Genomic DNA, 113,919 nt, shown 5'->3' with positions numbered 1-113,919 from the left:
GCTGTATTGAAAATCTCTGTCCGCTTCCGTGCAATAGCAACATGTTACGTAAGTACATACACCTTAGTTATGGGTTAAGTAAGGAGAAGTTTTATGTGGTAAAGGTTACTTTAGCTTATTTTATCGAAATTTTACTTTTTAAAAAAATACGGGTTGCACTCCTGGAGTAATAATAGTCATATAAGTAATAATAAGTGAAAACTTGAACATTAACGTTATCATAACATTAACATAAGCGGAATAAATTCGCAAGAAACTTGCATTTATGTGGTTAAATACAATATTCATTTATTGTGTTGTCGTACAAAAAAATGACAATTTATATTACATAAAAATTTAAAACTTCTGAACTATTACAGTTACATTAAAAAGTATATCTCTCAGTAAAATCAACTTTTATCCATAATTTCAACGACTGTCTTACGAATTTTCGATCAGGCCATGTGTCCTGACGCGAGTTTAACATTTTATATCCATCCCAAGAAGTATGATCAACGCCGCTAAGAAGTTGCGCCCGTTCTTCTCAGGTCTGAGGCATTCATTTCCGTATGGGTATTAGTTTTTGAAAATCAATAAGATATTTTAAATCCTATTTTGATTCAAATACATGTATTTGAATTTAAGTCTCAAGTGTAATATCACCTGGGCCGTTTAGGGGTACACTACCTAAACGGCCCTTATGCTATTGTGCTCTCAGTTGTGAATTCAGATAATATTGCCACTGATAACGCCATATCGTGCCGCTTAACACCATAATGTGGACCATCGTGTTCCGTCACTTCTTTCAATGAAATGGAGTATTTGATGTTCTCAGTAAAAAACGTAATAAATTGCGATTTATCAAACTTCTCTGCAACCAGCAGTATCTATAAAAATTTCATGGTATTAATTCCAGCTAACATAGCTGTTCACACAAAGGCTGGAAGTACATTAAAATTATAACGTCATTGTTATTCCATTACCGTCTGTATTGCCTGGAGATTGAATCCATTTCTCTTTGTAGTACAATATCGAAAATTTCTAGTGCCATTACTTAATGAGACCCGTCGTTGCAAATTTAATGAACAATTAATGTGTTTATTGACACAGCTAATGATCTGAAATTTTCCTTGCTCTAAATTTTAACTGCCTGTCACCAGTATACGAGCTTAGTGCAAATCGCTTGCAATCAGGTCAACCATATAAGATTAAATTAATTCCTCTTCTTTTTTCTTCCAGGAATCAATATCGTTAATCTTACCTGATAATCTATGATTATTAGAAAATCCTATAGGAGGCTACATGTTGATCTGTAAACAAGTAATTTTAGTTTTGGAATTGCTGCATAATATTCACATATTTAGTCTAATTGGTCTTCTATACGAGTACAACCTTACTTGTCTTATTTGGAAATACTTTATATACTATATAAAATATTTCCAATTGTAATTCATATAATATTCACTGCTATGTGAACAGCTGGATCACTTGGCGTTGCGTAGAGACGTCGCTTCATTGTGTGTCTTCTACCGCATTTATCACAGGGAGTGTTCCGAAGAGCTGTTCAACCTGATTCCCGCCGCCGAATTCACACGACACGCCACAAGTTAAGATATCATCCCCACCATCTGGATGTGTGGCGGTCCTCCACAGTGCGGTTTTCTAGGAGCTTTCTTCCACGTACTACAAAGCTGTGGAATGAGCTTCCTTGTGCGGTGTTTCCGGGACGATACGACATGGGTTATTTCAAAAAAAGCGCGTACACCTTCCTTAAAGGCCGGCAATGCTCTTGCGATTCCTCTGGTGTTGCAAGAGAATGTGGGCGGCGGTGATCACTTAACACCAGGTGACCCGTACGCTCGTTTTTCCTCCTTTTCTATAAAAAAAAATGAATAAGCAACTTTACAACGTTACTTCGCAGTAATGTTATTGTTGAGCCCAGCTTGGTTCCATAGCGAACATGCATCATAATATATTATTTTACAAGCTCTTACTATGGAAGCACGTCTTTTGTCAGTAAAATTAGTATTCGTGTTTCACTGATTTCTAGTAAGCTGTAATTTAAAATAGGTATTCATGAACCACACAGCTTTGAAGTGCAAATTTCCGTAAGACTAAAGTGTAAAGTAAAATTCAAACAAGCTGATTCAGTTTATGTACCTAACATTGTTTTATCATCAAATAGGGTATAACGAAAGTTCTTTTCATAACTTGACAGTCGGCATATTGCATGCTCTAAAGAACTTCTCGACTACAATAAAACACATAACTTCACTATTCGACATCATGGGAGAATAATCCTTACTGGTATAAGGGAGCATTTGTATCGTTCAGTGGCAGTGTACTGAGTAATTGGTAGGTACCACTACCACTAAGTAGTCAAAAGTATATTACGTGTAATAAATTATTTGCAGAATTATGCTCGTTTTTTCTTCCTCACCGCGGAGTCCTTGCTCGTAACAATATTATAGTGTCTTGCTTATTTCTTGTAATATTAATTTACAAAGTTTAACAAAACAAGTGGCACGTCAACGTCACACATTGTTCGAGACTGGCTCGAGTACGCTCGTTTAGATGTAGTATTAGTCGCCGCACTTTGCGACTTCGCCTGCGGTATCTAGTTAGTTGGTAGTTTGAGCGCAGCGGAGACCAATCCTTAATCTAAGCCACAATTATTATTTAACGAAAGTTTAATGTTTGACGTAACAATAGTAAACTGTGCAATATATATTTTACGTATTAAAACAGTCCACTGCAATCTGGACGCGTGTCCACACAACAGAAGTTTTTCAATAAAGTTTCAGCAACATTCGCGCCGGTGTGTTTGATGTTCGTTTAATCACCATAAATCAGAGAGATTTACAAAAGCCAACTTTATTTGTAACAATATACGATACAAAGTTACAGTTTCAATTATATAGACCTTTATTCTTACTCAATTTTATAGCGCATTCAAGAAGCCAAAGAAAAAAGGTTTTGTATGGTTTTATGTAACCACGATCTAAGTGATCCGACAACATGTGACTAAATTATGATTTATAGCAATAGCAATGACAGTACAATCCTACTAATATTATAAATGTGAAAGTTTGTATGTCTGGATGTATGTAAAAATAACGTTAAAACTAACGTTCAGGCCTAGATTAACTAGATCGAACCTAGGCAGATCCGCCCCTTTGTATAGAATAGTTGTCACCTACAACAACTTGCTTAAAAGAGCTGGTATAGATATTTTTCAGCACTATGCCCCATGTTTCAAAAAAGAAGTCAAAAAAATTATGAAAGTACTGCAAGATGGTTAGTCATTGTTCGTAGTTATTGTTTTATTCTTTAGTTTTTTCTTGGTTATTAAGTAAGAACATAGTTATTTTATTTTTTTATCAGCCTTTTGCTTGTGGCTTTAATTTGAAAAAATTTTATCAAAAATTGTTTTCAAAAGTTTGAGTTTAACAAAGGATGTATATAATACTATTAAGCATGTCGAGTTAGCCTGTAAGTGGAGTATACAACATTATAAAAGATTTTTTAAATGTATCTATAGATTAAGTTGTATGCACGTTGGCTTCCTAATAAATAAATAAATAAATGTTTGAACTTCTTTAACGCAAACACTACTGGATGGATTTTAATGAAACTTTGCAATAATATAGCTTACACACCAGAATAACATATAGGCTATAATTTATAAAAATATTGTGTGAATTATCTATACATTTAAATAAAATTGGAGTGTCTGTTTGTAATATTGAAATAACCGTTTTTTACTACATGTATATTATGAATACATATACGGAACATACACCAAAATATTTTTTTCTTACAATTTTTGTCTATCTGTATGTTTGTTCCGGCTAATCCGGCGACTTTTATTGGCAGGTAGCTGATGTAATAAGGAGTAACTTAGGCTACGTTTATTTTATAAAAATAAAGCTATATCCAAGAAACGGTCTAACTCTAAAAATAATTTATATGGCAAAACAACGTTTGCCGGGTCAGCTATTATTGTATATTTGATTAAAAAGAGCGCAAACAAAAGAATGCTGGGAGAGTATCTTGCGCCGCTTCTTCTCTCTCAGAGTAATAAGTCATAAAATATCAAAAAACTTACGAAAAAATATTATTTTCTGATACATTTTGCATGGATTGACATTTTGATCACATCTCGAGAATAGAAAGAATTCAATAAAGTTTTTTGTTAGTTTCACGCTACATGAGTTATAAAATACAACTGACAGTGCACGTCATGTTATTCAAGTTGACCGGTTGGTGTGTTTGTTTCGAGTTTCTATTAGCTTGTGCCGATATTATCATTAACAATGTCACGACCAAGACGATCAAATTATTCCCGACAAAGACGTAATGCAACTAGGATTCAAAATATTGCGAATGAAAGGACTGAAGAAGAACAAGAAATTGCAGGTGAAAAGAACCGCATTAGTATGGATCGTCTTCGTGCTATGAATCACAAGAGCAAAGCGTAGCAGCCCGTAAAACGGATCGGCTGGCAATACGAAATCGTCCAGTAAAACCTCAGAGATCAACAACTTATTTTAATTTTCGACGCACAAGAAGAAGTTTATGAAGTACTGATTTGAATCGAGCAGCGTTTCGATACGATTGCAGTACTTATACTGTACTGTAGTACTGCTTGCATACTAGCTTTCGCATTGGGCCGATGGACGTTGTTTGCGAGTATTCTGCGGAGAAACGCAAGAATTGTGCTGTCATGTTCTAGAAAACACTCAAAAATACAATGTTTGTTTCCAAATTACCTCATTTGGGGCAGACATCTAAGAACGAGGATTTAATCCGACATTCAAGGTATTTATTTATTTACTTACTTACACACAATACAGTAAAAGAAAAACATACGTACTATACTTATTCCTATGTATTATGTATGCTAATTCTAAAAAAAGTGTTTATGATATTGTAGATATAAGGACTGATTCACCATCGTAATGGATCACTGCAACCTCTCGAAGATGCACAGCTTAATTTTTTACAATTATACTTCATGGACAACATGGACAAATAACTTGGTCGATGTCAAGAGATCAATGCAGCAATGATAATAGCAATTCTTCAGATCTGCAGCAACTACTTACTGAACATTTTGCATGACGAGTTAGCCCGCAAATCTTTAATTTCCGATCCGTCTCGCATTCGCCCTGACCATTCAAATCTTAAGGCCAATCCTTGAAAGTTTGTTGTATGAATCATGACAATCCATTTCCGAAGTTCAATCTTTATTTTTTATTTACATTTATTTTATATTTACTATTTTTTAAGAGACTTCCACGTATATAGTCACTCATCACGATAGCTCAGGAACCACTAGAGCTAAATACTTGAAATTTGGTAGGAATATTCGTTTCACCGAGTAGAGGTCAGCTAAGGATTTTCCAAAAATCCATCCGCAAGAGTTTTTTTTTATTATGAACAGAACAACGTCTGTCGGGTCAGCTAGTATACAGATAAAAATCAAATTACATCCATAACTTCAACGATTGTTTCATAATCTTCATTACTAGTATCATCATTGCCAATCTCTTAAACAGATACAATAGGTTTATGTTAGCTGAAAAGATAAATTATTAAGTAACAAAGAAATACAAGTATAACTATCGCCCCAGGGAGAGTCTTCGCTGATGACAAAGAGTAAAAAACAAATAATTAAGCCGAAAAATATTTCACGGCTGAGATTGAATCCCTCGCGGTATCTAATGACCGTATAATCATTTAGTTAAATTGCTGAACAATAATTCGTTAGAAGTATAAATCTTTCATCCATAATTTCAACGACTGTCTTACGAATTTTCGATCAGGCCACATGTCCTGACGAGTTTAAAATTATATACCCGTTCCAAAAAAAGTGCTCAACGCCGCTAAAGAAGCTTTCGCTTCAATAAAAAAAACTACGTTTAAAAAAACTGACTTTAAAAACTGGAAAGTATAAAATAACTTAATAAAAATTTACCCCCTTATTCATAATGGTCCGCTAACTTAAAATAGCCGCTAAGGAGTGTTTTTTCTCATTCTGACTAAGGTCAATAGAAGAAGACAGAGTGAGAATTAGCAATGATTTAAGTTAGCAGACTATTATGAATAAGGGGGATAATTTATTACATACAAACCTTATACAAACCTTATCCTTTAATATTAACAAAATAAAACTTAATATTATAATCAGCTTCCTTACTGTAATTATTAAAAGGACGGCTGACTGCGCGTGTTTGCGCGCTTGGGTTGTTTTTTTTCTAGAGCGGGATAGCTTTTCCGCTCAAAGACACGCGTGGCGAGTGTAGGTACCGACTATTTCATTTACCGACTTCAAAACTTAAACAAATTATTAGTATTAAGGGTAAAGGTTTGCATAAGAGGTGTATTAAATAAAAAATTTATTATGTTATTTTATACTTTTCAGTTTTTAAGTCGGTTTTATTAAACGTATTTTTTTATTTTTTACTTTTTTATTTTTTTGAATGAAAACTCCTAAAAAAATCGTACACAAAAAACAATTACATCATGAAAACTAACTGGGCCAACAAACTATGTAAAAGTTTTGGGACCTTCCAACACTGCGTCTTCCGGTACGTGGTCGCCATTCGAGGACTTTTCTGCCCCACCGACCATCTGTGCGTCGAACTATGTGCCCACTGCCACTTCAGTTTCGCAATCATGGAATATGCCGGTGATTTTGGTTCTTCTATGTATCTCCTCCGAGCATAGCCCTCTCCATTGCCCTCTGAGTCACATGAGCTTTCTCATCAGGCCCATAGTTAGCGACCACATCTGCGTACCGTATGTCATCTCTGGCAACACACACACATAATAATAGGTAAATAATACAAAAATAGAACAATTATTTTGTTCTATATTCAAAAAGTAATAAAATTTCCAATGTTCACATAAAAAATATACTTGTGTATTATAAGTCTGGTTATTTTTTCTCACAAATCGCACTAAGTAAGGAAGTCCTTAGTGTCCTTAGTAAGCATGACAAACCAGTTTCATTCAATATGCACAAAATATATTGCTGGGCGCGCTTTAAGAAGGTTTCTATTCAAAAGATTTTCTTGTTTTTCTATGTGTGTATGTATTTTTTTTTATGGAATAGGAGGATAAACGAGCGTACGGGTCACCTGGTGTTAAGTGATCACCGCCGCCCACATTCTCTTGCAACACCAGAGGAATCGCAAGAGCATTGCCGGCCATTAAGGAAGGTGCACGCGTGTGTACGCGCTTTTTTTGAAGGTACCCATGTCGTATCGTCCCGGAAACACCGCACAAGGAAACTCATTCCACAGCTTTGTAGTACGTGGAAGAAAGCTCCTAGAAAACCGCACTGTGGAGGACCGCCACATATCCAGATGGTGGGGATGATATCCTAACTTGTGGCGTGTCGTGTGAAGGTGGAATTCGGCGGCGGCAATCAGGTTGAACAGCTCTTCGGAACACTCCCGTGATAAATGCGGTAGAAGACACACAATGAAGCGACGTCTCTACGCAACGCCAAGTGATCTAGCCGTTCACAGAGCACTGGGTCCCCGACAATTTGAGCTGCTCTGCGTTGCACGCGGTCAAATGGATCGAGCTGATACTGGGGTGCGCCAGACCAGAGATGACAGCAATACTCCATGTGTGGCCGGACCTGCGCTTTGTAGAGTGCTAGAATGTGGGCCGGCTTGAAGTATTGCTTATATACTATATGTATACTTTTGATCTCTGATGTGACGGTAGAGCGAGATCAGTATTTCTTCCTGCTACTAAAAATGCCAACCATGAATATATATGCATAATTATTATTAGGTACTGATTTACTTAAAAACCATGAAAAGACAGAAGATAGGTAGTTACAACAGACAACAGTGGCACTCTTGTATTATACATAATATATATATACATAGACTAGCTAACCCAGCAAACGTCGTATTTATTTAAATATTAGGTTTATTTACAATCACTTACAATAATACACACAAATATAAAAAGTAGAACTATAAACTAGGAACTAAATGTAGTGATTACTTACAAATAAACACAGCATGCACAGAAGTAATTAATTTTAGGTATTATGTGGAATAAGTTACGAATTAAACATTTCTTTTTGTAAATTAATAAATGAGTTATACACAGTTACATCAATTTTCCAATTATAACATTACTAAAGATTACCAATGATGCTGCAAATGCGGAATTTGGCTAAGGAATCAGCAAATATGTCAATATCAGCTACGCTATAAGAATTTTAAATTTTACATAATCGAGTCGTATTGCTATATAACATATTAAAAAATCAATTATTAAAATTTTGATGCAACGGATTCGCAGACCTACCAAATATATCGTACTACAATTATTGTATTAAATTGCTATCTTGCAACCCTATATCGGTTTGGTGGATGGAACAGAATAATATAAAAATCATGATACAAAAATAGTTATAGATCGTAGAAGGGCGAAAATAAATATGTATTTTTTTTTCAATGCTGAAACATAATAAAATAAAAAAAGATTGTCATAAATAAAATTAGGGGTGGACTACCCTTAACATTAAGAGGGATTAAAAATAGATAGTAGCCGATTCTCAGACCTACTGAATATGCATATAAAATTTGGTAAAAATCACTAGAGCCGTTTCGGAGGAGTAAGGTAACTAACATTGTGACATGAGAATTTTATATATAAGATACTACTTACGGACCCAACAGACGTTGTTCTGTTATAAAAAAATCTCTTGCGGATGGAATTTCTTTAAATCCGTTCTTAGCTGATCTCTACTCGGCGAAAAGAATATTTCTACCAAATTTCAAGTCTCTACGCCTTATGGCTTCAGAGATATCGCGATGAGAGACTATATACGTGGAAATCTCTTATATATAAATAGATATATACAGAGATGTCGGTAGCGGTAACTGTGTCACAAGTTCAATTGTTTTTTCCCATCAAAAAAAATGCCCAATGTGACTACAGAAGTTCTCACGTCAATTGTTTGTTGCAGATTTTTATTCTTCCTTATTGTTTATTCCATCACGTTTTATTTCTCCGAATTCTAAAGTTGCTTAAGTTATTTGTTGAGTACTTAGTTCTGGCATTGCTTTGTTAAAAATACTTAACTTTATCACAATTTATTTATTAAGAACAACTTTCGTTTTCATAACCTCAACTGTTAGACCTCCTAGATTTTAATTTATTGGGGGAGCATTCCTAACTATATGCTACCCCATTCATCTCAAAGGATAATATCAGTTCTTCGGTCCAAGCAACATCTGTGAAAAAAACATCGTGGCTAGGAGATAATAAAGGCTTTTGTGCCAACAAGAAAGCTTAGGCTATCATAACAAGTTTTACGCAATAGAATCCATTTTGCGTACTCATACGTGTCAAAACACATTTAAATCTTTTATATTTACTTTAACACAGAACGATTTCGATATAAAATATAATATACCACTACCAGAAGTTCTTCTTCTCAGACGCCGTTATGAAGTTGGAACTGTATCGGTGCGGACGGATGATGAAATGAAATATATCTTTATTTCACACCACAAAATATTCAAACATAACAAAAATCGAGACTACAAAAAGCAATAGGCCGCCTTATCACTTAAGAGCGATTTCTACCAGGCATGAAATGTAATGAAGTAGTTATAGTTGAAATGATAACAGAAGGTGGTGTTATCGATATGCATATAGTTTAAACATACACATACAGTAAATAATTCCAAGAAAAGAACTAGTAATTAATTTGTCACAGTAATAAATAATAATTATGGAGCATTGTTTTGAAAGATTGGAGAGTTTGAGCCTTTCTGATTTCAGAGATTCCATAGGTTAACAGCTTACACAGCAAATGAATTGTTGAAAAAGGAAGTTTTATGGACAGGTGTACAAAGCAAGAGATTATGGACAGACCGAAGATATAGTTGGTGAGAACTTAATGATGTTCTGTTAAAAAAATTCCATCCCAGCGCAGGCGTTCGCCAAGAACCGAAACAGAACTCATAATGCGGATTACTCTCGAAGACAGGATGGTGTTACTATTGGCGGATACAAAATATCAAATTTGCGCTACGCCGAAGATACTACTTTGTTTGCGACCAGTGTTAGTCATATGGAAGGCTACTTCTGAAAATGGAGCGCGTGAGTCTAGAGTTTGGATTAAAGATTAACCGCAGTAAAACCAAGGTGATGATTGTAGATCGAACCAACAATAACTCGCCTGACCTCACGCAGATTGGGAACTGCGAGGGCGTGCAGTCTTATGTATATCTTGGTGCATTAATCTCAAACAATGGATGATGTGTAGATGAAGTAAAGCGTCGTATGGCGATGACAAGAACTGCTATGGACAAATTGAAAAAAAATTGAAAGAAAATCCGGCTCGTCCAAATACTTGTCTTTCCCATATTTTTGTATGCTACTGAGACGTGGACTTGAGGACCAAAATTACTGCTGTGAGCGGTCCATTGAACGAGTGTACCAGACTGTCGGCCAGCAGGGAAAAGTGGCGGATGCTCGTGGGGCGAATCACATCTGCCCCAAAAGATATCACTTCGTGATGACCACGACCGCTCTGCCGAGAGTGTAACGAAAAAGAAGAAGTACCAGAAGCAAGCAAGTGTCTATAATATATCTGTTAAAGAATTTGACTTGCATAATCCAATTGTCATTTTTCCTGAAAGAAATTTATATAACAAGAACTAATTATTAGTTTGTAATCAATTTATATAAATGATTTGAGTTTTCTTTAGTGTTAATTCCGCCAATATTTGTCTTTAAACAATTCGACACGTGTTTCACGAGTCTCGTGCCAGATTTTGGCGAGACAACACGTCCTGAGGATGCCTCGTGTAGAGGCGAAACACGTGTCGAATTCCGCAAAGTAACGCCTGCTTCAATAAATTTTCAGTAATCAATTTTCCATTTCAATTATAGCATTGGTTATCAATAATCAGCTACTAATAAGAGAATATAATAATAATAGGTAGGAGGTAGGTAGTAGAAATATCTCTATGCAATAAATGGCTCTTCTAATTTCACTAAAATGTGTGGTGCGATATTTTAATTACTAAGTGTCCGCGCGTGGCATTGCGCTTAACAATAGCTGCGTGCTCAATAATAATAATTATAATAAATAATAAAATTAATACCAGAAAATTCAGTAAGAGCGCTTTCGCACTACGTCCGATCAGAGTCCGTTCCGTAACAACTTGAAAGTACAGTTCTAGAAATCTCGGACCGAATCCGGATATTGCTTTCGCACTAGTCCGATATCTGATCCAATTCCATGCAATTCAGCGGTCACTTTTTGGCATACGGCGATTTACGCGAAGCCACACCAAAGTATTCACATTATCATGATCATGAATAAAGGATTAATGGCGTCTCTTGGTGGACCGACACGATTTTTTAGAATCACCACGCAGTGTTACATCAATACGAATGGAAAATTAATAATTACTACCGAATCAGTGTGTCAAAAGATAAGATCAATAAGGCTACTGGAAACCCAAGCGCTGGCAGCTATCTCGGTAAACGGATCAACCTAGCTAACAAACGCAGAAATGCTGCCAGTATTCTTAGTACGCTTAATTGCTTAATTGTAAATATAGTTATTAGATTTGTTTTGTTTGAATAAATGTTTTTCTTCATAAAAGATAATATTTTACGACAAGACATAAAATTTAGAAAATGTATACCGTCAGCAGAAGAAATGCTTGCAGTCACAATAAGGTAAGTAAAACTCAGTTCTTAATTAGACAATATTAATTATTGTTTACTTATAAATACTTATGAAGATAGATCTACTTCTATCTACTATGCTGCCTCTGTGCTCGAACGCAACTTGGAATCTCAGATTCGGTTCGGACGCAGACCGCGAATGTTGATACAAATAATGATATGGCTAATTCGGTCCGTCAATAATCTTCTCGGGAATGGATATTTACGGTTGACGAAAAGAAATCGGATCTAGTGCGAAAACTACCATAGAAATAGTTCTACGACTACTCTGGACCGTATTTTCACGGGTACGGATCGGGTGTAATGTGAGAGATGCAAGCATGTTTATATGTATTAATAAACATTAAATAATGTATGTTGTAATATATATATATATTTTATTGAATAGGAGGACAAACGAGCGTACCTGTTGTTGTTAAGTGATCACCGCCGCCTACAATCTCTTGTAACACCAGAGGAATCACAGTAGCGTTGCCGGCCTTTAAGGAAGGTGTACGCGCTTTTTTTGAAGGTACCCATGTCGTATCGTCCCGAAAACACCGCACAAAGAAGTTCATTCCACAGCTTTGTAGTACGTGGAAGAAAGCTCCTTGAAAACCGCACTGTGGAGGACCGCCACACATCCAGATGGTGAGGATGATATCTTAACTTGTGGCGTGTCGTGCGAAGGTGGAACTCGACGACAGGAATCAGGTTAAACAGCTCTTCGGAACACTCCCCGTGATAAATGCGGTAGAAGACACATGATGAAGCGACTTCTCTACGCAACGCCAAGTGATCCAGCCGTTCACAGAGCACTGGGATACTGGGAGCATATATCGCTGCCTGATATACTTCATCACGCTGGAACCAGATAATTTTAGTGAAAGTATCTACGTCAAATATGATATTTTATCATATCTCAACGTTGATACTTAACGTAACGTTCTCGTAACCGTAGTGGACAAATCACGTTTAAATTAAAGAATTTGCCATATTATGTTCGTAAAACGTTGAGCTCGTGAGAATAACATTTAAGAAAATCAAAGGCCACTCTTTTCAATCAAATAGAGTATTTTAAAATGGCTGTGATATACATAACAAATTAGTTGTAAGGTGCTGCATCCAATATATGAGTCTTGTTTAAATAATACAAATTATTTCCAATCTGTGGTATCATTAAGAAAGTCATTTATGTTATAGTAACCACACAAACGTTTTTTAACAATTCTTTTGAATAACGTAATACTTTTGTTTTGAACATTTTCTGGGATATTGTTGTAAAAGCATATACATTGCCCCACAAAAGACTTACTAACTCGACTTAGCCGAGTAGTAGGCATTATAAGTTTATGTCTGTTCCTGGTTTTAACATGAAAGAGCTTTAGAGCTTGAACTACTTGTACAACTTGAAAATTGATGGAAATAATTAGAAGTACCTGAACCTGTTGGTACGATCTATTGAACTACGATCATCGAGATAATATCGCCATTCAAATTTCGCCGTTTATTGTGTAGTTATAAGGTCTCTTTCGCTTTAAAACGTTATCTAAATATCAGGGCATAATTCAGAGGTCGTTTGGAGGATTGATGGTTAGTTAACTGCGTAATTAATAAAGCTAATGAACAACTCTTAATTATCATTAATATTTGTGTATTTTAGTATACTGACAACTTTACTGAACATTGAATACAAATTCCCGAAGGTAAACGCTCAGTGTGTGATATTCCTAAGTACATTAAATTTTTAAAGTGAAACTTTTATTACATCGTCTCAAACTTTTTCGTCTGTGTGTTGCATGTCGCGTGACGGTAAGGCGGCGCCTATAGTTCGCAGCAGCTAACCGTGTAGTGTATAGACTATTACTCATTTGTACCAGAGTTGTTTGTCAGTATTTAATGTGATCCTTTTCAATCAATATTTTCAACCAGGGCTAAGACAGAGTTCAATAAAAATATTAGTTGGAGACTTAGTCTACTTTTATTATTTCCCATTATCATTCCAATTTTCCAAGTATAAAATTAAGATTAATACAGCGATTTTTATAATGGAATATTATTCCAAAAATTTTTAGTTAAATGTCTATAAAATGAAAAAAAAAGTTTCACTTCACAATGTTTTTTTTATTGTATATAACAAAGTTTTATATTATTTCGATGATATCTATTATATATATAAAAAAGAATTGCTGTTCCTTAGTCTCACCAAAACTCGAGAACGGCTGGACCGATTTGGCTAATTTTAGTCTTGGATTATTTGTGGAAGTCCAGAGAAGGTTTAAAAGGTTGAATAAATATGAAAATACTCGGAATTAAATAAAAACAACAATTTTGATTTCCCCCGTGCGTCGTTCAGAAAACAATTAAAATTTTTGTTTAAAATGAATAACTAATTAGAATTTTTATATCTTTCTAACTTTCTTAGGAGGTATTAAATAAAATTCCTTAAAACACGGGTAATTACTTAAAAAAGATTCCTTTTGTTTGTCTTAAGTTTATTTTATATAAAAATTTAGGTCTTTTATTGAGGCAGTACGAAGTCTGCCGGGTCACGTATATTTAATAAAAAGCCTTGAACTTCGAGTGATTTCGTGTAGTGTTTGAGTGATTTGTTCTATTTACATTGCACATTTTATATTAAGGACTATTTAATTACTAATGACATATGCATACAGCCTTAGATCATTTATAAGTCAAGATAGACTATGACAGCTCAGAAAACGTCAAAAAAATTTTAGAGTTAACCACTATTTTGAGCAAAACACGCACACTAACACAGTGTCATACAAATCGCGAGTGTCAGACGTAACTGGTCACGCACACTAAACTAATATTCCTGGCTTGTTGTTATCGGTTGTCTAACAGACAGACTCTATCTAGACGAATAAAATATCTAAGCATACAGCATAATCTAATAATATAAATAAAAATGAATTGCTGTTCGTTAGTCTCGCTAAAACTCGAGAACGGCTGGACCGATTTGGCTTATTTTGGTCTTGAATTATTTGTGGAAGTCCAGAGAAGGTTTAAAGGGTGAATAAATAGGAAAATGCTGCTAAATTAAATAAAAACAACAAATTTGTTTTTCCTTTGATGTGTCCATACATAATTTCTATGAGAGAATTTATTGACGCACGGTTTGACAGTTCTGCTGTGAAATAATTTCATTACAATAACAGGGAGCATATTTTACGAAATAATTTTGGATGTTATGATATATTATTGACAAATTCATAAAAAACATTATTTTATTTATTATATACCTACAGAACAACGTCTGTCGGGTCAACTAGTTATGAATAAAAATTTCGGTTTTCCATTTTAAATCATAATAATTTTTCACTGAAAATCAAGATGTTTTATTACAATTTCAACACTACAAGGGGTGTTTGCTTTCGTGGGGTGGTAAAACCAATTATAACACCCGACAGCGCATTGCGACATAAACATACCTTCAATCTGTTGAAATTTTATGGCACCATATTGCAAATATTCTCCGGAAAAAAAAAACTCTCCGAACACCCGACAGAAGTTTTAACTTAAACCAATCTAAGTTAATTATTTAATATTGAAAATTGATTAACTTGAGATAAGCTTAATATACATAAATTAAAATAAACTTAAATTTTATGTATGATAAAGTAGGGAAAGATTATTTATTAATAAAATCGTTTATTCATTATAGAATATATTTATTCATAGTTACAATCTTGAATATGTATATTATTCGTATCAATATTTGATTATATAAATGTAATAATTGGTACAAGTGAGAGAGAAGGAGCCTGCCTACTGCTACTGTATGCGTGAGAGAGAGGGATGCCAGACAGACTGGCGCCGTAACGCGCTACGTTACGAAACGATGTACCCTCCCATAAGAAGTTAATAATAATAATAATAAGCCTTTTTATTTCTTGTTAACAATAGTTTTTTTTGCAGTAAACACCAATTTACATTGTATTTGTAATTTAGTTTTGGTTATTTTGTAGTAATGTGTAAGATTAAATTAAAATATAATATAAACAATTTATGGGTTAACAAGAACCCCTGTATGAGTAAAGGCCTCCTCCAAAGATGCCCATTCTTGTCGGTCTTGTGCTATGGAGCACCAGTCTATGCCAGCTAATCTTTTCAGATCTTCCCAGCGGGCTAAGGGTTTTCCCCTTCTCCTCTTGCCTGAAGGACCTTTCCATAAGAAGTTATCACTTCAAAATTATCTTTAGATTATGATAATATTTAGTGTCTCAAGAACTCTTCTACAGGTCAACAGACACAAGACCAGAAATGATGTACACTCTTCATTATGTGAAAAAAATTTGCAAAAAAACGTGGATGATATTCACATTCACACATTCGGTAATTTGTTACGTACGTATGTACGTAACAGATTACCGAATACGGTATATGTATATATACCATTATGTATCTATATACATACATACAGTCGAAGCTAATATAAATCGTATAAAAATTCATTTCCCCGAGAATAATTTTTCAAAGGATTTAAGCGTTGGCAGTTGAATTGAAATTTTGATCAAACTTTTTAGAAAAGCTCTTTTCCTTTCCATTTCTTAGAATTCTTATTATTTTCTTCCTTTTGTTTTAGTACTAAATCCCTCAGCCGCGATTCACAGATATAAAACATACTTTTCTGTGTTACGTGAATGAGATTTAAGCTTGGCATTTTTAAATAGTATCTTACGGGTATTCAAATATTTGAAGGTTTATTTTTCGCGTAAACTAAGCAGATTTGTTTAAGTTTATCTCGGAGAATTGTGTTGATCTCTCTGATGCCAAAACGGACAAACTGCACAATCCAGATTTTTACACACATTATTAGAAATGGTATATACGTTTATATAGAACCATGGCGATATAATTGTTGATCTGGGATATTCTTCACCTGGGAACAAAGAGTTCCATGACGTTTCAAGATGATCCGATAGTCACTTCATGAAGTCTCAAAAGACTGCAATTTGGTATTGAGTCTAGGAACTAGTAGTGTATGAACACATAAACAGCGAGAATTTAGAAATATAGAAGCCAATCCAAATCTTCTTATATGAGATGCAGAACAGTCTGTAAATAAAGACCTACCAAAAATTGTATTTAAACAGTTAATGTTAAATTAGTTGCCAAAACTTACTAGTTAATCATAATTCCACTGTAAAAAATTAATATTCTAAAAGTTCTTCAATATACTTACAATAAATTAATTTAAATAGTTTAAAAATACAAACATATTTTTACCAGTATCTTTTGTACATGCACAAGATGCCGGCTAGATTATGGGTCTATTTCTGCCGTGAAGCAGTAATGTGTAAGCATTAAATGTGTTTCTGTAATTACTGAGTAAATGAGACTTTCTTTTTCATTTTGATAGTAAATATATATAGCATGTCATATAACGAAACATACTTACCAACAACATTATGGTGTCGCGGACATTTTTATAGATATTGATACGTTCTTTATTACTGTACTTTTTTTTCAATCAATAATAGGTTGAGACAGGTTTCTTATGACCAATTTTTCACACCTTGGGTTATATTATTGCATTTTTATTAAGGAACCCTATTTTTTTAAATGTAATATAGCCTATGGGCTATGTCACTCAGTGAAGATACTTCTAATCAAATCAAATCAAAATCAGTTTATTCACGTAGGTCACGGAAATTACACTTATGAATGTCAAAAAAAAAATCTTATTGAATCTACCGCTACTTCGTAAAGGGTTGAGCTAATGAGAAGAAGTAGCAAGAAACTCATTGCCACTCTAAGCGATACTCTAATAGCGATAGAAGTTTTGAAATCGGTCCAGTAGTTTTTGTGTGAAAATATTACAAACATACATAAAAAACACAAATGTTTCCTCTTTATAATATTAGTTTAGATTACCACCACCATTAGTTATTTATTACTAAAATAAAATGTCTGGCAATTTAGAATTGTACTATATTATTAAAGTACTTTCATCATTCGCTTAATGGTTATATTTTAAAAAAAATATTTATATTTAAAAAAATAAACTGAATCTGTTACTTCTCGCCTTGTGTAAATTCCTATTCTCAGGTAAAGTCACGTATACTTTCATTGTACATTATGTTGTTTGTTTATTGTGTAATTCAGGTTCATGTCACGTACTAGAAGCAAAAGATTTTCTGAGTATTATTAGCTTAGCATTTTGATTTTCTGTAGCTTTATGAACAAATTGTTTTCCTTTTTAACCGACTTTAAAAAGGGTCTTAATAAAAGGCATAAAAGGCATTTATTTTCTCAAAATTGATTCCTTTAGAATTCTCTTTGATGTCATTTCTAATAACTACTAGATACTACTACCGCTCCGGAAACAAATGGCGCTCTGAGAAGAAGCGGCGCAAGAAACTCTCCCAGCATTCTTTTTTTGCGCTCTTTTCAATAAAAATATACAATATTGTACAATCATTTCTATCGCTATAAAATAATCACAATCTAGTCCCAGGCTGTCCGATCATTTAGATATTCAGCAGTGGAGTAATAGGATTTACGACAGAGCCATTTTTTTACAAAACATTTAAATTTATTTATAGATAATGCCTGAACAGTGGCTGGGACTTTATTATAGAAGTGTATACATTTACCCTTAAAGCTATTATGTATCTTATGAAGCCTACTAGAATTAGTTACAAGCAATCTCTTATTTCTAGTGTTATAATAATGAAAATCACTATTAAGAGCAAAAAGGAGACGATTTTTGTAAAATATATTAAATTTTCATAAATGTACTGAGAATGTCGGTATTGTTTTAGTATGTTTGTTACCTGAGAACTTTCGATTGGGTGAATCGATTTTGATAATGGTGCTTCCCGTGTGGTCCCATTGCAACGTTTCTGCCGTAACGTCGTTATGGTCAAATAATTGTCGTAGGCAAACATGATGATCAATGGAAGTCCTTAACGACTTACAGTAAAGGTGCGATCTGTGGTAGAATTTCTAATTGTTTGTAATAAAATTGCAATACGCCTACGTTCGTTGCTGCATTGCAAAATTTTGTAGATCTACACAAATTTAGACAAATTATTAGTTAGTGTAATTAAGATTGACTCAATAACCGACTTAAATAGGTAACACTATTCCAAAACAATAGATATCGACCGTGCCGGAAGGACACCGATTTCAAAAATAACAATAATCGTTACTACAATTAGATGAATGAATGATGAAATTATATGATTAACAATACGCAATTATTACCATACTTTTTAGTGCACATTATATTATCTATTGTTTTAGAATAGTATTTTTGAAGTCTGTTGTTTTTTTGTTAATTTTTTTTTATTCTTAAATCTTTTCACGCAATCCCCTGACGCACATACTTCTTCCACCTCTGCTAAAATATCTACCCCCTTATTCATAATGGTCCGCTAACTTTAAAGAGCCGCTAAGGAGTGTTTTTTCTCATTCTGACTTAGGTCAATAGAAGAAGACAGAGTGAGAATTAGCAATGCTTTAAGTTAGCAGACTATTATGAATTAGGGGGCTAGTCTCTACGTGGCCGGTCACTTATCTTGGTGCATGTCCAGGTATTTCAAATGTTTTAACTTATTGTTTGCTTCACCCTTATGGGAATTTCCTATAATATTAATTTATTACTACGAATAACTAATAAGTTCAACTCAGGTGAATATTATAGCCACCGCTGTATTTTTAACCTTACCTTGTGTTAAATAAAGTCAAAAAAACTTTATTCAATTAGGTATAAATTAAGTGCTTTTGAATCGTCACTACAAATATTTCTTTTAAATTACTGAATTTACCATATGTTCGTAAAAGGTTGAGCTCGTGAGAAGAACATACAAGAAACTCAACGGCCACTCTTTTCAATCAAATAGAGTATTTTACAATGGCTGTTATATATATAACAAATTAGTTTGTTAGGTGCTACATCCAATGTATGAGTCGTGTTTAAATAATATAAATTATTTTATAAAGAGTAATAAAGAATTAACTGTATAAATATAAATTATCGTATATTGGATGCATCAACCTTTAGAGCTTGAACTCATTGTTTGTGTAAGGATGCTTCGTGAACATGATGGTCGTGATTGTTGTCACAATTAGTAATTATATCCACAACAAATACAATGATGGTCGACCTGGCACCACAAGCACCCGTTCACGAGTTGACGTATGGACTAGCCATCGTTTCCTTCGTGCATATTTGACGGAAGGAGACGACCCGGCACACGATAGGTGAGCGTGACGAAGCATAGCATACCTGCTAATAATACCTAATAATTTTTCAAATTCATTCATCATCACATCAGCCGGAAGACGTCCACTGCTGGACAAAGGCCTCCCTCCAATGATTTGAATTGTTAATTATTATAACAGTTTTTTTATTTCCCTCGCATCCTATTTTGACATCTTGAATGTCCTAAAATAATCAAGTTTCTTTTTCTTGCCTGCTTTTCTATAATAAGAAATGTTTGTTTTTCTTCAGGAGCAAAATTATTCCTTAAAAATTCATTTTTATGCAACACTTATACGCTCCCAAGTTACTCTACTTACCACACCAGTATGGAACCCCTTATTTAATAAATATGCCGAAACTTTGGAGAGGATACAAAGTAAATTCCTTAGTAGAATTGATTTCTAATATGGGCGTACGAAACGAACGTACAGTCAATTGCTTGAAAGTTATAAACTTCTTAGCTTACGCAATCGGCGTACTTAACTATAAACTAAATTACGCAATCCCACGCGTAGCGCATAGGCGGGCTGTGCGCACGCAGCGGCTATTTCACACGCCGCGACGCCACGCCGGTCGACACACATGACAGACTTTTTCATCACTTGACATTTTCTTTTCAACAGTAAAAAATTTAAAAAGCAAGTGAATGACATTGTGAACAGGGTTAATATTTTTTTTATGTTAAACCTCACTAACTCTTTTGTTTAAATGTAAATGTTTGTAAATAATTTAGTTTTAAGATATCTAGTTTTGTATTTCTTAACTTAATTATTGTTTAACTTTTTTATTCTTTATGTATAAGATACTTGTAACTATAAAATCAACTGTGGATAACGGAGTGGGTTCTCACTCTGTACTTTGAAATTGTAAAATGTATTGTGTGAACTGTTTGTTATCCCAAAGAAATAAAATAAAATAAAAATTCAATATTATGTGTTACTTGTTCAGTAACATTCCTCTTGGTTTTCCGAATTTGTAGTCTTCTCTCGGCCAGTTAGATCACTATTTAGTGTTTTATCTTATAACTAAGTATTAACGCCCTCTAGTGGTGGACTTCTGCAAAAGTATATACATAATATTGTATTATAAGATGGAGATAGTCATGGGTCGAACTACAACATTTTAAGTAACTGTAACAGATGGTGCTTTGCAATACAATCTTACTTACTCATTGGTGGTGTCATAATCTGGGGTTCCGTGTGAATCATACAACGTACAATGTTGAAGTTCCCTCCCATTGCAACAGATGGTGCTTTACGCTACAATCGCACTTATTCATTGGTGATGTCACAATCCGGGGTTCCGTGTGAACATTGTAGTTCGCTCCCATTGTAACAGATGGTGCTTTACGGTATAACGCACTTATTCATTGGTGATGTCACAATCCGGGGTTCCGTGTGAATGATAAAACGTACAACGTTGTAGTTCGCTCCCATTGTAATAGATGGTGCTTTCCGGCATAACGCACTAATTCATTGGTGATGACACAATCCAGGATGCCGCCTGTATCCACTTGTGTGCAAGCGAAGCAAACTACCGCTCAGACACAAGGTGACATTGTACAAGACCATCGTACGTCCCATTATGTCGTACGCAAGCATCGTGTTTGACCACGCGCCGCCTAGCCACTTGCGACGTTTGCAAGTGGTTCAGAATAGATTCACGCGCATCGCGAATGCGACACCAACACAATCACCGACACCGACACCAAACCAACCACACCGCCCTCGAAGACGTAGGCGCGGCCATGTACAACAAACCGCTGCCACTCGTCACTTTGACGATTTCCAGTTCCAAGTCCGGTTCTCTTCGACACTATCCCGAGAAATGTTGGCGTGGCCGGTGTTCGAGATATATCCTGTGGTGTCTTCATAGCAATGAGTATCGCTAATTTGCAGTATATCATTTATATGCAGAAGAAACAGTTAAGTGGATAGCATGCAACCTTGTACGTAGAGATTGGCAGTTACTTTCGAGCCAATTCTTACATTATACTCCTCTTTTCAGTGATATATAGCTTTGACACAAATAAGTAAGTAACCTAATATAATACGATTCACACACTTTGATAGAAGCCCGACGAGATAGTCCTCGTCCTGTAATCGTTTAACACCACTCACACTCACATCACAAATCACACACCTATAATAACACTACACACAAATAGTCACACTTAGATACTCTCACACATATTTGCATACATATATCACCGCTAACAGATTTATTAGATCGTTAGCGATCTTCTCTCCATCCAGCCTAGTGAGCAGGCGGTCCGAGGTTCGAGTCTCCTTCCGAGACGCCCCGCGTCTGTGAGCTACATTTTCGGCCTCCAAGGCCCCCGCCCGGCTTCGCTGTAAAAGCCTTCAGGGCTATCAGCAGAGAGGAGGTTTTTAGTCGGTAGGGGGTGTTTACACCCGAGCCCGACATATGGGCCCCGTTTCGGGGTCTTCAATACGTAAATGTATTTTACTCCTCTCGAAATAAAAACAATCCGGGGTTCCGTGTGAACGTTGTACGCTCCATTGTAACAGATGGTGCTTTACGGTATAACGCACTTATTCATTGGTGATGTCACAATCCGGGTTCCGTATGAACTTTGTAGTTCGCACCCATTGTAACAAATGGTGCTTTAAGGAACAATCGCACTTAATCATTGGTGATGTCACAATCCGGTTTCCGTGTGAACATTGTAGTTCGCTCCCATTGTAACAGATGGTGCTTTACGCTACAATCGCACTTACTCATTAGTGATGTCACAATCCGGGATTCCGTATGAATCCTAGACTGGAAAGAATCTACTAGCGTATAGATGACCTGAAAGACTAATTCAGTGAGTACTTACTGTTGAGTAATATTCAAAATACTAAGGAACTAATATCAAGCGTGGCTGTAAACCGCATAATATACAGTTGTACCGCAATGTAATGTTATATTCGATTCAAAAGAAATAACGGAATAAAAAGCAAACATTTGTTAAATAAAATGCTCTTCTATACCAGCATACAACAGCGCTATCTTTTGTGAAAAAATAAAAAACATCAATCACTTAAATGAGCTGGTATTTAGGGAGACAAATTCTTTGGGGAAATCGCTTTTGTAAGGACACTTAAATAGGCCGTAATACCGTGTTACATTTACGTCTTATATTATTAATAATTTTTGTATCGGATTTTCCTCACCGTTTATAATTGTTGATAATCCATTTTGGTGTCTATTTTCATAGAAGTACATAGCATCTCTCTTTATTATTGAAATAATGTATTATGGAAAAATAATAAAATCTCTATTAAGTTATATTATACTTATTAGTTATTGAAGCAAGTTTTTTTTCTATTATCAAGTACTTTAATAATGGTTGGCACAATAAATAAGTATGCTGCTGAAGTATGCGGCACGTATACTTGAACGTGACCATGCGTCCCGCTCTTGCAAACAGACCAAATGACAATTTAAAATGTATTTTTCCCGCTCGAAAAGCGTCGTACCACGCGGGCCTCACAGGAAAATTTTGAAACAACTTTGTTCAGCCGACAAAAACACGAAATAAGTCACGCCCACTACTGGGGCCGTTAGCCGTGCCTACTTAACAATTTTGTGTTTAGTGCTTAAATTATTCTATCTTATATTATGAAAAAAGAAATTGTAAAATATTTTTTTTAATTATTTAAATACGTAGATGTCCCGCTCTGACAAAAAAATAAATGGTCACGTTAGGTATACGATGATACCGTATGAGATCCCAATTCTCCCGTGGTCAAAAGAAGGCTCAGATATTTCTAACCGACTTCAAAAAGGAGGAGGTTCTCAATTCGATCGGTTTTTTTTATGTATGTACACCGATTACTCTGAGATTTATGGTCCAACTTACGGTATTCTTAGTGCCATTTGGTCCCATAATATTTTTACATAGTTTGGCCCAGTAGTTTTCATTTTATGAACACAAAATTTTGCCATCACCTTTAGTACCGTTTACCTGCCAAAGCCACTGTAACCCAAACTCCATAATGGTCCATCGTTCTTACCTGTGTTGGGAGCATGCGCTGACAAACTTTCAGCTTTTATAAAATAACGTAGATCTGGGGTTCACGGGCTCTTGCTATATTAAGGTTGACTGGCCACGCGTGTCCTTCCGGTTGGGTTGTTTTGTTCTAGACGAAGCTATCCCGTTTTAAGTCACGCGTGTCGAGTGTAGGTACCTACTATTACATTTGGGTTGGCACCGACTTTAAAGCTATGAATTGTCTAGCCACGCGTGTCTGTCCGCTTGGGTTGTTTTGTTCTAGACGAAGCTATCCCGCTCAAAATCACGCGTGGCGAGTGCAGGTACTTCTCAAAATTTATTGAAGTCAGTTCGCCGAGTACTATTTCAATTCAATTACAAACTCAATTTCCAATTTATTTATTAAAAGATTATAAAATTACAATATAAAATATTAATATAAAAGTCTTGCTTAAAAACTAGTTAACAGGAACGAAGAACAAGGAAATAAACAAGGCTGACTTCAAAGTAGCAGTATCATTACTATTCCTGTGGCGAGCTACTCCTGCGGGAAACTACATATCCTCAAGGTATATCCAGCTATAGTCAAATGTATATCTTTATATATATAATTCTTGTGTGCGTGTGTATGTCACTGAACTCCTCCTAGACGGCTGGACCGATTTTGATGAAATTTTTTGTGTGAGTTCAAGGGGATTCGAGGATGGTTTAGATTCACAATTGAAGTATCTTCTAAACGGCTGGACCGATTTTGATGATATTTTTGTGTGTTCCAGTGAATTTGAGATTGTTGTGTGTCTTCAGGTGGATTCGAGAATGGTTTAGATTCACAATTAAACTACCTCCTATACGGCTGGACCGATTTTGATGATTTTTTTGTTTGTTTCAGTGAATTTGAGATTGGTTTAGATTCTCAATTCCGTCCATATAATATAATTCTCCAGCTCATGAGTATGTTAGTGAACTCCTAACGGCTGGACCGATTTTTGACGTGTGTACAGGACAACGTCTGTTGGGTCTACTAGTCTATATATATAAAAATGAATTGCTGTTCGTTAGTCTCGCTAAAACTCGAGAACGGCAGGACCGATTTGGCTAATTTTGGTCGTGAATTATTTGTGGAAGTCCAGGGAAGGTTTAAAAGGTTTGAATAAACATGAAAATCCTCGGATTTAAATAAAAACATCAATTTTGATTTTCCTTTGATGTGTCCATACATAATTTCTATGAGAGAATTTATTGACGCACGGTTTGACAGTTCTGCTGTGAAACTATTTCATTACGACAGCAGGGTGCATATTTTACGAAGTAATTTTTGATGTTATGATATATTATTGACAAATTCATATAAATACATTATTTCATTTATTATATACAGAACAACGTCTGCTAGTGTTCTATAAAATATACTTGATTGTACATGTTCTATAAACATCTATCACAGAAATATTAATTATGAAGCAAAACTGTTATTTATGATGTTCCCTTACAATTAGTTATAGATCTAACCATATCCCTAACAATATTTTCATCAGTCACAAACATCTCAGTAGAACCCATACCAAGATCGTTAGTAACGTAGCCGCCACTACGCCGTTTTTTACACGAACTATGTACAATGGTACAACCCATAGCGACGAATACCGCAACATTTCCAGAATTGACACCAGAGCCTGGCATTATCTCTATTTTATCGCTATATTTTTGATGTAATCTACGAATTAAATCTACAGCGTTCAATTCAACTGCCGATCCCTGCTGACCACTTGTAAGAAGTCTGTCAAAACCAAGATTAACTAATTTCTGAATAGAAATCTCTGGGTTTCCGCACAGGTCGAACGCTCTATGGAATGTCAGTGGAATCGGACTGGCCGCTGATATTACTCTTAAACAGGTGTCAACGTCAACTTCTTTATCATCTGTGAGCGCGCCAAAAACGAATCTGTCAATCGGCATTTCTTTAAACAATGCAATATCGGCTAACATTGTACTTATTTCATGTTCTGTATAACAAAAGTCTGCACCGCCTCTGCACCGTATCATCACATTGATTTTAGTAATCTGCAAAAGTTGACACACATTAACACAAATTTGATTGTAAGACGTAGCTTATCACATACACAAAACTAATATTCCTGGCCTGTTTTCGGTTGTCTAACAGCAAGAGACTCTATCTACACATATAAACTATCTGAGGTTATAAATCACTGACCTGTACGTAATAAATACCTACCACTAGACAGGCTGTTCCATATGTTTGACAGCAATTTTTTTGTGCCTGTTTGAAGCGCCACTCGCGAGCGTCCAGAGAACTAATTTTGACGTACAATACAAATGGCTGCGAAGGAACCGTTTTTCGTGGTATTTATACTTCAAAAATCAACCGTAATAAAGTACACATTTTTATTTTGTAAATAGTTTCCCACCAGCTATCGATGTTTTAGTACCGCAGACTCTCGCTACATGGCCAACAGCGCCAAAATGGCGAATGTAAAACAGGCACAAAAGCACTTTGACAGCCGCCAGTTCAGCGGTTTAAAGTAGAGGTCAGTGTTATAAAGCAATTTATGAAAATTGGGATGTGTAACCATCACAAAATAAATTTAATACCTGACTTTTTTCATGATGTTCTATGGATTCTTCAGCCACTTCATTATGAATTTCATTAACCTTAAACAAAATGTTTAAGAAACTTTAATTCAATACAGATTTGGATCAAAACAATAATAACAAACTTATATATAAGCTTATCCGACCAAAAATATTGAACAAATGAGAGGTTATAGATTATAGAATGTCCAGTATGATATACCCATTGAGTGATGTATGTGTTTACCTAGTATATTGAAGATGCGGATTGCGGTGTTGATACCCACTTCACACTTCATTTGGTATGGTATGGTATGGTAGGTATAGGGGCTCCTGTTTCCGCAATTACACCACTAACATGGGTCCATTTTGCGTGCAGTAATGGCCAGTTACTCCAACCAGCCAAGCTCCTTCCAGAAGTTCAGAACATTCCTGGGGTGTTCGCAGACTTCTTGGAGCGACCTCGTATTGGTTAAGGATTTTGCCCGTTGGTTGGCCACCCCCGCACATTCCAGGTTGACACGACCACATGACCCGTTATGGTGCCCACCATTATACGGATGTCATGTCTGTTGAGGTTGATACGTGCCAGTTTGGGCGACAGTCCAGGTATCGCCTCCTTCGCCTGTCTACAGCTTGAGACATTCATCCATCGGGTGTTGTGTAGGTCGTTGGTGAGAGAGCGTATCCATGAGCGCATTTGGCTGAAGGGCAGTGGCAGAAGTGGGAATGGACCAGTCACTATATTTGCCGATGCCCGCCTTGCAAGCTCATCCGCTGCATCATTTCCTATTGAACCGCTATGTCCCTTGATCCATTGCAGAGTTACCCGGTTATAAGAGGCAACTTGTTCCAGGGTTGGTGACATTCGTGTATTAGTGCTGAGTTGTAGGTGGTACCCTTCAGCGCTGTTAGTACCACCATACTGTCAGAAAGAAATCTGATACTGTGGCCATGTACCTTCCTTCTTAATATAGTGCTGGCGGCTTCCTTGATGGCTACGTACTCACATTGGAAGATGGAGCTGTGTGTGCCCAAGGGTATGGAAGTGTGTATGTTTAGTTGTGAGAATATGCCGGCACCAGTTCCAGTAGCCATTTTTGAGCCGTCTGTGTAAATTCTTAATTTGTTTACACCTGACTGGTCAGCATCTTTCTCATATAGCTGTATGTGATAGTTCTTATGAAAAGCATGTGTTTTAGGTATCTTGTCGCATGGTGCCTCACAGAGTCACAGAGAGTCCTTTGTTTCCCTATTCCAGAGATTATCTGTTAGGCAGTCTTCATTCTTCCGTACACACAACAGCTTTAGATGTCGAGTCGCCATAGTCGCTTCTTGTTGAAATTGTATGTCGAGTGGTGTTAACCCTAGAATAGTTTCAAGGGCAGAAGTAGGCGTGGTGCAAGCCAGCCGCTGGAAACGCACCCTTTATTTAAAAATATATTTTCAATCATTTAGGACAATTAGTTACACAGTGCACTTATGAATCACAATTATCAGTGGGAGGCTCAGAATGCCAGCCAGATTATGTGTACCACAACAGCGCTAATTTCTGCAGTGAACTAGTAATGTTTCGGTCTCAAGAGCACCGTATATAGTTAAATTACTGGGCAAATGAAACTTAACATCTTATATCTTAAGGTGATGAGCGCAATTGTAGTGCCGCTCAGAATTTTTAGGTATTTTCAAGAATCCTGGGTGGCATTGTAATGAGCAAGATATATCAAATGAATTACCATCAGCTGAATGTCCTGGTCATCTTGTCCCTTATTTTCATTAAAAAAAACTAAATGTCAAAGTTACTATTTACCACTACACTAAATAAATTGAGCAGCATTTCAATAATCTTTTTTAATAATAAACAAACATACTTTCTTAATAACTTCAGTAATGAGGCCTGCCGATGGAGTTAATCCCCCTTCTGTGAGAGAACTGCACACTTCAATCTCATGAGCTCCACCCCGGATAGCATTTATAGCTGACTCTAAGCTATCAATACAAACTTCCAGCCGAATTCTCGAAACTGCAAACAAAATATAGACAATAGAAATGTGTGCTAATATGTTAGTCTGATGGTTGGGTTGAGTAAGGTGACATCTATGCTAATATATGATGTAGGCTCTGTCTGTACATCTTAATAAATATAAATCCAGTGTCCTGATTTTTGTTCCCAGTAAACTCCTAAAGTAATGAACGGATTTTAATGGGGAATACTTCAGATTATTTTGATTTGGGACCCATAATTATTTTTATTTCCAATATTTGTTTTGTATGGACATATTTTCTATGAGAGAGTTTATTGACACACAGTTAGACAGTTTTGCTGTTATAATGAAATTTTACTTAATAACTCATGATGTTATGAAATATTATTAACAAATTCTTAAAAAAATAAGGATTTATAATTAGGTATACTATTATAATCAGCTTTAATGCTGCTTTCTGAAGAAGTTTATGGTAAAAATCTATATATATTATATAACAGATTTCCACATAATATATAGTCACTCATCATGATATCTCTGGAACCATTAGAGCTAAAGACTTGAAATTTGGTAGGAATATTCTTTTCACCGAGTAGAGGTTAGCTAAGAACGGATTTTCCAAAATTCCATCCGCAAGAGTTTTTATTATTATGAACCGAACAACGTCTGTCCGTTCAGCTAGTGTAATATAAGGTACATATTATGCTTTTCATGGAGTAACCATGGACAAATATATCTGACTTACAAAATCATCATAACTTGCAACATGATCGTTGTTCGATAATTTATCAACTACCTTATATTTGTTTGTTATTCTGTCTACACTTCACTGGCACTAGGTGGTAGGTTAGATTTGCTTAAGTATGTGGGCACAATTAGAAAAATCACAGCACAGCACCATCAACTTATTTCAAATGGTCTAAAGATGCACTGATAACACCCACTGGAGTAACTTTTTTATGTTTTTATAACTTCACTGTCACTAAAGTGCTTAATGTACACCACAGAGACAGAAAGGGTACATCTTTTCCAAGGTATCAGCTTCAACCACTTTATTTGTAATTATTCATTCTTTGGAAATGAAAAAGTACAAACTGTTCATTGGATCTTAACAGTCTTGCCATAATAGTTGGAGTTATATTCTGGAGTTACAAGCAGCGCTCCTCAGCATCTATGTGCTAATAAAACAATAAAAAATAAGCTTAGCTTGAGTATTCTGTAAGGTTAGAAAGTAAAATTTTCTTGATGGTTAATACTTAAAGGATAAACTGTGGTTAATAAGGTAAAATTGCATTACAACCATAAACTTTGTTTACTTTACACTAGCATAGTAAGTTAATGATTAAAACTTACCTTTTCTGTTTAGGATGTTACATAAAATCTAATATATGTAACTTAATTGAATTGGCAGTCAATTTGAGTTTTCAACCAAACAAAGTAAAAATAAACAAAGCAGGAGCACTAAGCAACATAATCTTATTATGGTGCATAGGGCCACATTGTTGTTGCCAGCTCGACCATCAGCAAGGCTTGTGTTAACATACATTATATATCATACAGTGATGATACAGCATATATTGTGGCATACTCTGTATTCTCAGATCAGGTAGCATGTTCCTAAACTGACTTTACAGCGATACCAGGGGTCAAGAGAAGCACTGTCGAATATGGGCCTCATATCATATTATATTGAGTTACTAGCTGACCCGGCAAATGTTGCTTTGCCATATAAATTGTAATTGTATTGATCTTGTGCTTGCTAGTTGATAAGAGATGGCGCTAGTTGTATTAATTACTAACAATCACACTTCTTTTATATTTTGTATAAATCACACTATAGTTTTATAAATTATAGCCTATATGTTATTCTGGTGTGTTAGCTATATTATTGTAAAGTTTCATCAAAATCTATTCAGTAGATTTTGCGTTAAAGAAGTTCAAACATACATCCAGACGTACAAACTTTCACATTTATAATATTAGTAGGATAGTAGGATTATTAGTAGGTAGTTTTGATTTAACTCAATCAATAATCGCTTTCTGAATTCAGTGCTATATTTTAGAAGTGCCTTACATGCACAAACAAGTTTTTACTTAAACTTAGCTCTTCACACATCTCGTGAACTTTTTAGTGTTTATTTAGGTACGTAACTTAGAAATATTTGTAGCTTACTTGGGTCATTGGGCCATCCAAATTGGCATTGTCTGGACATGTTGTTTGTTTACAGATTTTATCCGTCTTTTTAGTTTTTTGCAAATTCTGGAGTCTGGATGTGGTCTTTGAGAGTAATAGTTCGGTAAACGACAAACGTAGTGTTTAAATTCTCTTTGAGTTCGGTAAGACCTAGTGTTCTGTTCTGTGGCAAACAGAATTTAAACAATATGTTCTGTGGTAATAGTGTTCTGTAATGCCAATAACTTATTGTTATAGTCATAAAACCAAATATATTAAATTTACCGCGCCAAATGTCAAAAATGTAGATGCGAATATTTTATTAAATGGAGAGCTGGTAAAACCGGTGGAATCTGTATTTCTTGGCATTACTCTTAATTCCAAATTGCAGTGGGGCCCCCATGTTGAAGGATTGGCGAATAGGCTTAGTTCTGCAGCATATGCGGTTAAGAAAATTAGACGGTTAACTGACATACAGTCCGTTCACAGTTATTTTACCTCTGACAGAAGTCATTATATGTTTTCTTTATGTTGGTGTTCCTGTCGAGTCGTTCTGTGAAATTCCTAGCGTTTTTCTTTCATATTTGTGATATTTCATCTGTTAGCATGCCGAAAAGAATTCAAAGTAGCGGAAGAAATATTATACTATCGGTGCGTGATTTCTGCGAAAGAGAAAAAGAAAATAATGGTCCTTTATTTCCATTTGGAAATGTTCGTTAACAAGTTGCCGCCATAACGGGTATGTAAATTAGGGCTACCCATCTTTAGTATTTTTCCCAATTTTAGTGGAAACTTGATATCCTAGCATTACCGCCATCGGTACTTAATTTCTGTCGCGTCAACTTTGATATTCTAGACCATAAATGTTAGACTGCGTGTTATTCTTGCGAGTACAGTAACTATCTTGTGATGTTTTTTGTATGTTTTATTTTTATAGTAATATAATCAATCATTTGCTTCAATTAGATATACAAGTTCTATGTCCTTTATATTTGTCTTTTTAATTTATTTTATAATTTCATAATTTAATACAGTAATCATTGTCAATTAGTATAAGTCGCCTTGAGTGGTTTTAATTTGAATAAATAAATAATATAAATGCCAAGCTGACCTCTATTTTTTTAGTTAGAACTACAATTACTTCGTTTGGTAGCATTTGATAAGATTAGGTAAAAATGTAAATAGGAACATTATTGGTAAGAAATACCTGTCTACATATTATATACACAGCTATTTTTAATTTAAAATAAAATAGGCTTTATAAAATAAAACTTTTTTCCTGTTTCAGGAATATCTGAAAAACCGTAAGCACCATAACTAAAGATGGCGAAGTTGCTTTATCCACTTTTCAAAAAATTTCTACGCCCAGAAAAAAACGCATCCAAGAAATAAGTAGTAGTTGTACATACGGCGCGATTAGTATACTTTAGTTATTTTCATAGTATTATGTCCTATGGTATATTGTTATGGAGCAGTGCGGCCGATATTAATACAATATTTGTGCTGCAGAAGAGGGCTATTCGCGCAATTTATAACCTAGGTCGGTCCTAAAGAATCATTAAGAGAAAAATTTGAAGAAATAAACATTTTGACTATTGCTTCTCAATACATTTTTGATAATGTTCTGTATATACATTCATAATGTTAACACGAGGAACAAACATAAACTTGTTATGCCTACTACTCGGTTGGGTCGAGTTAGTAAGTCTTTTGTTGGGCGATGTATATGCGTCTACAATATGATGCCAGAAAATGTACAAAACAAAATGTGTTACGAAATCTAAAAGAATAGTTAAAAAACAATTGTGTGGGAAAGGTTACTATAGCATAAACGATTTTCTTAATGACACCACGGACTGGTAATAAAGCGAACACCCTCAGGCTCTTTAATTATAAATGTTTATTGTAATCCATATTATATATAAAAAAATCCCGCTGAGTTTCTTGCGCCCATTCTTCTCAGGTCTGAGGCAGTCTCTTTGGAATGGGTCGTAGTTTTTGACGTTCAATAAGTGATTTTAAATCCTATTTTGAATAAAATACATGTATTTGAATTTTAGTGTCAAGTGTAATATCACCTGGGCCGTTTAGCGGTACGCTACCCCTATGCTATTTTGCTCTCAGTTGTGAATTCAGATTATATTGCCACTGATAAGGGCATATCGTGCCGCTTAACATCATATGGACATTGAATTTGAGTGTTCACAACCTCAGGCCAGGCAATGATATTAATATTGTAAAATTAATATGATTGAGACCAGGCAGCTATCGTACCAGTTAAAATTAAATTATCGTTATTGCATAAATGGATCAAAATTATCGTACACAACCGGATAATGACTGTAAGTGCAATAGTAGCGAATAAGCGATGTGCCGAGTACGGCTTGACTCGAGTCAAACTCGATTCCTGCTTTGGACACACCTACTCCAATACCAATTGAGTACGCCTGACTCGCTTCTGGTACACGAGTCAGGAAAATCGACTTTGTATTCGCTGACTCGATTCTTGAGTTCTAGTTCTAAAAAATATTTTTTGTGTAATAAAATTTATAAAATTTGATCTCATTTCTAGTATCTAAACACCTCCTAAAAATATCTCCGTTTAAAAATATTTTCATTAAAAATGTTTGATGTATTAAGGTTGTGTCATTATATGAAGCTTACATGTTGTTTTAACTGCATTTCGATTATTTTCCTTGTTGGTTGATAATTTTGCCTTGATGATTGGCATATTTAGAAGGACATAAAAAATAATAATAATAATTATAGTGGCAAAAATGTTTTTGTCTGAGGGTTGAATCTTTTCACAGCCACCATCACTATTAAAAGAACATAACTTAGAATATTGACACTATAGAAGTAGTCCCCGCGTACCCCTTTTAAATAGAAGTAGTTTTGACAAGAGTAGTCTTAGGTGATGTCCTATTATTATCTATATATATAAAAATGAATTGCTGTTCGTTAGTCTCGCTAAAACTCGAGAACGGCTGGACCGATTTGGCAAATTTAGGTCTTGAATTATTTGTGGAAGTCCAGAGAAGGTTTAAAAGGTGAATAACTAGGAAAATGCTGCTAAATTAAATAAAAACAACAAATTTGTTTTTCCTTTGATGTGTCCATACATAATTTCTAAGAGAGAATTTATTGACGCACGGTTTGACAGTTCTGCTGTGAAACAATTTCATTACGACAGCAGGGTGCATATTTTGGGAAGTAATTTTTGATGTTATGATATATTATTGACAAATTCATATAAAAACATTATTTTATTTATTATAAACAGAACAACGTCCGTCGGGTCAGCTAGTATATATATAAAAATGAATTGCTGTTCGTTAGTCTCGCTGAAACTGGAGAACGGCTGGACCGATTTGGCTAATTTTGGTCTTGAATTATTTGTGGAAGTCCAGAGAAGGTTTAAAAGGTGGATAAATATAAAAATGCTCGGAATTTAATAAAAACAACAACTTTGTTTTTCCATTGATGTGTCCCCCGTCGTTCAGAAATCAAAATGAAAGAATAGTTTAAAATGAATAACTAATTAGAATATTTATATCTTTCACAAGAGGTGAAAAACCAACTTTAATTTAATTATTGATTTTTTCTTATTACTTTATATGGCAATACGGCGTTTGCTGGGTCAGCTAGTTATGAATAAAATTATCCATCACGGAATTAAATCGTATGACATAATGTCACATACTCAACAGATGATTGGGAATGTAAATGAATTAAACATTATAATGAAAAGGATGTAATGATTATTATTTGTATAATAAAGTATCGTAACATAACAAAAATAATTTTATAAAACCACTTGTGGTGTCGGTGAGCTTGTAAATTAAACCACCGACTCGATCTTTACTTTTGTGTATTACGTTTGCACTCGTGAATGTTAACAGAAGTAAGTTTATATACGTGACTTATAAGTTATAATTTATATAATGCAAGTTAAAGCCTATGACACTCGTGGGTAAAAAGTTAGCGTCTCTCTTCATCACTCGCGTCCTTTGTTGTCAAGTGGGTGGCGTCTATATCTGTCTCCCTCTCTCTGATGTGATCAGTTGGCATTCCAAACAATACTGCAACTTATGTGGATGCAATCGCCACACACTTATCAATGCCAATTAAAATATACAGTCAGAACTCTTTTAACCTTTCCACATTTGATTTCTCACTACTTTGATTTTTCACACTCGCTACATCAGAAACGCAATCCTTGCTATTTTTAATTTAAATGCGTTTTTGGAAATGAACAATATGAATAAAAATTCACTTTTTTCCGCTTTAGCAGTACTTTAAGTCACACACGCAATAGTCATTAGACTGGTGATCAAAACAAATTAAAAATTTTTACATTTCAAGACGGCCAATGTGATATATGTCTGTCTCTTTTCAGTGCATGGCGTTTCGCATAGCTTAGAAAAGGCAAGCCAGAGGTATACTGATAATTATTATATTATACAACCAAATCAGTAGTCATACGTTTTTTTAATTCTTTAGGCTTGATAGTTGCTCTGAGAGATGGACGCGTTTGACTGCAAACTGGGCTCGTCCAAGTGGCAAGAGAACTAGTAGCCATCGGACACTGGGTTGATGAAAAGAGAATAAAATACTGGAAATGAAGTGGATAAAGAAAACGAAAACAAGAAAAATCTGGGAAATGTAGGAGGAGACCTATTACCCGAAGGACTTTAACTTTGTAAACATATAAATAATTAACAATGTAAATATCATGTAAGTTATTGATTCTCTTGGTACTGTTGGAAATGGTACCTACAACCGTCACAATAACAAAAGATCTTATTACAAACTTTACGTTCAAATCATTATATTGTAAGAAAAAAAAATCATCAATACCGTAAAATTTTTGTTGTTTGAGGGAGTCATAGAAACTAAATATGGCAATATAACGTTCAGGTTAGGTAACCTAACGGCTAGAGGTAAAAATAACTGTGAACGCACTGTAATTCACAGTTGACAGCTCGTATTTGTCGTTCGTACTCTCAATGAACTTATTGTAGTTGTTAAATTCTCTTTGGTACTCTCTTTCAAGACGTCATCAGTCGCCGTCGGTTTGCATTTTACAATCAATTTTTAAATTAAGTCAACCGCTACATAGTGAGTTCATAAATAGTCAATACTGCATACTAATTTATAGTTTAATATATAATATTTGTAAAACACACACTCATTAATTCTATGTTTATTTGTCATAAGTTAAATTGTAATAAGAATGATTAAATCTGAACCCTGGACGGGAGGAACTGACGAAGAATATGAGACTCAGCACTTTGGCTTCGGGTGCCAAAGATTTAAAATCGCACTCAGAAAAATGGTGGAACAAAAAATTTCAGGTGGTGTAATGGAAATGGTAACTGCCCTGCAGACTTCCTTAAACTTAAACGATACGGATAAACTAACGTTACAACATTCATCTAACAAGCTTATCCGTCTATATTGTGAGAAAGCTGGACCCTCACTTGAAATTATAGATAATGAAATAGATAAGTTGCTTAAAATACCACACAATATCCTTTTACCAGAAGATGAAGTACAATTTGATCAAGTTACAGATGAAGGATTTGAAAAGCTCAAGGAAGAAGTAAGTAATCTTCAGCAAACAGTTAAGAGAGGGGCTATGATGGAATCATTGTTAACAGCAGAGGAGGAAGAATTGGCATCAGTTGAGGAATTATATCAACTTTCTAGAAAAGATATGGAAGTGATTGATCTCCTTGAGAAAAATTTATCCAACACAAAAGATTTACTCAAGACTTTGCAAAGTGATACTGAATTTATAACTGCATTAGAGCCTTCAACAAACAAAAACAATGATATTCCATAGCTAGATGTAGCTGATACTTTTTCTTTATAATGTATAATAAAAATTAAGAATAATACTTATATTTTGTTTTAAATATTTATGTGTTCCTAATCTAGTGTGGGTCTTGATTGGATTTTTCATTATAAGGATTCTTTCTATCAAGACCAGATGAACTTACTGTTCCATTGATTCAGTTTGGGTTCTGGATACATTAAGTGACAGAGCCAGACCTAAGACTTACTAATGGGATATAGTTTTAAGATTATGATGAACATCAGCACTCAACTGCTTATTGTGCTTAGTGTTCCTGTTTTGTATTTGGGAATAATGCTAGATTTTTATGACAATAATGCTAACAAAGTGCTAGACATTAATATGCTAAAAAAGGCCAAACAAATTATTGTTTATATGATATATTATTGGATAAATGAAGGGAAGGGAATAGGGTAATTAATAATGCAGTGGTATATTTAAGTAAAATTAATCATTAGTTAACTGTCAATCAATATTAGCTTTATCTTGTGTTTGTGCATTGTGATGTTGGGCTATTCAAATCAATAGTTGACATCAAGAGCGACTCCAACCCCTGTGATTTAACATTTTATGATTAACAACATTCTCCTGATCTTTTAAAGCCATATCTGATGCGAAGATTAGAGGTCAGTGTATGTAGTCTAGTAGTAGACAGTCTATTTATTAATTTGAATACCATGAGAGCACCGCTGGCGGCAAAGAAAGAACAGAAATGGCTTAAGAAGCTAACTCCGGAAATAGGTAATTAACTGCTGATTATCCTTGAGACTGACCAAAATTTGACATCTGAACTTATTTTATTTTAAATTCTTTAAATGCAGAAATATGCAGCGCTAAGGCCAAATTTTTCATGCCAACTGAACAACTCTCCTGACATAGCCAATTATTTAGTTTATGGTATAATTATGTACTACTTAATAATAATATAATAAATCTGTGGTTAGGTACCACTGAAAATGATGCACTAAAATGAACTGAAATTAAACAAATTGACAACAGTTATTTATTCATTTTCATGTAAAAACATACATCATCTAAAACAGCATAGAACAATGATATTATTTATAAATTATTAACAGATTCACATAGAGTACTTTTGCAAAGCTTGAAATTACATCTTAGTTTCTAAATATTATTACAAATTAAAATTCAACATACATTCAAAAGGTTTTTAATTTTGCACAACATCAACATTAACACTCTTACTAAAAAATAAAATAATTTATAAATCTTAATAAGTTAGTAATATAAACTCTATATCACATTTATCACTTAAAAATAGTTATTTTACATTAATTTATATGTTATAAATTACAAAAATAATGAGCATTAATGCACATATGCTGCTGAATAATTATTTATTGATATTTTTCTATAGTTACGAAAAATAAAATATAGAAATAATTTGTGCAACAATAGGTAGGTATATCTTCTTTTTGATTTTTTATAGTTAATAATTTTATAGTTCAAAATTGATCTGCATTTAAAATAAATACAAAACTTTCATAAAAATACATAACCTATGTACAATAATATTTGATACCATAAAACGGGGTCAATGGGGACGCAACTAGATTTTAGATGACATTTTCTCTGATTTCTTTCTATAAAACCTATGTTATTTATATTTAAAAACTTGAGTTAAAACTATCTCTATAAGATAAAATGTAGAAAGAACTTATAAAATTTACGAATTACTCATGATAGCTTAAAATGTTGCCCATCCCTATTTAAACTCTTAGAAGGGTTAATAGAGATCAGCTATGGGACAATAGAAAAAAACAGTCAGGGTTGTCACAGAGCTAGGTCAAATAATACAAATGAATTCAAAAATATAAAATCACTGTAATAATCAACATTATAGAAGTATTAAAATCTTTTTTTAATCAACATACTATACTTAAAGTAATAACATATTAATTATTATATTAAGTATAAATAAGAGGCCAGGTTATCACCCATAAAAATTTTAGATCCAATTTTATTATAACCGCCACGTATCGTACATATTTTGCAATTTATATACAACGTATGGGGGTAGAAGAGTGCCGTCGGCTGCAGAAGTCATCATAAGAGATGTGGCACCCTTTATATGGTTCATTACCCTTTCAGGGTATTTGACTGTTCTCTTAACCAGCACTCTAACATCCTGGGTCATCGCTGAGGTTGGTCTCATCGTAATTAACAATGTTAGCAGGTGGTGTGCCTCGAAGAGACGTTTCAAGTTTTCTAAAATATTCATCGATGGTTTCTGGTGAAACGGCTGCTCTTTGCTCTCTTTGTATTTTGACTGAGTCTTTTGCTAATTTTATTTTTATGCCTTTTAAGAAAACATGACATAAAATCGGGACCTGGCAAATTATTTTTGAACCTTTTGATATCAACTCCCATTTTATCCAGGTATTGTTTTATTAGGAATCTTAAATCAATGGGTTCTAGAGGATATCCCCATTCTGAACATACATTTACGTACTCTACTAAGTACGCTTCTTCAGCCCGTCTTAGGGCAGTTTGGCCTCCTTGCTTTTTCATGACACGGGTGTTGTGTCGATGCAGGACTGATTTCGGTATATCGTATTTCCGTGAAACATCTTTAAAGGAAAGGTTAGAGCTATTGTACTCATGTAGTGCCATTTCTATTACAGAATCGTCATATTTTTTATAATTTGTGTTTCGACTAGTTTGGTAATCACGCGGCGTTGTCCAAAAATAGATGTTATCTGAAAAAAGAATGAGTTTTAATGATAGAATTGCACTTATTTCTTATTATTGTTCAACAAATATAAACTCGTTTGTCTACCTATTGCAAAAAAAATATAACTAACCAAATTCACATTGAATCACAATAGTACCATCAAACTTATCTGGTGATTAAGTCGGAAGGTGGGCATCGGAACCTCTTAATGGAACCATGTAACTATCCAAACTGAGCTTGTGCTTATTAGAATTATCATAACACATACTCTTCCTATATATCCACTTCTTAAGTAACGATTTCTTTGAATTGTAAAGGTGTTGTACCCCCTCATAATTACTACTCGTCATAATTTATTTTTTACTTATCATGTATTAATAATCTTTGCATGTTTAAAGCCGTTATTTAATTTTGTAACCATTGATATGATATAAAACAAGAACATTGTGGTGACAACCCTGTCCCTATTGACCCTTTTACATTCCCATTGAGTCACTAAGCTCGTCACTATTAACCAAATATGGCGTCCTTATTAAACTTACCAACCATCCCTATACACCCCATTCGGCGTTCCTATTCACCTCAAATTTCGATAAAAAGTATCTCCACCCACTTTTAACCGTTAAATTTACAAATAAGCGCTTAAATTGTACTCACCTTTATGTAACGTCTCAAGAAATAACTAATATGCCGTAATATAACTGAACTAGCTCAAATAGTTTTAAAAAAATATATTTATCTCGAAAGTTTAGAACTACAAAAAAACACCGGTAACAGAGCAACAACTTCAGTAGTGAATCTTACGCCGAATTGCTTGACTTATTTTTAATTTTTTTTTTTAATTTATTTAGTGGCACGGCTTGACTTGTTATTTTTTTTTTTTTATTTATTTAGTGGCACGGGGCTGCCAGCCTAGAGAGTACATATTCTACTAAGATTTTCTTCCAAAAAGTATGTAGTAATCTATGGTAAGCAAATTAATTTCTCGTGTCAGGTTCAATTTTGATTTAACCCTATTCACCCCTGGATCCCTAATCACCCCGTTTTACGGTACTGACCCCCCCACTAGGTGTTGCCTGTGTCATGGGGGATTTAGTGAAGGTAAGTGACAACAAGCTGACAATAAAATAAATTTACTAATTTAGTTCAACTAAACAAATATTAACTGTGTTAATATTGTATGTATGCTTGAGAGTGAGTCTTTGTTTATGTAAGGATAGAAGATATTGAGCTTCCATTTGGTTTACTTGTCTTCTGCGTAACAATGTATGTTTAAGGTGTATAACATATCATGAACAGATGAAACAAGTATAGGACATAACACACAACCTTGGGGCAGTCCATCATCCACAGGCTTCGGGTTTGAGCAATAACCTTCAATAATGACCTGTATACTATGCACAGTGAGGAAGCTGGGGGTCCACTTGCATAAACTCTCAAGAAGCCCAAATGATGAAAGTTTTGAGAGAAGTGCCATGTGCTATCAAAGGCCTTCTCTATATCTAGATTTCATAGTTCATTATTTTCTTGTTTTGAAAGTTTTTTTCATAGCTAAGAAGTAACTACCTACTTCATAAAACATTTTTTTTAGTCTTAAACAAAAACAATTTTGATTGAAGGTCCAATAAAATCTTCTTAATCTATTGTTATAAATAGCTTTTCATAGATTTTTTTGATTTTTTGACGCACGGTTTGACAGTTCTGCTGTGAAACAATTTCATTATAACAACAAGGAGCATATTATGTTACAATGAAAAATTATTGACAAATTCATCAAAAACAGTATTTTATTTATAATGTACAGAACAACGTCTGTATGGTCAGCTAGTATTTATAGTAGATATACCTACTTATTTACTGCTCAGCCCAACATAGTCAACCAACAAAAATTGACATACCTACTTATTGTAATTCTAACCTGTAAAATAAATTTGTGATGTGCTCGGTTTTTCTATTTCTTTTGCCAGTAGGTAGACATTTTGTTTTGCTATGAACTGCCATAGGTAAAATAATTGTTTTTTTTTGTTATTAACATACCTACCCAAGTAGCACTTTGTGACCTCGGGTAAAAAATAAATATCTTTGAAGATTATGGAGACATAGCAGGCGAAACCTAGTAGGTAGGTACCTAATAATTGATATCTTAAAATTCTAAATTAATAATGTCTCAACTGATTTTAATTTAATTTGTATAATGGACCCACAATTGTCTCGCTGATCTTGTAATTTAGAAATTGTATTATAACAAGTACCTACATACTTACCTAAACCTTAAGACAAACAAATATGTATGTAAAAAATGTTTTCTCAATTAATAATAATATGTATTTATGTAGTTACTTTGACACTTAAGTCTTATTGTGTAGGTAGTTAGATTTCGGGAGCGAGCGGTTGGGTTTTTAAAAATAGAAATTAAAATTAATATTATAGAATCGAAATAAGAGTTTATTATTTACGACCCGAGCTTACAGAGTTTGATGCAAGACTGATCTTAATAACTAAAATATAAATGCAGAATAAAAGTTAAAACTATCTTACCAACTACTGTTACAATAACAAGTCGCCCGGAAGGGCTGACCGATAAGAGAAGTGCTGCGTTAGGCTCTACCCCAGCGTGAGAGCTTAAGGCTCTATTGCACTATGGGATAGGATATATAACTCCTCCCTTGGACCGGAGTTATCGGAAATGCAGCTTTTCGAGAACTTCGGAAAGTTCTTTTGACGAAATATTACATACCAAATATACTATAATTATTGAGAATAATGGAGTTAACTCATTTATAATAAGGGCCTCTGAATAACTCTATTTTCCTCCTGATGTGTCGGATTGTTTTCAGTTTCTTTCGAATGACAATCCTGCTTCCTACAAACTACAAAGCTTTATTTTTATTACAGAGGAATACTTATACATAATGAAAATTAGTGACAATAAGATGACGATCGCGTACAACGAGTAAATAGCGACACTATTTGATTCACTTATTTCACTTTTTACACTCGTTACACTTTTCTTCAGTATATAGTTCAAATGTTGAATATCATCCAATCTAATGCCTTTTAACCTTTCCGCATCAGCGCGCTCCGGATCTCGCTGTACACTATAGATCGGCAAGCTTCCGGCATTTTCGCGGCATTTTCCCCGTGTGTATTATTTTACGTGTAGTTATAAAATGCTTATAACTAGGGTGATTTGAGTGACTGTCACTGAAAGCTATTGAAACAAGCTATAAGACCATGTATAAATTATTCATATTGTCTTTCTTTTTTATTTCACAAAGACTTTTCATTCGAAAAAAAGTGTAAAAATAGGTATATTTTAAAATAAATATTGTTATTATTGTTAATTACTTGTTTTATTTATTTCCTTTTATGTTTTTGTAATGAATAGTATATGTTAATTATAAAATTAAGCTTAAATCTCCACAAAGAACGATCTTCGTGTAAAGTCTTGATAACGACCGCTCGCTGCGCCGGCCGGGAACAAGTGGACACATAAGTGCTTTGTCCGTAAAGCTATGACGTCGAATATTGGTGGCCTTGAATCGTAACGGATCGAAATGTGTTTGGGAATTCACTCGTTCATAACTGCGTAGGCAAATAAACCATCTTGTACACCTAATAAGGGTGAAAACTGGATGAGGTAAAAGAGTGCCCCGCGGCACAGCCGCTCTCATTGTTTTTTGAATTACCAGTGCCCGCGGGCACGGCTGATGCGGAAAGGTTAAGTGTACAGGTTCCATATCTGCGACAGGTAAGTTAATAATGGGTATAGGCATATATCTCGATTGTAGAGACTAAGAACGCCGGTTTTGTATTTGGATAGAGTCTATGGAGACATCGCTTTGTTCTCCTATGGCTATAAAGTATGTTCCCCGTATACGCTCCTTTGAATCTTCATTGTCACAAGTTTGAGATATGAGTTTATACTATCCAACTATTTGGGGCGATTCTTTCGATTTTCAGGTTTTCAGACTCTACCTGGCGTGATGAATAGCGTGATAGGTTATGGTGGTACTTCATGAGTTGCTCGATACAGGTTTCCTCCGCATATTGAACGAGTTTATTTTCAGAGCAGAGATATTCTTTAGCTGTGATCTCCTGGCACGGTTGTTCTATCGGGCGGTATCGAACACCTGTAATAGCTTTTACAAGATTTTCAATTAGTTTTATGCGTGCATTCATTTTCTTAGTGTTTTCATCAATTGTCTTGGTAGAGTTCAGAAAGTGATCTAACATTTCAGATATCACAGTAATTTTGTTAGAGATTGCTTGTTCTCTGGTTTGAATATTACTAATTATGTCGTCGTACCTAACTGCATCTTCGTGATCAAGGTTTCAGGTAATAACTTTGATTATAGAGCTTAAGGGATTTATTAACCCACGTTTGTATCTTTTGGAAGGGACTAATTCTCGTAATTTTTCTAGAGTCTCATTTTGAATATATTCTACCTATGTTTTGAGGCTCATGAACTCATCTGCATATGATTTATTCGGGTTTATCTTTTTACTAAATTCAGAATATTTTTGGACATTGAAAGAAAGATCGGTACAAATGCCTGTAAGGTTGATTATTTTAACTATGGACCATTTATCGTGCTGTATATACTACCGGTGAAGTTAGTCACCGGTAGTATACCAGGGTTTTGATTAATCTTTACTGCTTGAAGGGCCTGGTTTGGGGGATGCTGGTTGGCAAGGGCCTGATTCGTCGTTATTCATATCGCTAGGAGTAGTCACCAACTGTGAAGGACGTTTTATATTTTTAATTGGAACTTTTGTAATTCTATCTTTCAGTTATATTGGAACAACATTTTATTTTATTCTATTTGGGACGCAAAACAATTACACACTAGATGATTACATTAGAGGAAGAAATAACATAAATAGTACTGAGTGCATAACCAACGACAGTGTCCACTTTTTGTGAACATTGCGATCTATCTGAGCAGTTACGACAGCTTTTTGGAACCTAGGTTTATCATTAGCTTGTCTTTTGTTAACGCTTTTAGCAAAAATAGTTTGTCCTGTCAGTCAGTTTCGCCGCCTCGCTTGTTATTAATATTTTCTTTTTCGGTTTTTAGTTTTTCTGAAAGATATTCGTAAAGTGTTTAAGTTCTTTTCTTATGGTCTTTAATGAATTGTTGTCTGTAGGCTTTGTCAAAGTCATAGTCGAATGTGGAGTTTAATTCAGTGTGACCAAATACAAATTCGAATGGTGATAAGTCTGTTACTATTCTATATTTCACCTTCGCTAGAATACATGTTCGTATAATCGTAATCGTAGTGATAGTCGGTCGTCATATTATGAAGAATATTATAATTGTAAGCATTGTATGGATTTTAATATTGTTGCTCATCATTTAAATAAAGCTCGTTTACAGGGAATCCTTGTTGTGGCTTTGCCGGTGCTGGGGCAGTTCTCATGGTCACGTCGCGATCGTTCAAAACAGCCTTTTGTGGCTGGTATCCTGAAGGTTGAGGGTGTCTGTAACCAACCTGTGGTCTAAAGCCGTTGTTGAGGTTGTTGGGGGTGTCTATACCCGAATTGAACCGGAGGCCTGTATCCAAATTGATTCAACTGAGGTCGGAAACCATTCTGCTGATTTGGAATAATATTTGGGCACACAAAATTTTGATTAGGTATGCCGAATTTAAATTGAGGTTGATTTGCGAGAGGCCTGAAATTATTATTGTAAGGCTAAAAAAATGTACTAAAAATGACGAGATCAAATTTCCTTTACCTAAACAAACTAACCTACTGCCTGTTTTATACGATTAATACACATCAATTATTTCTATTCACTATTCGTAACTGGCAGCATACTAGGTAGGTATATTACGTCATAGCTTTCTCAATAATAAATATTATCATCTTTAATCAAAAGTATAACATCTTTCTGTATTTCAAAAACCAATAAATTTCTTGCCTACCTACCTACATTTATTTACTTAAATTAATGATTATTGGTAGATATCAAATTAAAAACCTAAATATCCTAACAATGCCATACCTATACGTTTAAAGTTTGCATGATCTTTTATAAACTTTCAATGCTATGCAATTGAAGTGTTCCATGCGTAACCGACAGGCTTTATCGCATCTTATCTTAGGCATTTATCAAATAAACGTGAAAGAAATGCATTATTTTTAATACACAGTGTCTAAACCAATCAGTTGGTATACCGCTCACAGTAGTTTAAATAAGTGTCCTACACACACAATCAAGTAGATAGCTCCAAGTGTATTAGCTACCTATATAAATCTGAATGGATGTGTCATGACTGCATGCATAGTGTCAGTGTAAAATTAAACTCGGTTATATTTGCTGGTCATACATGCAAATTCATATTATTATTATAGTAGGTATATAGGTACCAGAATTATAAAGCAATCTTTTAACTTTTAACTTGGTAGTGGACTTACCAACTTTATTTGCCTAAAGACTTTTAATCTCTTTGCGCTGCCATTGCTTTAATGTATTAGATTATGCGTATTCTCTGGATACTATTAAAAATGTATAATTTTGATACTTAGTAATAATTTGTATGATCATATAAAATAAAATTGTTACGTTAGATATGGATAGTCTCGGGCCATATTATATTCCGCAGTTCGACATCTACTGTGCCCTCATTAAGACGGCCTTGGGTTCTCTTTTTCAGCCTGTAGCTTTTAGTCGACCACGCCAGCCCAGTACGAGTTGGCCAACCTTCTATACAAATATAAGATTTCTTCGTAGTTGTATGTAGATTATCTCAAAAAGTTTTTCTCAATTGGCGTCGTACAGAATCAGTGTCTCGTTAGAGTATTATTAAGTGTTCTGAGTTCACAATAAACACTTTTGTGGTCTATGCCATGCTAAGTCATTTTAGTGACGCATTTATTGCTCATCCATCGTTCATCGCAAATGACAGTCTGAATGGAGCGATTTGATTATATACTCTGTGGATTTGATTATTTGACCCTTTTTAAGTTTGACAATCCTAGATAGACACGCGAAGTGAACGTAGGATCCTAATCAGCCAACGTTCGCTATAATTATTAGGTATTTCCAAGATTTATTAGTTTTCATTTAGTCGAACTTGTGCTAAAATTAGTATATGTTTAAAAAAGTTTCATATGAAGTAGAATTCGTCAGTAATACTACTTTCACAACATGTTTTATAGGTTATGGTTTAAAAGTGCCACATCTTTCTGAGTTTTCGGGCTGAATAATACGTATAAAAATTATTTTATAACACACTTCGATTATTCTTTAGGTATGTCTCGGAAAAAAATCCACGAAGAAACAGACAAGCTTACTCGTATAGCTATAGTGAATGCTGATCGTTGCAAACCCAAGAGATGTAGGCAAGAATGCAAAAAAAGCTGTCCCGTAGTGCGTATGGGCAAGCTTTGTATTGAAGTTACGCCTAATGATAAAATATGCACGATATCAGAAGAACTCTGTATTGGATGTGGTATATGTGTCAAGGTAATACAATCTTTCCAATAAAGATTCCTGTTGTACTGTTATATATGATGCACTCAGCAATATGTTAATATATGTATTTAAATATAATTAGTAATGGTTACAATGCAAAGGTGTCATATGTTGAACAATGTAGTATCACAATTACAAATTGTTGTCTATTACAGAAATGCCCATTTGATGCTATAACAATCATCAATATCCCATCAAACTTGGAAAAGCATACTACTCATCGGTATTCAAAAAACTCCTTCAAGCTTCATAGATTGCCTATTCCGCGCCCGGGAGAAGTACTTGGTCTTGTTGGCCAAAATGGTATCGGAAAGTCTACAGCATTAAAAATTCTTGCTGGGAAACAAAAACCCAACCTGGGTAGATATATGGTATATTTGTTGTTTCCATGCCTTATCATAAGTATCTATCTATTCAGACTACATAAAAAAGTTATATGCTTTCTTAGGATCCCCCAGATTGGCAAGAGATACTATCACATTTCCGTGGCTCTGAGCTGCAAAACTATTTTACTAAGATCCTTGAAGATGACTTAAAAGCTCTTATAAAGCCTCAATATGTTGATCAAATTCCAAAGGCTGTGAAAGGAACAGTGGGTCAGTTGCTAGACAAGAAAGATGAGAGGAAGAATCAGACTGTAATTTGTCAAATGCTTGGTAAGAATATTATGGCATAGATAATAGTCAGTTTGCCATAAGAGTCATATTATGCTTATTAATAATATTAGCTGAATGTTATTAAAACTATTTAAAGTGAAATTTCAATAGGACAAAATGTATTATACATTTACCACTTAAAGGCTCCCATTTTTGCTGTGAAGCAGTAATGTGTAAACATTACTGTGTTTCGATTTGAAGGGTGCCTAGTGAAATTACTAGGCAAATAAAACTTAACATCTTATGTCTTACGGTGACAAGCGCAATTGTATGCCACTTAGAATGTTTAGATTATCTAGAATCCAGAGTGGCACTGCAGTGTAATTAGCAGGGTGTAATAATGGTAATTGACCATCAGCTAAACACCTTGCTCATCTCTTAGTTTTATTACAAAAAATTCTGCATGAAATACTATTGAGTTTTATGTTGAAACCCTGTTCGCTATTTTACATTAATTAAGTAGTTTTGAATGTGTAGTGTCTCACACTACAGCTGTTTTATTACTTTCTGGTTGTAGCGCTGAATGCGTTAAATATTGAGGATGGGTTGATAAATATCTAAAACTACTTTTAATATTATTATGTAAGTAAGACATTATGTATTGCCATTCTGCAAATTGGTATGGGTCTTATTTTTAGAAATCCTTCGAAGCAAACATAACTTTCATCAATTTCTTGATTTATTATTTTAATAACTTTTGTATTATGGTATGAATATAAATTCTAATATTAAATTGATTACCAATAGATTTAACTCATATAAGAAACCGAGAGATTTCGGCTCTTTCTGGAGGAGAATTGCAGCGTTTCGCTTGTGCCATGGTTTGCATACAAAATGGTGATATATTCATGTTTGATGAACCTTCATCCTATTTGGATGTGAAGCAACGTTTGAATGCTGCTAGAACAATTCGTTCCCTCATACATCCTGATAAGTAAGTTTTTTTTAATTCTTGCTTGATTTTATATACATTTTAACTTGTATTTTATTTTAGACCAGATTAAGAAATACATTTCAATAAAAAGAACAACTTACTTTTGATAAAAAGTATATAATATGAAAATCTACAAAACCTTGTGTAGTTAATGTATACATATTATCTACAGTACAGTGTTAGTGTATATTACAAGTATAGTATTATTTAACGGCACACAAAACAGAAAAAACTAAGTTTTTCTTTATTTCAAATAAAAAAGGGTGTTATTGGCAAGACATATTTTAGTCTACTTTACCTGCAAATTTTGAGTTGTTGTGGAGATTACAAATAATAATGTGAACAGTAGATATATAGTATAATAAATCATTCTGACTAAAGTTTTTAAAAACATATTTGTTACTTTTAATATTAGTGACAAGAAATAAGATGTATGTATTTTATTTACATTCAAATCAATTCTTTTACATTATTTTCATTGCCCGTAGTTCAGAGTTCTTGTGATTTGGAGGGTAGATAAATATAAATTAAAATGTAGTATTATCATCATTTAGGTGACACAAAACAATTATCATAATGCTAATCAAATTAGTATAAAGCAATATTTGGATTTTGGATTCTATGTTTCATTCATAGTATGTATAATAATAGTTGAGTGAAATTTAATGAAATAAAGATTTTATTATATTTCATATTCACTATCCTATACTTGTGACATAATATATAATTAACTGAAATAAATTTATTATGGAACTGCTATAATAGCCAAGAACATTAAATTGCGTTTAGCATTTAAGCATTAATTAGCTAAAAGCATTAAATTGTGTATATGGATAGAGTTTTAAATTGACGTTTTATTGTAATAGGTACTTCTAATTGACATTGTACCGTTATGGTTGAAAATAAAACCTTGTGTAGTCTTAAAACTGATTATTACCATTAAACTTAGGAGACACATACTCAAAGCTTGGTAGTAAAGGCATAAAAGGCATTTATTTTCTCAAAATTGATTCCTTTAGAATTCTTTTTGATGTCATTGTATAGTAATAGTATATAGTATAGAATGGAACCTTCATGGTTTGAGATTTATGAGTGAATCTTTTTTCACATGGTACCTATGTAGTTTAGTAGTAGCTTCTTTTAAAAAATGTGCAACATTCGATTATCGACTTTCGAGAGATTTTTGAAAACGAGTTCCGACGCGGAACGAACGCGGCAGAAACAGGTCGCAATATCAATGTTGCGTTTGGACAGGGTGTTGCTAATGAACACACTATTTTGGTTTAAACACTTTCGTGATGGAAACTTTGATTTGAAGAACGAACCACGTGGAAACCACACAGGTGAATAAAAATGAATTAGCGACGTGGTTTAACGTTACCTTACCAACAATTTTGACTCATTTGCAATCCAATAAAAAAAAAATATATAAAATGGGTTCCTCATGATTTGACTGGTCTGCAGTAAGAAACGCGTGTTGAAACATTGCTAACATGGATACAGAAATTAAGGAATATTGGATCGCATTGTGAACCAAAGGCAAACACCGCAACAGTGTCCTAAAGCAAAGATTACCAATAAAAAGGTAATCGTAACTGTTTGCTGGTCTCAGCGTGTTGTTATTCACTATACCTTTTTCTGATCTGGTCAAGCAATAACGGCAGGTGTCTATTGTGGCGAACTCCGAACAATGATAGCAAAACTAGCAGTGAAACAGCTCCGACTCATGAATCGATCTTCACCATTATCGTTCCAAGATAACGCGAGAACTCATACAACACGAGAAACGTATTAACTCTACAGGAACTGCCATTGGAAACCATTCGTCACCCTCCGTATTCGCCAGACCTTGCTCCTTCGGACTATCTACTATTTTTTTCGTGATTTGGACAATTTTTTTATGTGATAACATGTTTTCTTCCTTGGAGGCAGTACAAAATGCTTTCACACAATTTGTTGAGTCTAGATCACCACAGTTCTATCGCATAATCTAGGCATAAATGACCACCTAGTGATGGCAGCAATGTACAGATAGTAATTGTAATTATGTTGATTACATAGATATGTTAAATTAAAAAAAAAAAAATTCAAACCAAATCGCCATTTTCATACTTTAACCCCTAATATTTAAGCATTGATTTGCAAATGAGTATTTGAGCATTGCGAAATGTATTTGAGCATCAAATTGCGACATGTATTTGAGCATTAAATTGCGAAAAGTTCTTGAGCATTAAATTGCGAAAAGTATTTGAGCATTAAATTGCAAGTTATTTGAATTACGTATGTTTTACATTACATTGCTTTAAGAACAATGTAACAGCAGGAGCATTATTGTCTACAGGTCGCGCCAACATGGCACAATATACCTTGGAAAAGTTTGAATGTGAGGGTGTTGTAGGATCAGTTTCCATCAGATGGGAGAATGTAAACGGGGTGTGTATATTTATATTGAAGCATTCAGGTATTGCTACGGAATCAAAGAAACGTGCAAGCTTATTGCCTCACGAAGGACAGGAATTTCAAGAGATATGTAATAGTATTCCGGGAGATTGTGATTTATTCAACATAGCTATACAAAACTTGGAAGAGTATTTTTCTCCAAATCAAATACATATGAGCGTCATTTGTTTAGGCAGTCAAAAGAATCGCCTGATGAAAAATTTCAAGAAGTTTATTATTCTTATAATAAACTTCTTCAGAACTTCTAGAGGCATCAAGCTTCTAAATGTCAATTTGGTAATAAGGATGAACAAATTATAGGCCAAATAGTTGGAAAATGTAAGTCCGACGACTTGAAGATGAAAATTTTAAGAGCTGGAGACAAAATTACCCGGTTGAACAAATAAGTCTCCTAAAAGACCATTTGAACTATGTGGGAGGTGTGTTAGCACGAGACATCTTGCATGCAATAAAACCTGTCCTGCAAGAAATATGGCTTGTTCGAAGTACTAAGGCATTTTAAATTACAATGTCAAACGGCAGAAGATCAGAAGAGGAAACATGAAAGAGAAAAAGTAAATACAAGCAGGAAGAATATGTTTATGAGTATTAACAAAACTGAACCCAGAGACAATATAACAAATATTGACAACAAAATTGACTATATTTTTAATGTGGAAAATGATATAAAAATAATAAGTAGCATTGGTGGAGTAAAATTGAACATGCTCGTAAACTCTGGTTGTAAATATAACTTAATTACATAGCAAACATGGGAGGTATGACCATGACACATGATAAAGCTTACAAACAGATCTTAATCGAAACCCCAGCAAAATCTTCTGAAGCTATGAAAAGACTATGAGCTCTCTGTAAGCCCACAGAAAACACAGGTAGTACTCTTTTCTAACAAAAGATTGGTAGGGAACCACAGACCGCCCACCATCTTCAATACAAAACTACAGTTATCAAAAGAGGTGAAATACCTAGGTGTGATTCTAGACAGCAAATTGAACAAAATCAACACCTCGAGTATCAGCCTACGGCAATGCCGCAAGATGGGGATTGGCAAGTGATGGGGTCTCCAACCAAAGCTCATCTTATGGCTTTACACAGCAGTGGTGAGACCAATATGGTTATGGCTGTGTAGTTTGGTGGTCCAGGATCAGGCTTACAACTTGCATCGCCAAATTACAAAAATTGGCAAGCATGCTGTGCGGTGACAGGATGGATGAGAACAACTCCTACCGCCGCCTTGGAAATAGCCCTGAGCATCCCTCCGCTCCACTTATTCATATATCGAGAAGCGGCGATGGCTGCGCTAAGATTAAAACATCTGAAAACACAGAAAATTGACAAAATAGAAGCATGGTCATCATCATCAGTAGACTTGTTAACCCGGTCTCAATAACTGCAGATAATGGATGGCAGAAAATTTATTGAAATTGGAGACTCAACATGTCCTGAGGATGCCTCGTGTAGAGGCGAAACACGTGTCGAATTGTTTAAAGACAAATATTGGCGGAATTAATACTAAAGAAAACTCAAATAATTTGAATAATGGATACACAAGTTTACAAGTGAACAGTTCAAGACTTTCTATACTGTGAGAAGCATTGTAAGCTTTAATACCATTCCTTACTGGCCGCAGCAAAATGGCGAAGTTTCAACACTAAAACAGGGATATATTAAAATATCTTAGAATTTCTCAGGTTGAATACAAAGCTTGGAAAGAAGCATTTTATGATTATATGATAATGTACAATAGTACACCGCTCTTGGTAACAGGCAAAGACTCCTGCAGAGTTGTTCTTCCGTTGCAAGTCTGACACAAGCCACCTATGATTCAGGATATGACATAGTCAAAGTCAAAGTCAGATTATTAACTAAAAGGTAGGGGATATTATATGTGAAGAATATGATAAGAAGTAATATTATGACCCTGCCCCTCATACAGTAGAATTGAGCAACGGCAGAAACATAACAGTCCGTAATGAAGAAAAGGGCCAACAAATAAGGCGAAATATAGTGCATTAAAAAATAGAAGGACAATGGCATGTGTTTGTATTTGTGTGCAATGCAAAATGTTATTGTTTCTGGTGAGACAGCTAACGAAGAACAATGTAGTGATTTTAACTAATTATTGTGATTACAGACTATGTGATATGAAAGTACTTAAATGATTGCAGAAGATATCTTAAATTATTAACTGTGTAATGGTAAAAATAAAAATAAACTGATCCTAGTAATCAAAATTCTATTAGTGATACCAATTTATAAAAATATTTACAATTACATAATATAATATTTACAATTACAACAAAGAAGGGATGTAGTGTATACATATCTATTTAAATATTACTTATTTACTGTCCATTAATAATTATATGAATGTGTCTCTACATGTGGTCTGAATTGGGTTTGTGTTAATAATCACTGTCTCTGTCACAACAGTGACATTGAGGCTATATAAGGAACTCACAACACAGCGGCAACTCAGTTCCAAACCAGAGTAAAAGTGTCCTGAGTTCCAAACAGTCCAAATTTCCCCGGGTACAGTTTACTGCATATTAGAAATATAGTATTATTTAAGCGCACATTACACCAAAAACAAATATTTACTTAAAACAAGTTATCTAAAAAAACATTATATATGAAAAAGTTTTATATATATATAAAAAATCCAACTTGGAGAATCAAGGAGCTTTTGTTAAAAATTTGTGATTAAAATATGTTAAGAATGTTGAAATTAGATAACTCACACAAATTAACGTGTGGTCACATAAATTAACGTGTAGAATTGAGGAACAGACTTAAAAAATTTTTTTGCCAGTTTGTGTAAAGCTAAACAGCCAAAAATAGGGTGAAATGGAAAGAAACTATTCAACTGGTCAATTTAATAAAAACTATTCAAATTTGAATGCATATTGCAAGAGCATATTGTTAGATTTAATAATAATTTTAATTACAGGTTCATCATTGTTGTGGAACATGACTTATCAGTTTTGGACTATTTGTCCGATTTCATTTGTTGCTTGTATGGTGTGCCTGGTGCTTATGGTGTAGTTACTATGCCATTTTCGGTAAGAGAAGGTATGTTGGCCTTGTGCAAAATTTACATTTTAAATTTCTCAGAAAAACAACTCAGCCTATATCTCATTATTTGCCCATTTAAATAATGGAAACTATTTCATTAGATTGCTACTAATATTATAAATGTGAATGTAAGTTTGTTTATTACGCTTTCACGCCTAAACCAAAGAACCGGTTTTGATGAAATTAAGTACAGAGACAAGAGCTTGGGAAATGACAAAGGCTACCTTTTATCGCGAATAAAAGGCTTAGGGGGGTTGAAATAGGGGATGGAAGTTTGTATCAAAGTTCTTCACTACCGAAGATAACGCCATGAAATTTGTATTTAGCCACTTGATGCGAAATAAATAAATATATGTTCTAGGGTTTTTTAAATTTAGATCTGTGTGGGGTGAAAAAGGGAGATGAAAGTTCTACAGTTGGTTGCTTATAAAAATGCATTAACCGCAACAGTTTGTTGTGTATTATTTGCAAAGTGAGTACATTAAAAAATAAAAAATGCTGCCCAAAGTAACTATTAACGCGCACGAAGTCGCGGGTAAAAGCTAGTAATACATAATTATATAGAGGTGAATAGCAACATTACTTAGCTATATCAAAATCATTGGAAGATTTTGAAGATAGACCCAAGAAATGGATTGTACCTATATTGCTAGCAGAGTAACACCATACATAACTGTTATTTATATTATATATTTTTTTATGTAATTTAAATTGACACTGAAATAAAAGCTGATTTTATTTTCAGGCATTAATATATTCCTCGATGGTTTTGTGCCCACTGAAAATATGAGATTCAGAACAGAATCTCTTGTATTTAAAGTAGCTGAGTCAGCTACTGAGGAAGAAGTGAGTACATATTCATTTTATGATTTTATTTTTATTTTACTTAAAAATGAAATTGACGCCTGCAACATTCATGTGATTTCTGTAATGTTGCAGCCGAGATCATACACATCTTTGTTCTGTCAAGTAATATTTGTTGTTTCTCAAGTGGTTTTCTTCCCTACAAACCTTTTGTATTTTTTTATCTGTTATTTAAAACACACTTTGTTATAAAAACAGGATATCAGTGGCAATTAATGACATGTTTTTAATTTTTATAAACTTATACCTCCCTACTGTAGAGTATGAATACTAGTGAATTTAGCAATTTACACTCTCAATTATAATTGGAATATTGAATTATTATAAATACAACATATTGTGTATATTTTATTTCCTAGATTAAGCGGATGAACCATTATGACTACCCGAAAATGTCGAAAAAAATGGGAGATTTTGAATTAAAAGTAGTTCAGGGTGAATTTTCTGACTCTGAGATCTTGGTACTTTTAGGAGAAAATGGTACTGGAAAAACGACATTTATTAGAATGTTGGCCGGTAATCTGGAGCCAGATGAAGGTATGTTGGTTTCTGTATTCTGTTCTCAAATAACCATGTTTTAATTAAAAACTACTAGTTAGTAAATTGAAGGTTTTTTGACAAATTACTTGTCTGGAAGTGGTCTTATATATTTTAATTTTTTAAACTTTATAAATGTAAGATTTTTAGATTTAGCCCTTCCAATCTAGCTTTATTTGATGATTAAAATAATTTAGAACACCTGCGTTTTCACAAGAAATTGTAATTGTAAGAAATCACTACCACTAATAATATATAAAACTCTAATTTTTATGGTTATTTTTGTATGTATTTTTACAAGTAGCTTTCTCTCACAACCATAGATAGAAGATGAACACTATTCTATTTACGGTTTTTGCTATACAAAAATTTTGGCGTTGACAGTTGAAGGCAGAAAACATAAATACCATATTGAGATAAGGCTTGTATAATGACCTCGGACAGTGAAATAATTTGTCGTAGATAAAGAGCGCTTTCGCACTAAGTCCGATCAGAGTCCGATCCGTACCCATAAAAATACAGGTCTAAAAATCTCGGACGGAATTCGGATATTACCCACTAATCCCATATCTGATCTAATTCCAAGCAATTCTTGAGTCACTTTTTGGCATACGACATTTTACGCGAAGACACACCACAGCATTATTCGCGTGGATGATTATGAATCCTTTCAATCGGCGCACACTTCTGGCAATGTTATTGTACGCACGGATGCGCAGAAGAAGTAAAGAATTCGCGGCGTAGGTGTCAGTAATATTGGCTGTCTCTAGTAATGTATTTGTCAAACACATTTTCGGGCGATTACAAGCCGTAATCGCCCGAAAATGATCATTATTCTTTGTCTAGTAACAAATTAATTTATTGTGTAATGGGTGTTAAATATGTGTAAAATCCTTTTTGTTTATGTTGGATAGTTAGGGTTGTTTTTTGCACTGTCGGGCTTAAATTCAAGTGATAATTATTTTTTGTAACTGAGTGGAATCTGATGAAGACACTGAATAAAAATTACGAGGAGAGAGAATATGACGATTACGAGTTCATATATAGATTCCGATTGAACAAATCTGCTGTCAACGTCTTGCTCATGGAGATATACCCATACGTAAAAGGAACATCTAAATTCTAAACAGTAAGTTATGATAGTATATAATAAAAAAGTACCGTTATTGTTTTGGCTAGTAATCATTTATTTACCTTTTACATTGTGTTGTCCTGTGGCTTTTTTATTATTATCAGATTATCCCTAAAACACATATACATTCATAACAAAACACAAGCAGATTTAAGTTAATTAATTTTATAATTACAAAATTCCCCTGTGTATTATTAGGGGCTATAGATGGCACAAACATTGTAAAGCAGTCCTGGGAGAGTGGTAAGTAATAAAGTCTGTTTTTTTTTATTCCATACCATAATAATAACCTAAATACAGTATTACTAATAAAATATGATATTTTTTTCGGCAGATTCAAACATAGGTGATGTCTGGAATACAAAATTGGTGTTTTAACTGAATGTGCAAACTGCAAGATGCCAATTTACTTTTTATTAATCTTGTGGCTAAATGACCAGAATCTCCGCATGTTGCCACAATATTAAATAATTCAGAGTTACGAGATACTTCTTTTGTTTCTTGGTTTTAGTATTATGCTTGAAATCAGTACTGTATTTACTAATTTAACGTAACGTTAACAAAAAGTTTTTATTTAATCAAAAAAGAAAATATATTCATTTATTCGGTTTCATAAACGGTTCCAAGGCTGTATCTGATATCCTATACCTCTATTTATAATTATTTTCTACATTTATAACGTCATCTGTACTTCCAGTCTTCTGGAGTAACATCAGAAAAACAGTATTTTATTAATTTAAATAATTAATTTTCTGCTAGCTAAGGTGGTAATTTTGTCACTTCCTGATTGTTTTAACAGTTTTTCTGCTTCTGGTTTACTCTTATTAACAAGGTTCAGCCATAGAAAGGATTCATCAAATCTTATATAAATTTTTTAATTTTTCATATTACCATTTCAAGAATTTGCTTCTATACATGTCATCATGTCAAATTCTCTGCATAAATTTAATCGAATAGATTCTCGCAAATCTGTAACTAAGCTTCTTAATGTTTTAACTTGTTTCTTAACGCAATAATATTCACTTACTTTGTTGTCTGTCTGTCTGTTTAAATTAGAAACAGTTTTTTCTCTGGTGTGCTCCACTCGGCTTGGTTTAAAGAATTTTATTATTCCAAATAAAGTTCGTACAGTGACCCCTAGATAAAGATTTATAATGAGTATTTACATAAAAATATGTAATAGATGTCATGTTAGATATTTTAAATATATAGGCTTTTTCAGTGGAGACTCCACTACATCCCCAATCATTCTTGAGTTTCCACTAACTTTTTAACTGATTGCGTTCAACTTGATTGTCATCAATACTATCTGAAATCAAAATGCGTTATTTTGTGTTAAATAAATTAACGTAAAGAAAATAAATTCCAAGTATCAAATTGATTTGAGTTACGTAATATGATGACATCGAAAATATGACTAATAAAAAATAATAAAGATTAATAAATTTACGTAAAGATATGATATGTATCAAAAATAAATAAAACGTAAAGAAAATAAATTCCAAGTATCGAATTGGTTTAAGTTACGTACCTGCATTTGAATTACAGTTATTTTAACTGAATTTCATCAAAAATATGACATTTTTCTTTTTGATTTGCATTTAACACGATCGTAGTTATTTATCATTGTAAAATAACTAGCTAAGACTATTGGTTTTAATAGGTTTTGCTTTATAAAATACGAGAAACAAAAGTCAAAGTTGCGATGTTAGAATTTTAAACTATAAATAAAAATTTTATGTTGGCAGCTTCAGAAGTCTCAAAAACTCGATTTCAGACGCTACTTTCGCATTATTTTAGGTAATGGTAACATTTTAAATTATAACTCTCTAAGGCCTAAGGACTTGCATCCCGTGCCACTAAAACACAAAAAAAAATATAACTGTCAAATGCATCTGTCAGCTGTCACGTTAACAGCATCAAACATCATTCAAATTTCAATGTCACTTGTCTGTGTCAATGTACTGTATTTTGCCAAATGTTAAAGAAATCATAGGAATTTTTCTCACAGAAGTGAAAAGAATAAAAATAAACATCAGTTTTTCATGCAAAACAATATTTTAATTACATATCTTACAGTTTTTAAAACACAGAACAAAATATCTTGTCAAGATGTGTAGATTGAATTACGTCCGCGATAAACCGTAAATTAAGGTTATAGTTTAATTTCAACTAAAAAAATGCTTTTTAAATGTTTATAAAATAGTTTTCATCCATAGTGATGGCTCGAACTGAATTATTTGATCTATTCTTTCACCCCGTGTTCCAAAAGTGCTTAAAACATGCCGAGTCAACTCTTCAGAACGAAGGTAAAAACGCAAGTATTATAAAAAAAACAATAGAAATTTTAATTTTAATTATTACAAATTTGTAGTCTAAGTACATCATATCTCCATTGAAACAATTTTTCACGCTTGAGTTACCTTTTGCACATACATGCATAATAGTGTGTAGATGTCTAAGTATACTTTCTACAAACTTATTAAAAATAATATTTAATTTAATTCCACACAATATTTCACACTAAAGTTTTATCTGTAAATTTGACTGTACAGCGCCAGTCATTTGTATGTATGTATTGTATGACTTTATTTACCATAGACATTAAACATATTTTAGTTTTGTTGAACCTGCGCAAATAATTTCAAATTATCATATTGCAAAGGGTGTTAATCAAATAGCTTGTAAAGATAACTCCCTTATTTAAACATATAGACAATAAACAGTATTCTGCTGAAACAGACTTCAATTCAGGTGCATGTCTAAATATTTAATGTGATTATCTTTTGAAATTTCATAATAGAAAATTGTCACTGTATAAGTGTCTCTCCTAAGAATAAATGTTTTGTGAATATTTATTTGTGTGCATTCTAGTCAATCCATTCCTCAGTTTTATCAACTTAATGTTTTAGGCTGTACATTATACATATGTTGTGACGAATGGTAGCATAATAAATATTATGGTGTAAACGAATAAGACCCTGACGTAAAAAAAAATGTTGTATTACTAATTCATCAATATCAATTAATCTATTATAAAATATATTAATATGTAAAGCAAAAACTTACATTGTACTCCTTTTTTGTTTATTTGTGCGAACGGATGAATGTGAAATTGACCACAGTTAAAGTTTATGTGGTGAAGATGTGCATAAACTTGTTTTTCGTATATAAAATACCTTATTAATACATTAAATTAATGAATGTAAACATTACACAAAATACTGCTTGAATGACACACACATATTAAAAAAAAGGGTATGATATATCAGTTATTGAAAGTCAAAAGCTACCACCTATTCCAAAAAGTGTGCCTCAGACCTGAGAAGAATGGGCGCAAAAAACTCTGTGGGCTTCTCTTTTTTATTCATAAAAAATATGTCTACAAATTTATATCTTACAATTAAACATATTATTTAATAGCCTGAGGGTGGTCGCTCCATTCCCAATGTATGGTATTGTTATGGAAATTACTAGCAAATACACTTATGTACTTACATAACATTATCAAGAATATATTGAGAAGAAACATTCAAGATGTTAATTTCTTAAAATTTTGCTAACAATGATTCTTTAGGACCTAGGTTATAAATAGTGTGAATATGTTGACGAATGTTTCTGTAAAACCAATCTAGGATGTGATTCACCTGTGGTACTCATTTCTCGTCGCTATAATGACTATACAAAGAAAAGTCCAAATATCAACATTAATTTTGATAGTCTTAACAACTTTAAATTAAAACTTATTAAGTGTTACCTATCTACAGCCTCAGAATGTAATATCTAGGTAGTCTTATATAATAAATTGATTGGAATACTGCATTCACAGATTTGTAATTAATATAAATAGCTCGTAATTTACTAATTTTAATTAAGTAATTTTTTTTTGATCTCTCCTTACTAATAATTTTTGTAACACCAAGCATGCTGTGATTACCTTTAATTAAAAAAAATATAGGGAGGGCTATACTGAAGAGATTCTGCAGCAGAAATATTGTTTTAATATTGACAGTGTTGCCCCATTGCAATATATACCATAGGACATGATACTATGGAAATAACTAAAGTAAACTAGTCTCGCCATATCTATGTCACTTAATTGTCTAATATTTTTAATGTAAATAACCCATTGTAATTTAGAGTAATTAAAGGTATTATAGTCTGACAAATAATCCCTAATTAAGTTCAAATAATTGAATTATGGTCAAATTTCAACCTCTGGGTGAGTATTATAAAATGAGTGTGGAAGTCTCTTTTGGTATTAGAATATATTTTTGCTTTAATATATATATTAATAGCTTTTTTTCTGTCTGATTAGATGTTATTATATTTAGATATTTTTGAAACCCCTTTACGCCTTGGATAGTAATCTAAAAAGATGTTGAACTTCTTTTCTTCTAGTGATCCTTCCTGCTTGACACAGTGAGCTTTTTCTATTATTTTGTGGTTCTCCCTGAACCCAAATAAATATTTATTTATTCAAATAGCATGACCATCAACACATTTTTAAACAATTATAATTTTAGTAAGTATGTAAGGGATAGACATGCCTTTATAGGTGTAATCAGCCTTTATATGGGTGAAAAACTAACAATATTCAACAATTTATACATAATAAGTTAAAGATATAATGTTTTAATCAAAAATTATGATGGAAATGACTTAATTTACCAATGTTTACTCATAAGTCTGTTTACAGGGGTTTGTCTGTTGGTCTATTATTGGGGACCATATAAGGTTTACATTTTTATGACAGTAAGGGACAAGATGAGCAGGACATTCAGCTGATGGTAATGGATACGGCCTGCCAGAGCTACAATGCTGCTCAGGATTCTTGAAAAACCAAATGAAATTCTGAGTGGCGCCACATGCCCTCAACCTTGTGAAATAAGATCTAAAGTCTCATTTGCCCAGTAATTTCACTAGCAATGGCACTCTTCAGACCGATATACAATAATGCTTACACATTACTGCTGTCCATATGCTGTACATAATCAGTTGTTGTGTACCCATAACCTAGCCGGCATCCCGTGCATAGGGCCACCCACTAGTGAACATCCACCACTTACGACCCTACACTATTTCGTGTTTGGCTGTTGGAAAATCCTGTGTATAATATTTTGAATAATTCATGAAATGTGATACACTAGATGTGTTACAAGAATACGTTATTCTCTTTCATGGTTACTTTGATAGTTTTAATTTCGAGTTATTACACCATAGAAGGGTGATGTATTTAGCAATAAATATAATTTTATAAGGACAGTAAACAGAAAGTATGAAACCCGCTCTTGGAATGTACAAAAAGTTAAAGCCCTAAAATCTATAAACCCATAACTTCTGAGCAGCACTGCTGAACTGCGCTCATCAACCTTGAGACATAAGTTGTCAAGTCTCATTTGCCCAGTAATTTCAGTAGCTATAGCATCCTTCAGACCTATTACTGCTTCACTGCAGAAATAGAAGCCATGTAAAGTTAACAAATCATTCATTAAGATTTCATATTGAAATAATAATAATATAATAATATTGACACACTTTTTACACAAATTATCTTGCCCCAAGTTAAGCATATATAGCCTGTGTTATGTATGTGTTACAAGACAACGATATATTTAATACAATATACTTTCTTAAACATACATAAATTCATATAAACATACATATTAACATACATAAATACATTTAAACATCCATGACTTGGAACAAACATCCATATTTATCATATAAATGCTTGCACCTACCGGGATTCCAACCCGGGACCTGAGTCAAGTGAAATGTTCGAGTCTTGTTGAATATGTTTAACTAACCTTTCAATATGAACATTATATTGGGGATTTAGAACTGGTGAAGTGAACATATTGAATTGCACTCAAAGACATGCATTGCATGGATTTCTGAAAACTTTGCAGGTACCTATTTTAACCAAATTAACATTATTGATGATGTAAATTATGCATGCAGTCTCAGTCCTATTTCTTATCATTTTAACTTTGGACAATATTTTTTTGTAATAAAAAATATATATAATGTCTATACAATTTAAATTGTATTCTTACACTTAAGTACAGTGAAAACCCTTTCACTGTACAAATTACTGACCCCAGTATGAGATTTTTGGCAACATTGCTAACTGTGCTACATTATGATGCTAATAAGCAGAACTTAGTTATTGAATAATAAAAGATAATTGTAATAAATTGTTTCAGGGGCGAACCAGTTGCCACAGCTCCACATTAGTTATAAGCCGCAGAAAATATCTCCCAAGTCCCAAGGAATGGTGCGCAATTTGTTGCATGACAAAATAAGAGATGCATATACACATCCACAGGTACTTTTCTCATTAATTAATTTAGGGTTTAAATATTATTTATTAAAATTAATATTCTGACACTAAATTTCAACAAGTTTAACTTGTTATTTTTCTAATTAATATTAAATCTATATATATATATATATATATATATATATATATATATATATATATATATATATATAAATGAATTGCTGTTTGTTAGTCTCGCTAAAACTCGAGAACGGCTGGAGTGATTTGGCTAATTTTGGTCTTGAATTATTTGTGGAAGTCCAGGGAAGGTTTAAAAGGTGAATTCATAGGAAAATGCTGCTAAATTAAATAAAAACAACAAATTTGTTTTTCCTTTGATGTGTCCATACATAATTTCTATGAAAGAATTTTTTGACTCACGGTTTGACAGTTCGCTGTGAAACAATTTCATTACGACAGTAGGTTGCGTATTTTACGAAGTAATTTTTGATGTTATGATATATTATTGACAGATTCATATAAATACATTATTTTATTTATTATATACAGAACAACGTCTGTCGGGTCAGCTTGTTCTATAATAATGTTAATATGATAGTTGCTACATATGACAGTAGATACACATATTGTCATCCATTCTCATTATCATTCATCAATACATCCCCATTACTCATAGCTAGAGACCGAATCGTATGCATTTGCATATTGCATATGCTTTTTCATATTTAGTACCTTTTCAGCGGTAGTTGCATATTTTAGAAAACGAAAATAACTATGCATATTTAAGCTCGATCTCGCTTATCGTCCGATGCTTTTCATAGCACTCAAATTTAAATTCTGCCCAATAACCTCAGTAGACGTAGAACGCTCCTTTTCCGCTTGCAAAAATTAATTAAGAAATGGTAAACACAATTTGTCAACAGAACATTTAGAATATATTTTTAAAGTAGTACATATTTTTAAAGGTAAATCTTAAATTTCATTGTTACCTAATTAGGTATATCTTGTAATAGTTTTTTTCACAAAATACGATTGTACAAGCCTTTATAAAATAAAATAAAAATATGACTTATTATTTTTTTCCTGTTTAATTGTATGCATTGGCCCTTTTATATTATAGCTATTTTACTTGCATATTTGCATGCATAATTTGGTCATTTTTTGTAACATATAATCCGGTTTCTACTCGTAACATTTGATATTTGAACTGAACTGTTACCAAAGTATATATATAGGTACTTTAGCAAGAAGATTTTAAAATGTATATGAGATCTCATTATTATGCTGCTGGCGAAAGGAAATGACACACTACTAAACAGTAGTGTATAAGAGAATATGATGACACCTGCCACAACTCCATCCCAATCATAAGTGGCATCACATGCCCATAATTGTGAATTATGGAAGTCATACACATGCCTGTAATTTAAATAAAAAGTTTCTAAATTATTTGTAACTAGCTGACCCGGCAAACGTTGTTTTGCCATTTAAATTATTTTTAGAGTTAGACCGTTTCTTGGACATTGCTTTATTTTTCTAAAATAAACGTAGCCTAAGTTACTCCCTATTACATCAGCTACCTGCCAATAAAAGTCGCCGGATTAGCCGGAACAAACAGACAGACAGACAAAAATGTTATTTTGTTGTATGTACCATATATATATTCATAATAATATACATTTAGTAAAAACGGGTATTTCAATATAACAAACAGACACTCCAAATTATTTAAATGTGTAGATAATTCACACAATATTTTGATAAATTATAGCCTATATGTTATTCTGGTGTGTAAGCTATATTATTGCAAAGTTTCATCAAAATCCATTCAGTAGTGTTTGCGTTAAAGAAGTTCAAACATACATCCAGACATACAAACTTTCACATCTATAATATTAATAGGATTAAATAAAAAAAAATACCACATAAGCTTTAATCAGAAGAAGTAGTAAAAAATTCAGTGCTACTCTTTTACTAGTAATAGTCTGCTCATAATGAAGGAACTTTGTAAGAGATCTACACGTCATATAACTGATTTTGCAAATTTATTAGCGCGTGATAATAGTTATTTATGCAACTGTTGTGTTAGAAGGGGTATTAAAACACAAATGTGGGCTTATATGATAATAGTATCACATGAGTGTTTTAATTATCAACAGTTGCATACAAGACTTTATCTACACCCAGAATATGAATCCTCTTAAAGATTCTGAAACAGTTAGCTTACTGCTAACATTAAAATAGCCAGTCCTAATAGTAACCTAATATCATCCATTACTGATTATATACAAATAAAGTAAGTATTAATGAAAGAATTATTTATTTTAGTAGTAATTTACATTTTGTATAGTGCAGTTATTAAAATTCACTTGAATATTATGTTCTTTTGCAGCGTTTAAAATATCCGGCAGTGTGCTTGACATTTTTTCAAGAAAAATGGCGGGGTTTTCAATAACCTACTTTTTTTTTACGGCACGCCACGTTCTGGTAGTGTGGAACGCGCGTAAACGAAAATGTTCTATTTTTATATTCATACAAATACCACGCATCGAGCAATAAGAATGTGGCTGTTTGTTGAAACTCTTCGCGTATGTAGGGATCGAAAAAAAAACCAAGGAGTGTTGTTATGAAATTCAGTATAATATTACAACACTCGTTTGGATGATGTAATGGTTATTACGACATGGGGTGTTTTAATGTTGGTAATAAGCTAACTGTTGCGAAATCTTTAATAGAGGATTTAAAGCACGGGTGTAGATAAATCGTACTAACACCATATTTTTTCCACAAGTATATAATGCAATCAGTCGTATGAGCAAGAAGTGTTCATAGATCATGCAGAGACGATCCCGTTTGTGTAACTCTTCTTACACGTTACTTTATGCTCTGTGTTCATGTTAACGTCATAGTTAAAAACATAACAAATACATTTATGTTTATAGTTCATAACAGATGTCATGAAACCAATGAAAATTGAAGAGATAATGGACCAAGAGGTGCAGAACCTGTCTGGTGGTGAACTGCAACGTGTTGCATTGGTGTTGTGCCTCGGGAAACCAGCGGAAGTATATCTCATTGATGAACCTTCAGCTTACCTCGATTCAGAACAACGTTTAGTCGCCGCTAAAGTTATTAAGAGGTTCGGTCTTATATACTTTTAACGATTACATAAGTTTCTCTTTTAAGAATTACATTAGTTACATTAGAAAGCCCAACTCCTTTGTAAACTAATGATATGGTTTTATTTCTACACCTCACCACCCACCAAAGTAAAAAAATTTGAGATGTGCTTGTGTCGCACGCGCAACGTGACAAGGCGAGAGGGGAGGGTGGGGCCGCGGTGGGAGGACACCGATTCCAAAAATAACAATAATTGTAACTAGAATTAGATTAATTAGATTGTAAAAAAATAAAGTAATTTTTTTTACTTTTAAGTGCATATTATATCTATTGATTTTGGAATAGTTTTTATTGTAAGAACCTTAGATCATTTATACGTTTAGATAAGATAGACTGCGAAAGCTGTGAACACGTCGAAAAAATTGCGGGGAACTGTTAACCTCTGCAACGCACTCACTAAATCAGCGCATAAGTATCGCGAGTGTAAGACGTAGATAGTCATGCCTACTAAAGTAATAAACCTGGCTTGTTTTCATGCGTTGCCTAACAGCAAGAGGCTCCATTTAGAAGTATAAATAATCTAATCTTAGAAGTGCACAATAAATGATGGTTGTAATTTTTTTTCCGATGACGTCATTTCACATAAACTTACACTTGTATTTTGAATTGATATTAGGTACGTGGTATTATGGCAATGGGTAATTTAAAGATGGGGTTTAAGAGTCACAAATTAATTATTCTGCCCCAGGTTCCTGCTTCTCATTATCACTTAGACAATAGCTGAACTTTATTTTGTCCTTGAAACAAATCTACTTTCTTCAAACCAATAGAATAGTAATAATTAAATATTACTTACACAAATTTAATTTGTACCAAAATACGTGGACGATGCGGGACTAGAACTAGAACTCGCGCCTCTCGTGTTCCGTCCGAGCGCTCTTACTAACTGAGCCAACCGTCCGAGCCCATCTACCGAAATCCTGGTGATGATGTCTTGTTCAACTCTCGGGTTGTGGCTTCATCTATAGGGTCTTCGTTACAGCTGATAACCTGCTCAACCCCAATAATTGCGTATTAGGAAACTTAAGAATTTTGGTTACAAATTTAATGTGTATTTAAGCCCAGAAGTGAGGAATCTCACTTAAAAATAACAATCTGTTTAAATATGACTTATGAAATACTGTTTTAGATTTATCCTTCATGCAAAACGGACAGGCTTCGTAGTGGAACACGACTTCATAATGGCCACTTACCTCGCTGACAGAGTGATAGTATTTGAAGGAACACCCTCGTCGATTGCCACGGCGCACGCTCCCCAATCTCTGCTGAACGGAATGAATAAGTTCTTGGAATTATTGGGCATTACGTTCAGAAGAGACCCGAACAACTTCCGGCCGAGGATTAACAAGCATTCCTCTGTTAAGGTATTTACTGTTTGTGTATATGTCGTATTATAAAAAAGGTTATATATTTACAAAGTGCAAAGCCTTTCGTCTAACTTCCATGTGACATCCATTCAAAATCTGTATCACTCAACTACCTAGTGCCGGGAGAAACTTGTCTTCTATCGAGTCCTCAATTGAGAAGGCCGCGGAATGGGGTAAATTAATCTTTGTCCAATTTAACCCTACGAAGAAGACGCCAGTTTGCGCGTTTACCACTAAAAAGCAACCATTTGTCGTATCACCGCTCTTCGACAACACTTCCCTTAGAACGTCGCAGTATCGGAATACTGGGTCTTGAAATCTCGATTGTCAATTCCGTGGTCATCTGGAGGGCAAAGCCAAGGTCGAAGAAATTGGGCGTCATAAATAGAACACGGCAATATTTCAAGTCTGCCCACATTCTAACGCTCTACAAAGCGCAGGTCCGGCCACACATGGAGTATTGCTGTCATCTCTGGTCTGGCGCACCACAGTATCAGCTCGATCCATTTGACTGCGTGCAACAAAGCAGCTCGAATTGTTGGGGACCCAGCGCTCTGTGAACGGCTGGATCACTTGGCGTTGCGTAGAGACGTGGCTTCATTGTGTGTCTTCTACCACATTTATGACGGGGAGTGCTCCGAAGAGCTGTTTCACCTGAAACCTGCCGCCGAATTCCACCTTCGCACTACACAGCACAAATAGGATATCATCCCCACCATCAGGATGTGTGGCGGTCCTCCACAGTACGGTTTTCAAGGAGCTTTATTCCGCGTACTGCAAAGCTGTGGAATGAGCTTCCTTGTGTGGTGTTTCCGGGACGGATATAACATGGGTACCTTCGAAAAAAACGCGTACAACGCTCCAGTGATTCCTCTGGTGTTGCGTTTAACAATTTGCTGTTGCTTGAAATACAGATTGCAAAATGTTATATTAAAAAAAGATTGTGCTTTTTTATTATCAAGGTGTTAATTTTTAGGACAATAATGATATTTTTTTATTCAGGACATTGAACAAAAGCGAGCTGGGCAATACTTCTTCTTAGAAGATTAAAACAATAATTGTTATATTATAAATAAACATATTATTCATGTATTATTATTATTGCTTGTATGAATATGTGTCACAATAATTATCATCTTTGTATTGAATGTATTGCAGTAATAAATCCGTTTTATATCACTGTGTTGTTGTTTCAATTGATGAGTGTTGTATGCAGAACAAGTCCCGAAACTGATGAAATTAAATTTTATTTACTAATTAAATTAAACGTATAGAACGTCAAATCATGAGGCAGCCATTTTTTATTTTATTGATTTGACGCAAATTAGTCAATTTTGGACCACCAATATTGACGGTAATTTTACAGCTTGACAATGTAAGGTAACTTTAAGCCATGCCGCTAATTCCTGGGAAGTTTGGCTCGGATCGGTTTCTTCTACAAATCAAAGTTAAGATGTAAAAAATCAAATTAAGGTATTTTTAAAATTAATGCATGTACATACCCTATTGCAAAAATCATATTTCTAAAGAAGATATGAAGGCAAATATTGCTAATCTTAAATACCATATGTAAAAGTAAACTTGATTGTTAATTCTTCACGATCGCTCAAATTACTGGGACAATATTTATATAATTTTTTTATGGAGGTCATTGTCAGACTGGATTAACACACAAGCTACTTTACATCCCGAAAAAATAGGTAATTCTGTGGGCAAAGAAATTGGCCTTGATCGATGGAATTTGGTGTAAAAAATATACTGTTCCCGTGAGATGAGACTTACTAATATTTTGTATTTAGGTAACTAACGTCTAACACCCTGGACAACACAGGCTACCACGTTTTCTTAGCTAAAGTCCAAGAGATGGTGTCAATTGACACAGGCAGGTCAAGAGGTTTCAAAGGCATTGTGAGTGACTAAATTGTTGTCATTACCTGCAACATATTTTTTTTATGAACTGCCATCAGAATTATAAGTGATACGATAACATAAAACAAGTTTTAGGTGCTAAGGATACATATACTTATATATTAAAACACGAATGTGGGTTTACGATAGTAGTATCACATGAATGTTTTAATACCTAATTATCAACAGTTGCACACAAGATTTAATCTACACCCATAATTTGAATGCTCTAAATTCTAAAAGATCCTGAAACTAGTTAGCTTAATAACATTACATTATTGTTTTTACAATAAGGTCCCTGTTGACATACAGAACTTACCTTGAAACGAATATAAATCAATTCTGAAGAAAAAGTTGTATACACAAGGGTACTATAAAATATCAGAATATCTGGATATAAATAACCCTTGGGACTGAGCTGCGGGGGTTTTGCATGTCTGTCTCAGATTGGTAAATGTAGTTATAGATAAATAATTCTAAAGGGTTTGAGCTTTTAATATTTCAACAAAATGGTTAAATTGTAAGTAAAGGCATTTTAGTGAGTATCGTTATAATAATATTATGTAGATGAACATCTTTTGTATTTTGGTAGAGTTCTCGTGACAGGCATCGTCATGCTCGCTTAATGCCACTGCTTGTGGCGGCTACGTGGGGAGGGTCGTTCCCTTTCCTAAAATATGGTCGAGGGAGGCGATGGCTGGTCCATGGGTCATGTTCGTGAACGGGTGCTGCTTTGTGGTGGCTAGATGATCCTCTCACCGGGAAATCTTATGTATTCTTTTTTATTTCTTTTATTTTTTTATATAAAAGCTAATAAAATGCTCGCATAATTCCTTTATTTTATTTACGGTATGTGTGGATTGATGCATCTACTGTGTTGTACTTTAATACTTATACTCAATAACTTTAACTATGTTTTTACTTATTAATTTACATTTTTTTTCCTTAGTGTAAGACATTTAGTAATTGACGTTTGTGTATTTTATTGCATCACTTTGCATATATTGTAATTGAAATGATTTGTAAATTAATTTGAAAATAAGAATCTGTAATATCATTCAGTTTTTGAAAAAGAGCAACCTTAGAGTTACTTGCTCGTACTCCTCTAAGGAAATCTGCCTTCCGAGCTGTAAGAAAAAAAAGACAATTTCAAGTGTAATGCAATTTACCTACGAAATACAAATATTTTTGTTTGTTTGTTTAAAACAGCCAGTCATAGTAGTAACCTAATATCATCAATTACCTACTGATTATATACAAATAAACAAGGTATTAATGAAAGAATTATTTATTATAGTAATAATTTGCAGCGTTTAAAATATGTGGCGGTGTGCTGTCAAAACTTAAATCCCTCATTTCTTGTAAACAAAGCAATAAAAATATCGAAGAAAAATGGCGCGGATTCTAATAACCTACTTTTTTTTACGGCGCGCGAAGTTCGGGTAAGTAGTGTGGAACGCGCGTAAACGAAATTTTCTTTTTTTGAAATTCATACAGATACCACACATAGAGCAATAAGAATGTGGCTGTCTGTTTAAACTCTGCGCCTGAAGGGATCGAAAAGAAAGGAGTGTTGTTATGAAATTCAGTACAAAACTCGTTTGGATGATGTAATGGTTATTAGGACATGGGGTGTTTTAATGTTGGCAATAAGCTGACTATTTCAGAATCTTTAATAGAGGATTAAAGATTCTGAAAGCATGGGTGTAGGCATTTACAGCATGTAAATAAAGACAAGTCGTAGAATAGGTAAACAATTATATAATAAGTAAAGGTTAAATTTACGTAAGTATATAATGCATGAGTTTCGCGTGTGGTGTCGCACCAGAATAGCACCACCCGATCTCCTCCCTTGGGTGTCGTAAGCGACTAAGGGATACATAGTAAGGAGGATGGTCAGTTTCTTTTGAAAAGAGGCACGATCGCCAACCCGCCTGCCATGCGTGGGGTCTATGGCAAAACCTCCCAAAAACATGACAGGGACTGTGATGCCCCGGGCCCCCTGTCCCCGGTGGCCTCGCTCCTGGCGGCCATGGTAGCAGCCACAAAAGCGATGGGGCAGGGGGTGCTAAGAATCCTCGGGTGCGGCAACGCTACCACAAACGAAGACCATTGGCCCTGGCTGTTACCAGGTGTCAGTTACAGTTGCCATTATATGTTTATAATGTCAAGCCACTGCGGGCCGACTAGAAGTTGGAGGAACTGGAGGAAGCTTTGAGCGGATTACGATGGGATGTCGTAGGGTTATCTGAGGTCCGAAGATATCGATAATCCTAAATTCCGGACAGAAACTCTACTTCCGGGAGGGCGGTGTCAGGTTCCTCGTTCACAAGTCTCAGAAGAAGTCACTAGAATTGCAAAACAAATTTAATAACAGGTTCGTGACAGCTGTTCAAACGGCTAGGTCTAAATTTATCAAGGCCAGCCGTTCAAAAAAGAACAGGAAAAATCTCAGGCTCTACCCTCAAAATGTAAGACGCCAAATGACCCTTCAGACTCCGGACGATGCTTCCTAGTATATAAACACATAATTGAATCACAATATACTCGACCTCAATACAGAGTGTGTAAAATTCGCACGTTGTCTATTGAGCAGAGCCAACTGACGAAGGTTAAACCTGAACTTTAAGCTTCTGGACTGGAACGGACTGGGCATCAATATCAACGGCGAATACATCACTCACCTTGAAATCGCAGACAATATCGTAATCATGGAAGACTTAAGCCATATGCTCGATGGCCTCAATACAACTTCCCAAGGAGTACTTAGGTCTTAAAATATACATTGACAAGACGAAGATCATGTCTAATGTCCATGATTCACCTACTCCCGAAACAATTGGGAACTGTTCTCCAGTAATTAATGACGTACGAGTACGTCTACCTTGGACAAGCATTCCAGTTAGGCAGGTCCACTTTCGCGTAAGAGGTCATTCGTCGAAGCCCAAATGATCGCCCAACTAAAGTGGCATTGGGCAGGGCACATAGTTCGACGCACAGATAGCCGCTGGGGCAGAAAGTCCTAAAATGGTGACCACGTACCGAAAGACGCAGTATTGGTAGGCCCCCCACAAGATGGACCGACGATCGCTGGAATACGTTGGATGGGGGCAGCACAGGACCGATCGCCGTGGAGATCTTTGGGGGAGGCCTTTGTCCAGCAGTGGACGTCTTGCGGCTGATGATGATGATGAAGTAATAATGAAAGATATAAAAAACATAACTAAAAACACCACAATCTTAACATCTATGTGACATCTACCCATGCATTCGAGTGCTAGAATTTAATAATAATTTATATTTAATTTTTATTTACTTTCCTATCCTTCAGACATACTGTGCTTCAGGTCCGGAACATAACACCTAGAATTATCATAGATAATGTCAGTAGATACCAGATATGGCCAGGGAATTATTCCCTAACCATTCCAAAATATTCAAAAATGCACAGCGTTAATGTCCAACTTTTCACTTCCGCCAAGTCAATGTGTGTACGTGGACGAAGTCGCGGGTGTCAGCTAGTAAACAATAAACTGTTTAAATATAAATGTTCGTACATGTTGGATGCATCAACCTTTAGAGCTTAAATTCGTTTACTGTGTAAGGATACTTCGTGAACATGATGTTCCTGATATCTCATTTGAAAGTAAATACCAGCCGCCCAAGGACACCGCAATACCTCTGGTATGTTTGGTCAAGAGATGCGTTGACGCCTGACTGTTTTTGAGGTGGAACTAAGAAGTGTGCACTAAGTTTAAACGAACCATCGTTTCTGTTTGGGAGTAGTTATAGCAGCCGGCAAGTGATTTCACAAAATGATGGTGAGAAGTTCCTTGTGAAATGACAGATACCAAGATGTTGTTCGAGTGGCGACATATTCGCAACGCCCACAGTTTACACCGTCATAACAGCCAGTGATTAATACCTACGTGACGATTACGAAGAAGTTGAACAACAATCTACGAGTTGCATGATTCACGATCTCAATGTTGATGACGTAATCTAAACCGTGAATAAGATCAATGACGACTCAACGTAGATTATTTAATGACTCACTTATATTATCTCACTGGCTGAACAGACTTACGCTGTTCTGCCATTAGAAAAAAAAAGATGTAAGTATTCAAGAATATTTTTTTTTGGTTCTTTTCGTCCATCTGGACAGGCAAAGGGGTCAAAAGCCCATAAAGCCAAGTCTTCATTTTTATCATATATTCAAGAATAACGCATAGCTACTCGTACTAGCTAACTAAGCTTTATATGTCATCGGAAATGTGTTATCAAAGTTAATGTGTTAAAACTAAAACAAAAACTTATTTCAGAATGTTTTTATAATTTATGTATGCAGTAATAAAATGATAAGGATTAATATCGTATTTGTGTAAACGGATTCTACATTATCGCTCTATAATTACCAATTTTTTAAAGTATTAAACTAACTATATCAATAGTATGAAATTCTTTAGAAGTAAACATAATATGCCATACTTTTCTGAAGAACTATATGAAAACACTATAAAAATATATAAGAAACACAATTCTATGATACATTATTATTGTTATATCTCAAAGGGCTAAGACAGAAAGTTGAAAGTTTTTTCTTCCGCGTACTACAAAGCTGTGGAATGAACTTCCTTGTGCGGTCTGGACGATACGACATGGGTACCTTCAAAAAAAGCGCGTACAGTTTCCTTAAGGGCGGGCAATGCTCCTGTGATTCCTCTGGTGTTGCAAGAGAATGTGACCCGTACGCTCGTTTGTCCTTTTCCAAGAATTTAATAGTTAAAACTCTCAGATGGCTTGTTTTTTCCCGATACCTTCAACAAATGTCGTTAATATATACAGACATGTATACAAAACTTAACAAATTGTAAACTAAAACCCTCCTCGAGAAACACGCAATCCATTGGTGAAAACAGCATGAAAATCGGTGGAGTGGTTTTTGAGGTTACCGCGAACAGACAGACGCGGCGGAGGACTTTGTTTTACAATATTATGTAGTGATGCTATTTAATATTACATGTACGAGTATTTTTAGTTTTTCATGTTCAAACGGAGTGCTGCTGTCAGCAGGTGGACTTATCCACTGAGTTTCAAGACATCATTATTTTATTTATTGAACAGCTGGCAGAGGGCAGAATGTTTTTCTAATTAACTACTTGACACATAAGTATCGTTATATTTTGGATATTTCACACTATAACTTTGGAAGTTTGTTTGCAAGTCCCGTGCTTATGAACTGGAAAATAAATATATACCTATACCTGAAAATCGGCATTAAGTGGCGAAAGTTATTTTGGAAAATCTCCCTTTAGGGGATGACAGTTTTTATGGCTAAGTTTTTTTTTTCATTAACTTGAAATTTTAAACTTAGGTTATGTTTATAATGAGGTAGTGTCAGATAAGAAACGATTTCGACAATAACCCTTCTAAGGGGTTCAATGGAGTTTGGAAGTTTGTGTGAAAGTCCTATATTTTTTAAGTCAGGGACGTGTTAATCGACACTAACAGTTTTAAATATTAAAAAGCTCGTTAAGTTATCTTCGAAAATTCTCTCTTAAGGGTGGAAAATAGGCGATGGAGGTTTGTCTAGGAAAGATTTAGTATTGTTAGTCTTAACTTGAAATTTGCAAGGTAGGTTTTTTCTAGTGGGTGGGTCTAGTGTCAAACTAGAAATGGTTTTGAGAAAACTCCCTTAAGGGGGTAAAATTGGGGTTGGAAGGGTAGATACATGAAATTCCTATGTTTTTGAAGTTTAAGACTTGAATATCAACATTTAGGTAATCACTGCTTGGGGAAGAAAAGTGAGTAAAACCATCAATTTAGCTCAATTCCATATACGATTATACGGCATTTTCAAACCCATAATATGCTTTTCTCTAGCAATAAATATATGGACTCAACTTATAAGATTTCTAGTCGTTTGACCAGATTTTCAATTAGTTTCAAATCAAAATGTGACTAAGTCGGTAACTATTTATGTGGGTATTATATTCAATGTATACTTGTATGATAAATCTATCTCTATACATTTTAATAATAAGTAATGCCAAATTAAAAAAAAACTAGGATTTAACTTTGGAAATACCTGAACAATTCAGTTAAAAAACAGGACAGTAATAGAGTTGCAATAGCCAGTTAAATAAATATGTAACTAAAATAATCATATTTTTTAATAAAAGTATTTGAATAGAATTATACGAATTGTAAACTAGTTAGTCAGTGAATGTGTTAAAATAAATGCTAGTAAAAATCGAGGACACAAATTAAATATTAACACATTTACAAGTATCTTTGTGTTTTAATCTGTATTCTCTGAATAAATAATACCAATTACTTAAAATTTAAAAACCCAGGACGCTTAAAAACTATTTAGCACATCCCAGGACACTAGAATAAGTAGGACTTGTCCTGGAAAAACAGGACGGTTGGCAACACTAAGGTACATTGAATATTTTTTTTAAAGATTAATTATAGTTATGTTATGGTAAGGTTAAGGTATATCAAATAAAATCAAAATCATTTTATTCAAGTAGGTCACGAAAACGACGCTTATGAATGTCAAAAGAAATAAAATATTTTTCTTATTGAATCTATCGCTACTTCGTAAAGGGTTGAGCTAATGAGAAGAAGTAGCAAGAAACTCATTGCCACTCTTTTATATCAAGATTTACAGATCATTTCAATTACAATATAATATGTAAAATGATGCAACAAATACACTCAAACGTCAAATAGTCAATGTCTTACACGAGTAAGTAAAAAAAAATAAATGTACTTAAATTAATACAAAAGTTATTGAGTACAGTAGCTGCATCATCCACATACACCATTAATCAATAAAGGTATTCTGTGAGCATTTTATAAGCGATTATAAATAAATAAACATGTATATATCCATACATATATATGTATACACAATAACTTTAAAGAATCTGAAACCGAGTCCCCGGCAACAGGATCACCCAGCCATCACAAGCAGCGCCCGTTCACGAGCATGGCGCATGAGCCAGCCATCGCCTCCCTCAACCATATTTTAGGGAAGGGGACGACCCGTCCCATGTCGCCGCCACAAGCAGTGACATTTAAGCAAGCATGATGAAACCTGTTACGAGAACTCGACAAACAACAATAAAATAATCCTAATACATCTATATAATCCTACATATCATGGAATACTCACCAAATACCTCTACTTACAATTTGACAATTCTGCTTAAACTTGTAATTAATATTATATTTTTACTAACAGTAATCAAAAGCTCAAAATATAGTTATGATCGACTAACAATACCTACCGAATCTAAAAAGTAATGTGTAGAATTTATGCCTGTATGAATGTCCGAGCAAAACGCAAGAACTGTGGAATATATTAGGTTTCTACGTACTTCTTATTTTACATGAATAGTCAAGTTACAAATAGGTCGGGCAAAAAATAGCCTAGACGTGGCTAGGCCTTAGTAAGTACGATTTTTTAACTATTCGATCACGTAAAAGTTAACTACGATTTGTATGAGAGCGCTATGATGTTTTCCTCTACTGTCACTATGGCGCTCTCGACGCCATACACATCGTAGTAATAAGTATTTTATTAGTTAAACTTTCACGCAATCGAATAGGTAAAAAATCTCATATTTGGTACTCTGTACATAATATTATCATCACGTTAGAGGCAGGTAAAGGATTTTTGCTGGATTATTATATAGGTTTCTGATACCTACATCATAATATAATCTCGAGGAGAAATTCTAGAATCTCATATGTATACGCATTGACCATAGAAAGTTTTAGTGTAAACTGTAGGTAGGTGTTTTCAGCTTCAATGAATCCAGGTTGTTTTGCCAATCGACCGCTCGACCGGCGCGGCGCGGCGTCGGGCTGACCGCATAGGAGTAGGACATGGTTACAAAGTTAACAAACTGAGACTAGATTGTAGTAATAAACCGATCGGCAAAATCCGTCGCAGAGACGGGAGACCACAGCCCGCGCGCTAGAGTTCAGTTCACGGCTCCCGATGACATCATCCGAGATTACGTGGCCTGTCGGCCGTCGTAACTAACAACAATTGGCTCTAAAATAACTAAGCAAAAATATCCAACATGAAAAGCATTAAATAACCGAATTTCGTTTTGTTGCGAACAGGCTTGACTTGAGTATAGTTAAAAAATAATTAGCATGCAATATTAGTACATAGTAAAATTGAATGTCTAAAATCGACATTGTTTCAGCTCATAAGATCAAGCTTGCTCACTAGAACTATTTTATATTGCTTTACTTAATCATTAGCTAGTTACTATTGTTAAATGAATTGAAAGAAAAACATTACAATAAATCGTTTAACTAAATTGTATTACCATAAGGCGGCCAATGGTTGTCATCACCAAGGTGAGAGAGAGGGCGATAAAACCTGACGCCCGACGGAACCAGCCGACCTCAACGAATCGTCGTCGTGTGTACACTCATAAAGCGTTTATTTCGGATTTGCCTCAACTCGAAGTATCTCGTGCGTTTGGGTGTGTCCGGTGTCGTCTTATACCAGAAAACAAGTATGTATTTTATAAACTTTTTATGTCGTTAATTACATTGTACTGTTAAAATAATTAATTGAACGTTTCTTATGTAGTTAGTTTATGGTATCAAAACTATTTTGTTCAACCGTGAATCAGTTGTTAGCATACCAAATTGCTAAAAGCCGGTTAGTGTTAAATACCTATAGGTACCTACTTTTATTTTTATTTTGCAGTGTTTGTGTGTTGTTATCTCAACATTTTGTTTTGTTTTAGGAATTCAAAATGAGCGGACAACAATATTACCCGTACAAGGTAAAATTTTGCACCAACTTTTATACCTAGTAGGTACCTACATTTAGCTGTATCGATTCTGAAATGATGTCATTCATGGCAAGGCTGTTTAAAGGCGTTTCATTAGAACTTATGGGTAAACAAGTTAAAATTAGTGAAAATTAACGTAGTTAGATTCATTTGGTACCTATTCTTTACATGTAGGAAGGATCTTACATAAGATATTATTTGTTTGCGAGGTGTGCTATTAGGAAGTTTATTGCTTTTAAGAAAAGTAGCTACTAGCTACCTAGCGCCTTAGTAAATAGTTGGTTCTTCTGGTAGCTTCTAGAACTTTTTAATAATTACTTATTACGGTAGCTGCTATTTAGTTCTGTAGTACCTATACCGAAATGCATAAACCTCCAGGCGATGTAAGTATAAATTAATTCATGTTACATACTGAAAATTCCTTGAATTGCATAGAATATTAATTCTTTAATAATTTATTACAAATTGATCACTTAATCTGCTCAATAAGTAATTTATTTTCATACCAATGAATACAGAAAAAGTTTAATACTTGCAGAAATATGCTTCAAGCTATAATTATACAGCTTTCGAAATTCTTTCTTAAAATCAGTATTAATATCACCATATTAATGTTAATACCTACTCTCTTTATGCAATACTAACTCAAGGAAAAGTTTAAGGTTGGTAGTGTTGTGGCAGGTAAGATTGCCTCAAGCCTACATACTTCAACCACAAGCACCAGGTTCACGAAAATAGGCTTTGCACGCGAAAATTTTATCGGTTAATAAAATAATATTACCAATTAGGTATTAAACCCCCTAGCCATCAGAATAAGTCAGGTATTGTGAACTTACTCTGTTCACATCATTTTTTAATGAAACTTGTTGAAAACTAAATATTCACATGCCTCGATAATTTTGCTATAGGTAATTGTTACTTGGAAATTCAACAATCGTAATTATTAGTAAAAAGAGACATAGTTTTTATAATAGGTAAGTACTTACTTATATTTGTATACGGACTTCAAATCATAGTTTTCATAAAAAATATGCATCAATTAAATAAAATTTTTAATTCCTTAGAATTCACGAGAAAAGGTTTTAATGGCAACCGAGTTTTTAAGTACCCACTAATAGCGTTGACAAAAGAGGTAAGAGGGTACCTTCTGTTTTAGGTATGTTATTTTCTTTAAAACAAATTATCTTACCCCAAACTAGGCATAGCCTGTACTATGGGTACAAGTCAACGATATGTTTAATATAATATACATACTTATACATATAAACCTCCAAGACTGGGAAACAAACATCAATATTCATCATAATATAGTTTGCACCTACCGGGACTCGAACCCGACACCTCTAGCTCAGTAGGCGTGGTAACTACCCACTGGGCTATGTGGGTCGTCCTAAAAGTTTTACACCCTTATTCATAATGGTCCGCTAACTTTTTAGGAGTGTTTTTTCTCATTCTAACTTAGTTCAATAGAAAAAGACAGAGTGAGAATTAGCAATGCTCTCAGTTAGCAGACTATTATGAATAAGGGGGTTATTGTATAAAGGGGCGTATGACTCACCTACCCCTCGTCGTGGCCTCGCCTCGTAGGGAGGCTCACTGGCGCCAGACTATTATTTTTTCATTAGGATTAAGTTATTGAGTAGGCTACAGACTCTCATTGTGATTAAGGCCCGGTATTCACCAAAGCGGAGAGTTGTAATTTATTGTTGAATATTGAATTGGTTAATAATGAAATGAAGCAAAGAGCATGCATTAATGAATTGTCTTATAATGAAAGTGTATTGCATCAATAATAATAATATAACATCAATAAAAGTGGTAAATTAGTGAAGGCGAATAAAAAATTAGTTGAATTAAGATTATTTCAAATCGTGCAGTAACGTGATTTCTTTATTAGTTTATGGACGAGGCGAGCAGGACGTTCAGCTGATGGTAATTGATACGCCCTGCCCATTACAATGTAGTGCCGCTCAGGATTATTGAAAAACTCAAAAATTCTGAGTGGCACTACAACTGCACTCGTCACCTTGAAAAATAAGATGTCAATTCACGTTTTCCATTAATTTCACTAGCTACGGCGCCCTTCAGATCGAAACACATTAATGCTTACAGATTACTGCATCACGGCAGAAATTCTCATAACCTAGCCGGCATCCGGTTGCAAAGAAGCCTCCCACTAGTAAGTTACACGCGCCTCGCACACCCGAAAGCGTTATTTCACGTTCTCCTTTCGTAGATATCACTTGACTGATTTCCAGCTCTCAAAGCTTACATCTCCGCTATACACAGCTCACATCTCCTCTCCGCTTTGGTGGATACAGGGCCTAAGTGTCATAACACTTAGTGCTGAAAGCGAACCGTCATAATATTTGAGGGCGCACCTTCGCGTAGTTACCTACTGTAATTAATATTTATTATGTTGATACTATAGTGCGAGTGTAACATGTTGATGACTTTGAAACTATGTTACAATATAATGTTAAAATTATTATTGAGACGGAATCTGAAGACCTAGCTACTACAGAATATGGGTATCGTATCCGAGGTTGTCGAGGGTGCAGAGAATGAATTTGGGATTAATTTTTGAAATCCAAGATGGCCGCCGCGCTATATTATGATTTCAACAATATGGGTATCGTATCCGAGGTTCTCGAGGGTGCAGATAATGAATTTGGGATTATTTTTTAAATCCAAGATGGCCGCCGCGCTAAATTAAGATTCAACAATATGGGTATCGTATCCGAGGTTCTCGAGGGTGCAGATAACGAATTTGGGATCATTTTTTAAATCCAATATGGCCGCCGCGCAAAATTATGATTTCAACAATATGGGTATCGTATCCGAGGTGCTCGAGGGTACAGAGAACGAATTTGGGATCATTTTTGAAATCCAAGATGGCCGCCGCGCAATACTTTTTTGGATCCATACGTATGCGTGGAGGTTATAATGATAACCCTAATGCCACACATAAAAGTAGCACAAAAACGTGAGTGGCGGCCATCTCGGATTTCAAAAAGGACCGCAAAATCGTTATCTGCACCCTCGAGAACCTCGGATACGATACCCATATTGTTGAAATCATAATTTAGCGCGGCGGCCATCTTGGATATCAAAAATGATACCAAATTCGTACTTAGGTAAGTATCATAATGTTTTATGCCACTACGGTTCTGTCGCCGTACAGATTCTACCTATCAATGTTTATTCATTACACAATGTATGCAGTATTACTGTACTTACGAGTCTAACTTATTTAACTTTTTTTTACCTATATAGGCATCTACCTAGCTACCAGAATGATTGGTTCTTATGTAGGCAGAATTAACTGTTACTCGAATAAAAAAAATGTTGGACGATAAGTCTGTCCCTACATTGTAGCACGATACGAAGTGTTCTTGTATGTTAAATTCACTTTGAATAATATAACCAAAAATTAATGTAAAGAATCTCGATCTACTTGATTTGAAAAAAAAAAATACGGCATTTGTATCTACGGAATTCTGCTAAATATAATAGAAAGGTATACACATTAGTGCACTATTTGCACTAATCTTTATTCACCATCACTAATTCACCCCTTGGATTGCTGTTATCATTCAGAAGATGCAATGCACTTACGTTGTAATGCAATTTATTCAGGCATGATCTTTGCTTCATTTTATTATTAAACAATACAATATTCAACAATGATGAATTACTATGGGCATCTTTCACAAAATAAAGTATAAACAAATACGGGTTGCACTCCGGGAGTGCCGGCAGAAATGAAAACTTGAATTAACGTTGTGAATAATTTGGAATGGTTAGGGAATAATTTCGCACGAATTGTTTTATTTATCAGTATAAAAGTATTTATGTGGTTAAATACAATCTTCATTTTTTGCACTATCGTACACAAAAAAGAAAATTTATATTACATAAAAAAGTTTACTTATCTGTCAGAAAAATCAACTTTTATCCATAATTTCAACGACTGCCTTACGAACTCTCGATCAGGCCACGTGTCCTGACGCGAGTTTATCATTTTATACCCATCACAACTCTCAAGAAGTTTTTACTTCAAAAATTAATTAATTTGACCAATGCACGCACACTAACACAAATTGGCATACAAATCGCGAGTGTACTGGCCTGTTTTTATCGTTTGTCCAACAGCAAAATATTATATCTAGACGTATAAATTATCTAAGGTCACTCGCATGTATTTTTATTCATATCATAACCGGATCCGAGTTCAATATTTTTTAAGTAAACACAATTCCGCAGTGTACCCCCACCGTGTACCCCGCGGAACCCTTCGAACCCGCGGCAGATGCGGAGACCCTCAGGAAGGCGATGAAAGGCTTCGGCACTGATGAGAAGGCCATCATTGACGTGTTGTGTCGTCGTGGTATTGTGCAGCGTCTTGAAATCGCCGAAACATTCAAGACCAACTACGGAAAGGTGAGGATAACTTAATAATTGAGACCACACAAATCATATAGCCCAGAACTGGATATGGTCCTTACTATGGGTGCGAGCCAAAATATGTACGTCCGCTTTACTTTTATATTTATTTTATAAAGATTTATATAGTAACAAATCACCGGAGGAATCACAAGAGCGTTGCCGGCATTTAGGATCCTCATATCGTAAAGATCTGGAAGGACGGCGCAAAGAAGGTCACTTCACAGTGGAAAAAAATCGAACTGTGGATGTATGGTGAAGATGATGAAGGTTATGGCGCCGGAGCCCTATATTGACGCCATATAGGGCTCCGGCGGTAGGAATCAGGTTATACAGCTCTTCGGAACACTCCCTGTGAAATATGCGGTAGAAGACACACAATGAAGCGAAGTCTCTATTCAACGCCAAATACTTCAAATATAATATTTTTAGATTGTTTGATTTGTTATTAAAATAGCTCTATTTACGGCCGTTTTCAATAACCTAATCTATGCTTAGTTTAACTTACTAGAGGTAGACAAATCTATCCTTTTACGCTTACTTACATTTCAATAACCTATCGACATACAGCATTGGACTATAGCAATATTGGACATTACTATGGATAGATAAGGTGTTGTCATTAAACGGTTACAGCAATGTATCCGTAACTAGAGATACGTTATTGAAAACGGCCGTTAATGTACACCTTAGGACTGAATTAGATCCAACTCAGTTACAACTAATGTCAAACGGCGTCACTTCCCCAAAGCAGTGTCAATAGCGTCCTAGTTGTAACATAATTCATAAAAGAACTTTGGGCGTAGTAAAATGCGTTTCGACCTTGATAACCTCAAATGTGCCAATTATACATCCATATAACCGGATCTCAACAGAACAAGTGTACTGTTTAGTGGTAGATATAGGTTTGATAACAGAACTGCTTCTGAACCTAAACACACAAAATCCTAGAGAAAAGTCAAGTTTAGACATAGAAAATTGACCACTCTTACAACCGCGACACAAAATTAAACCTTAGAGATGTATGGAAAGGATTTACATTGGCACTAAATAATGTATTATGTATTACTTGTGAGAAACATTGTGTTTTAATTTTAAAGATACACTGTGTTTTCATGTTTTCATGCGATGGACAAGTTAATCTATTTATTTAAGTGCTAGCACGCATTGCGAATATTTCACCCGCTAAATTCTGTGACATTTATAGCTGCACGCACTTGCGGAAAAAAATCCGCAATATATTTTACCTCAAAATATCCCCGGTGCGGATTTGCGTGGGCGTGACTGTTCAGTCACGTATCGCTTACGAGAGAAAGATGTAATGCCCTTCGCCTTCTGTCTTCAAACTAATGATTATACAGGTTGGTTTTTTGAGAAGGGTGGTGATTGCCAAGTCGGGAACCATGAGACTTAGACAAAAGTCGTAAAAGAAGTCACGCCCTCGACTTATAAGAAACAAATAACTGCACATTTATGAAATTTCTTGAACTTTTGACAGAAATCGACCCGAATGACTTTTAAATTACTCACATAGTTCTAAATACCTTTTCCGAATGTAAATAGCGTTGTGAATATTTGTTTTGGTACCAGCTAAGTGCTTCTACTGCTAAAAAAATAGGCTTCCATTAAATCAAATCGGTCATTATTTAGAATTTCAATTCTGAGAAAGTTCTTTCAAAGTACTTAAAATAAACTTAAAATTAAAATAAAACATAAACAAACTTATACTGACGACTGATGATCAATATTCGAAAAAATATAAATGGAATTCCACTTTCTAATTTGTAATATCTTATCTTTTTATTTATAAGTATCACAAAAGTATTCCGCTAGGAAGATGTCTAATAAAAATTTGAATAGGAGGTGAGTTTTCTCCCGTGTAATAATAAGATACAAAATTTGGTATTTCCTTTAATTTTTTGTAAAATATTTCTTTGCGAAGATTAATCCTTAACAGCATCAGAGTCCATTGGTTCAAAAAAAATCATCCGGGTCGATTTCCGTCAAAAGTTCAAGAAATTTTAAAAAACAAAATTTACGTTATTCCTTATAATTCGAGGGCATAACTTCTTTCCCGCCTTTTCTCTAAGTCTCGTAGTTTCAGACTTGGCCATCACCGCCCTTCTCAAAATATCCATCCTGTATATATGACATGAAACACACGCGTGTATGCGTGTGTTTCATGTGTGCATGAAAGAAACCATTCCAAAATTTATTATATCGAGAGCTATATTATACGGTATATTTTTGGAAAAATAAAAGATTTATATAAACTGTTACAAAATGGTTTCAATTATGTTCTATTTTAGCGATTTCTTGGGCTAACAGCCTTAAGGTAAACCCGCAAAGACTTGACAGGGTAAGTGCTAGCACGCATTGCGAATTTTTACCGCGCGGTTTCTCCCGCAACATTCTGTGACATATGAAATTGTATTAGACTGCATGCACTTGCGGAAAAAATCCGCGCGTATATTGTACCGCAAACAATCCGCAGTTGCGGTGCGGCATTTCTACGAAGGGCGGCTTCGTGGGCGCGACCGCTCAGTCGCGTATCGCTAATGAGAGAAGGATGTCGTGCTCATCGCCTTCAAACAAATGATTATATAAATAATAATAATAATTACACACTTTTTACACAAATTATTTTGCCCCAAGTTAATCATATTATATAGCCTGTGTTATGGGTTCCAAGACAATTATATATTTAATACTATATACTTACTTAAACATACATTAATTCTTATAAACATACATTTAAACATCCATGACTCGGAAACAAACATCTATATTCATCATATAAATGCTTGCACCTACCGGGATTCAAACCCGGGACCTCTAGCTTAGTAGGTAGGATCGCTAACCACTCGGCTATACAGGTCGTCGAAAATAAAATGACTTTAAACTATAAATGACATGACGATCAGTACATACACAAGCACACATAGAATTTTGCAAGAATGCATTAAAAAATTATTATATTTAATTATATATACAGTATGGGACCAAGAGGGTCACATAGATGTAGACTTAAATATTATGACAATTGACACGGACGATTGGCTCAGCTGGAAGAGCGCGGGGACGTAACCCTAGAAGCGTCGGTTCTAATCCCGCATCTATATTATGTTACCAGAGGGAGGCTGGCGGCAGGATGCCGGCTACATTATGGGTACCACAACAGCGCCAATTTCTGCCGTCAAGCAGCAAGTAATGTGTAAGCATTACTGTGTTTCGGTCTGAAGGGCGCAGTTGCTAGTGAAATGACTGGGAAAATTTATAAAAAAAATCGGTATTTAACTTTTAAGCTGTCTATTTTCGTCCGCAATTTTGGAAAAAAGGTTCTTTTTACATTTTTTCGCACAACAGTATTTGTGACATCATTTGACACGCGTTAATTGTTCTGTTGTCCATTAACATGTTCTCTGAGTACCTACTCGTATAAACTTGACTTAAAATCGCGCGGAATTTTGCCGCAGTGCGTGCTAGCTGAAACTTACTAAGCTAAGATCTTCATCCGCGCGAATTTTTATTCGCAATGTGTTCTAGGCCTTAATAGTTAATGATGGTTATTGCTATTATACTTCCTATACGTGATGATGATCGCGGACACCGACACCCTAACATGCCTATTGGTCATTTAGACCTATTGTATGATACTTCAGCCATACCATAAGCCTCTTGTATCTCATATTATGTCTACTGAACCACAACCAATAGGCAATTAAATTAATTTCAATATGTATAAGTTGTCAATTAAAAAAAATCATTTTTTTCTAATTGCAAAAACATAATTTAATGATATTGAAAGAAACGTTGTTAAGGTATCTAATTAGGTACTAAATTATGCGGTATAATAATAATTTCATTGATCGTATTTAATAGTTTTTTTTTACAATTTTGTTCTTAAGCTAAAATCGTAAATTAGCACGAGAATATAATATTTGGATTTATGTTTCGTGCTCACGGCCCAATAAGTATAACTCCATGCGTGCGTACATAAATTATAAGTACACACACACTTTTTATTTAACGGCCACATAATACATGTAAGTCTACTGTGGCGTAGCTATCCAATGCGAAAATAATGCCAGTATTATTGGTACACTTCCCCGTAAGTTAGTTCCCGATTCTTTTAATTTTATGTAATCATTTATTTATTTATTTAAATTCACCAGTGGTAATTCCAATATTACATATTTTAAAAGTATGCTAAGTTACAAAGGTTATACATATTACTAATCGCATTACCTTTTAAGGTGAATACCGCATGCGAAAATATGTGTGTGATCCCTTACAATCGGTCCATCTTATGGGGGGCCTACCAACAGTGCATCTTCTGGCACGTGGTCGCCATTCACCTGCCCCACCGGCCATCTATCCGTTCAACTATGTGCCTTGCCCACTGCCACTTCAGTTTCGCAATCATCAATATTCACAAAAAATAGTATATTTCAATAACTGTACCAGGACCTCATCAGCGAACTCAAGAGCGAGCTAGGTGGTCACCTGGAGAACGTCATCGTCGCCCTCATGACTCCCCTCCCACACTTCTACGCCAAGGAGCTGCACGACGCCGTCGCGGGAATTGGTACTGATGAAGAAGCCATCATCGAAATACTCTGTACCCTCAGCAACTATGGGATTCGTACCATCTCAGCGTTCTATGAACAGCGTAAGTTGAATTACTTACTAATCTATTTCTAGTTTATTGCAATGTAATTATATCCTTCCAAATTAAACTCGGCTTAACTGAGTGCTTACAATGCATCGTCTCTCATGTTTAACATGGTGAGACTATAAGTTATAGAGGTGAACTTATCAAATGGATGTCCAAATCTTAAACTATCAGTCAGGAATAGTTAAGGCGAAACTAAATGCCAGCGACCTTGAGCGATATGAGTTCACGGCTGCCGGCCCGCCATCTATGTAACAAAGCCAATATTTTCAAATTTCTTGGGTGGAAAACAGTTTATATGCTTACAATCCTCGCTATTCACTACTAATCTGAATAAATGAACCTACACAAAAAAGTACAAGCTATAAGATTAACTTTCCTGAGAAAAGTACCAAAAAAATGCATCACGCCATGCCAAAAAACTTGTTTAACTTCAAAGAAAAGTGGTAGTTCAAAAAGGCTCGGCAGTGTTAACAAACAGGAAGCATTAGCAACCTACAAATAAGACTTAAGGATATGTGTAACAGGATTAAGTAGTGTTCATAGCTCGAATTGCTATACTTTCACTACAAAACTTGTCTAAAAACACCATGTTTGCGTGTTTTCTGCTTACTCTTCGCCTTAAAAATACTCTAAAGCAGCCTCAGGACAATTTTGATAAAAGTTATTATTGGGTTAAACGTCATCCTTGAGTTGTACTAAAAAGCAATGTAACCAGGTACGGAACCACTTGATTCTAGAAACTAGATACACTTCCTTTACATAATTTGTTGTAATTTTACTTTAAATTTTTTGCTTAATTGAGGTGTCGCCTATTATCATATTATTGTACGCTAGTTCCTATTTTCATTACTAACATTTTAAAAATGCAATAGATCCCTACTTGTAGAATTGCCAAACGTACTCTAAAATAGAGTAACTGTATTTTCATGTGTAGGCTGGATACCTACTTGTTGTTGTCCAAAAAAAAACCGTTTTTCTAATACAGTCCATAAAATAAATACTTATGACGTCAGTCTGACAAGCTTTTGTAGAAAAAAAATTTAACATGTTTATGACACACTTAATAATCTCTACTCTTACATTAAGGATTGGTCTCCGCTGCGCTCCAGCTAGATACCGCACTACCTAAGAACAATTATAGCCTTTTTAAACATACGCTTTGTATTATTTTACATTGAAATTATTAATAAAATAAGTGATCCGAGGCTTTCTTGTACTATAATTTTTACAAAGTTTTATAACGCAACCTGGCATTTTAGTTTTAATTATTAGCAATGTTTAACAGTGGCACGTCAACGTCACACATTGTTCGTGACTGGCTTGAGTACGCCCACTTGGGCGTAGTATAATTAGTTGCCGCACATTGCGATTACGTCTGGTATCTAGTTGGAGCGCAGCGGAGACCAATCTTTAATCTAAGACTGTACTCTTTATTTAGGTATCATCTCTAAAGTGAGAAATTTTCCATAAAAATTACTACTGTGGTACCTACGTACTAAACATTATGAAATCGACAGTTTTCCAGTTCAGTATCTATATAATATAAAAGATAAAGAGGAATAGTATAATAAAATATTATAATCCTCTATTTTAATAGATAGACAGAATACCTGACATCTTCGACTCAAGGTCGAGTCAATGAACGAGTGACAATTATTATACAATAGAGATAAATGAAAGACGAATGTACTATGCAGTATTGCAGCACCATTTGGAAGATAGAAAAATCATTTATTAAATTAAATATTTTACCACGACTTCGGTGAAGTTGAACTTCAATGAGAAGATGTGAAAATAAAGTCATTGCCACTGTTTTTGATCTATTTTTACAGTTTCAGCATTTAATAATATATTTTATACAATGTATGTAAAGTGATGCATATCAACTTTACTCAAACGTTTTGACAGTGTAAGTTATAAAAAGAAAAAGAGAGATTAATTAAGTTAAGTTAGTTTGTTACGCTTTCACGCCTTAACCACTGAATAGATTTTGATGAAATTTAGTATAGAGATAGACTTGGGAAAAGACATAAATGGAAAGGGAAATACTTTTATCGCGAATAACAGGCATGGTGGGGTTAAAATAGGGGTGAAAGTTCAAAGTGGCATCGTGAAACTTTGTATTTAGGCACTTGATAAGAAATAAAGAAAATATTTGGTCTAGCGTTTTTAATATTTCGACCTGTGTGGGGATGAAAGTTCTATAGTTGGTAGTTAATGTATTTTTTGCAAAGTGAGTATATTAAAAATAAAAATGCAGGCGAAAGTAACAACTGCACGCGGACGAAGTGGCGGGTAAAAGCTAGTATAAATATCGCCGAAGACATGACCGACCAGACATCGCAAGCAGCGCCCGTTCACGATTGCAGTGTCAATTGAAGCGAGGGAGGCAACATTATTACATTTATATATTTTGTTTTATTTTCAGCTTAAGTAAAATCTACAGCGACCACTGAGCAGGTTGTTATAACATTATAGTTTTGCTTGGTTTACCAGTACAATACTTATTTAGAAACTAGTGTAGCATACTCTAATCCAGGGGTGCTCAAGCTTGAACTGCTGGCGATCTACCTCAAAATTGTTGGACTACGATCGATCGGCTCTGAGAGCCTTCAAGTATGTGTGATGATGGATTGTCGTCTAGATAGTGTCACGATGACATAGATATTAGTTTAAAATATGCATTTTTATAGTCAAGGTAAGTGTAAGGCTGCTCTTAAATGTCAATGAAAAAAGTCATAATTATTATTCAAAATTGCGAGTTTATTGGTTCTTACAAAACAAACGCGTTCTAAAGTTCTAAGCTTAGCTAAAAAGTGACTTTGGATGTTGATGCGTGACACTGCATGTCCTGAGCATACATTTCATAAGATGGTACGTTATTACCGATTTTAGTTTATTATACCGGATTTTGTTCTCAAGATCGACTCAAAAAGCACTCGCGATCGACCGTTTGAGCACCCCTGCTCTAATCCCAAGATCCCAAGCACTTTATAAACAGAATCTGCTAAATGTCAAACACTCGTTGCTCGTAGACTTTGCTACGCGGATTCAAAATATCTGTAAATCTTACTTACGTCTTCAAACCACCCAATGGTTACGAATTATAAGGTAAATAATAAGTAATGGGTTTCGCCGCGTCCAAAACTAGTACGCGTTTAAGAATGTTCTTGAACTGTCTACGACGTTCTGTCCCCGGTGGCGCTAATCATGGCAAGAATTTGCTTGATAATTCACGTATTTATTGGACACAGATTAAAAAAAACGCATCTCGATGATGGGGTGCTAAGAGCAAACATGTCAGAATATATTATATTGTGGTTTGTGTCGTACTGAGGACAACGTAATGTCGCACAACTTTGGCTTGTTAATGACTCATGAAAGAATGAAAGATTGTCTTGGATCCATTCCAATTTCAGAATGCTTAACCAAAAAATCTGTAATATATTTCTTGGATTTGTGCTCAGCCAGTCCTAGTTTAGTAGTAGTCTGGTATTTAATTGTTAAATTTAATACTTATGAAGGAGCCCTTGAGTCTTAGCTAACTTATTAAATTAATTTGAAAGCTACATGTCTTGTGGACGTTAGCAACGACTTTTTGACAGAAATGTAATAATTCAGAAAATCTAAGCATGTCTGCAGAAATTTCTATGAGCTTCAAAAATAGAGATTTAGTTGAAACAATTGTATCACATATTGTAATGAACGAAAAGTCCAGTCTTGAAATATAGCTAGTTTTCCAATTACAGAGCATAATGCGTGACTCACAATGCCGAATTGTGCAGATGCTGAGTTGGACCGTGAATTAGTTTTCAAATACACCAGCAGAGCACGCTAAGTTCTATGTTGAAATAAAATATTCATAGAGTTAGCAACCTAATTAATGATAATATAAGATGTTAAAATGCACCAGTGTAAAATGTTATCTGTCAAATTCAGGTTTATATTTTTCGCAAAAATTATTTGTTTACCATGTTCATACCGCTAGTGTGTAACTTAGAAAAAACAAAAAATAATTTACAAATAACAAGTATACACAATAATAGTATGTCGAAATATCTTCATCCAAGATAGAATTCTTGTACCATAATTGCAAGGAACGTTGTTGACATACTGTACGGTCGTAAATTATGGTCACCAGGCACAAAACTTATGAGAGCTTAGCATGAAGCCTCTGTTTGGGACGAGAGATCCATATTCCAGAAGAGGATTCTATAAGTGTTTTGTTTTGTGATATTATGGTTGTGTCATAACTGTCCACTAAAAATTAAAAACAGACTAACACGCATAACAATTTGCAAGTACTTTAACAAACGTGCTCTTCTTCTTCGGCGATACACTCTTGTCAGAGCCTGTTTCACAATGCGACGCCACTCCTCGCGAACTGCCGCTCTTCTCGTGCATTCATGCAGAGTACCGTCGACAGCTTGCTTCACTTGGTCCGTCCACCTCATCGGGGACTTGCCTCGTGGTCTAGTGCCCTCGACTTTACCCTGCACTATTGAGCGTTCTATGGAGTCGCTTCCACGTCGCGATACATGCCCGAAGAAAGTGAGAATGCGAGCTTGTAGGCAGTAGACAGTATCTGTTTGATGCCGAGCTCCCGAAGAATTCATTGGTTCGGAATTCCGTCCACGATATGCCGAGCATTCTTCTCCAGCACCACATCTCAAGAGCATTGGTCTTTTTCTTCTCACTTTCTCGTAGGGTCCATGTCTCAGCAGCGTAGAGGAATATGAGAGCCCTTACAAGCCTTTTTTTGGTGTTTTTGGTGATATTGCGATCCTTCCATATTTTCCTCAATTCACCCATAGCCAACGTGCATATAACATACCTATAACTAAAGTGCAAATGTGGTAAATATTTCACATATTTGATACGTACTGCACCCATTCTTAATGAATGCAATCAAATATGAACTATTTTTATGTGAATATACAATTTTAGGTCACAATTAAATTACATTTACACACGCGATAGAATATTCGTGCGGAACTTTTATCAAACAGTTGTGCACATATTTTCAACATTTGCAATACTATTTTCCTCATATAAAACATAAATAGCTTCAGATATCTACATAAAAGTCATATTATATTGTTCTGTAGGTATACTTACATAAAACGTTCTTTTATCGACCAAGATTTATTTATATTGCTAACTAAAACAATATTAAAACTAGCTGGTGATAGGTACGCTTGACCTCACCTAAATGAATTAATAACAAAAAATCATATCAAAATTTAAAATATTTTTGTTAATTGGACATAATTCCAGAAAAGCGTTCCAAACCACAATCATGTCGAAATTGAGTTAAGAACACAAAACTGGTCACGTGATTCATATTAACGGACTGACAATAAATGGCAGCCCTACTGTCACTCTTAAAATGACGCCATGACTTAGTAGCCCAACCCACATGTATGGAATACACTAATATTTATTAAATTTTAAACACAAATTTTATCGCTTGGAACGTTTTTCAGTAACTACGTCCAATTATGAAATTTGTAGAAGTTCAATCATAACAATAATTATTTCGCTTTTTCCTGTTATTGTAATTACCTAAAAGAAATGTCAAACTGTGCGTCAATTTATCTCATAGAATTATTCGTACAAAAATAAAATTTGAAATTAAAACAAATTAAGGGTAAATCGAAAAAAAGCTATCCTATCTCACAGGTTGTATTAAACTTGACATAGTTTGCAAGCTTTGATTCAAAACGGATCAGTAGTTTAGGAGTCCACGATTACGTGGACAAACAACGTGAGACGAAATTTTTTGACAAAGATATAGACGGTTATTAAAGATACTATCGAACGTTGTACAACGTTCGACTCCGGGCGGGAGTATAGATATTTTTAAATCAAATACATTTGAGTAATTTAGACGTAGCTTGTCACGCAAACTAAACTAATATATATCATCATATAATATATATCTAGACGTATAAATCATCTAAGGGTGCTGCATCTAAAATATGAATCACGTTCGCCTTATGTGGATAAGGTCTAATCTAATTGAGCTCCGTATTCTAGTTCGACCAACAATAGCAACTATGCTATTGTTGTTCGAAGGTATTCTAGAACGACGCGACTCTTATCCGCCATTTTGAAGACAATGATAAGTGGATTACGTAATGGGACGACTGCTGGAATACGGCCCTGAGTTTAGTTCTAAGGAGGAGCCTTAACATACAGACCCCGCATCATAATAATAATAATAATATTGACACACTTTTTACACAAATTGTCTTGCCCCAAGTTAAGCATATATATAACCTGTGTTATGGGTTACAAGACAATGATATATTTAATACAATATACTTAAACATACGTAAATTCATATTAACATACATAAATGCATTTAAACATGGATGACTCGGACACAAACATCCATATTCATCATATAAATGCTTGCACCTACCGGGATTCGAACCCGGGACCTCTAGCTTAGTAGGTAGGATCGCTAACCACTTTATTATCATAAGTACCTTATTCTAAGATTATTGTTACGTAGATATGTCATTGTTTATTATCTAGCATTGCACTAGAGTTGAGCACCTTCTACAATCTACATTATATTCACCAAGTAGACATCGTGTAGTTACGAGTACATATTAGTTATTAGATCACGGACTGTTTTGCTCAACTTCGTTATTATTCACAGTGTGTATAGAGCCTTTGTATTTTAATTGGTCTGCTAAAATGGCATGTAAGGTTTTCAAACAACCTTAAACGTTAATCAAACTGCATTTTGTATTGTTTCCCTTGCAAAATCTTTATTATTTATTCATTTAAGTTTGGTAACTATAATTTTTGATTTAGGTACCTATTCTAATATATGTATAACTTAGAATAGGTACGTAGATACCTATAGTAATCCAAAATTGAATTCACTCTTAAAGGTCTGAAGTATTAAACTTTATATTACTACATTTCGTACATGTAATATAATACACCTCTTATGTAAACCTAATTAATAAAGGTATTAATTAGTAAGATATGTATTAAATTAAATCTTTATTAAGTTATTTTATACTTTGGGAGATTTTGAAGTCGGTTTTTAAAGGTATTTATTATTTTTTTACTTTTTAGTGTCTGTAATATCAGGTATACTATAACATTTCGCTGCTTTTTACTGACATATAAAGAATGTTTTTTTTTAAATAAATATGGGTAGGCTTACGAAGATTGCCGCGCGCCTTAAACAATATAGATCCCAAGAATTGGGAACGGAAAATAGGAATCGACTTCGGAAAAATGTCGCTCGAAACTATTTCACGTTCTTGTGAGACCTGAAATATCGCGAAGAATGTTTGTTAGCCATGAATTCCTTAGATCCACTTATGGGGACACGGGTTAATACTTAATAATTATATAATCAATCTAAAGGAGAATTCCTAAAAACGCCGTACACAAGCTATAATTATATAATCCACGTAAACAAAAATATACATAAAATTTTTATGGGACCAAATGACCAACATTTCGCATCAAACTATTGCCGCTTTATTTGCTTACGCAATAAATAAAATTAAATATTAGAATGAGAGATTAAAACTTATTTTTGTAAGTAATCGTGGTTTATTGTCGAGACATAAATAACGGGATCACTCGGAAATAAGTACTTATTTATTTAATTTTTACTATTGACTTTTGACAGAACGAGGTCTGTCCGGGCAGATTATTTGAGTCATTTTTTACAGGTTTTCTTTCTACAAACAAATGATGTCACTTGTTTGTCACTGCCTATCGACAAATGCAATTACGTAGCGATGTCAATAAGATAATGCCCTATGTTATTCAGCTCTGTGTAATTCTACTTGAGCTGTTCGATATAAATCGGTCAAGTACTTTTTGAGTGTTATAAAATCAACAACAGAATTCAAATATTTACCCAATCAACTTGGACGGTTGAAATATTCCGCCCATCCAGTTTACATTAACTACTAGCTGACCCAACAGACGTTGTTCTGTACATATTAAATAAAATACTGTTTTTTATGAATTTCTCAATTATATTTCATAACATCGAGAATTATTTCGTAAAATATGCTCCCTGTTGTTATAATGAAATTATTTCACAGCAGAACTGTCAAACCGTGCGTTAATAAATTTTCTCATACAGAATATGTCCATACAAAACAATGGAAATAAAAATAATTATGGGTAACAAATCGAAATAAAAACTATCCTATCTCTCAAGTAATCCCCATTAAAATCCGTTCATTAGTTTACGAGTTCACTGGAAACAAACATCAGGACACTGAATTTATATATATTAAGATTATACAACGGGGCCAACAAAAGTCCCCACGTACAGTAAGTACCCGGTCTGCTCACTATTGCATCAATTGCCTATCCATATCCGACAACTTCTTTGGTGAATATAATAATTTCCTTTCAGACTTATAATACTTGTAGTCTGCACTAGTATAAACCTTTGTTAAAATATGAACTAGATTTAACGTAACGGCAAGAGAAACAAACAAATAAATAAATAAGTATGATGTGGACGCGCTAGACCGCTTTCATTAAAATTTGGTGAAAGTCACGAAAAAGGTCGAGACTTTCTGTTTTTCGGTATTTATTTTCCCAATGTTTTATAAGTGTGAATATCTTCATCGTAATGTGTCTTGATCGCTCCTCGCATGTCTCTTTACAAAACTCTAGAACTTTATTCCATCTGGTTTGTTTTTTTAGGCTACCTTATTTTATTTTTAATTTCAAACAGTTTACGGCAAGAGTTTGGAGTCGGACCTGAAAGGTGATACTTCGGGACACTTCAAGCGTCTGTGCGTGTCGCTGTGTATGGCCAACCGTGATGAGAACCAAGGCGTGGACGAGAGCTCGGCTAAGGCCGACGCCGAGGCCCTGGCCTCCGCGGGTGAAGGCCAGTGGGGCACTGATGAGTCCGTCTTTAACTCCATACTTATCACACGTTCCTATCAGCAATTAAGACAGGTAATTATAATACAAATAAAATATTCACACACTATTACACAAATCGTCTTGCCCCAAACTAGGCATAGCCTGTACTACAGCGATTGCTTGCGATATAGCGTGTGTACATGACAGCAATTTAGTATTTAATATGATTTACATTCTTAAACATCCATGACTTGGAAAAAAGCATACATGTTTGCACCTACCGGGATTTGAAAGCGGGATCTCTAGCTCAGTGGGCAGGGTCACTAACCACTGGGATATGTCATACCCATGTCAATATATGTTATATTTTTTATAAATTGTTTCGTGTGCCAGTTATAACAAACCAGCACCCGATACCTATTGATAACAGCCACAGTAATTACTGAAGGTTTTCAAGTTTCATGAGGTCTGTATAGTAGTATAGAAGAATGATATAAATTTCAGATTTTTGCTGAATACGAAGCTCTAACTGGCAAAGACATCGAGGAAACCATCAAGAAAGAGTTCTCCGGTAGTGTGGAGAAGGGCATGCTGGCAATCGGTATGTTCCATTTATTGTATTATTGTGTTGTCTTAGAGGATCACACGGGCTGTGGTTCACCTGATGGAACTAAGAGATAAATGCAATATCGGAGATGAGTTACTGGCTTTTGAGGTGACAATATACTTTGAATTTGAAGGTCAGGTATTCATAAACTTAAAATTAATAGTGAAGTTATATTAAACGATCCTCTGATGTTCTCTAGTTAGCCCGACTAATACTAAGAGCGCCGGACATAGTTTAATCACTCAAATTGTTATTAATAGATGAACGTATTTAAGAGTCAAGGCCAGCCTACTGTAACGTATTCTATACCAAAGTTCACAAAACATTTAGTCAGACTTATATTCACAAAATAAATGGATGAAAAAATATAACACCATGACTCGTGTATGAATACCAGCGCTATCTCTCAGAAATAGCCCCTCTTTGCTCTGATTTCGAAGTACACTCACCATTACTTGTTTTGCAAGGTTAAATAACCAGAAGAATGTACAACACGTCATTATTTAACGTTTTTTCCTGTAATCCGTCATATTGTATGACTCACAGATTATATCAAGGTTGTGTCTTCAACAATATAGGAAGTGTTGCGGCCTTCGTAGCTTGGTTTTTTACATTGTAAGTTCTAGATACTCTGACATATTAAAGGTTATCAGATTCGTAATTAAGTATTATGTAGGTATCTTTTTTTGGCTCAATTTAAGTTAGCAAAAAAAAACCTGATTATCATATTATTAATACATCGCCTACATGTTTTCAACCCCATGTCGCATTACAGTCGGCCGCGGAGTAGGGTTGAAGTTAAATCATTAATTTCAACAACTGCTGTCAAGCTATATTGGCCGAGTGGTAGAATACTCTAGATTTAAGCTCTGTTTCCCGAGGGAGCGTGGGTTCAAACCCCACACTTGACAATAGATTCTTTTATGACAATAAGTATATTTTTATTTTATGAATAAACTAAATCATAATATATTATATTATCTCGTTTTTTTCTTTCGATTCAGCAACTGTGTGTCTTCATTTATAACGGGGAGTGTTCCGAAGATCTAAGTGTCCTGGAGGTCTACACGCAAAATCGACAACGATACATTTGGAACGATACGATAATACTCCGCATATATATATCGCAACTAATGTTCGAATTCCTTATCGTTTATCATAGACTTATATTTTAATTTTTTTACGATGTTAGTGTGAATTTTCTGTGCTATGTCGCTGTTGAGTGTCAAAAGTCAAAACATAAATAGTGTTTAAACTCTTCGTTTAAGCCTTGACTTTCCAGTGCAAGTGTATTAAATGTAGAGAGTTGCTTTTTGAAAGGCAACTTATGAAAATCCCAAATTCCTTTTTCTAAATCAGTCCCTTCTATTGCGTCGAATTCTTCACTATTATTTTGTGGAAGTTGTTCTGTGATTGAATATCTAAAATTGAAGTATTTATTCTATTTATTGCTCGAGAACAGGCTACTTGGTCAGCAAAATGATTTTATTTAAATCTAGGATCTAAAATTGTCGCAGCAGCTAACAAATGATTTTTTACCAAAACAGAAAAATCGAAAGTCGATTTTCAAGGGTAAAATATCGATTCAGTACGACTTATCGATTTAAAAAATCGGTTTAGTAGGTCCGAGGAATCGATTCTTCGATTTGAGATCGCCATCCCTATAGTGAATCACATATCATTATTTTAATAATATTTATTAAGTATGCATATTTTATGGCAAATATATCTACACAACTTGAAACGATAATAGCATCGACAGCCTAGAAGGTGTCGTTGAAATTATCGTAAAAGTGACGTTTGATTATTTGTTAAATTCGAATATTCGTCTCTGACATTTTCAACTAAGAGTAGGGTTAGGCCCCCAGATTCTTGCAACCGAATCACATCCCACATATTAAAATCCTCACCATCTGGATGTGTGGCGTTCCTCCTCCACCGTTCTAACAAATGTGAATACCTAAGACCAAACTGTGGAATGACAGTAAGGGACAAGACGAGCAGGATGTTCAGCTGATAGTAATTGATACTCCCTGCCCATTACAATGCAGTGCCGTTCAGGATTCTTGAAAACCCAATAACTGAGCGGTACTGCAATTACGCTCGTCACCTTGAGGCATGAGATGTTAAGCCTCATTTGCCTAGTAATTACACTAAGGCGCCCTTCAGACCGAAACATAATAATGCTTACACATTACTGCTTCACGGCAGAAATAGGCACCATCAACCAATAATCTTACCGGTATCTTGTGCAAAGCAGCCTCTGACATCTCAGATGTTAATTAAATAAATGATTTATTCCAGTGAAATGTGTGAAGAGCAAAGTAGGTTTCTTCGCCGAACGTCTGTACCACTCGATGAAAGGAATGGGCACTAACGACAAGACATTGATCAGAATTATCGTGAGCCGCTCTGAGATAGACCTGGGCGACATCAAGCAGGCCTTCCTCGAGAAGTATGGGAAGCCTCTGGAGGACTGGGTCTCGGTAAGATTACCAAACCATGTCCTTGTTTCAATTAGCTTTTTGTGTTTCTGTTCATGTCATTGGTTATGGGCTAATGAGGGATGAAGCATTAATTTATTGTTTCTTGTGTGAAATATAGGGTAGAGATTTCTTAGTCGATTCTTTGCTATGCTTGATCTGCAATTGTTTTTAAAGAAAGTATAAATAAAAAGTCTAATACTCTAATACATGATATTCCTTTAACTAAATATTTTTAGAAGATCTAAAGGGGATGTCATGGTGTTCCAGTTATTAATTTGAAGTTTTTAAGTTTGCGATATGCGTCTTTATTTGTGAATTTATTGATTTAAGTATTCTATGTTAAATACTATGTAGTATGTAGTACTTACACTATTATATTTTGCAAATGATCACTAACATGACTAACCTAATTTCGTCATCGTACTAATATGTAGAGCAGGGTAGAGACAGTAGAGCAAGGTAGCTACAGTAGAGTATTGTCGTTATCAGCAATCTTTTTTTTATGGAATAGGAGGACAAACGAGCGTACGGGTCACCTGTTGTTAAGTGATCACCGCCGCCCACAATCTCTTGCAACACCAGAGGAATCACAGGAGCGTTGCCGGCCTTTAAGGAAGGTGTACGCGTTTTCTTGAAGGTACCCATGTCGTATCGTCCCTGAACCACCGCACAAGGAAGCTCATTACACAGCTTTGTAGTACGTGGAAGAAAGCTCCTTGATCAGCAATCTAGGCCTTATTTGAGACAGTTTATAGCATTTTTTAGTTTCCATTTGAAATAAACCAATTTTTTTAGTATAGTAATTGTACAGAAGTAACGAAAGCCCGAGCCCATAGAGATCGTCATTATTATTTGTTTTCGTAATTATATCTCTCAACTAGCTGACGCTACAGACGTTTTTCTGTTCATAATAAAAAAAGTTGCCGATTGAATTTAAAATCCGGTCTCAGCTGACCTCTACTATCAAATTTCAAGTCTCTTCGCCTTATCGTTCCAGAGATATCGTGATTAGTCAATGCATAAATACATGGGTGGAAATCTCTTATATATATCTTTTAAATTAGCATGAATACACAAATACAAAAGATATAAAATAAAAATAAACTCATGACAGAGATAAACAAGCAAGAAAACAAAAAGACATACAGAAACTTTTCTACCTATATACGATTCAAAAAATGGTCCCAACTCAGCATGTTTGCTGGTTTAAAAACAAACTTGCGCTGGGCTATTTAGTGACGTACTGATAAATATTTAGATACAAATGAAGCAAAACATTTTATTGGTAGCAAACTAAAAAGTAAAGTGAATTAACTGGAAAAAATTAGAAGTAATTGTGATCTCCTTTTCTTTCCCTTATTTTTGAACTCGAAAATACTAAAACAGTAATAGTAGAGCAGTATAACCTCAAGCATTTTGAATAGTGTAATTACATAATCTAAGAGATCTGTCAGTACAAACAATTATCTCGCTAGAATGCTCTCCCGACGCTATGGCTGGAGGGATAGATGAATCGCGCGTTGGAAAGATCGCAATCCATTCAGATCGTGAACATATTTTCATTTGTAAGGCTAAGTGTACGCTGAGACGCGGTTGAAGCAGCACGTCACAGTACAGATTTAGCAGGGCAGGCCGTATGCTGCGACGCAGAAAGACACTAGAGTTATCTTGTATTAAGTCTTTTAATGTCTTTTTTGAATAGTCTGGAAGATTAATAAAATACAATAATACAAACAAGGTTAACGCACATATTTCCATGAACTAATTGGATTACATAATCTGATCCACGAAAAAGCTGGAAATATCATATGGACAAAGTTGTATTAGCGGTAAAAACCATGCACGCATCGCACAGAAATCTGCGTTTCAGCATACGATTGGGCTGACGTCAGGATCAGCAGATGGACTTATGTGTTTTGTGTTAATAGAATATGATTGAAACTAAAAGTTATCTGAATAAGGCCTAGATTGCGCTATACTAACTTCATTTTGCATTGATTTGAAGATTACACAGCATGAACTATATTTTAAAGCTGACCCATACTTTCTATTTTTGTATATTTTACTGACTCATATTTAAGAGCATGTTATTCAACAACGCTTAAAATATATTAAAAAAATTTCGTAACAAAATACTGACATAATATACAGATCTATGTTTATTAAGTTGATTAGGTACAAGAGTTACAAGGATTAGAAACACCATCTTTAATTGAAGATGTCTAATAGCTCTCAATAACGCAAATGTTTAACCAATACAGCCGTGTGATAACACTTTGTAAATATTGTGTGAATACTATTTTAGCAATTTAACTTATTTAGATTTAATTGAGAACACAATATGTACATAAGCATGTTAGTTTTATTCGCATTTTTATTTCAAAAAGAGTATGTTATGACTTACGTAGGTATTTAAACATACTGACTCTTATATTTAAGACCAATTGACTATTTTAAACTTCTTTGCCGAAATATTAAAAGGCATAAAAGGCATTTATTTTCTCAAAATTGATTCCTTTAGAATTATAATAAGAACTCCGATCTCGTAGATTACGTTTCACACGTTGTATGTCAAGACGGCTTTGACAATTAATTATAGAATATTAACGTAAATGGGCTTGAACCCTTTGCCTAATAATAGACGATAACCCAAAAAAATATTTAACGAATGTCGCAAGACCTCAGAATATTTTGTGAAAACTTTTATTTATTACAAAAGTAGTAATAACAAAAACACTAGGAGATTATCAAAAAATATTACCGAGCAATTTGAAACAATTTTCATAAAACCATTTTAAAGCCATTAAATTCAGGTCATACTGAGATTTTTGCAAAGAAGTTTCAACCATCTATTACAAATAAAATAGTATAAAGAAATAGCAAGGTCACTAGTTATTTATTATTATAATTTTATTGTAAATATTTATTAAGGTTTTAATGCCTAACCCTGTCTGTGTTAACATAAATTATTGGTGCGCTACAGACTTAAGTGATGGTACGAGCAGTTGTACGACTTGATTTTCAGCTGCCCGTAATAATCTACGAAGCGTGATGGATTGACTAGCCCAATGCTATGCGATCAGACTCGTAATTACATTAGCTTACACATACTGCCAACCGGAATACAATGTCTAATGTATATACGCAATGTAAAGTTACTTCGAGTTTAAAATAACTTCTCCCTGTCATGTAATACAAAGGTAAAATAAAGACACAGTTTTAAATTTGGAGTAACTTCACTTCGAGTTTATTAATAACACAGTTAGGGTTCGAAACACATTCGTTTATCCCGAGCGCACCAATGACTTATAAATATCACTGCGGGCAGCAAGTAATGAAATTAGTATCAACTTTAACAAAAATTAACTTGAAAAGTGGTGGATATAAAGAAAAAAAATAACGAAACCTATTTAAAACATAGTAAGTGTAAAATGCGAATAAAACCCATAGACAACGCATACCTTTTGATTCCAGGGCGACACCTCCGGGGATTACAAGAAGGCATTACTCACTCTAATTGAATAACCGACCAATCCGGACTCCGGCTAAACTTAAGATCCGTCAATTGTTAGGTTACATTGCAGAGAGTGCCATTTATACAATGTATGACCTTTCGCGGATAACCAACCGACTGCGCGCCCTTGTTCGTTTCATAATATGTTATATTCACACAAAAAATTAAAAGATGCTAACTTTTCACAATTCAGATCCAAATACTCATTTCAATACAATAAATATAAGGAATTGCTACGGTATAATCTTGTATTCAATAAAATTAAATTCTAAAACTCCGTGCAAACGAGTTATCCGTATAAGGTCTTACATTTATCACGCTAGGTGTAAATTTTATTTAAAGATCTGTATATTTTGCTTGTTCATTGTCATTTAACTTTCTTGGCACAGTAGCTAACAGCTTTTATGATGTGCACGGCTTGGTTTGTACAGAGTGGCTTAACAAGTCGTTGTGACATTTTTCAGGAGGACGTAGGGGGCTCCCTCGGTCAACTCTTATCTACAATGTGTTATTAAGCTTCACTAGAGCGATGTAACCCAACTCGATGAGAGACAATTTTTTTTAATTTGATAATAATCGTACCCTATTTACTCTTGGTACATATTTACTGCATTTGTAAGTTTTTTGTAATCTCATACTGAATATGCACGCTGTGAATAGAAATTATGGGCCAGTTTAAATTTATTATTATGTTGGTTATAGTTTGTTTTTCGATATCTTTGCAGGAAGACCTAACCGGTGACTTCAAGACTGTGCTAGTCACATTATGTGCTTAATCCTGCAAAATTTGAGATATATTACTTTTTCAAAATTCTACGCTGTTTGCATGTTAAGACCAGTTCATTGTTAGAATTGTGTAATATTTTGCAGGACGATACGAAAGGGGACTACAAACGCGTCCTTCTCACTATTATATCATAAGAAAATGCATAATAAAAGAATCTATGTTCACTGTGAAACTGCCTTAATATTAATCAAAATAGAAGTGTTGCTTGAATATTTTTGTGAAAATGAGATATTTATTGGTGCTGTAGTTCTCTTTATGATGTATTTAGATATTATTACAGTACACTGAATTAAACTATGCCTGTTAAATATGTGTTTTATTATAGAATATCCCTGATGCCGTCTTGACAGATCTGTAACAAAAATAATAATAACCTATAAGGCCTAAATAATTGTTAATTTGTTTTGTGCATGTAAAAGCAACTGGGTTTAAATGTATGCTCCTCAATGTACATTCGGTTCTTAATAATATAATCCGAGATACAAACTTAGTACCAGATATATTATTGTTTTTGCAAGTAAGAAAGAAGCAATATTGATAACATAATTGGGGTTGACTAATATAGTTATATATTGAGCATATGTTTTAGGTCTTATGACTTTTTATGGAATAAAGGATCAAACAACTTGTCAGACGAGTGCCTGATGGTAAATGGTCTCCATCTCCTACCCGGTCTTGGAACGACAGGTATCACAGCCATGTCGCGTCCACCTGGACACAGCAAAGAGATTCATCCCACAGTGTGGTTGTATGTTAGATAGTATTTTAGTTGGTGACGTAAGGTCGTTGATGTTAGAGAAGTGGGAGAGTCACGCTGCCGTCTTATGACGTCAGCACAATCGGACCAGACTCGTCCGGGTAAATTAACACACTCGAACAGAATAAGGTTAGTATCGAGGATCATATTTAACGTACAAAATTGAGCAATGCGTTGCCGACCTGTTAGGTTTTATTGAAGGTCCCTAAGTCGTATCTGTTCGGGAAAACCTCAGCCGGTAATTGATTCGCGTGTGTACGTGTACAGATTCCCTCCGCTGAAATCATAGTCTTGGGTGATTCCAACGGCCACAAAGCCGAATGGATTTGGTCACGTACCACAGACTACGCAGGGCGATCTGTGCATAATTTTGCATAGGCGTATGGTCTGTCCCAATTGGTTGTCACCGTATTGAGAATGATGCTCTATAGGGCCCAGCACGGTAGAGGCACGTCCGGGTTATAGAGCGCTAGTTTGTGGGTCACCGTATTGAGAATGATGCTCTGCAGGGCCCAGCATGGTAGAGACACGTGCGGCTTATAGAGCGCTAGTTTGTGGGTCAGCGTATTGAGAATGATGCTCTGCAGGGCCCAGCATGGTAGAGACACGTGCGGCTTATAGAGCGCTAGTTTGTGGGTCAGCGTATTGAGAATGATGCTCTGCAGGGCCCAGCATGGTAGAGACACGTGCGGCTTATAGAGCGCTAGTTTGTGGGTCAGCGTATTGACAATGATGCTCTGCAGGGCCCAGCATGGTAGAGACACGTGCGGCTTATATAGCGCTAGTTTGTGGATCAGCGTATTGACAATGATGCTCTGCAGGGCCCAGCATGGTAGAGACACGTGCGGCTTATAGAGCGCTAGTTTGTGGATCAGCGTATTGACAATGATGCTCTGCAGGGCCCAGCATGGTAGAGACACGTGCGGCTTATAGAGCGCTAGTTTGTGGGTCAGCGTATTGACAATGATGCTCTGCAGGGCCCAGCATGGTAGAGACACGTGCGGCTTATAGAGCGCTAGTTTGTGGGTCAGCGTATTGACAATGATGCTCTGCAGGGCCCAGCATGGTAGAGACACGTGCGGCTTATAGAGCGCTAGTTTGTGGGTCAGCGTATTGACAATGATGCTCTGCAGGGCCCAGCACGGTAGAGACACGTGCGGCTTATAGAGCGCTAGTTTGTGGGTCAGCGTATTGACAACGATGCTCTGCAGGGCCCAGCATGGTAGAGACACGTGCGGCTTATAGAGCGCTAGTTTGTGGGTCAGCGTATTGACAATGATGCTCTGCAGGGCCCAGCATGGTAGAGACACGTGCGGCTTATAGAGCGCTAGTTTGTGGATCAGCGTATTGACAATGATGCTCTGCAGGGCCCAGCATGGTAGAGACACGTGCGGCTTATAGAGCGCTAGTTTGTGGGTCAGCGTATTGACAATGATGCTCTGCAGGGCCCAGCATGGTAGAGACACGTGCGGCTTATAGAGCGCTAGTTTGTGGGTCAGCGTATTGACAATGATGCTCTGCAGGGCCCAGCATGGTAGAGACACGTGCGGCTTATAGAGCGCTAGTTTGTGGGTCAGCGTATTGACAATGATGCTCTGCAGGGCCCAGCATGGTAGAGACACGTGCGGCTTATAGAGCGCTAGTTTGTGGGTCAGCGTATTGACAATGATGCTCTGCAGGGCCCAGCATGGTAGAGACCTCTTGGAAGAAGCTCTCTCGTCTCGCCAAACTGTGCGTGTATACTGTGTAATATTCAGTAGCCAGCTTCTGGACTGTCAGACTGATGTGAACTTGGGGACATTCCAGCTTAGAGTTTTGATACACCTCAACGGCTGGCAATACATCTTCAAGACGTTTGCATGAATACATATTTCATTTGCAATCATGTTTTAACTATAAGTACTTGTACTATTACATATTCTTTGCTATTAGTACTGAACTGTTAGCTTTACTCACTCGGAACCTTCCTACAGTTTCTGGTGAACTGTTACTCTTTAGCAAGGCCGCCACTCTTTCAGCATCCACATTCCGAGGGGCCGATAGTAGCAGCCGTATATTACACCGATGTGCCCATCCGTCCCCCAGAGCTCCCACTACTGCGCCCGTCGACAGTCCTATCCGTGTGCTCATTTGATTCGTTAGCACTATCTGAAACCGTATACATAAAATGACGAGCTTTGTTTCCAAAAAAATATAGTACAACTTATGAATAAAATTATAATATAGTTCTTGGAATCTTTTCAAGAAATTAGAAAGTTATTTAGCAACTACGCTCTTAAACAGTAAATATATGAAATAATGAGAAGAAATATCATGTGCAGCAGTCAGAAAAAACCAGACGTACCAGAGGCAGTTATTGAAAAAAATATGTTTTTTGAAAAGAAAAAAAATGTTGAAGAAGGAGGCATGATAGAAAGAAAAGCTATTCTCTAATAGTGTAGTAAATGGATGGGAGCTTCGACAATCATTGCTGACATTTCATTGATCACACATGGTCGACTTAATGAATGCAACTAGTTAAATAATAAAGTTATTAAAATGGAGCCTCTAAGTTTATTTTTTAGACAAGGGATTGTCATATATAGCAGCTTCAACACATGGATTTGTGGAGTAAATGCCATAGTAGAATCCAAGTGCCCAAATACAGCGTATAAACGGAGACCGATCGATAAAGAAGTAAAAATATAACTAAAAGACACAGATTCCTTTAAAATTAATAAACACTAATCAAGGTCAAGGTCAGCTGCACATTACAAAACGGCAAAGATGATTATTTGCTCTGTTGTCGAGCAAATCAGAGGAGCTGAAGTCATAATTAATTATAAAAAGTCTATGTTTTGCAACAATAGCATGAAAACCAAATTAGAAAAGTTTTATATGGAATGTCTGCTGCCATAAATTATACCATACTCGAAGCCTGCAGATAAGTGAGCCAGGGATATAATAAAGGTCAAAATAAGAGATCGAAACAGGGCACAATTAAATAAACCTATTCCGTGTAATGTTCATTTCACCTACAATAAATACCCTTATACAACTGACAGTTATTAAGGCGCCTATTTCTGCAGTGAAGCGGTAGTGTGTAAGCATTACTTTGTTTCGGTCTCAAGGGCGCCGTATCAGCTGAACGTCCTGATCGTCTCGCCCCTTTCTATTTTAAAACAAAAGGTAATAAGAACATTACATATCATAGTGTGATAATTGAGTAATTGTCTGTCCTATCTGTTCTTAGCTCTATGTGAACTAAGTGAATAGCTTCCCTTCGGGAATTTTATTAATAGGGCCATCTGATGTTCGCGGCGCTCGAACAAGTGCATTCTTTTCCCAGATTCACGAGAGACGCTACCTTAAGGCGACACTAAATGCCATTGCCATTAATTGCCATACAATTGAGCGATATGAGTTCACGGCTGCCGGCCCGCCATCTATGTAACAAAGCCAATATTTTCAAAATTCTTGGGTGGAAAACAGTTTATATGCTTACAATCCTCGTTACGCACTACTAATCTGAATAAATGAACCTACACAAAAAAGTACAAGCTATAAGAATAACTTTTCTGAGAGAAGTACCAAAAAATGCGTCACGCCATGCCAAAAAACTTGTTTAACTTCAAAGAAAAGTGGTAGTTCAAAAAGGCTCAGCAGTGTTAACTATAACCAACAGCAAGCATTAGCAACCTAATAAGACTTAAGGATATGTGTGACAGGATTAAGTAGTGTTCATAGCTCCAAATGCTACACTTTCACCACAAAACTTGTCTAAAAACACCATGTTTGCGTGTTTTCTGCTAACTCTTCGCCTTAAATATGTGGCTAAAACATCGATCGCTCACTGTCATCGGCTCTAATCAGCATCCGTACATACTTACAGCAATTTGCCTGGAGACAGCAATCCTCTGTAAATCAGCCATCAAACGAAATAACAAGCCAGTCCTGCGCTGTAAGGTAATACCTTCCTTGAATGGATCTATAATCGAGTCTATTGCTATTAATCGTACCTTAAAAAGTAAAATAAATTAAAAAGAAGTTGTTACTCGAAAGATTCAGCGTTCGATTTGGAAATACGAAATAGTTTATGAAAGTTACACTAGATTACGTTTAATCTAGTATTATTTGTTTTTAATTTTCATAGCTAAGATTCAACGCCATCTATTAAAGTTTAGGAAACTAACTTTCACTAGCCACAACACTTCTTATTGCAAAATAAAATAATTTTCAAAAGTATCGCTAGGTGGCCGACAGGAAAATACAGTGCTAATTGTTGCCTTATTTGTAAGGTGACAAAGTCTGTTTTTATTTAAATAAGAAAAACGTTACTATCAAATTATGATGAGCAGATTTTACCATCCATATTTTTCTCATACCGGGCGCCTTATATGAAAATCGATTCTAAAGGAAAACTCCAATAAACTCCAAAAATAATAAATGTTCTCATATTACTTAAGATCTTTTTGTTAAGCTCATTTAATCAGAATGCCGGCTAGGCTAGGTGTGAAGGTATGTTTAGGTTTGGACGATGCTAGTTAGTGAAACGGATGCAATCGACGGTCGCGTCCTTTTGGGTTTCAAAGCATCATACGCGGCACTGCGTTGTAGTATCACTGGCAATGAGGAGGCCGTCGGAAATACTTCCATATCTATATATAAAAATGAATTGCTGTTCGTTAGTCTCGCTAAAACTCGAGAACGGCTGGACCGATTTGGCTAATTTTGGTCTTGAATTATTTGTGGAAGTCCAGAGAAGGTTTAAAAGGTATAAAAAAGGTAATAAATAGGAAAATGCTGCTAAATTAAATAAAAACATCAAATTTGTTTTTCCTTTGATGTGTCCATACATAATTTCTATGAGACAATTTATTGACGCTCGGTTTGACATTTCTGCTGTGAAACAATTTCATTACGACAGCAGGGTGCATATTATACGAAGTAATTTTTGATGTTATGATATATTATTGACAAAATCATATAAAAACATTGTATTATTTATTATATACAGAACAACGTCTGTCGGGTCAACTAGTTTTTAATAAAGACTGCGACGTACTATCCGTTAGAAAACTTTATGTCCTTCATGTTACTCTTGTTGTTTTGTGTCTTTTAAGAGTAACACTCTTAAAAGACACAAAACTTTAATCCCTAATCCTTCTTACCTTTTGAAAAGGAGAAAACATGTTATTATTAAGCCAACTAGTGTAAAGACCACTTTTGCAAAGCGACAGTTCATGAAACAATCAGAACATGTTTATAACCTTATTAATGAAAAACTCAAGATCTATATCGCTTAACAAAGTGGAATGTAGACGAAGTTTAACCACTTGGTTGAAATCCATGAATTATGTGGAAATGGAAGAGCTATTTAACTACACGGAGTAAATTATAGATATACCTTCTTGATAGTACAATAAGTATGTTTTACAAAAAGTAACAATGACACACACACACACACAGAGACATCCTGTTTGTATAAAATTTTTCTTTTGTTACATTATATTTTTAGACTTAATTTGTGATCCCTAGTTTTTGGAAATGTTAATTTTAATTGATATGGAAGAGTGTGGCTGTGTGACAGGTGTTTCTCACTTAATAGAAGGTCACATCCACTATTATGTTTGAACCATTTTTGTTACTGAAATAAATATTTTTAATTTTTCATTTTATATGTCTTCATTGGCACCATAATATCTTGAAACATGTTAATACTTACATTGGGTCTTTCTTCTATAAATTTAGGTAGAGTGTACATAAGACTACAAAACTTTTCCAAGCCTGAAGTCCTGACATAATGTAGCTTACGTAGTGCGTCTTCTATGTTCACTGACTTTGTAATCTTTAATATATTATGACATTTCTCTAAGCTGGCTAATAATATCTCTGTTGGAAAGTTTAGCATATTTTATTTCAGGATCATATTTTACTCTGTGACCAATAATAATACATGCCTACCTAATGTAATAGATAAGGTATTATTGTTGTTGATAAGTAGGGATATGAGTATATGACGCTATGCCGTAGGTTCAGGTCGCCAAATATGCCGAATCACGAAGTAATGTGAAGATTTTTTTATGACAGTAAGGAAGGAGACGAGCAGGACGTTCAGCTGATGGTAATGATACGCCCTGATACTCTGAGCAGCACTACAATTGCGCTCGTCACCTTGAGACATAAGTTGTTAAGTCTTATTTGCCCAGAAATTTCACTAGCTACGGCGCCCTTCAGACCGAAATATAATAAAGCTTACATATTACTGCTTCACGGCAGAAATAGGTGCCGTTGTGGTACCCATAATCTAGGCACCATCCTGTGCAAAGGGCCACCCACTAGTGACCCTCCACCGCTTGCGACCTTAGACCTATTTGGTTGGCTTTAGCTTTACCGGGCTGTTGGAAAATCCTGTGTATAATATTTAGAATAATTCATGAAACGTGCCGCGCTTGATTGGTTACAAGAATACGTTATTCTCTTTCATGGATACTTTGATAGTTTTGATTGAGAGTTTATAGAGCATAGAAGGTAGCATGTATTTAGCAATGAATATAATTCTATTAGAATAAATAGTAAACACAAACAGAAAGTAGGAAACCCGCTCTCGGTGGGTACTAAACCTAGAAAAAGCCTTATAAAAATCTAAAAGTTTTCAAAATACACAAGTTGATATTTTATAATAAAAAAAAAGGTAGATACCACCTATATTAACAAAGTATAATCTATAAAAACTAATAATATTTGTGAAGTTCTAAAATCAGATATTTTTACACTAGCATTGTAACTTGTAAAAAGAAACAAAAATGAAAGTAATTAAATAAATGAAACTTTACCTTTAAATCTATTGAGGTTGAAATTTGTATTTGTGTCTATATACAGAGCTTCTGCCTCCAAGCCTCCGAGTGATTTGGGAACTTGTACAGACGCACACAACTGTAAGCTGTCATTTAATATATTTTAAATATTAAAACTTCGTCTTCAACTTAAATCTAATTTGACTTAACCTTCGAGAATAGACCATACCCCCTCCTTAAAGGCGGGCAACAGATCTCGTAACCCCTGGTGGTGTGGATGTCCTTAGGCAGCTGAATCACCACAGGTAATACAATTACCTACAGCTAATTTTACAACTATATAAAATAATATAATAGTATTTTTAATATAGATGAAAACATTGATTTATGAAAATTTTCTTAATTTTAAGAAGTAAATTTATATTGCTCTCTAAAAATTGTAATATTTCACTTTTTACTTCATATCACATGTATTCGGTATAGGAATGTTGTGCCTCCCTATAATTTAAGTACATTTATACTATTTTATTATATTTGTTTAATTCTCAGTGCATAAGTTAAAAAATTGTATCAAGTTGGTAAGCTTTTTGAATAAATAAATAAAATATCATTTCACTTAATAACACATGTTAATTTATGTAATGAGGGTAGAAAAAAAATCAACTGTTAACATTCTATAGACATAAAAAATTCGGTTTCACACATGTGCTTGCTGAGAGATTCTGACAAAATAAAACATAATATTATGAAAATCTTACTTGTTGTAACTATCAACGACATCTGCCCACATGGGTTATTCCGACATGGTTAGAATCTAAATGAAATTATCCCGCTCTAAGTCACACGTGGCGAGTGTAGTTACCTACTATTACATATATCAAAAGTCAACACAAACAAATAATTGTATTTTATTATCTAATATGGTTTGTGTTATTAATAAAAGGTTTGCATAAGCGCTGTATTAAATTAAATCTTTATTTAGTTATTTTATACTTTTTAGTTTTTGAAGTCAGTTTTTTTAAATATAGTTTTTTTTATTGTCAAAATTTTATTTTTGTAAGAACATTTCTATGAGATAAATTTTTTGACGCATGGTTTGACAGTTCTGCTGGGACATTTTATTTTATTGCAAGAACAAGGAACAACGAAATAATTATTGTATTAATTGAATTTTTATAAATTTCATAATTAACAAAAAATATTGTACATAATATTATGCAATTGTTTAGGTGAAGCGAAGCACATCAGTTACCAGCCAGTTAACTCAATATCCATCTACCCTCATATCTCATATTATACTTTAATAAGTACAGATTAATTGTATGATTGTAAGGTTCTAATATAAAATGAAGTATTTTATTTTTAGGTTTAAACATAGATAAATAATATTGCGAATTCAAACCCTCCAACTGTCAAAAGGATTTTATTTTATTATATTTTTATTTTATGAATAAGTAAACGGCAAAATATAAATTTTATTTTATTATTATGCTGGTTTTAATATACTTTGTGAAAAATGTTTCACTTGCGTCACAATTTTATAAATCCGTGTCGATTTTGTCGATGAATATAATTACTTTTTTCATTTGCTCTCAAATGCTAGTAATTCATTTATTTGTATTAGTTAATAATTATATACAATATATTCTTCTCATTAAAACTTATGACATTCCTAAGTGACAGTGCCATGATCTACAATATGAATAAAGTGATTTTGATTTGATTTATTTTGAAGGAACGGAAAAGGAAAATTTTAAAGGAACTTTGTTCCGACCAAGTGTTTCACTACACTCACACATAACATATTTTTTTAATAATTACCACAATTGTGTTTTTCCTGTGCCAGATAGTCCAAGTACTTCAGTGATGGATCCCAACTGAATGCCATTATTTCCCAAAACATTGTCAAGGCTTCTACTGAAGGTTGCTATTGTGGGTAAACTTGTCTCTTTCTGTGAAGAAGTCAAGAAACTTCAAATATTTATAAAATTTTAGCTAACTCATAGAAAACCTACATAAATTTATTTCATAGTTAAAAATAGGATTGGCTCATAAATTTAATTAATAATTATTTAATAATACATTATTTGTTTATTTTCCAGTTGTAGATTCTGTTCCAACTTCACATCTTACACACCTACACAGCAAGGTCAGTGCGCTCCACTCTATAAGGAAACAGTATCCAAGAGGTCACAGACCAATGGAGTAGTGTTTAAGGACATTGTTTGTCAGATTCATAGAAGTGATTGGCTTGAGTGATGTTGTAGGAACATGGTATGGTCTCAGTTTTGTGAGCAAGAGCGTTAGCCCTAAGTTGAATAAAAATCTTGGAAAGGTCTTGTTATAATTATTATCTGACTTGACAATTTCATATTATATTCAGGCAGGTTTTCTATTAAATATCAAAAACCAATATATATTTAAAATTAAATTCATTATTTGTTTAATTTATTTCCAGACATTTATTGCAAGTTTGTTGAAATAATAGCTACATTTCCTTTAAAAATATATATTAACTTTACAGGACTTATGACGGGCAAATAAATCTATCCTTATTCATTCCAAGTATTACAATTTTAGTCCCTTACGCCCTTCAACAGATTAATTTGAGAGAAAATAGGCAACACTTCTTACCTGCCACAAGCCGGCAGCGTTTATAATCATAATGTTAATGGTATAGTGAATGGATAGTTATGTTCTTCATTAAAGAATAACTCTATTTACCTACGACTGTCTGTCACTTAAAATAGGATACCTACCTACTACCTACCTATGTTTAATTTTTGCTGTTTACGAAATATTAATAATGACAAAAGTACATCAAACGTTGATTTTTTTTTTGGATTTTATGGCCTGGTAGCGAGACCTTTAAGCCATGTCTTTTTTCGGTCACTTTCGCTTTGAGAGCGCTTCACGACTGTTCACTAACTTTTAAATGTTATTTACTGTACTTTTAATGATCAAACGTTGAAGCGAAGTTTAACATTAATTTGTAAAACTAAACCTTATAAATATACGATTATTAAATTACATTTGCAG

General features: G+C 34.6%; 5 protein-coding genes and 1 long non-coding RNA gene across 9 annotated transcripts; 3 read left to right on the top strand and 3 right to left on the bottom strand.

The window, feature by feature from the left end:
- Positions 1 to 24,322: 24,322 nt before the first annotated feature.
- On the bottom strand, positions 24,323 to 30,978 carry LOC126976474 (copper homeostasis protein cutC homolog). Its single transcript, XM_050824826.1, has 4 exons — positions 30,687 to 30,978; positions 28,400 to 28,551; positions 26,550 to 26,609; positions 24,323 to 26,000 (listed from the first exon to the last, which is right to left on the bottom strand). The coding sequence occupies exons 1-4, from the start codon at positions 30,724 to 30,726 to the stop codon at positions 25,413 to 25,415; spliced, it is 840 nt and encodes a 279-aa protein (XP_050680783.1). The 5' UTR covers positions 30,727 to 30,978; the 3' UTR covers positions 24,323 to 25,412.
- Positions 30,979 to 35,731: 4,753 nt separating this feature from the next.
- Positions 35,732 to 36,593, top strand: LOC126976584 (uncharacterized). Its single transcript, XM_050824983.1, has one exon. The coding sequence runs from the start codon at positions 35,923 to 35,925 to the stop codon at positions 36,532 to 36,534; it is 612 nt and encodes a 203-aa protein (XP_050680940.1). The 5' UTR covers positions 35,732 to 35,922; the 3' UTR covers positions 36,535 to 36,593.
- A 1,778-nt stretch (positions 36,594 to 38,371) lies between these two features.
- Positions 38,372 to 40,033, bottom strand: LOC126976783 (uncharacterized). The gene is made up of 2 exons (XR_007731981.1): positions 39,899 to 40,033; positions 38,372 to 39,266 (listed from the first exon to the last, which is right to left on the bottom strand). It is a non-coding gene; the product is annotated as an uncharacterized LOC126976783 (long non-coding RNA).
- A 6,186-nt stretch (positions 40,034 to 46,219) lies between these two features.
- LOC126975851 (protein Pixie) lies at positions 46,220 to 68,398 on the top strand. Its single transcript, XM_050823915.1, has 12 exons — positions 46,220 to 46,287; positions 46,502 to 46,716; positions 46,881 to 47,096; positions 47,174 to 47,381; positions 48,129 to 48,315; positions 53,726 to 53,847; positions 54,596 to 54,696; positions 55,074 to 55,251; positions 62,593 to 62,714; positions 65,612 to 65,808; positions 66,979 to 67,213; positions 68,219 to 68,398. Exons 2-12 carry the CDS (start codon positions 46,504 to 46,506, stop codon positions 68,264 to 68,266), a joined length of 1,827 nt encoding a protein of 608 aa, XP_050679872.1. The 5' UTR covers positions 46,220 to 46,287; positions 46,502 to 46,503; the 3' UTR covers positions 68,267 to 68,398.
- A 9,142-nt stretch (positions 68,399 to 77,540) lies between these two features.
- Positions 77,541 to 103,655, top strand: LOC126976351 (annexin B9). Of its 4 annotated transcripts, none has more exons than XM_050824667.1 (8): positions 77,541 to 77,670; positions 77,908 to 77,946; positions 82,222 to 82,398; positions 86,869 to 87,073; positions 95,817 to 96,046; positions 96,458 to 96,554; positions 98,865 to 99,046; positions 103,431 to 103,655. In XM_050824667.1, exons 2-8 carry the CDS (start codon positions 77,917 to 77,919, stop codon positions 103,479 to 103,481), a joined length of 972 nt encoding a protein of 323 aa, XP_050680624.1. In that variant the 5' UTR covers positions 77,541 to 77,670; positions 77,908 to 77,916; the 3' UTR covers positions 103,482 to 103,655. The 4 variants fall into 4 exon arrangements, with proteins under 4 accessions (XP_050680624.1, XP_050680610.1, XP_050680619.1 ...); XM_050824653.1 differs by having other exon boundaries at positions 103,286 to 103,655; XM_050824662.1 differs by having other exon boundaries at positions 103,025 to 103,655.
- Positions 103,649 to 113,686, bottom strand: LOC126976519 (DNA repair protein RAD51 homolog 3). Its single transcript, XM_050824893.1, has 7 exons — positions 113,515 to 113,686; positions 112,702 to 112,832; positions 110,920 to 111,026; positions 109,809 to 109,975; positions 107,974 to 108,102; positions 106,061 to 106,252; positions 103,649 to 103,699 (listed from the first exon to the last, which is right to left on the bottom strand). Exons 1-7 carry the CDS (start codon positions 113,542 to 113,544, stop codon positions 103,667 to 103,669), a joined length of 789 nt encoding a protein of 262 aa, XP_050680850.1. The 5' UTR covers positions 113,545 to 113,686; the 3' UTR covers positions 103,649 to 103,666.
- Between the last annotated feature and the right edge of the window lie 233 nt (positions 113,687 to 113,919).

Source organism: Leptidea sinapis, chromosome 2 (genome assembly GCF_905404315.1).
Source record: "Leptidea sinapis chromosome 2, ilLepSina1.1, whole genome shotgun sequence".
NCBI classification, from domain to species: Eukaryota; Metazoa; Arthropoda; class Insecta; order Lepidoptera; family Pieridae; genus Leptidea; species Leptidea sinapis.
The sequence above is the reverse complement of the archived record's forward strand: the minus strand, read 5'-3'. Positions and strand labels throughout refer to the sequence as shown.

Coding starts and splice junctions, on each gene's coding strand:
- LOC126976584 (XM_050824983.1), top strand. CDS start 35,923: ATGATTAAATCTGAACCCTGGACGGGAGGAACTGACGAAGAATATGAG.
- LOC126976351 (XM_050824667.1), top strand. CDS start 77,917: ATGAGCGGACAACAATATTACCCGTACAAG. Junction 87,074..95,816: donor CTCAGCGTTCTATGAACAGC/GTAAGTTGAATT, acceptor AATTTCAAACAG/TTTACGGCAAGAGTTTGGAG. Junction 96,047..96,457: donor CCTATCAGCAATTAAGACAG/GTAATTATAATA, acceptor TATAAATTTCAG/ATTTTTGCTGAATACGAAGC.
- LOC126976519 (XM_050824893.1), bottom strand. CDS start 113,544: ATGATTATAAACGCTGCCGGCTTGTGGCAG. Junction 112,833..113,514: donor ACGCTGCCGGCTTGTGGCAG/GTAAGAAGTGTT, acceptor ACTTCTTCACAG/AAAGAGACAAGTTTACCCAC. Junction 108,103..109,808: donor TTATAGAAGAAAGACCCAAT/GTAAGTATTAAC, acceptor TTACTTTTTAAG/GTACGATTAATAGCAATAGA.
- LOC126975851 (XM_050823915.1), top strand. CDS start 46,504: ATGTCTCGGAAAAAAATCCACGAAGAAACAGACAAGCTTACTCGTATA. Junction 53,848..54,595: donor GCCATTTTCGGTAAGAGAAG/GTATGTTGGCCT, acceptor TTTTATTTTCAG/GCATTAATATATTCCTCGAT. Junction 62,715..65,611: donor ATGCATATACACATCCACAG/GTACTTTTCTCA, acceptor TTATGTTTATAG/TTCATAACAGATGTCATGAA.
- LOC126976474 (XM_050824826.1), bottom strand. CDS start 30,726: ATGTCCAGACAATGCCAATTTGGATGGCCCAATGACCCAA. Junction 28,552..30,686: donor TGGATGGCCCAATGACCCAA/GTAAGCTACAAA, acceptor TTTTGTTTGCAG/TTTCGAGAATTCGGCTGGAA. Junction 26,610..28,399: donor TTACTGAAGTTATTAAGAAA/GTATGTTTGTTT, acceptor ATTTTGTTTAAG/GTTAATGAAATTCATAATGA.